The following is a 104,354-nucleotide window of genomic DNA, read 5'->3' on the forward strand; positions in this document are numbered from 1 at the left end:
TGTGGCCATGAACAACTTAGTGCTTGCTGTGACTGTATTTTAAATAATGTGTTTTTAATTATACCCTTCCTGGGTTTGGATTAATTAGGCAAAGATGGAATCTTCACTTGTTCAGCTGGTTGTTGCTAGTCTTGTACTCTTTGGCCTCAAAACACACACTTTTATACAGTATTTACATAACTTGGCAGAAGGGGGATGTGATTTTTATGCAATCTGTCTCTCTGTTTCTGCCTGTACTAATTGTTTTAGTCCATAGGCTTAGAAAACTAGAATTTAATTAGTCTCAAATAATTAGGCAACCAAAAGTGTTACTTTGTTGAGGCAAATCTTTCTTGTTGTTCAGTAGTTCATCTTCACGTGTTTTCTCCTTTATTTGGCTCATGGCCATGTCTCTTAGCCTTGTCATACCTACCTAAAGTCCCACTTGTCTTGCCAACCTTAAATCTTCCCTCTTTTTTCAATTCTTTATATTGATGCATTTAGAAACAAGACTCTGTTTTCACCCTTAAGTGCCACGTGAGAGGAAGAGTTCAGTTTTTTGCTAGATGTGAATTTCTATGTGGATGGGGAGGCCTCACAGCTGATACAAACTCTGGGGATATTTTGGGTTGAGAAAAAATCATTTTTCCCTGTAGCTAATCAAGTCTGTGCTGTTTGGATAGGATGGGAGATGCAGGTTTTAGAGTGACAGATCAGTGTGAATTTGTTTGCTGGACAAAGGTTTCAAGTTAAAACTTTGAGAGAGTGTAGTGGGATAGCCTGAGAGGGCACAAGCTTAAAGTTCCCTTGACAAAGGTAGGCTTGGTATTATTTTACTTCACATTTTGCACCTATTAATGTATTTGGCATCATCTCAGTGAAGATTTTACTGATAAGATGAAAGTGGAAACAACTTCAGCCTTTGCAAACCACCTTTGCAGGGTGTTTTTTTGTCCCATCCTGGCTCCTTTTGCATTTTCATGTATGAATACATGAGAAAGGCGAGAAAATGGGGCAGATGAATGCTGCTTCTGTTCCATGGGTGGAGGCGATACCTGGAATGGATCTTGAGTAGTGTCTACAAAGAGCAGCAGTTACACCCACCTTTCAGCTCTCCCACAGAGAGCAATCCTGCTCCTCACAGTAGCCCAGGAACAGCTAAAGGCAACAGGAATGGAGAGGCACCTGCGTGCATGTGTGGGCACACGTGTGTTCTCTTGCAATCTCAAGTGATGAACCTGAAGAAGCTTTCCAGGTTAGCCAGTGCTTCACTCTGAGCTCCCCAAGCCTCTCCATGTGCATCATTTTTGTTCCAGCTTCATCTCCCCCAGCTCACAATCTGTCTGTCATGACTCACACACTCCCTGGCTTTGATTTAGGCTCCCATCTGCTTTCTCAGCCAGTCACATCCCAGTTCTTCTGTAACACGCCGTAGGAGAAGTGTGGGACTGGAGCAGAGCATATATCTGTATTCAGGAGTGAGGAGGGGGAGGTGTACTGACTCCAGCCTCAAAGTTTCTCCCTGGCTCATCTGTCTCGGTGGAAGCATGTGGTTCAGCTGTGAAATATAAGTCTGCACAGTAAGGCTGGGGATCACTTTTAGAAACTCATCCTCCTTGAGTGTGCTTGGACCCTCAGACCAGATTTGGCTTCAGGGTTGTCACTCACTGAATATTTATGCTTTTGTGAAAGGAATGTCCTCTCTCCTCTGCTTACACAGGGGACTATGACAATTCCTTGAGTAAAACAAACAAAAAAACCCACAAAAAAACCCCCAAAACAAAACGAAACCGTTGTTTTGCCTCTTCCCTGCAGGCAGCAGAAGGTGACACAGAGGTAGTGGGGAGGCTGTGCTGATGCCTGGCAGACACAAACGTGCCCCTCTGGTGGAGGCAAGCAGCTGTTGTGTGCAGGAGCCTTGCTCTCAGATCACCCCTGTCTCCTCACAAGGACAGGGCGGCTCCCGGAGGACAGGCGATCATTAAGGCAGGGAAAGGACCAGGCTGTCCCCAGTTAGCTTATAAAGGGTGATCTTGTGCCAGAAACTACAGACTGGGTGGGCTCGGAATTCCAGACAGCAAAAATAAATTTCCCTCTCTTCTAGAGACCAGTAGGGAAGATTTCCTTCCACTGTAAGCTTATCACAGATCCTCCCACCCATGAGCATCATCAGAGAGGAATTGGTGCAAGGTCAATCCTTGGAATTAAAGCCAGGAGGGAATTTTCCTTTGGTGACTGGGTTAGAGGTAATGATATTTTTGACTTGCTCCTGAGACAGCTTATGGAAAATCACGTCTTAATGTAGAATTGGTCACTCTAAGTTAGATAATGCTTTACTAATATCAGGAAGGGGAATGAGAATAGCCCCAAGAATGTATTTTCAGATCCTGGATTTCCTCTCTGTTGAAAACAAATCTAATGGGCTGCTTGGGACTGCATTCAAGTGCTATGAAACACCAAAGATAGGGTAGAAAGAGATGTGGACTGGTAGAAGAAGCTGCAGAATACACAGGATTTGGTTTTGCCTGTTTACTGAGAAAACCTCACAAGAGCGGTGAATTAAACAAAGCAGCATCTTACCTTTGGATGCCAAGGTTTTGCATGCATGACACGAACTGACAAGACGTCTTTTTGCAAGATGCAGATCTGCTCCAGATTTAGAACTGGAATAGGGAGGGATGCTGCAGACAAGGGTTGAGGTCTCTGCTGTTAGTCACAACAGAGACAAGCTGGCAAAAGTGAGAGCTGGAATTCTCAGATCTGAGGTATGCAGAAATATGTGGAAAGTAGGCAGGGTAGAATTACCAGGAAAGCGAGCAGGAGTTTTCAGAAAGAAACCTGTTTTCAAAGTGTAGAAAATGTGTCTTCCCTCTGCTGTATTTCTTGGCAGCCTGCTAACACGCCATAATTATTTTTTTCTTGAGTTCTTATATTTTAAGACTATAACTGTGGAAAATTGTGAACAGTGATTCAGTGAGACAAACGCAGTTGTTTGAAATATAGGTACATATATGCTGTTTTACTCCTCTCCCCCCAGCACTGAGGATGCCCTCACTTAAGATTTTCCCATTCTGTTTCAAAATTCCAGAGATGGTGGGAAAACAAAGAAGCTTTTCTTCCTTCCAGTGTTTTCTAAAGCCTTGGCTGAATTTGACACATGAGACATATACCAAGTATTTTCCTCCCATCTGTTTTTAGGGCACGGCTCAGCTATAGGACAGAGGAGAAGCTCCTAACTGCATCCCCATCCAGGGAAATCCCAGAGTAAAAATTGAGAAAGAATAAAAATGTTCTACGTGGGAATGTTTGGGGGTGGGGGAGGTGTGCAGGATAAGAGCCAGTGAAAAGGAGCTGCAGCAACATGGTCAGGGTGGCAGTCAGAGGCAGCAGTATGCTTCTAGGCTGGAGGTCTGGCTGCGTGCAGGCCCGGTGTGACTGGAAGGACGGCACCAGTGGCGAGTGGGAACTGATCCTCCTCCACTTTCCACATGGCAGAGGGACCCAGAGCATCCCGACTGTGTCCAGCAGTATCCATGTCCTGTTACAGCATGCTCTGCCCTGGCACCTTGCAGTCCACATCTGACAGCTGCACATGCCCGAATAGCCCAGCAGCCCCACAGCCTGCGCGGAGGGAAAGCATCAGGAGGAGGGGTCAGTCTGGTGTCCCTCCTCCCTGCTGAATCATTCCTCTGTGGGGATTGCAAAGAACATCCGAAAGCTTCTCTTTGAGGAGCAAACACAAGAAGACTGGCTCACTGAAGAGTGTGATGGGCTGCTGCCCTCACACCCGCTATAAGGGAACATCCTCATCTTCATCTTCATCCAGGTCAGTGGTGTATAGGTTTATGTCCTTGAGGATGTCTGAGATGTTTTCAGCAACTGGCCCTGTCAGCTCCATCTCTTCCAACTCGGTATCCGTGGCACAAGCGGAGCTGGGGGCCTCCCCCTCTTCCTGCGAGTGTGAGGGCTGTGGGGAGTGTGAGCAGGGGGGCAGAGGGCTCTCGGTGCCCAGGCCGGCTGCTGGCTGAGCTGCTTCCGTGCCGTTGTCTTCCCGGCTCCACGCCTGAGCGCCCTGCCCCACCTTACTGCTGGTGGAAGTCCGGTTGATGTCGCGGAAGCTGGCAAGGGGTGGTCGGAGACGGACCCCGGAGCGGGTGGAGCCCTCGATTGCCTTCTGGAGCTGGAAAAGGAGAAAAATTTCAGAAAAAACAACCCATGGAAGGGAGGCTGGCCCAGCTCCACCCAGCAGAAGCTCATCTACTCCCCAGGGTAAAGGGATCACAAATAGAGTCACAGCTCTACCTCTGAGGCCCGTGGAGATAATCTTTTACACTGGTGATGTAATGAAAAATCACATGGTAAATGACAAATTCCACACCTCTTTCAGAAACAGTAACAGCCACTCAGTTAAGAGCCCTACACTCATGAAAAAGATGAATCTTCTAACATCCCTGGAAACAGCACCTGCTGCCTCCTCTGAAATGCAGTCATGCATTCCTTCACATGGCTTCCAAAGAGCTGACTCAGAATTCAACACTGGATTGAAAATGTAGCACTTGCATTCCCAGCTGGAACTTGCAGCACCTGTGAGTAACTGCAGTGATCCACAGGACACCTGCAGTTATTTAAGAGGATGGCAGAGGATCTGTACTCACCTCTTCCAAGGCCAACACTCCCCTCAGCTTCCCCATGCTGGTTACGTAGGCGTGGGTGAGGCCCAGCAGTGAGAACAATGTGTGTGTCTGGGAGCAAAACCACAAAAGACCATTTCAGGGACTTTGGAAATAGGTAACACAGAACTTGGTGCTAGAGCTGGGACTCAGGATTTAAAAATGGAAACCACAAAGACACAAAATTGTGCAGTTATCCCAGTGAGAAATTACATCTTCCCTTCTTCCCCTTTTGTATCTGCCAAATACTACTCCTTGCTCCTTCTGCTGTGCAGCCATACTTGGACTGTACTGATGATGGAGAGGACATTCTCAAGGTCATTCTCATCCTGCGTCTGGTGAAGATTCACATACAACACCCTGTGTTGTGCATTTGGAGACCTGTGCAGATCCTGCGTCATTTTGGTGCTGGAAATAACTACCATATAGTAATATATAAAGTCAAAAACTGCTCAGGTTATTTATTCCAGTGGTTTCCTTAACAATAGAGGATTTCTTTTTTCCTGTCCCAGAATATTTTCTTTGAAAGCTTAAGCTTGTTGCTGCTTATCCAGTGCAGTGAGAACACTGAGAACAAGTTATTCCCTTTCTCTTACAAAGTCTCCTTGAAAGGGCAGATATCACACTGCTATCAGTCTTCTTTTCTTCGGCCTAAATATACCCCATTATTTTACTATTATTCAGATCTGCCTTTCTAAAACTTTCCACATTCTCAGTGCTCATCTCTGGTACATTTCCAACCTCCAGGTTCTTGAAGTGGAGCTTTAGCTGGACTTTACCCGTGGCTTTTCATGAAATCCTTCTGTCACAGCTAGCATTTGACCTTTTTTTTTTTTTTTTTTTTTTAGCATCATGTGAGATACTGAATGTCATGTTCAAGTTTAAAGTAGGAAAAATCTGATTTCTCAAGAACAAGACATTTTACTCCGATGTAAAAGATGACCAGACTGGTTAAATATAGTTTGGTCACGATAAACTGTGATATTCTTTTCATTGTCAGTAGTCTTACATTTAGCTCTAACTGTGCATACTTCATACAGTTTGATTATTTATTCCTGTTGGGTTTTTTGGTGCATCTAAGTTGAGTTGATTTGTCTGTTACTGCAGTTTCTCACTTGCTCTTTTGTATGACAGGTACGAAATTTTCCCCATGATAAGCCTTCGGGTATAATTTTTTGTAAGCCTATATTCTCAAGATAAATGCTAGTGGCTTTGAGATGACTTCATCCACCCCTTCAGAAAACTCATCTGAACTAAATGTTACCCTATTCTTATTTTGCTCAAGGCTGAGACCTTAACAGTAATTAATTAATTTAGTGCAAGGCCTATGCTGACCGTTCACATTAAATGAGTATTGATGAAAGCATGCACTGTGCAATTCTGCTTCGGTAGACTGCTTTCCCTTTCCACTGAGTGAAAGCCCACTCTTATCTTCCTCCTGATATACAATTGCTTTAATACCTAGTCATCCTATGCTGACTCTTGGTGTTGCATGATCCAGCTTCCTCTTTCCTTGTGTTTCGGTTCAGTCAAGAGCTTGTGACACAGGCAGACGACACCCTGAGAAATCCAGGAGTGCTCATTCCAGTGCTGCACAGTGACAGGGCAGAGTATAAATCTCAGTCTAATGCCCCAGCAGCAAGGCATACAGTGCTACTGTTAATGCAGCAGATTTTTTTTTTTTTTTTGTCCAAAAGCTTTTTTAATAAATGGCCTCAGACTTGTTATCTCAAAGCCTTCCATTTTGCAGGAGGTTGGAGGTGCACAGAGAAGATTACAGGAATATGCTCACTTCTGTAGCTCGATGTGAAAGTGGCTGGTGGTAGCAGTTGTAGGTGAAGACAAGGAGAAGAAATAAGTCATAGACTGGACTTGGAATGAGTGGAGAAGAATGATGTATGCCTCAGGGAGACATCTGCACTCACCTTGTGCAGGGAAGTTCTCTCCACCAGTTGGAAAGGGGAGGGATCTATGCGGCAGCTGTCAAAGCACACATTCTTGTTCAGCTCCTCCTGTTCCCAAGCATCTATCTGACACAGGAAAGAAGAGGAATCACTCTCACAGCTACCTGCAGCATTCCTGTCTTGTGTACCCAAAGTAGCCCACCACTACCTCCCACCCTTCTTCCTTCCTATGTACATCATTCATCTCCTCCATTATATCTCTCCCCTCAGGTTTCCCATCCCTTCCTTGCTAGATGTCAAGTCCCTGTGGAAACAGGGCAATTCAGAGATTTCCTGAGAAGATGGAGTTTTGTTTTTTCCTTCTTAAAGAGGGAGTGAACATCTTTAGCTTTCCTTTCTGAGTGCATCTTCCCCTTGTCGTTGCAATATAATTGATCCATTGTGTAAGAAATGAAGGAACAATAAGGCCCCACTGAAAGATTTAGATGAAGGGGGGCACCTCTGGAGGCCTCTAGTCCAAAACCTTGCTGCAGCAGGGCTGACTTCCAAGCTAGGTCAGATTAGTCAGTCTTGCCAGCATGTCTAGTCAATCTCTTCTCTTACGGGTGAGACTTGCCCACTGTGCCACTCCAAATAGAAAATTACTTTGGTTGTGGCTTTATGTGGCAATCACTGAGGTTCCTGGAGTATTGCAAGTGATAGGAAATGGGTAAAAGAAGCATTCACACGGCCTCACCCTGTTTTTGCACCTGGTCTTACCTCCTCTGGTGTCATTGTCTCAATGAATTCCACTGGCTCCTGTAGGAGAAAACACTGTTCAGGACAGCCAAAGAACCCACAGTTTCACAGAGTATAGAAAGGGAAAATTTGCACAGCCTCCTCACCCCATGTGGTCCCCTTTTTGTTCCAAATAGTGTAATACCAAGTGCTTAGATTTTCTTTATACTCATCCATTATATGGTGTACTCTGCCCTTGCTGTGCTTTCTTTGCCAATGACAATTCACCGTGGAATTCTGGTGGAGCAATTCAGGTGCCTAAACATGGCCATCTAATACTGATTTAAATGCTCTCAGGATATCCCACATGGGGTCCAGCCACTGCCCTGGGGTGGATGGGTCTCCCATAAGCTCTGTTATCCCCAAACCCTGTGCAGATGTGTCAGATAACCAAGGGCATTTAACATGGCAAGAGCCAAAAGCTCTTTTTTCATTTTCCTCCATCTGTACAAAACTGTTTGCCAAATGGAACAGAACTGCACTTTATTGCAGGTTAGCCAAAATATCATTAATTTTTTTCACAGAGAAAAGGTGCCCAAACTCAATTGTGATGGTAGCCTGACACCTGAGCACAGGTGACTCTATAGGAAGATGCAAACTCCTTCCCAGTAATCACACCCTTTCTCCTTGGAGGGAGTTGCCCACTGATGCTGTCAGAGTTCAGGACCATAATTGTGTCCATGCTTTAGCCAAATGCTGAATGTCTCGTGTGGTAGTGTCGAGTTCCATTGCATTCCCTTCCTTCTTCAGGGTACTACCAGGCTCTCTGTAGCCCTAACCTGGATGGTGCTCTCTGTTTCATGTGGCCGGCTGCAGTGGCACAAGAGCTGCTGGATCAGTTGCCTCAGGCTCCTGAAACTGCCTGAAGGATGAGAACAAACACTTGGATAAGAGAGAAGAACAAGTGAGAGACAAAAATACAAAGCCCCACACGTATCACATCCTCCTACCCAAGGCAGGCTGGGAAGTACTTTGAGGGACATGATAGAGCTGAGACAGTCACAGTCTGGCATTCAGTTTGTAAGATCGTGTCTGGGGCATTTCAGAATGAATATTCCCATGGAACAAAACATATCAACAAACTGGATGTGAGAGGTGCCAAGGGGTGAGGAGTCCATGGGTTCTGCCAGCAGTGGAATGATGGGAACAGAAAAGACCAGAATTATACTCTCGGACAAGGAGTCAGCAAAGAGGAGGAGACAGGGCCTGGTGCTGTTGTGAACAACGCTGTGGAGGAAGTTTTGTCAGAAACAATGATAGCTGTAAGCCAAACTAAAAAAAGAAAAGGAAGGTCTCATGAATTCACTCCTGTTCCACTTCCTCTTGTCATTCCTGGGTCACTCAGTTCTAGCTTCACATAAAATGTTTCACACCCTGTCCTTGTTTTCATATGAGGTTCTTTTTCTGCTTTGGTAAGATAGGTGGATCGCTGCCCCACCACTCCCCTGCTCTGGAAGCATAATGTGGATTTTTCTATGCCTTAGAGGTTTAGTCATACATTAGGAGTGTTAATGAACCAGAATGCGCTGTATGCTCTATTACGTGTAACGCTGGGGTGCCTAAAAGCACAAGCTAAAGCCCTATCCTTTGTACTCACTATCAACACTGGGCTATGTCTCTGTGCTTACTCACTCTCTGCATATTTCATGATGCATAAAGGATAAAAAACTACCCACCATCCTGCATCAAATATACATGATAAATGAATCAGAAATGAGCTATGAGTACAGTCTTGAAAGCAAAGCTAATACAGGCTGGGGTGTGACACAAAAGAACACAGTACATCAGTGTTTGTCCATCACATTAATGCAGCTGATTGAAAGAGATACTTGTCCGAGGGAGGAGCCTTTCAGTTTTGGAGGTGGCTGAGCAACAGCCTGAGCTACTCAAAAACTTAGTGCAGATGTTTAGCTCTCAGGCTGCTTTCCCCAGCGAGATTCATTCACGTGGTGAAGGAGCCAAGAGGTGGGACTGTTCCATGCAGACTCTACAGAAAATGTCCAAGGAGTTGTTGCTGCAAAGAACAGAGTGGGGAGACAGAGAGAGTCCATCCTTAGTGTCCTGCTTATGCCGTGCTCTCTGAGGGATCATAACAAAAGCTGTTTTCCGGTACATTACACTGATGCTGAGGTGCACTAACAAAGTGCCTTTCATTCAGGAACAGCAGAGGAAGCTCCTTCTCTCAGTCTCTGGGAAACTAGCACCTCACACAGTTAACATGAGAGCTTCCCCAAGCTGGTTAGGATGTGTTTGAGCCATGACAGATGTTACCATACCTGAGTGTTGCTGGGGCTCCAAGGTTTCAGACATTTGTTTAAGAGGACTTGTTGGGCCATTTGGCTCCTCTGGGTAGCTGGGAGTGGGACTTGGAGGCCGAGGCAGCTGTTAGGGAAAGGAGAGAAAATAAAGTCCACCTTATGCCATTTATTTCTCAGCCTCCTCAAATGCCTAACTGCTTCTAAGCAGTCTCTATGCTGCAGTCTGTCCACTTCTCTTCCTCACCTCTCCCTTCTCATCTGTATCCTCATCCTCATCGACATAAGCAAAAGATTCGTGTTTCAGCTTTGGCAGGTCTGCCCAGGGTCCATTGTAGGGTGCCTCATTCAGCTTCTGCTGCATTTCTCCATTGAGGAGCCGTCGCCGCTCTGGGCTCAGGTGTGTCTGGAGCAGAGCCTGCAGTTCCGATCGCTCCACGGACCCCAGGAGGATCATGGTGTCTGCACAACACAGAGCAGGGAAGCCATTAAGCCACCTGCAGGTTTTGAAGGTCCCCTTCCACACGTCACGCCTTCTTCCTTCCAGCTGCTCAGGCTCCAAGTGCTCAGGCTCGTACGATCTAGAGCTGTGCAAGAGTCATTGACCAGCCCTGTGGTGGCTCCTAGGCTGTAGGGTGTGGGAAGGGACCTTGCCATCCTGAGCTGTGCCACCCCAGGCAAGCTCTTGGCTCATGTAGGATCCCAGGAGGATCACAGTTCAGGCTGCAGACTTCCCAACACACCTCCCTTACGTGCTGGATCTGCTTCACTGCCCACACTACAGCTTACCTGTCTGACCAGCTGAAACAGCCGTCTGCCATACATCATCCACAGTGGGAGATTTTTAGGATTTATTTCTTTGTGTGGTAGGTCACACTGCCTGCTTCAGGCCATGTTATTTGAAAACTAGTTTCTCTGAGCTGAGACGGTCTTCAGGAAGGACCAGTTTCTCCACATTGCTTACCTGGCGAGTCCACCAAAGGCAAGGATTTCACTGTGGTGCTTTGAAGTACTGCTTGCAAGTCTCGGTATTTACAGTTGGAGGAAACAAATTTCACATCCTGGACCATAATATCCTCAACAAAGATATTGTATTTGCTGTGAATTTATGGATGACAAGGAGTTAGCATATTAAAAACGTCCAGCACATATATTCCCTAAAGAAATACCTAAATGACGACTCCTTTAAAAAGTGCTCAAAATACAGCTCCCAAGTGATCTTCTGTGAGAGTAACCAGAGGACTTTCCAAGAGGATAAACAAAGATTAACTAGATTTCCATTACAGTTGTTTTCCACTCTGTTACCCCTCACCATAAAATACACACATGTATACATATATGTATTGTCTTTATACACATACCTCTGCGTATGATATATACTAGAGAGAGGAAGAAATTTATAAGAATAACTGAGTTTTGCTTCAAGTAAAATTTCCAAATAAAGCATTTCAAACATTTGCTGGGGAAAAAATATCCAAACCCCTGAATTTTGGTAAATGAGGCTCCTGGTTTTTAAATTTTTAAGCTGAAACAATTTGGAAATACAAATTCAGTAACAATGCAGGTCATTCAAACTTGTGCTTTCAGTGAAAGAAAGAGGAGGACTTTTCTCCATTTTTTGTGCATGAAACCTAATTCTACTCCAACACTTGTTTTTTCTTACTGGAGGCCTATTGTGCCTTAATTCCTCTGTAGTCCTGAACCCTTTTCATAACCTTTTATTCCCCTGTGGTCTAAACCCTCTCCTGCTTTATTTCTTTGCCGCTCCCTGTTTCCACCTGTTTTGCTACAATACCTTATGTGATTCCAGCCCAGGTCTGGCAGGTAGGGCAACTTCTTCACCTGGATGATGCTGTCATAGAGGCTGGGCTGCAAACTCTGGGCCACCATGTTGGCTAGAATGACAGCCACCATCATGGGCAGGATGTGGGAGATCTGACCCGTCAGCTCAAAGCAGATGACGGCGGTGGAGACAGTGTGGCTCACCGCTCCTGTCAAAGCTGCTGCACCTTTCCCAGGTAGGAGAAGGAAATAGGGGAGAGAAGAAGACTGTCATATAGACACAGCATGTCATGTCAACTGGGAAAATTACAGCAGTGGGACCAGGTGAGGAAAAAGGAAGACATGGAAGCTCACCAATGACAGCATACCCTCCAGGTAAGATTTGATAAAGAATGTCATCAAAGAGGATCCCGTTGGGAAAAAGCGATGCCATGATTTCCCCAATGAGACGTCCAAATGCAGCACCTGAAAAATATCACTGACAGTTACGGAATTAACATTTAAGGAACATCCAATCTGTGCTGTGTGGCTGTGCTGGGCAATCACGTGGATGTTTTCTAACAAAAACTAAGCCAAAACTTACATTAAAATGGTAACACCGGTAACTAAAGATTAGTTTTCAGTTACAAAATACACAAGTTAGACTCCAAGAGGAAAGAAGGGTACTAAGATTGGTAAATACAGTTGACCCCTGATTCATTCACTTGGGCACACCAGGCACAGCAGTGGCTGTGATTCCCAGGCTGGAGGACAAATTTTCAGACTGTGTACAATGTCAGTCCAGATCACAGCTGAAACCCTCTAGACTCTCAATCTGTGGATGTCTAAGTGTTAGAATCACAGCTTACAGAAAAGTTTCTGTGGGAAGGGACTTCTAGAGTTCCTTTTGTTCTGACCCCTGCTCAGAAAAGGGCAGATTTCAAAGTGAGATGGAGTCACCCATGTCTTTTCAGACAGGTTTTACAAGTCTGCAAGGATGTCTTGGATTGGTGGACACAAAAATGGCACAGTGTTCCAGAATTGTATCCAAACTGCTGAATGCATAGAATCAAACAATTTCTTTGCATTGCTGTCTAGGTCTTTTCCTAATACAGGCTTGATGTTGGTTAGCCCTCACCACTGCAAGGGCATGGTACTGCCTCATGTTCAGCTCCTGCCTCGCAGAACTCAGGGGTCCTTAGAGCACCCTATTTCATTTGAGAGTTGTAGGTACTTAATGCTGAATGTCATGAGCTTGTATAGTTCAGTCTAACATACTCCTTAACATTAGCATCAGTTTGGGGTTTTTTCATTATTTGTTTATTTTTTAGAATTTATTTTTGCTATTGAAATTAAACCCAGTATAAAAGTCAATGAACTCTTTATATTATCACATTTCAGTCAGAAGAAAGGAGTAAGTGGTAGATTACATTGCGGGCACTAGTCTTGAGGTTATCTCTTCTGGCTGGCTTTCAGGGGTGAAAGGGGAAACTACTATTAATTGTATGATGGAAGTTTCACTCTGTAAGTGAAGAGGTGTAGAGATTAGAAGGCCATGGCTCAGCACGTGTCCCCAAGCGTGGTTTTCCTTATGCAAAAGGGTAGAGGTTGCATACTTGGAACTTGGTTTCGGGAGTTGAGGAAATGTCAAAAGTGGAGACCCAGAGGCCGGTCTATGGACTGCCAATCAGGTTGTCATAGACATCAAGTGATGACTCCTCATACACCAGATGAACCCTGCTGGGTGTGTAGGCTACTGTGTCTCTCCTATTCTCTCCACCTGTCAGATGAATATGCTGCAAAACAAAATCGAAACTCACCTAATACGAAAACAGGCATGAAGCCTCCACAGGGGATTGGCATCGTGGTGGCAATAACAGCCATGCAGAACTAGAAGAGAGGCAGAGGGTGCAGTTGTTAGTGAGCAGCAGTAGCATTTCCTGCTGCCCCACTCTGTGCCCAGCCTGGCTGCAGACACCAGAAAGCTGCTGAGGTGTAGTACTGTTAACTGAGCTCTGTCTTTGCAGTACCAAACCCGGCCAAATACAGCTGAAAACTGACTTCAGTGCAGTGGATAGTCAGGCCAGGCTGGTGCCCAGAGTCAAAATAGCAATTTCCTGTTTATGTGGTCTATCCCAATGCTGAATATATCCAGAAGAAAATCAAGAGCAATTATCCAGCGAGTAGAGAAAGCCTTTCTTTAGTAGGACAATGCCAGTGGATCTAGTGACTGAGGGTACAGCTCTTCCAAAGGCAAACAGATGGACTCAGGACAGGCATACTCTGTATTCCACTCCTCTTTTCCACTCCTCTTTTCTTTAAGTAAACAAGATATTTTCTGCTTAGTACAGTGTAATAAGCATTATGACACAAGGAGAACCCTTAACTACCTGTCAGAAATTTAAAAAGAGTGTTTTACTTTAGGTGGAAACTGTTGTGTCAGTCAGTCATTGATAGCTGTTCTTTACTGAAATTTTCAACTAACATTGCAAGGTGGCCTCAGCTCTTCTGCCCCTTTGCAATAAGTGTCATATATTCAATAAAAGAATTAGCACCTATTCTATGATATTTGTATCTTTTTATATATATATATCCATAAATCTATCTATATATCTATCTATATATCGATCTCCTTTTATATTTATATATATATATATATATATATATATATATATATATATATATATGTATTATCTTAGGAAAACCTTCTTCCTGCTACTTTTAGTTTGAACATTGGAATATGATGTTTTCTTCTTTCAAATGTCTTTTTTTTTTTTTTCTCTACCTTGTGTCAACTACACAGCTGATCCTTTCAGAAGCGGAACAGTTGCAACCTCCACAGACCATGTCAGCTCAGAATTTTTAATCTGCTGTTGCTTTCTGGGAAGTGAGCAAAACTGTTTCCAGCTGCATTTTTCCATCAAGTTTCTCCATCAAGTTTTGATGGACTGCTAACAAATCCTTGAGCCTCACTCAGCTGTAGATTGTGCTTGCATATTCCCATTTGTCTCCTCTCTGAAGTCAGGAATATCAAATAGACTGTGTCAGACTTCATTTAGATCAAACATAAATTATCTGAGAGCTTTTTAGTCAAGTACTTAATTTTGTGGAACTTGAGAAATCTTTCCCGATTTAGTCTTCCCTACCAGCTACTATACAGTAGATATCAAAGGTCATTCAGCAGGATGCATGAGGAGGATGACTTAGCTAGCAGAAAAGACCACTAAATTAAGGAAAATATTCCCTAATAATTTTGGTCATTCAAGGGGGACAAACATCACATAAGAAGATGTAGGAATCCACTGCAGCTGTAGTGCTTCATTCAATACCCAGCAACTCCTCACTGGCACTTCATAAACTGCTTTACAGAAGGGAAGAACATTTATTCAGAGTAGAGAAGGGTTATGGTGAGCTGGGCTTCCTACCTTCACGAGGAAGAAGAGCAGGATGATGACGAAGACGCTCACTTTAGGATGGATCCAGGCAGCAGATTTCCCTAGGATCTGGGTGTCCCCAGAGTGTTTGATCCAGGTATAGTTATCAAAGAGAGTGCTGATGGCTTCCCGTGGCATCAACTAAACAGCAAAAAACCAGGTATGAGTCATGAGATTAAACGGAGTAAATATTCTATCTCTGTTACAAGGAAGCGGAGGAGATTTTTGTTGTGGTAATTAATGACTATGGGATTAATTCATATTTTTAATCTTCAAGAAGAGAGACAGAACTTTACTCAAACAGGTGAAAAGATTACTTTTATACATGGGGTAACATCTTCCTTGTTGCTTGCTTAGAAGAGTGGACCTTTTTCAAGTTTTCTATGAAGGATGTAGCAGAGATCATATAGTGCCTCCTCAGTCCAAATTCCTCCCATATTGTTCTTCCCTTTTCCCTGATAGCAAGGTTATTGGGGCAGAGGATCAGGAGATAACGTTCCAAAGAACTGCACAGAATTGGTAATACACTCTCCAGTCTCACCTCTCCTGCCATGAACTGCCCAAATCCATGAGGAAACGTCACAGATGCTATACAGAATGTTATAACCGCAGGGTATATCAGTCGGCTGTAAAGAAAGAAAGTTATTACAAACATGGCCTCACATTCTGTACTTGTAGCACCATCACTTCAGGACGAGGAATGCTATTTGTGTGAAGCCTCTCTGTATTTGGATCCATTGCTTCGGAGTGCTGTTACTGACAGCTTAATGCCCTGCTCCATGGATCATCATAAATCATAGAGTTCGCCTGTCAGCTAAACACTTTTCCCCATCAGAATTAATATAAGAGGAGGGATGGAGGAAGAGAGGGATGTACAACAAGCACAGACGTGAACACGTAGGAGGAATGTGTGTTTGCGGTGATGTGTTAACCTATTGTCAAAAGCCACTACTTTTCTCATTTGTCCTGATTATGACAATCTTGCTTCTTCACCCCCCACGCAATGCATCCTGTCCTAGTGGATTTACATTTTGGGGGTTTTCACACATTTCAGCAGGTACCCCCTAGTGCATTAATTCTTATGGGGGAAAATGCTTCTCTTTCCACTGAATTGCTGTCACGATTTTGGGGAAGGTGTCCTTAGTAGCCAGAGTGTCTAGCAGTGCCAGGCCAGTGGGACACAGCAGGACGAAGGCTGAAGCCATCTGTGTTTTCCTGCTGCTGTGTCCAATCCCAGGGTGGGTGTCTGGGTAAACTCTGACACTTCACAAGCACTAGGACAACATGAGCCTAAACTTCTTCCACATGCTGGACTAATCCTGTCATGTGTCCCTTGGCAAGTTACTGTTTCCTACAGGAAGAGTTGGCTGAGATTTAGGAAGACAAAATAGAACCTTTAATTTGTTTCAGTCTAAGGACCTACAAAATTTTGAGAAATCAGTGAAAAGTAAATTCCTGCTTTTCAGGCTTTTCTCTACTTCTCTGTTAACTTGATTTGATAGCCTTGCTGCTGCTTGTGGGTAAGACTACATGATGAAGAAAGACAATTTTTCTTCCACATAAAAAAGTAAGTTAATTTGAACTTCTGTTCATCTAGTGGTTTTCTTCTGGTCAGGCCTGCAACTTGATAAGAAATAAAGTCCTCCATGCCTCTCAACTTCAAAATTTCTCATTGTATCAGATCATTTCCTGTAAAGAGACTGAAGAAATTTACAGCAAGCCACCATTTCTTGTTCAAGTTACAAACTTTGGAGGTTAGGACTTTATTAGAGAGGGAAAAGCAATATCTTCAAGTGTCCTGTAAAAAAATTTATTGCCAAGACTTATTTTATTTTATTTTGCATTTCTCTTCCATACTGCATTTCACACCATTTGGTTACTATCAGTTTCAGCTTTTGGCTCATAAAAATGGAGCACATTCCTTACATTTTTGCCAGGACTTTGATTAAAAAACACACATCTATTTTAAAAACATAGTTAGATTTCAGCTGTTAGGTTTCCATTTCCCTGAAATATAAATAATGTTGAATTTTTCACAGATCCTAAAAAACCCAAACAAACCAGAAACAGCATGATTTTAAGAAGCATGATCATTGAATTTCTAATTAAGAACATTTTCTGTCCAATGAATAGTTTGCCTTATCCTCTTAACAAATATTGCAGAGTCTCCCTTCCAAATCCAGAAGCTATTTGAAATTATGGAGGCTGATCGGAAAGAAAATCCAATGCAGGGAAAATTCTCTTGATGGTTGCAGAGATCTTACTCTCATATAGGAGCAGGTTCTCATATTTTTACTATCCTACACATGAAACAGGTCTATTGTATTCCAGAAAGCTTTTGATACTATCCAAAACCAGTAGGGTGTGAAAATCTGGTCCCTAGAGAGAATATCTCCACAAGCACTCACTATTTGGTGAGAAACTGGCTCAGAGCTTTATGGCGTCGGATGCCCAGGACCACTTGGCGATTGAGGTAAACGAAAAAGGCTCCAAGGAATCCAGAACATATGCTAAAACAGAGAAAAAGAAATAAAATCATGCCAAACAACAGATAATACACAAACCATCAGCCAAGAAAATGAGTTTAAGTGGTTTAATCTTCAGCTGCTTGTGAAGTCTTTTGAATGTCAGCTAGGAGGTTACTCCTGCAGGAGCTCATTTGAAGATATTGGTGCCCTGCTGAAAGGGGAGAAATTATCTTAGACCTCTGTCATACACACTATGATTTTACTGATTTTCTCTTGCTGGGAGGGGAAAATAGAAAACAATCTATAAAAAGAGACTGACAGCTCTCAGTGGGGGCTCGTGAAGAGCATCCAGGCAAAGATCAGTATTGTCAGAACTTAAACATCAGGTTGGAACAGAAAATAGTAAAAATGAAGGGAGTTTTAAGCCTGATTCAGTAAAATTATATGCCTACAACAATTACTAATAGGAACTCTTCTGCCTAAAGCAAAGTATATCATCTCTACAATCCTGATCACTTAGGCTTATGCTCCTGATCTTAATTAAGTAAGAAAAAAAGTGTAGTTGTCTAAGAATTGGTGCGATCCTTAGGCTCTGTAACTTAATGAGACTTGGATAAACAGGGCCAAATACTCGAACATGAAAAAATAAAAAGGAAGAATCAAAAAAGACTGCATTTGGGATTGGTAAGGGAAAGCCTTATTTTATGTGGCAAGTAATTAACCCACATAATACTGAGGACAAACATTTAATATTTTCATTCTATTAATTTCTAAAATTAATGGACTTTTGCTTTGTTATATGTTGTGCATGCTTTTGCCAAATCTCATTCAAAGATTAACTTAGTATACTTAAAACATTGTACAGTGAAAATAATTCTGTTTTATCATTTAAAAGTTGCACAGAAATATGTTTAAATATAAAACTTTTCACAGAAAAACATGTTCAATGAATTACTCTTAAATATTTTAAGCCAGCACTGATTAGAATAGTGTTTGAAATAGACCAGTCCCTTAAGCAATATAAGCCTAAAGTCTGCACAGTCAACTGAATTCCTCTATAATGCTTCCCCATTCATGTCTATCAATTTATCAATAAACTGGAAGTGCTCCTTCTGTATAGATGATGCAAATTAACATTTGCTGACACAGCAAAACAAGATCTACCTGTTGGTAATGCTTGTCTTACCTGAAAGTGAAGAAATACATTGGGTAGAGAAAGAGTTCAGCTTTGAGATTTAATGTTAAGAGAATTTGAAGCATTCCGAGTTGGCATCAGGACTTTATCCAAGAATATCCAAGCCTTTGGGGTTGCTTTTTATTTTAAAGACCATATTGGACACCCAGGCATTTGAAAACATTTTGCAGTTGTCATATATTCCTTTCCTAGCCTACGTGCAATGCTGAAAAAAGCCAGCTCCGTCAGCTCTGTCCAAAACATTGTGACAAGAAGTTTTGCATTCTAACAACCACCTGTAAAATCACAAGAATTACATTTTTCCTTGCCAGTCTAAACCGACAGATTCCTCCAAGTTCATTAGGCAAGTGTGTTTAAGGGGAAGAACAAAGTGAATACATGTTAATAGCAAAATCTCCTGTGTATTCACAGATTCTTCAATATATCTAATGTCTTCAAAAAAACCCCACTTTATTTCATATTCACGTAAATTAGTAGGAGGGTAGCGTACTATAATAGGCTGGAAAACCTCAAATATATTTCTGGTCTTGGATGGAGGTTTTGCAACAGAATATGTTCATAACACCAGGGCAGGTGTTTGTTCCTACAGTGTATTCCTTTCGTCACTGCTCTGCAGTGATTTCCCTGGAGCCTCCCTCAAGCTCTAACCAAAGGTGTTTCCCCTCAGTAATTCCAAACTCATCTTTTCTCTAGTATTTCCCAATTTTCATTTTTCTTGGGTTCGTTCTTTCATTTCCTCCAAATCAACCATTATTCTCACTGAATCCAATTATGGTTGGTTACCCTTGTTACCATGTTGGGTACACTGACCTCTCTCAAAAAGGTTAATCATTCTGAGCCTGTGAAAAGGAAACTTCAGGTTAAACCTTTTGTTCCATCTTTGTCATGTGAAAAGGCCGTACTTGTTGGATCAGTTCATTTGGGGATAATGTTAAACAAGTTAAAGAACCATTCAGTAAATCTACTCCCAGAGCTTTGACCAAGTTAGACCTTTTTTTTTTTTTTTTTCCTCTGAGCTTAATTTCTGAAAAAGATATGTGGAAAGGAAATAACAAACACCTTAATAATACCCATATTTCTTTCCTTAGCCGTTGTGATACATGGGCACCATTTCTGAAGGAAGAATTCCAACAAAGAGAAGCCTTATTTGTGACAACCAAGGTGACTAAAAGTGATGTATGTAACTTTTTGGCAGAAGAATTCCTAACAGAGATCATTTTATAACCTTTGTAGAACAAGGTGTCGGTTTCCTGGGGACTTACCCTATTACAGCAAATGCTGGCAGCTCTTGCAGATCAAAGGGGAAATCCATACGGAAGTTTGTTCTGAACAGTGCTGTGATGGTAACTGTGAGAGAGGAAAGGTGGAGGAGGAAAGAAAATAATTAAGTGAGAAGTTAAATGCAATAAGAGCTAGGGGTAGGGGCAAGGATACTGGTTTATACATGTCTCTGTGTGGTTTCTTGACATTGTATACATTATTACAGAATGGTGGAGTGCTCTGATTTAGTGGGTTCTGTTTTTGAGTCCTTGTAATCCTAGCACTCTAGATGGTCTAGGTTTGCTTTCAGAGAATTTATGCATTATTTTTAGCTACAATCCCAGACTTTTTAAAGGGTTTTTCTTTGCTTTCTTGTCTTCTACCACCCATTCACTATGAAAGAAAGCTCTTCCTGGTATCCTTACTGACTGAGGGGTCTCTTTGCTGAGGCAGGCAGTGCCTGCATATCTGAAGAAGCTGTAACACTTCTCACAGTTGTGATTGCCTTCCAGAAACAAAACTCAGATCTTCACTGAAGTTATAGCTTCAAAATTTTTGACAGGTACCAAAACAATGAAAGGTTAGAAGTCAGAGGTGGAAAAGGTCAGCTGAGCCCCATCTTCTCCAGCTGACCCCTCCTGGTACTGCTGCCCTGCTACAATGGAATGTTGAAACCTGAGCTGCTTTTGTCTGGAGGTGCATTATTGTGCGAAAATAGTAAACATCTGTATGGCAACAGGTGAAGGATAAATAAGCAATTTAATACAGAGTGGAATTGCAGCTGAATGAGGATGGAGGTAAATCCCAACTTGCCCTGGATGAAGGAATTATTTGTTCAATGAGGAAATAAAAGAAGCAGTGAAAATCTAGTACATGATAATAACAGGAATCATGAAGTACTTGTTATTTGGTCAGACAGAACTAGGTTTAGAGTAATAATTTAATGAGGTCTCAATGGGCTACATTACCTAAGATAGCTAAGCCTAAAACTGCATTCTACTATCCAAACTGGGAAGATCTTGCTCCCTGCCTCTTCCCCCTGTTCCTTCCCTCCCAGCTGTACTGTTGTTCTCCTCTCTCATCGGGCCCACTCTGACACATCACAGCCTTCTCTGAGTTCCTTTGCCTCATGAAAACCTGCCAGAAAAATCTGCTCTTTCACTGGATTACTCCTCTGCTGGGGAAGTGAGCTGAATTGAGGGGAACAGCAAACACAAAGATGGCACTAGGGAGGGTTAGAAGAACAGTCAGGGGTGGAAGATGGTGAAAAAAGGGTGTCCTCTTTTTTGTTAGATCAGCCCAAGAAAGGGATTATCTCAATTCAGTTTTAGGAAATAGATATTCCAAGCCACTAAATGGCAGAACATTAAAAATTATAGTGAACTCATTTTCAAAGAGTTTTGCTACAGGGTGTCAAAGATGACCAGAGGAAAGGAAAACAGTCACAGCATTTAGTCTGGGTCTCTCTTGGTTCTGTCTCCACTCCCACAGGACAGAAAGAGATTTCCACAGAGAGATTCATCCCACCAGTCTACATCCTCTTTCCTGAGTGACTAAGCCATCCTGAAACTGAATGTCTAAGCCCTTTTCTCTCCGTTGGCTGCAAACTGTACTAGTTTCAAGTATCTGTCCAATTCTTAGAAGTAAAAAGGTTAGAAGTAAAAGGGAATGGAAAAGTAGTTAATGTGAAAGTCTACTTAAAAATAGATTTGAACTTTAAGATAACACTGAGCCATGTGTAGAAGGAACAAGAAGGAGCAGGAGGAAAGCAAGGCATGAAATCCTACAGCAAATAAGATGAAAGTCTTATTTGTGGTAAAACAGAAATCCTGCAAATTGCAGAACTCCAGCCTTCCATGTTCAGCAAAGAGGGGCTCAAGCTCCAGTAGCCAACCAGAGTGGTTGGCAAATAACCAGATGCTATTTGGAAAGTACAGATAATGGTGTAAAGCCTGCCAACAAAGCCATGAGTGTCAAGAAATCAGTAAAGATTCTGTGGGTCTAAGAAACAAAAGAATTTTGGTGAGATGCTACACAACTTATTTGCATCTGTCGTTCTGATGTGATTACTACCCTACCTGCTTCTTCCTGGCAGCAGGCATAATAGTAAAACCTTGCATGAAGAGAGACTGAAAAGACTGGATGTGTAACTTTTGAAGGGAAATAAATGAGCAAGAAAAGACATGAAAGACAAGTTAGAGCAGACATGATAAAAGATCATAAAATAGTGAATGACTTAGCTAGAGAGAAGTTCCTTGTTTCTTAATACAAGGACAAGGAGACTGACAACACAAAGAAAATACAGAACTGTGAAAAGGAATGATTTTTCATAGCCAGTTGAATCATGGAACTTTTTAACCTAGACAGTCAATGAAGAAGAACTTAAGGAGCCATTAATATGGGTATTAAAGCTGTCTGGATGATTTTGAAGAAGGGACAGGAGTCAAGATGTTTCAGGATTAAGCTAATTTCTAGTGATTTGAAATTAAACTAATTTATAGTGATCTGAGAGACCAACAAGGGAGGCAGAAAAGACAAAGTGAAGGACAGGAAATTATCTCCTGTTACCTGTCTTTGAGTTTCTTATATTTTTCTCTGGAAAGAATAGAAAAATATGGTTTTGGGGGTTTTTTGTGACAGACCCAGTGGTTAAATACCCCTCACTCTTAGGCAGTGCTACACAAAGAAAGATAGTCACATTCAAGTAGAAAGTGTAGTAATTTTCTGTATTCCAGAGAATATTCAAACCCCCCAAAAATCCAGCCCTCTGAAGTCAAGTGAGACAAGTTATAGCAGTTTTAAGTAAGTAAACTGCCCACATGGAGCCCAAGAAAACAGATGTAATTGTAAGAAAATATAAAGATATTATAAAGAAGAAGTTTACTTAGAAATGGCAGCCTTCTGCACCAAAACTCTATTTGTGCAGTGGTTGAGATGCTGTCCTGAACAAGCCTGACTTGTGCAATTTCTGTCTGCAACAAATGTCACCCTTCTGCTTTTCTGTTACTTGAGATACTTTATTTTTTCAGGATCTTCAGTCATATCCTACCAGTCCTGTACTCTCTTAATCATTTAATCATCTCCATTTTCTCGACTATCTGTTTTTAGTCAAGAGACGACCAGGCCCTGAGTTTTCCAGCAAGGATTACATCCTCCATGATGGGATGTCTCTGTGTTTGCAGCCTGGGTCCTCTTCTGAGTAGAGGCAAAAAAAAAAAAAAAAAAAAAAAAAAAAAAAAAAAAAAAAAAAAAAAAAAAAAATCTCATTTCAGGGAGACTTTTGCTTGCTGGGGACTCATATTCTGTCCTTTATCAGTTAGTTACACCCCAGCTCTCCCAGGGATAGGTTAAGCTAGACAACTGACAAGATACAAGACACTTCCCTTTCTCCTTCTTTTTGTGCTGCTGGGAGTCATGTGTTGTGGCAGAAGTTTCAAGCATCATAAATAAAAACATTTTGGTCTTGAGAAGCATGGAAAATAATGCATTAACAGAGCAACTTATGTACAAAGAGAGCGGGAATGGCTCTTAGCTTACCTGCATCCTTGTTCCAGACAGCAAGGACTCGGAACACAAAGGCACTAAAGGTAGCTGCAAAGAAGCCTCTCCAATAATTGCGCACAGCAAAGTAGGTGGAAGTGACCTCGATGCTGAAAAGAACCCCTAGAAAGAGTTGGGAAGGGAGCAAAGTTAAATTAACAAGTGTAATGTTAGAAGCATGAGAGAGGATTCTAAATGGCTTTCTAGAGCAGTGGTCTCCATACTTCTTTGATCATGGACCCCTGCAAATAAAAGGTTTTTGAGCATGTACCCTCTCCCCGTATGTGTATTTATTTAAAAATACCACTCATGTACTACTGTACTAAAATATTGTGTACCATATCAAACATGCACAAGAATAGAAATTAAACAAGGATGAAATAAATATTAAATAAACATAATTTTAAAAATAATTTGGTTTATTTATTAGTGGAACAAAAATACTGTTCTCACTAAAATAGTAATATTCTTTATTTTTAAAAATCTGGTTTTAATGCTTTGTGACACAGGGATTCAAAGGTCTGGTTCTATGTTCAATTTTTTTGATACTTGATCTAAAGAATATCTCACAAAGACACATAGATCCAAATGCAAGAAATGTATCATTGGCTGTGCTGGCTAAATCATGATATGGTTTTTTCAATCCAACCTACCACCTATGCAAAGATTTTCATTAAAATTTGGATAGTAAATTTTCATCCTCCCTGATGTCAATCAGTTGTTCTTGCAAAATAATCAGAAGATGTTGAATTTTTATATTTTTAACAAGTGGGTTCAAAACCTACTGAAAATCATAATCTTGAAGATTTTTGAAAAGGTAGAAATTTCTGTTTTCAAGTTTTTTGAGTATATATATATATATAAAATGAGAGTTTTTGTAGCTAAGACACATTGTATTTGACAACAGATTCACAAAGCCTCCACAAGTTTCTTTTGAAAAATAGTTTCTCACCCACTGTTAGAACATCACTTTCACCTTGAAGTACATCAAATATGTTTGCTTTTTCAAAAATAACTGCTAGGTTGCAATCTGCTGACAGGCACTTGTCATCACAGAAAAGATCAGCAAATTCAGAACACTTGTCTTTTTGTAAAAGAAAAAGGTGCAACTGGACTTTAAATTATATTCTTCTTTTAAATTACTATCAGATAACCAGCAAATGCCTGTAGGATTTTCATGGTCATTTCACATCTTGTTATGAAGTATTGTAAAGATTCTACTCTTTCAGGGTCACGTTTTTATGAAATGACCCCCATAACAACATCCTGTAGCGCTTTGTGCATGTTTGGCTTTCATTTATTTGCAGCAATAGCTCATCTGTGAACGCTGCAGTGTGTGAATTCTAGGTGTAGTGGTGTCTAGGTAATCTTACCCCCAGTTCTTCTCTTATTCTGCTCCACCAGTTGTTAACTTGCAGAGCTCTTCCAATTTTTTTTTTTTAATTTTTTTAATTAAAGAAGTAATTTGCTGTTGAGAATACAGCTTCTGTGGTAGATACTCCTTTCAGTGTCTCACAGATAGAAGTTCTGCATTTCACTATCGAAACAGAATCTGGAAAATACCATCATCTGAGGCAATTTAGAAACATCTGTACTCTAATCCATCTGCACAGGAAACCTCCCCTGCTGTGTAATTTGTACAGACTCTTGCTTCTTTAAACATTAAACAATGTCCCCTATGCATGTTCCAGCAGTGTTTACTGATGAAGAAACACATTTTAGTTTGCTGCTCTATTGATTTCTGTGTATTATCACAGCCATTTTTACATTTTATGGCAGGAAGAACAACCATTTCCCCTGTGGTATGTGGCATTTTCTCTTCTGCTGAGAAGCAAGAAACCTCAAAGGAGGCTTCTACATATTTGTCATTAGGTTAAGTGAAATCTTGCAAAGTATTGGATTGAATGCCACACGGCTTGAAACATCACTGAAAACATTGTAGAGGTTTGTCTTCATGTTCTGGATGCCCAGATTTTAAATGTCTTGCTAACTCTGATGGCTTCATACTCTCATTAATTAACCTCTCAAAGCATGATACACACGTAGGATAAGGTTCATCATTAACAATAACAGATGTAAATCCATATTTAAAATAACCTTTGATAATTTTAATCTTTTTTTGTCCAGCTTCCTCTCAGATCTGATTAGCTGGCCATTGCTTTTACCTCATAACTGGACTGAATAAGGACCTGTACTAGAACTGTCAGCTCTGCCACTTACTTGTCATTTCTCTGTGCTCACATTATTAGTATTATCTTCAGTCCATAGTCTCTTTGCAGGGGCCTTTTAAAGCCATTTTTCCAATTTGCAAGGATTAGCTCAGTTAACACTAGATAATATAATCCATAAATCCACTTAATCCATTGTGGGCACGCATCGATTGCAATTCATTGCAATATGCTGAAAGAGAGTAAATGATTGAGGGCATCATGGTCCTCCCTCCACGTTGGGAGCAAGTCTACACCTTATGCACTGCATGTGACAAGTGGCCATGTGACATATTAGGGCACCCCTGCCGACACAAATACTTAATATTAGTGAAGTTTAATCTATTTACTTTTTTATGTTTAAAAAAATAGAAATTCCGGTATTTCCTTCCCACACCCAACAGATCACCTTGTGCACCCCCTGGGGTACACACACCCCAGTTTGGAGACCACTGCTCTAGAGAGCCTTCTCCTCTTGCCTCCAGAAAGCGGACAACATGGAAAAAAGACTGTCAGAGATGCTGGGGAGTTTGAAAGTGCTAAAGGTAAGTGTCTCTGCCCAAAGTAAATGTCACATCAAAAATGTGTCGCAGGAGAAGGGGAGAGGACAAGAGGACTAGGGGGGAGAGGATTTAGGTACCTGAGGAAAAGGAAACAGAACAGCCACTTGCCTCCAAGTGGTGTCCCAAAGCAGCAGCCAACACCCACAGCACACCCCACAGTCAGGACATCTGTGTAATAATAGGGCTGCTACTGGTGAAAGAGACAAAGAGAGACAGACACACAGAAGAAAGAAGGAAAGAAAACAGAGAGTGAGTAACAAAATTGGCAGGTATGACTGCATGATGTCACCCAGCTCTGTTGCCATTCTCAGAGTTACAGCTATGTTTATCTTACTTCTCCCTTCTGGATGGCTTCAAAATGCTGAAAAGGCAACACCTGGCACAGCACAGGCATATACCTGGAATCACACATTCAAGAAATGCGAGGAAGGCAGCATCTCATTTTCCTTTGAAACATACACATTTCTGCCACTGTGGAAGAAATATCTTCTGGAAAATCCTCCAGAGGATGGAAGGAGCATAAGAAGGTTTCGCTCCATCTCTTTTATTTTGGCAGGGAATCTCAGGATGCACATGTGCCACAGAATGCCTCAAAAAACCTACCCTGGGACTCAGCGTGCACAAGGTACACGCATGTCCAGAGCAGAGTGTGGACTGATGCTGAAGGCTCTTCCGTGCTGGGTAGGTGAGTGGGTGACAGATCACCCAGTAAAGCATTGTGCTGTCCTGGTGAAAATGGTCATAATAATAAAAAAAGTAATTGGAAGGTGTAAAAGGGAGAGCCTTTCTAAGAGACTAGGTACCATTTTCTTGTCAAGGGCTAAACTGGATTTTCAAATCCATCCTCCTTAATACACAGGGCAGTATTTACCTGCAACAGCATCAAGAAGTTACACACCAGGGCAATATAAAGTGAAACTGCAAGCTATATCCTGGACCAAGGTCAGCTGAAGATTACATGACTCCCAGGTAATGGAAATTACATTTGGCAATTTGGTGTGGATCCAAAAGAGGAACTAGGGCTACAGAAACTATGATAACTTTCTTTTTGTTCCCATCTTACAATGTTATCACAGACTCACAGCAAGTTTTAGTTCTGTGTTTCTGAATGCTTCTCCATCTCTCTGTTGAGAACTGGGCTAACTGCAAGGTTAGATGAAGGGTAACAGGATCAGGGTGCTCAGGACATGGCTGCTAGGGCAGCCCTGAACACCTTCAAGGGCAGCGATTCCCCAGCATCTCTTGGCACCTGTGCCACCTTGAACTGCCTTTAGGACAAGGGGAGAAATTCCTTCATCTGTAATAGAGGCAAGTTGTGCCTGTAGTCTCTTTATCCTTGAGAAGACTTTGACTGTTTTGTCTGACATCTCCTTTATCTACCAAAGGCAGGAGTTAGATCAGTCCCTGTTTAGCCTTCTGTTTGCTTCTCTAGCATGTCCCAGTCATCTATGTATGGATGCATCCTGGAGTCTCTGAGACTGTTAATTGTAGGTCCAGAGAAAGAAACAAGAATCATAGACTTCTACAGAGGTTTTTTGAGGTTTGGGGTGGGTTTTTTTTGCTTTATTTTTTACCATTAAAACAAGTACCATTCTCCTGTATAATTCCAATGGTTTCACCTGACCTGTGGTCTGATCCTTGGTTCTGAAACTGCTTTCTGTCAAGGCTTTTGGCAGACTGACAAATTTTGCCTTGAAGCCTCAGGCTTCAGCTCAGGCTGTCTACATCTTGCTAGACTGCCCACATATGCACAGTTCTCAGCCTCTCTCTTGCTTAGCCTGATTTTCTTTCTGGCATCTTTTCTCAAGTTATCAACTGAAGAACCTCTAATCTGTAGCTGACAAACTATGTTCTTTCCTTGATTTTTTAAAATTTTTTTTAATAGCCAACCAGAGTGAAGATCTGTATTACTGTTGATGCAAGACCATGTTGTGTTTGTCAGCTAACTCATCCATTTGAAGACTAACAGAAAGGTAGTGCATGGAAGAACTAAAGCCAACTTAGAAAAAAACATAGCGTTTAAAAACTCCTTACACTTCTGGGCACAATAACCATGCAAAGAGGTTCAGGGCAGCACATGGGGAGAGAGGAAAGTGAAATAAAAGGCAACTTATTTATGAATATATTTCCTCTGCTTTCGGAAGAAGTAAACATGTGCCTCTGTTTTAAGCATTTCAGTGAATCAGAAGATTAATACTAATGCATGGAGGAGACAAATTTCCAGATTTCTCCTCCAAGTGGGATCATGGAAAGTTGTGAAGGGACCACTGGAGTTGTCTCCCTGCTCAGAGAGCTGTTAGTTCTGTTAATTCCAAGGCTAGATCAGGTTCTTGTCCAGGTGAGTCTTGCACATTTCCAAGGGTGGAAATTCCCTGGACTTTGAACACCTAAGCCAGCGCTGGACGACCCTCGGGAGAGAAGAACATAATTTCCTTTAAGAGAGTCAAAATTTCCTGTGTTGCAAGTGGTGCCCATTGCCTCTCACAAGGTTTTTCTTTTTACTCCCATTGTCTACTTGATCTTTATTGACGTTCTGGACAGCCCTTGGTACTCTTCAGGTGGAACAATGTTCATGGCTGGCAGGGACTGAACAAGGTGCATCATTTAGAAACCAGCATTTAAACAGGTGTCACTTTTCCTGTAGCCTTCCCTTCCTTTTGCTGCCACCACTTACACGTGAGAAGAAAGGACTCGTGTTGCTGAAGTGGCGAGGTATCCATGGAAAACCGTTCATGAGGGTGGGAAGTCTCACAGCAAGAGGAACTGTACATTAAATGCCACATATAGGAAGACACTTGCCTCCAAGAGGAGCCTTGAAGCAACATCCAACTCCAACTGCGCAAGCCGGCACCAGGAGGTCGAGCTGCCTATGCACATTCTGGAACAGGGAGTGCAGCCAGAGACGGGCATGCTGGGGTTAGAGGGAGCAAAGCCACGGGGTTAGGACCCAGAACAATGAAAATAAGCAACAGCCAGCAGCACAGTCAGCCATCGCTATTACAAATAGCAGGCTCTACACACTTTAGTGCAGTCTTAGTACTGGCAGCTGGTCTCCAGCTGTGACATCTGGTCCTTGTGCACAGACAGGATCTACTCAAGTAAAACAGCACCTCCAGCTGTATTACACAGTCACTTTCTGCTAAGAGCCTGCACATAAAGGAGTTCCTACATTTATCTATATCTGCAGTTAATAGATTTTTTATACAACCAGTCAATACGGTGATCAGCCTGCAGAGGCTGTTCTGCAATAGCAAAAGCATAGAGACGGTGTCAGTGTCTATAATTAGCAATGCTGTATAAATTTGGCTTAAAGACAAATCCGTCTTTGTCTGCAGCTACTTTTTTATACAGTCAATGATCACAGTGCAAAGGCATCAATCACGAGATTGAAAACTTGTCAAACATACTCCTAACCAGTCCCTGTCATTTCCGGGTAACTTTGGTGGTCCTGCACAGTTATTTGGACTGCATGTCTGGCCTTGCACTACTCTTGTTCAGCTTGTATTTTACTGCTCTACAGCAGTACAGTGAACATCAATCTGTGTGTTTCCTCTGTGCTCTGTGGCCTACCCATACCATCCTGGGTGTCCCAGCCTGTGGAAGAGCTGTGTGCAGAGATATGTGCCTTACCTCATACACCCCACAGAAGATCGACATGAACTTGCTGAGTACCACGGCACAGATACTGGCAATATGCACAAAAGGACCCTGCAAGAGAAGAGAGGGAGAAAATCAGAGAGGGTTGCCCTCTGGTTACTGACAACCATTTAGCTACTGCAGGGCTCATGACTTCTCTTTGGCCATCTCAGCCAGTAATAGAGCCATTAAGGTTGGAAAATACCTCTGAGATCATTGAATCGAACCTTCAATGCCGCATCACTGCGTTCATCGCTAAACCATGTCCCCAAGAGCCACAACCACACACCTTTTGAACTCTTCCAGGGATATTGATTCCACCACTTGCCTGTTTCAATGTCTGACCACCATCTCATTGAAGAAATTTTTCCTGATATCCAACCTAAACATTGCCTGGTGCAACTTGAAGCCATTTCCTTTTGTCATGTCACTGGTTACCTGGGAGAATTGACTGATTCCCACCTGGATACAACCTCCTGTCAGGTAGTTATAGAGAGTGAGAAGGTCTTCCCTGAGCCTCCTTTTCTCCAGAAAAAGCAACTCCATTTCCCTCAGCTGCTCCTCATAAGATTTGTGCTCTAGACCCTCCAATCTTTCTCAGTTCTTCTATCTCCATTTAGTTTTTTTTCCCTCTCAAAGACTACCTGACTTGAGTTCTTTGATGTTTCCTATATCATGTCTTTCAAAGTGGAAGGAAAATGGCCAGTGAAAGATAGGTGTTGCTGGAAGGAGCAGAGCTTTGAGAAGAGGCATAGTGGTGAAAGTAAGAAAACATTTATAGATTCCTCCTTCACACACATCTCCCACCTTCCAGACCCTGGTCACGACTGCACACAGAATCAGCAACATTTACCTCTTTCCCCACAGGCATGCCACTTCCAAGCCCAGCTGTGAGTGCCACAACTTTGGCCACAAAAGCTTTGAGAGTGAGATACTCCTTGAGGACCACTCCCCTCATAATGGTCTTGAGCTCTGGGATCCCAGACCCTGAAAACAACAGCAGAGCCGGGGATGAACAAAACCCGCAGGCAGATGGAACAGGAAAAACGAGAAGACAGATCTTGCCATGCCTTCTGCCCTCACCAACAGCCTGTGGAGAGACGAAGTGGCAGAAACTGGCCGCAAACAGAATGAGGCCGAGCGGGAAGGCAACCCACACGGCGTACTGCAGAGGGATGTTCGGGTGCAGTGCTCTGTAGGTCCACTTGTAGGCTGTAGACACACAAACAGAGAGCTTGTCAGTAACCACAGCTGCTCCAAACAGGCTGGTAGACATCAGAGAATCATGCACTAGCTAAATGTGCCCGTGCTAGATCTCCTTCAGAAATGGTATCAAATGCTCCTTTTCTAAGACAAGACTTATTTTGAGTATGAGTTCCCCAATAAAGCAGGAGTTCTGCAGGAATAGACAGAAGACACTATTTATTAGCTGTGCACAAGTGTGACATAAAAAGAGGTGTGTTACGTGCAGCTGTGAGGACAAATCACTGTGCAGCATCCTCATTTGGCAGTTTGAGGGTCTTGTGTGGGTTCTGAAGGACAATAAAGTGGTCCATTAATCATTCCTTCATAAAAAAACTAGTTTAAAAGGTCTGATTGTGATTTCCCTTCTAGAGCAGCAGATTGGAAGCCTTGCCAGCAGCTATTAGAACAGCAGTGGTACCATTGCTCAGCCAGGTACAACAACATGAGCTGCTGAGAGTCCAAACCGAACTGCAGCTCCTCTGCAGCTGCATCTTCCCTGCCTGAGCTGGCTCCCCACACAGCCTCAGCAGAGGCTGAGACTTGGCAGGGGAAAGGAAAAAGAACACTAAAGGACTCAGCTGCAGGGAGTATAAAGGACAGGAACCCTCAGAGCAGATTGTACCAGTCACCTGGTAGATGGGGAAGCTCTGGAGGGAGGAACACTGGGTTGAAGGAATGTTGGATGCTTTGAGGAATTACAGCAGCCCAGGGTAAAAGGTTGGTGTATGTGTGTGCCAGTCAGGATTGGGACACTGAGGGTGAGGACAAAGGTACAGTACTGTTCACAGGATGTGGCAGTGGCATGTATGTGCTCACTGAGATGGGGCCTGAAAGATCTTGTAATTTTTGTAGCTGGCATAAAAAGCTGGAGACAGACCACAGGAAAAATGCAGGGAAGGGATATAAGATGAGGAATAGGAGATCTTTGTGAAAAGGGCAAAAGCAGAGGGCACTATATGCCCAAATAGCAGAAAAATTCAGGGCACTGTATAAGTAAAAATTGGAAGGAACAAAAATGAGGTAAAAAGCAGAAACAGTGTCAGGAAGGCATCTAAAAGCCCCTTCCCTGACGTCACCCATATTCTTAACATTCTTGGGAGAAAGGGAAGCAGTATAACAGGAAAGGCCACAGTAACACTTCCCTGTGCTCCTGTGTATTCAAGAGAGCAGAAAGAAAAGGGATTCAAAATAATTGCTTGTCTTCGACTCATCATACACATATCCCTTCTTTCTGCCCACTTAGTTCCAAATTTTCCCCTGCCATCCCTTTAAAGAACCTCTCCCTAACTAAACTTTATGATGTTGCCAGAACTTCAAACTTCCCAAGCAGCGAGGGTTGAGCATGGGACAATGATGTTAAAGAAGGAGCAACACTGGTCACTGGGATTGGGTAAACATTTGTATCATTTACTGTCTGCTTTTGCAGCACCTGAATGGGACCCACCCTGTACGGTCTTTGCACTGGCATAATCCACTCCCCAGCTCACCAACGCCATGACCAGACCCAACAGAACCAAGAAAATCCAGTCCTCTCCAAGCTTCCTGGTAACATATTTCTGGATGCGCTTAGCACAGTCTGTGGAGGGAAGAGTGAACCAGAAAAACTGAGTGAACGTAGATGAGGCTGTGTCTGTCCCTCCTGCACTGAGAACTGACTAAAACAAGGATTTGTTTGGAGGCATCATGGGCTTTATGTTGAAGGACTTGTGCCCATCTCTCTCTCACACAGTTCTGTAATATCTTATGTAGTTTAAAAAACATTTTAAAAAAGGGGGTGGGGGTGTGCAGGACACACAGGGTGGAATTTAACATCCTGTACACAAGCAGCAAAAGTCTGATACAAGGAAGTCCTTTTCCTCCCATTACAGAGTTCTGTTGTGGAAAAAGTGGTTTATTTGGGATAGTTTTTTTATTCCAAACATATATTTTCTCTTTCTAGGATAAAAGCTCATATAGAAAAGATTTTTCAATGCAATGAGATTTGATTCCTTGTCCTTTCCTCTCTGCTTCTCCCCAGTCACAATTGCTTAAATCCCATCTCTCTTGCTGGCCTTCCCAATATCTGGTAAAAGGGTAATGAAACATGAATTGTCCCTACCTTGACATTTGGAATAGTGCTCCTCTTTGATCTGTACTTGACTGTCACGTTTCAGGGGTCTTCCATTGTTCCTTTGGGCCTGTTTCTTCAGTAGCTTTGCTGCTTCCTTGTCTGAAATGTTATCTGTTATCTGGTCTGTGTATCGACCGTAAAGCTAGAAGAGCAGAAAAGAAGAGGGATCACAAGGCAAAGGTAAGGCAAATGCTCCCTCACAAATAGCATTAAGGATGACAAGACAGAGCTACCGACAGATCCAAATGTACCAAGCAGGGAGACTGAGACGACAGAAACTCTCAGACAGATGCAACTCATTTATTTTTTCTTTTTTTTCTTTCTAGTTTCCTCTTTCCAATCTCTCCAAAACCTTTTCACCTCCTTTTCAGGAGTACAAGATCCTATCAGAGAATATTCATTGTTTGGTAATGTCCTGGGAAAAATAATGGCTGAGAGATTGAACATTAAGAGCCAGCATTTGAGCATTAAGAGTCAGCTTTCTGGAGGTACAAAAGAAGGTCAAAGTAGTTCACATGAGGCCGCCATCCTCAGGGCTGTCTCATAGATTTCAGCGGCGCTGTGAAACATCTCTGAAGGTTTTGAGAGGCATTACACTCTCAAACAGGCTGCAGGAATGTCCTGCATCTGTTCCTCCTGCTGCCAAGGAATGCTTAACAGGGCACACAGCCACTGACAGTGCTCGTGGAGGAAAAGAAGCAGCATCATCTCAAAAATATCACAGGCTGCTGCACACCTCCAGCCATTATTTACCCAAATCAGCATTTTAAGTCCTTCTGTATCTACAATTCCTTTGAAATTCCTAATTGCTTAATCTAGTCCTTTTCTTCAGATACTCGACATGCAGTTGGTTATACACAATTCAGAATCAGCTGCATGTGCTTACCACGGACATTTCTTACAGGGGTCTACAGTGAACTGGGCAGTTGTGCTGTCTTGTCAACACCTTAAGGGAGTTTGAAGAACCCTGACCGTGACCGGTGTTTGCTTACCAGATTCCCTGAAGAGCAGCTATCCCACCTCGCTCTTTCAGAGTACAGGTGGGGAAGGTGTGCATTTGAGAAGCAGAGAATAAGAATCTTCCCCTCGCATGTCCTTCAGTGAACCAGGTTTGGCTTTACCTCGGGCCACCTGATGCACTTCCCGCCTGTGACACTGTGACCCTTTGCTCCCTCTCCAGCACATCTTCTCTGAGATTTTCTGAGTGGCAGGAGGAGAATGAGCCATGTTTTGATCAGCAAATTCAGACACTTAAGCTGGAGAATGACAGGACGTATGACAGAGATAAAGCACTACCACATACTTAGGAGACATTTCTATTTGACAGTTCCTGCCTCCCCCTTTCAAGGTAACAAAAGAGATGTTCCTGTTCCCTTGAGATAAAATAGATACAGAGACTCACAGAAAGATTTGCACGGGAAGGCAGCTCTGGAGGTTTCTAGTCCAAGCCTCTGCCCACAGCCTGCAAATTCCAAAGCCAGGTAAGCCAGATTAGGCTGCTCAACACCAGGCAACTCCTAAATATCTCCCAGGAGTATAAATTACCCAGCTTTTCTGAGCACCTGTTTCTGTGCTCTCCCAATTAGTATTTCAACACAACAAATATGACTGAAGGTCCCAAGTATTTTATTTGTTTGCACATATTCCTCAACAGACCCTTGAACCACATGCCATAGCTCGCTTTGGAAATCCTAGTGGATTTTTTTTCTTCACAGAACCCATATTTATGCTTTTTAAAATCATCCTGTTCTAAAGATGGTTCATCTGCTGCCTCTTAAACAGGTTGATCCTATGTGAAGAGCTGAAAATATTCTTCCATTCATCACTGTATTGGAAGCTACACAAATTCAATGCAATTATTAACCACATGATAACCACCACATTCTAAGTAAATGATGCAGACTCTTTGCAGGGAATAATGACCATGCTCTGACTTCCATAAAACAGGACGGTGAAACATCAGGCTGAAGAGTTTCCTCTACAACACAGTCCTACCGAGCAAACTGCTGATTATTTCTTTTACTGTGTCTTTCAGACAGAAATGCCAAATACCAGCAGATTTTAGACAAATGCATCTTCACATCACCTCACCAGTGTTTCACAGCTGTTAAATGGTCATGAGAGACGGGTTCATGTCAAATACAACTTAAACCCATGTCAAATATGAGATTCAAATTAGAATCTTCCATCTGCCAGATAGATCAGTGTGACAGTATAATAGTATGAATGCTGAAAGTCCTCATATGGTATCCTACTTCACTGCTTCTGCCTGGCTGCAAAATGGTGCACTCAGGATATGGGGGAAAAAAAGGAGTTAGTCCACAAACATATAAAATAAGCTGCTGTCCTGGCAAACCAGGTAGAATCAATACATTTAAAGAATGCTTCACACATGTGCTTTGCTTCTCCAGGATTCTGGAAGTATCTAAAATGGTAGGAGATTGTGGACAGAGAAAGAATCCAGAAATCAGAGGATGACCTTACAGCAAAATTGGGTTAGGCAAGAAATATCCCCTCCACTAGAAGATGTAAAACTAAAAATATAACACAGTACGACTCTGACTGTTCCTTCTTCTGTTGCTCCCTCTCTAACACAAGGAACACAGGGTTTCTGAGCACCAGAAAAAATGAAGACAATTTTATAAGCTCTCAATTACCACCTAAGGGTTGAACCAGAAAAGGTAGTATCATGCCTACTTGGCTAAATGCTGAGAGAGACCACGAAAATGGTGCAAAAACAGCTGAAGGTATAAATACCACTCAGGACAGATGGGAGGAACATACACCCCCCCAAAACAACCAACCAACCAAAACAAAACCCAAGCAAATAACTCCCCCCAAAACAAACCCAAACAAACAAACAAAAACCCTAAAACAAACAAACAAACCAACAAAACCCCAAAACAAATCCCAAAACAAACAAACAAACCAACAAAACCCCAAAACAAATCCCAACCAAACCATTCAGGGAGAAAGCACAATCAAGTAAAGTTTATTTTCAGAGATGAAGCATTTATCTATGCAAATGATCTTTTATCTTTCCAAAACTGGGGAAATTTCATTGTTTGAGTAACAGAGGAAAAGCTGCACAGAATTTCAGGGGGAAAAATACATAAAAATCTCAAGACTTTTCTGGGAGCTATTTTCTGAGGGGTTAGCACCTATATGAAACTGCCCTCCTGCCAGAGTCCAAAGCCGAAGCTATTTCCCATGCCATTCAGACTGAACAATACATTCCCCACAGAATACTCCAGTCCTGAAATCCCTTTCCCCAGGCCTGCCAGTGCTTCCATTTATGATGCTGATTCCAGCCACTGAGGCAGCCTTAGCCTGTACTTCCTTTCTCTCTCACTCCTGCCTTGTATCCATCTTGCTATTCCTAAAATTATCTTCCTTAGGTGATTTTGTTTCCTGATGCATCACCAGAGAAGCCATATCTGACCTCAAAGGTGAAACCTCCCCAAATGCACCACATACATAAATTTAAATACCAGTAAAACATCTCAGTCAACTGCTTCGACATGGAGCTGATGAGGTACATGGAAGGGAGAGGGGACAGTAACAAAATAATATTTGTTCCTGAAGAAAAGGTGGCAAAGGGGAAATCTAACAGCAAAAGGGAGAGAGGAGTTGGAGGGAAACATCAGAGCAAGGTATCTCAGAGGGACAGAGTGATGGACAAAAGGCAAAAAGCAAAAATTGCAAGAAGGGAAAGCCCATGCAGAGGAACACGTCTCCATCCAGCCCCTCTGGAGGCTAGTTCAGCACAGGAGCAGGTGCCCAGTGGGGCTGGGGAATCTTCAGTCCTGCAGACGTTCAGAACGTGCCTGAAGAAGGCTCTGGACAATGTGACCTACCTTTGGAGTCAGCCCTGCTGTGAGTAGGGCTTGGGCAGAGAGCTCCAGAGGCCCTCCCACCTGCCTCTCTCTGTGAGCCTGTTATTCTGTATTACTGCATTGCCTGATTTCTTATTGCACATCCCTCCCACTACACCCATCTGTGTTTTGCTGAGTGAGCTCCCTGCCAAGAACACCCTTTCTACAGTCACAAATAACTTAGCTTTTAAATTCTTCACCAGCTGTAACTGCTTTCTCATGCAGAAATAAAACAATACAAAATCCTACAGTGTAGGATAATGTGTATTTTTATCAGGGTATATTACATCATCTGTCAAATATCTGCTATCTGTTATATTAATTTTCAAAAAAAAATTATTATTATTTTTACTATTTTACTACTATTATTTTATTATCTATTAACCACTATATATATTTTTGACTATCAATTATCTGAAGGTCCAAGGACAAAGACCAAGATTTCATTATTCTGGGGCCTGTGCAAACCAAACCAAATCATATGTACAACAGAAGGCAATAGCGAGCAAAAAAAAAGCACAACAGAATCAAAATCTCTGTCAAATGTTTTTTCACATGACACTGGGGAAAGAAATCTTAATTATTACTCTGTGGAAATGGATAAAAACATGTGCAACGGGTTGTTTTTCATGCTAATTACATGATGATAAGTGTGCATGTTTGTACAAAATACATGTGCACATTTATAATTTGTCTACATGTGCAGGAATGACCAGCAAAATATACACATCCACAGCAAGCCTGGCTTAGCCAGAATATGTTTGCATGCAAAGTTCCACGATAAGTGTACATGCACACGTGTACATGACTGCTGATATAAACTATTTCTAGGACATATTTTTCAGTAAACTATAAATACAACTGTCTGGGTTTTAGATTGCAAATTTCCTTTCCAAATGCATGCTTGCTTGGGGATGTTTCTGCCTGAAGATATGCATGGGAACGGGTTTGATGGCTGCCTTGTTTGTACGTGAGATCTTCCATCTACGTGCACTGACCATGATCAAACATCTGGAACTGAGAACAGAGACACTCTGGTGGCAAGGAGCAAGAGCACAGAGCTGGTGGTGTTGCCTCACTGTGTCATCTGTGCCTTCTGGAGAGTGGTTTTAAGTGTGTGGGACTGGATATGCGTGAACTGGGATGTTTCTGTGCATGGATGTGCTTTACTGGAGAGAGGGTTCGCATCTCGCAGCTCCCCACACCCCAGCTCACTATTGGTTCATGGCACACGCACAAACATGGATTTCCTTCACCCACCTCAGCTCTCCAGCCCTACTTGCACCCCATGGGGCAGACGTGACCCCAGTGGAGTGCATCCTCAGGTGGGCACACACACCTCTCCACCGCATCCCACCCCTCATGCTAACCCTCTTAGTGTGGCTGCTGCAGCCGAAGCACTGCCTTGTGTTTGTAGATAAAGCCCCCCTCAGGCCTCTGTCCATCTGGTCTGCTGCTCTCAAACAAGCCAGTGGGGTGGTTTTGGAAGACTTCAGTGCAGGAGACATGCAAACTCTCAGATGTTGTAGGCCGTTTCAGAAGAGAAATCCCTGATTATGGCCAGGGAAGTGATTCTCTGATCTTTGGCAATGTGGCACATAACTCTCCTCACTGGGACGCTTATCTACTGGAAGAGAGTTTCTTGGTGGCAAATGTGTTAGTTTTCCTACCACTAAATCACATAAGCGATTTTAGGAGACAATTAATGCAATCTCCTTCATCCTCCAGTCATTCGCCATCCATGTAAGAGGATTTATATTCATTCATGGATGGAGAAACATCCACTTTATGAATTTCACATTCCTCGTAATTTGACTGGATCCTTCACTGCATCGAAGCCCTCTTGGATCAGCTTAATCAGAACAGGGTGGTAGGAAATAAGACACCGGGACTCTGCTGTAAACACTCCCCTATGCAGGAGGCTGTCCCAAAAGAAGAGGGGAGCATAATGGAACAAAAAATTATAATCTGAGTACATCTATGTCCCAGACATTTTTCTGAACCAGTGCTTGTATGAACCAGAGTCACGTCAAGCTTAAGGGTTAGAAAATCCCTCACTTACATCTCCACTAAGAGTTATCAAAAATACCAATATCCATGTATGGGTCTATCACCATGAAGGGATTTATGGTCAGAGAAAAGTCACAAGAGAGTTTTACTTCATCTACACAGCTGTGAAGATAGACACCCATCTGTATACATCACTGTTCCCTTTGGTTTTACTCACTCTTGTGTTTACTTTATGTCGCTATGCAGCTGAAGGCAGCTGCAGCTTCTCTTCGCTGTTACAAACTCATTATTGCTCCGGTTAATTTTCCCCATCCCAGCTTGCCCATTCCAAGTCTCGCTGCATCCATGGCAGGTGACAATAACCTCTGACTCCAGTTACCGGTAGGAGCCTTGGTGTAGGTACAGCCATGAGCGTCAAGGCCTGACCTGGAGTCAGCGAGCGAAGGGGAGAGCTGGTGGGACCGGGGATGGGCAGGGACGTGCGCTCTGCCAGCGCCGTTCTGAGAGCCCCAGAGCCGGCGTGATCCCAGGGAGACCTGTGCTGCCACAAACGTCCCGTCGTCCAGCCCTACCTGTGGGTAGCTGAGGGAGTTCTCTGGGGAGCGCAGGTCGTCCCCTGTCGCCCCGGCCTCGTGTCCTGCCTCCACAGGTATCCCGAGACGGGTGCATTTCTCAAAGCAGACATAGTCGTATTGCGGTGTGCCCCCCCACAAAGCTGCCTTCGAGCTGGGCTCCTGCGTCTTGCTCTCTGAGCTCTCCATTCCTCCGCTCCTCCTCACGCTCCTCTGTAACTGAGTTGCTGCTCTGGGCCTTACCTAGAACCACCTCGTGTTCTGGCAGAGAGCACGGCCTCCGCATTCTCTGCTGATCCTTTCTTTCTCTCTCTCTCCTCAGACCACTCCAACTTGTCCTGTTCCTGCACTCTCTTTCTCTCTGCCCCTCCTCCTCCTTGTGCCTCTCTCACTTTCTTCCCTTCCTGCCCAAAGGGTTCAACTCTATTTATAGCAACCTTCCTCTGCCACATGATTCCCCAGTGCCGTGTCTGATCTCAGCAAAAGGCGATAACTCTGCCAGGATTGAATATCAGGTATGAGCAAGAGGGGAACTCCTGAAGGAGAGGGAGGGGGCACAGGGAAGGAGGTGGTGTGACAGACAGAGCTGCAAGCACAGAGACAGAAAGCAGACGGGAAGAAGCAGAAATTATTATCCAGGATATCCCTTCTCTCACAGCTCCCCATCCCACACACCCCCTGTTTGCACTGAGAAAAAAGGTCAGCGGGCTTCCTCATCTTCTCCCCATATACCAGGTGTCCTAAAGACTGAGCAACAATCATAAGGATGCCAGCAACTGTGGTGAGATGGAATGGGATAGTGTCCACTCAGTGTCCCAAAACTATCCTTCTAAGCCCACAGTTCATATCAGCAAGCCCTGCTGGAGAAGTCAGACATCCCTGTAAACTGCTGAACATTACAGTCTAATCTCAGCCTTCCCAGGTCTTCTTATGGGGAATCCTTTGCGCTCCAAAGCACGTCACCAAACTGCTCTGTGGGTACTCAATTATAGCTTTATGCAGAAATTTAATTCTTGGTGCTCACTTTTTCACAGACCAGAGCATTCAACATCTTCTCCTCTCCACTCTGCCACTTGTTTCTCAGTCAGGGAGAGAAGCAACGAGCTCAGCCAACACCAGTGAGCTACCAGCCAGCAAGAGGAATGAGAAGCACGTTACAGCAACTTGGCTAGAGACACCTCCCTGTTCTGTCAGTGTGCTGCCTGTAACTATATTTCTTCAGAGGGCTATTAATTAAGGAGGAGCAGAGAGCTCAAGATCCCAGAAACTGCATAGAAGTAAAAAGACCTCACATGCCAAGCTACTCATACTGAGTAATCGGTTTACAGGCAGGATGGGGGGGAAAGAAGGGTAAAACACCCTTTTTTTGGGCCCAGAACTCTGGCGTCATTTTACAGACTCCTGTAAAACATTTCTTCTTTTGCTTTTTTCAGTCTGCATGGTGTTCGAGAATAAGGTAGAAAGTCTCCAAGAGGAAGACAGCCTCAATTTCTTGAACTAACCACCTTCTCCATGTTCTTGCAAAGATATGGATATCCATTCGTAGTAATATCCATGTGGATAAGGTTAGTGTGTACAACCTACAACTGGTATCAGGCCAGGCAAGCACTGAATATTTACAAAAGCAGTATCAGTGCTGCCCCAAAGTTTACAGGCTCTCCTGTTTCATTCTCACCAGCACTCACTTTACTGTAAACAAGCACTATTTTCTGGAGGAAGACTCTGCCCCATATGTAGGACACAACTTGAAATGAATCACTTTAAAGAAGAGTATCTAAGGGACTGTGTCTAGGAAATCAGAGAAAAACATTTGGTTACCCTCACAGGTTACCATCAAAAAGGCATTAATTGCTCCCAACCTATTGAGATGCTTTTGGAAGACCATTGTCATTATGGCATATATTAAAAATGGTGCATAGCACATACTATATAGTATATAAAATATAAAAAAACTGTCAAAATAAAAGGTACATCATGCATAGGAAGCCTAGAAACTGAACACAGTGTGGCTCAGTAAACATCAAAGCTGTAACACAGCACCAGATCTTCAGTCACTATTATATGTACTGGAGGAGAACACTCATCAGACCCACTGCAGAAAACTAATGAGAACCTTTAGCTCAAAGAGCACTCTTCTAGCTCTTGTTTTTCAAGATTCACAAGAATGGCACATTAGAAATTGCTGCAGTATAAAAATGAACCCTCTACTGCCAGCTAATCAAACTCTGCTGTCTGTCCTGCATACTGTTGTGGAATTTCCATGGGAAAAAATGATATAATAACAGCCTAAAATAGGACGATCCTACCCTGAAAGTCTTTTTCCAAGAACTGCCTCTCTCAGCTTCCAAACTTCCCAGCCTCACTCACCTCATCAATAAAAGCATGAAGGACCCCAAGGCCAACAATCACCAACTGATTTCAGATTCTACTTGTACAAGAAACCTTTACTCTCCTCATTAGGAAGACATCCTACACACCCCCTGAGCCCTCACTTGTGCTTCCCGCAGTGTGATACACCTCAGACAATGCACGGCAGGGCTGCAACCACGCCGCTGATCCTGAGCAATCACTGTGTGCGTCGTGGCACCTGTGCACTAGGAGAGACCTAGCTCACCTATAGCTAATGATCTGGTACTCAACTAATCCCCACTTCTCATCAAACAGTATCTCTGCCTCTTGTCTCTGTACCCAGATATTGTCTAACAAGGAAACAACTGAGATCTGATGAAATTCATCAGTGCATGACAAAATATATGTGATCTGTAGAGACACTGGATTTATGTTGCAGTATTTCCTGCGTCCTCAACACTAATCTTACCATGCTCAGTGAGCTTATAAATCAACCATCTCCTTCTTTCCCCTAGGAGGTGAAAGTGCTTTGCCAGCTCTCTGGAAATCCTTGCTATTTCACACAGTACCAATAATCTCTGTCACAGCCTCCAGCCTCACTGACACTACCCTAGTTAAATTCAAAGCAGCTACTCTCAATTTGTATTTGCTCTGAGATCTGCTGCTTCTATTTCACACTCTCAGAACAACTTGTAGACCCAGCAGCTCAACCACTTTTTCCAGCTGGCACAGCTGACTTAATGAAAAGTAAAGATCCGGCTTTACTTGTCATCTTTTCCACGTTTTGAGATCTGCAGATATAAACATAAAAACAGAATACAGAGAACACCCTGAAAAAAAATCTGCTTTTCTTCACTGCTGCTGCCCCGAATCTGCTCTCAGGTCTCCCCTATCAGTCTTCCTGTAATCTCCTGCCACAGCTCTTCTTTCTCTATTTTCTTTATTGCCTCTCTGTCTTGCTTTCTGTTTCCCAGGCCTTGCTCTGCACTTCCACCAGGACTCATCAAAGGAGCACTCCTGTTGCTTCAGAGGTTACCAGCAGACTCAGGAGATTAGCGCAGAGCTGGAAGAAGACGTAAAAATAAGAGGAAGATGTCATAACTATCTTGCAACTAGCCACAAGCACAGATGACCTGTACACATGGCTTGACTCCTCAGGTGCACCTAAGCCTCTTGAAAAGGCTCAAAAAAGTTTCTAGACTACCCCATGGCATGCAAGAGGTAAATTGCACAACCTGCTCATACACCATTTTTTTTTTTTTCCCCCTCACTCCTTTGCATATTACAGGCCCTAGTGGACTCCAAAGTGTGTTTCAAAATGAACATGTTTGTGATAGATGAAAATACAGCTACAGTCCAAATTAGGGTATTAAGTGACTGTAAAGGAAAGAATAGAAGTTGGAAGAACTGTCAACCAAGATGGATCTCTCATCCAGGCAGGCTTTTATTTTTTCTCCCTCCTCTTCTCAGTTTGCTCTCAGGTCTCCCTTTTTCTCTGTTTATTTATTTCTCCTGAATGCTTTTCAGGATGCAGAAATACAATTCCTAGCCTTCCCAACCTACTGCCTTGATAGTGAAAGCTCTGAGAGGCTGGTGGGGAGTGGGGTAAGGATGGCTAAAGACTCACACCTCTCCCATGGTCTGGTCCCAGGAGATTTACAGCCTGAAATAATCCAGGTGCTATTTATCAGCAGTAATAATCTTAATGTTCCCTGTGCCCTGCCCAGACAATTATCAGACGTCCTACTAAGTTCTTAACTTCTGTGCCTTCTGCTTATGCTAGAGCCTTTTTTTGGTTTGTTCTGCAGCAGGTTCATCCTGAAAGATCTAGACCACTTCATGTCCTCACCTTACAGCCCACCAGCAGACTGCAGCCTCCTCTGGAGCAAAACACCATGTCTATTTCTCACCTGCCACCAACACTGCATACACAGACATTATAGCAGATGGTGATGCAGAGCCCTCTGCCACCCCAGACTGACAGGAGTGGGATTTGCTGAGGCAGAGTTATTGTTACTTAGAACCCTGCATGCAGAATAGAGAAGCAGTCATATAAGAACAAAGCAAAAATAATATTCTGTGCTTGAGAAAGCCCAGCCCAAGAGGTCCACAAGTCTGTAAAGAAGAAAAATAAAAGATAGTCTATGGGACAAAAGAAACTGTAGAGGTGAAAAAGGGAGTTTTAAAGGAGGAAGAGGAGAAAGGTGATAAAAGGATGACTACTTAACACAGTCTCTAAGAGAGAAACACAGAGGCAACGAGAGACAAAGCACCAAAGGGCATGAGAGGATGAGAATCTGGACAGGAAAAAGATACAGCAAGCATATTTTGCTTCAAGCAATACCTTTAGATGAAGCAAAAACAAGTAAAAAGGCAGGAAAAAGACTTCAGTAGATGTCAGACAAGGCAACGGTTTCTAGATGAGAACAAAGCTCTTGACTGGGACATTTTATTAGACTAGATATCCATGGAAGCTTCAAAGAGCTACAGGAGGCAATTAGAGCTTTGGGAGAGAAAGAATGCTGTGAAAAAGGCTAGGATGAGGGAGAGATTCTGGAAGAAAAGACACCTTTTATAGTAAAAGAAAGAAATAGATCACCGACCGAGGCTTGAACAGTAGCAAAAGATAGAAATTTAAGGTGTGCAGGGGCACATAGTAAGCCAGGCTGGATATGGCGAGACAACGACAGAGAACTCTCAGAGGACACTTGAAAGAAGGGTTGAGTTCACAGCAAAAAAGTAAAAGGACCAGAAAGTTTAAGTGCTTTTATCATGGAGAAATAACAAGATAATATGATGATATTCAAGTGGACATGCACTGACTAATACTAGACTGAGTAGAGCAGAATTGACAGAAACAGGGCAGATTTTGAGAATCATCAGCTTTTGATAACTCAAGAAGAAAGAGGCAGAATGGAAAAAAAAAAAATCTCACAACTGGCATCAGATAAATACAGGAACACAAGGACATGGAGGAGCCATTGAAACAGATGCTGAAATAGAGGAATTTGGAAGGAAACTTGAACAGATCAGGATAGGGCAGGATGGCAGTGCAGTATGACATGATATGACAATATGATAAGCCATGACTTGGCAAAAACCAAATGGGCTTTAAAGGGGCAGGGTTATGTCCCAGTTTCAGAAACAACCCAGCTGTGACAGTCTGCACAGAGCACCATGTTCATGTAGAGGATGCCATCTAAGGTAAATTACTTAACTTGAGGTTGTCTTGTCCTACATCAGAATGTGGTCACAGGGTGAAGCTGACAGCAAAAATAACAAGCAGAGAGACTTAAACCCAGCAACAAGAGCAAGACACAGAAAATCAGATGAAAGAGAAGACAGCAAAATTAGGTTTTATAAATGGATCCAAGTTCATTCAGAACTTTAAAGTGTATCTGACTGTCCTGATGAGCTCTCAGGTAAAGACCATCAGGCTTTAAAACTAAAACTGTATTCAGCCTTTAGTAGAATAAAAATAAGATTATTTGATTATTTTAAATAGAGAAAACTTCAAGCTTGGAAGTCAGGAAGCACAGAAAGTCTATACAGGACTCTCCCTCACCCACTGTGACCTTGGTTGCAATTAACTTGATGACCTTCTGAGCTGCTAAAATTTTGTGCTCACACTCTATTGCCTAGGAGATTGTTTCCATGTCTCCACAGCTTGGATGCCTCCTCCCTTACAGCTGCCCCCTTCTTAAATTGCAGCCCTCAATTCCCTTGGTGATTCTCTACCCCACAGCACCCCGTAGCCTTTATTAAATAATTTCTTCTTTTCATCTCCCAAAAGGCTTTCCAAATGAAGATGTGCATTACTGGTGGAGTAGAAAAATGAATGCCTTGTCTTAGGATAAACCAAGAACAAAACAAATAGGCACAGTGTGTGTATAAGTGCCAAAAGAAGGAAAAAAGTAATTACAAGAAAGCAATATTAGACTGCTGAGAAGGAGAAAACTTTTTCTAACTGGATTGTGCATCCAAAAGCAGCTTAAGTCCGTGAGAACTAGCAAATACCCAATTAACTGACTGAAGTAGATTCAGTGGATTTCTTTTAGTCAGTGGAGAATAATTTTGCATCACAAACATTCTCTGATGTAGTCAGCTTGAAGACATTTTTAGCAGAAAAGACCAAGGGACATCTAGGAAATACAGACTTATCTCTAATGATCAAAACTTATTAAGGATACCTCTAAGCTAGTGAATTTGTTATTATACCAGCACAGAGAATCTACAGCTTGTGCCTCTCTTCCCCCTCTCCCTGTAGATTGCTTGTTGCACAGATAAAATGAATAATTGCCCATTAGATGTGTCAATCATGCCATGACACACAGCCTGAGCCTGACTGATACCACAAGGGTGGGAGGAAAGTGCAGTGATGAGCTGTGCAGATCTGGCCTGCCGCAAGCTCCCGGGTTTGAATTGGATTAGGCTAATTTCAAGGGGAGAATGATGATTCTTATGTAAAATGTGGCCAACTATGAAGATGTGGGATCATAGTTGAAATCTTTAGGAGGAGGAACAGGCTTGTGAAGAGAAAATTTTTGGGAAAGTTTCAAGGATTTGTTTGCGGTGTGCATGAGCTGAGGTTGGTCAAGAAGAAGGAACCATGACTATGGACAGAGTATCTCCAGGAGGCCATGGCTAGGATTAGAGGTATGCATGAAATTTTTTTTCATTTTCCTGATATATGTTCCACTTTCAGATGCATGAAAAGTAATTTCCGTGAAGGCCTATGATCTATAGATCTTTATGAGAGTGATCACAAAATCCCTAATTTAGGGAACTTGAGGAACAGACTGGTTGAAAAGGACAGTCCTAATTTTTTTTTTGTGTACTGGAGGAACTAGTGATCAAGAAGCTTGATGCAAGGAAAACAATTTTCAGCCAGCTCAGCTCTCCATTCCTGCTGATCCATGGCCATGTGAATGTCAGTAAAGAAGGGACCAGGAACACACCTAGAAATGAGGAAAGGGAATGTCTTTTCTGATTGCAACAGAGCCCTAATCCACCATAAAAATTTTCTCAGTAACACTTGGCTCTTGCTTACATTTCAGACTCTTGACATGGTTAGAGCAGAACTATGCTATGAACTACTTGCATGAACCATGGTTGCTAAGTACTAGTTGTTGGCAGCGCTGCTTTGTCCTGTCCCATCTCAGATAACCCAGATACGGGATGTCAATAGAAGGGTTGTAGCACAGATGTGTTATCACTACCACTGAAGATTTTTTAATATACCTTATTTACTGGGACAGTTGTAAATCCTGCAAAGTTTTGACTAAGCTTCCTGTTTTCCTTCTCCTTCCCCCATCTAAATGCAGATACCCATACAAAAACACCTAACCCTCCAGCACAGCAGGGGTCTTGCCTGTTTTCCATACAACAATCCCTGATGGTAATATGAGATAAAGACTAAGGTAAACAGAGCGAAGATAGTATTTCTCTTGGCAGCCTGAAGAATAAATCCATCACAAATGAGGGCAAAGAAATTCCCCTGCAGCAATAACCTTTGCTGTTATCACTGGCTGCTGATACAGGGATGATAGTGGGAGTCAGCATGACATTCACTGGACTCCCTCCCTCTTCTATCAGCCCCTTGCTTTGACTGTAGGAAAGTGCTGGGGGAAGGGAAGAAGAACTGCATGGAGCACGTGCATCCAGGTTGAAGTACTGGGCCACTCTTCAGCATGAAGGCTGCAAAAAATCTTTTGTCTGTCAAGCTTTTTAAACTGAAGCTGCTGCACACCTATTAGCCAAAGCCAATTTAGATTGTCACAAGGGGAAAAACGGTGCAAGAAGTATGCCAGGACCATGAGAGGATACAATCTCTAGGCGCCAAAGAGACAGGTAGCTTAGTATACTAAGCCCAGAACAAGATAAATCAGTGGAAGAAATTGCAGGAAGTTCCCCATAAATGGCATTGTGTCCCAGGGCTGGCATTTAATGTCCATGCCATCTAAAAATATTAAACCTGGAACAGGAGTCCAGGAAGGGGCTGTAGGTTGGAAACTATTGACCAAGGTCGGAAATGGTGGAGAGATAATGGGCCAGTGAAGAAGAAAGCGCTGAGAACAAATGGTAGAAACTGTTCTGACTTTCACTTATGTTGGGAGCTGAAATTAGTTCTATGAGCTGCTAAACTCAGAATGTTTATGAGAAATTACATATTTTTGGATATTGTATTTGTTCAAGACCATTGCTCACAGTCCTGCTCTTGCATTATTAGGTGTTGAGAATCAGCAACAATGCCTAAGAGTACTTGTGGTATCTTGTTCAAGCGCTGCCCTTGAGTCTCTCTGGGGCGTACATCAACTTTTTCCTGCCTATATCATACCCAGATTCTATTCCACATTATGTCTACATATTTTGAAAGAAATTAATCAGTAAACAACAACAAAAAAAGAAAAGCAGAGGCGGACTTTGTGAAATGTTTCAAATCCCACTCACTCTGCTGGGTTTTGTTGCATCAGGAAGAGAGTTGTTGCTCTCTGGCAGGAGCACTGGCTGGGCTGGGGACATTTTCTTAGGAGAAGGAGGACAGAAATGCCCCAGACCACTGTTTTTTGGGCACCATGAGGACCACGAGCTCACACAAGTCTGCACACTCCTCAGACCCATCATGCTGACAGACGAGCTATGCCACTTGCTGAAGAGTCATTGCTCCGGGAAGAAGATGCAGCTGACCCCTGCCATGGCAGCTTTCAACCTCATCTTCATCAAAGAGGAAAGGGATGCAGAAGGTATTGCTGTGGTGCTTCCCCGTACCACAGGGACCACAGTTCTGGCTACAGAACTTGATGGTAGAAAGCACAGCTGGTACCAGTGGCACCATCACTGCCAGCCAACAAGTTCCTTACCCCGCTTCCTTCTCCCTCCGAATGAAACTGCTCCAAATGCCATCATTAAATCCCATGGGATGGAGGTAAGGTATTATTCTCCTTGCTTTGGGCAGGAGGGTTGTTGGTCATCTTCCTGCAGGAGATCTTCACCAATCTAAGTGTACTTTGTGGTAGGACCACTTGAACAGACATGTCTGTCTATACAATTTCATACTGAGTTTTGCCACACTGCTCGTTACAGTCCTGTCCTCTCTTGACCTATAGTCTTGCATGCTGGGGAACATGATCATTGCCCTGAATCAGCTGCTGAGCATTCAGATCTGCTTAGGAGTGCATTAACGTCTTTAATACCTGAGCTCTGATACCAGGTCTGAAATGTCATTTTTATCAAGATGCCTTCCTCCACAGTCTGCAGGAGGGTCTGGACCCAGCTTTGATTTTTTCCTATAGACCTGCATTGGAAATAAGAGGCAGATATCACTGAGGAGGTCAGCAGTCCCTAAAGGATTCCAAGTACACCCTCCAACCAGATAATAAGCATATCACTTGCATCTTGGCAGGTGACAGCGCTCATGTTAAGGATCTGAAGCAGACCAAAGAAGGACTGAGGCCTTTTTGTGTGGACCTGTTTTCTTTAGGTACCTATTTGGTGTCCTTCAGTAACCTTCATGTCTTCTGGAAATGTTTCAATTTTTGAATACTTCTCTTAACAGATTATAAATCTTCTTTGTTTTTATGTGCTTATCCATTTGATCCATTCCAGTTAATGTTTTGACCCTTGTTGCTTCCATGGGGGTGTTGACTCCCAAATGCATTGTGGTCACCGTGAAGCAGTGTTTTCAGCTAAGAAGCTGAATTTGACGTACCAGTGGTATATCAGGTTCAGCTGAAATACTGATATGGAATCAGTTGTGTCAGTCCTCCATATTCAGTAGCAAAACATCATCAGCTGATGATTGTTCATTCTCTTAAGAGAAGCTCCATTTACTACAGAACCAAACACACTGATCTGGAAAAGTGGGAAGAAGAAGAGAGATGCCTACACATATAAAAAATTGTGGGGTTGGAAGCAGAAACCAGTAGAGGTTCTGAGAGTGAAAAATCTTTGCGGAAGGATTCAAAAACGTTGTTCCAGAATATCTTAGCATGTTCTGTTAATCCACTACACTATTTATTACACTACTTATTTGCTACATAACATTCAAGTGGTTTCCCCCAGTGATGGAACAGTAAAAGAGAATAAAGGTAACATACAGCAGCTCAGGGCTAGAACTAATGGGGAGTGAAAAGTCCCATGGGGAAGCACTACTTCTTGTAGATATTCTGACTCTTTCTGAGGGCTTGCATAGAGGAGCTACAATCAGAGTGGAGCAAGATGCTGTACTTGAGCTCGGCACAGAAAAAGCTGCCTGTCACACTGTGCACCTGCCTAATCAAAAACCAGTGATGCATCAGGCCCTGACCTTCTTAGTCTCCCTTGTTCCACATTTCCAAATTGTCAAGTCTAGTCTTTTATCTTTTGGTATGAGGCAGTTATAATGAAAAAAAAAAAAAAAAAAAGGAAGTTTTCTAGGGTCATGGCATAAGAGTAGTTGGTACCGCTTTTGAAATATAGCTGTGTTAAGGAAGAGAGAACACACAGAAATTCAAGATTTTTCAGTGTTGACCTGAACCGTTACAGCTGTCCCAAAACTGTGAGTGGCATAAAGAAAGGACGGTCATATTCTTGCACCAGCTCTGATATGTCTGTCTGAGCACTGTGAAATGTAAACTGATGGAAAACACTCATGTCTTCATGCAGTTAACCGCTCAGAGTCGTGCTCTGAGCGAGTTCACCGCAGGTCAGGGAAGCAGCTTTTAAGAACAAAGCTGTTTGAGTGGCCGTCTATAGATCATGTCAGCCACAATGTACGCGCTCAGATGCAGCACTAGAACACACGTGTAGGCAAGAGAACTTGCTTAGCCCTTGCTTCATCTTCCCAAGAGTAAGATTTCCATGTACCTCTGGAATAAAGTTCCTACACCACACTGACTGTTTCTTCTGTCACTACCCTGCTGCAGAGCTGCCATGTGTTTAATCCTGCTTTTGCCTTTATCATTCCTGGAAAGCTTAGGTGCAGGTCTTTTGCCCTTTGAGCCTGGAGCATTATGGACTTCAAACTAATGGAAAAGAGGTTTCCAACATGCCCTATTTTTATAGGGAATTGGAACTAAAAGCAGCCTACCCTCAGTACCCTGTCCCCTGCGGTTGATAACAAACTTGATGTCAAGCAGAATTAATATCAAATACTTCTCTGGTCTGGATAAGAGCTCACAGGGTGCTAGTAAGTTATTCAGAGGAATAAAAACAGACTGACTGAAGAATTGTACAGGATGATTGAGCAATAAAATTACAGATGAAAAGTCACAATAAATCTGAAGTGATTAAGGAGGAACAGGCATTCTAGTTTTGCATACACAAGAACTGTTCAACAATGTAAGCTCTCGATATGTAAGAATAAGATCATGGGGTTACACAGAATGATCCTAATGACCTCTTTAGCATTTATTTAGAACTATGGTTAAGAAGTAGGAAAATAATATCTAATTACAGCAATGTGCAAGTACATCTAAGTAATGTTTGCTTTCTGTTTCTCCTAGTCTCAAAAAGAATATAGTAGAACAGAGAGTTTCAGACGATGGTCACATTATGGAATAGCTGCTATATGAGGAACAGTTAAGTGGACTGGAACCTCCCAGGCTGGAAAGGACAATGAGGTCTGGAAAATATTGAGCAGCATGAAGAAAATTAAGTGAGAAAGTTAATTTGGCTGTATCTCAGGAGGTAGGGTCTTGTTCTATTGAAGTCACAACTCCTTGGAATTTAGATGCTGGCAAACAGTTTTAATTTGCTTTCCTGTAATAGAAGTAAATGACAGGTTTGTGTGAGTCATTTAACAACAAGGGTAGATAAGAGGCTTCATTATAGACAAGGAATTAAAAATACATTCTCTGCAATATTTAGAAGACAATAATCTTGTAGACTAGTAGGTAATCTGCACTGCTGTTCCTCTGAATACTTTAGTTAATTACCAAATTACAGAATATTTGAGCTTTGGATGGGACACCTGCTGTCTTGTCCAATACCATGTTCAAGCAGTGTCAGAAGGAGAAAATTGCCTTGGGCTGTGTGCAGACAGTTTTTTGATGTCTCCAAGGATGCAACAATCACTCCACACAAACCTGTGGCACTGCTCAGTCATGCAAAACCCTCTTTCTTTATGTTCAGACAGAAATTCCTGTATTTCAGTTTGTGCCCATTCCATCTTGTCCTGTGACTGGGCTCTACTGAGAGGAGAATGGCTCCACCATCTTCAGTCTTCTATACGATAATAAGACCTCCCCTGGGCCTTTGCTGAACAATCCCAGCTCTTTCAGCTTTTCCTCAGATGTGAGATGCTCCTGTCCTTTTACCATCTTTGTGGCCTTTTGCAGAACCCTCTCCAGTAGCTCCATAGGTTGTATGAGCTGGGGAGCTCAGACCTGGACAGAGGACTCCATGTTTAGCCTCATCACAGCTAAGAGAAGGATGTGCTGCTGATCACAACCTTTGGAGCCCTGCAGTTCAGCCAGTCTTCAATCCACTCTGAGGTCCACTTGTCCAGCCTGTACTTTATCAGCTTACTGTGAGGATGTGGTGGGAGACAGAAGCATTACTAAAGTAAAGATAAACATAATCCACTGCTCTTTCTTCATCCACCTGGCTGTCTCACCCGAACATTGAACTGTATGTTGGCTAAGTGTGATTTTCCCGTCACAATTCCATGCTGGCCACTCCCAATCATCTTCATGTGTCTGGAGATGGTTCCCAAGATGAGTTGCTCTATCACATTTATGGGGATTGAGCTGAAGTGGGTCAGCCTGCAGTTTGCTGGACTTCTTCCTCCTTTTGAAGATAGGAGTCATATTTCTTTTCTTCCTGTCCCCAGTTACCACTCTGAATCTCTATGACCTTTAAAAGATTAAATAGAGAAGGGCCTTGCAATGAGATTGACCAACTCCCTCACAATGGTGGGTTCATCCATCAGGTTCCATGGATTTGTGCATGCCCAGTTTGTTTAAATGTTCTCTGATCTCATCCTCCTCCAGTGAAGGTCCTTGCTCTTCATCATCTTCTTTCAAATCAATTTGCCTTGATTCTTTAGAAGAGTTTTTCCATTTTCCATTGCCTTAATTTTGCTGCTGATACACCTGTAGAAGCCTTTCTTGTTGCCCTTCATGTCCCTCACCAGATTAAACTCCACATGAGCTTCGGTTTTCTTAACCTCATCCTTTAACACGTGGCTGGTGTCCCTAGATTTCTCCCAGGTCACCCGTCTGAGTTTAGTCAGGATCTCCTTCCTAATTCATGCTGGTCTTCTGCTGCCTTTGCTTGATTTCATAAGGATTTATCATTCCTGAGCTTGGCAGAGATGATTCCTATACAATGATCAGCTCTCTCTTGGACCCTTTTTCCCTGCAGGGCCATTTCCCATGGGATTTTTTCCAAGATCCCTGAAGAGTCAAGACTTGTCTCCTGAATTCAAGGATTGAGACCTTATTTTGAGCCCTTGTCTCTCCTCAGATCCAGAAGCTGTCCTGAATGTTCTCATCCCTAACCTGTCCTTTGTAAGTATCAGGTCCAGCAGAGCACCTCCTCTCTCTGTCTCTCTGATTATCTTATGAACTTGTTGGCAGTGCACTCCAGAAACCTCCTGGATTGCTTGTGCCCTGCTCTTAGTGCTGCAGCAGGTTGCTTCCTGGGAATATGAACCTGACCTCTTCCAATGGTCTGAAGAAAGCCTCATCTAATCCTGAAATTTGTTTGCAGGACTGTGGTCAGTCTTGGGCCGACCACATACCCTAAAATGGATAATTATTTTTCTGCAGCTGTTAAAAGCAGTGTGTTCCTCCTCAGAGTTAAATACTTTGTCAGCCTCTGTGACTGGTCTTCAGGCAAATTCTCTTCTCTTCCGTGTCTCAGTAGAGATGTGGGTAACTCAAGTCTCAGGATATAGACATCCATAGTCACTACAGGAGTTTACACATAATCAAAGGATGTGTATGCTAGACTATGCACAGGTAAGACTAGCTGGACAAACTTCCACCTGAAACAAATTTGGGGATGCACAGACTAATGTCTCCTCACAGCACCAAATCAGAAAACAACATACTGCATGCATTTTGTCAGAGTTTTTAAAGCTACAGGTATCTGACTTCCTTTGAAAAAGTGTGGGTGCCACTCACACTCATAACAGCGCTGTGCAATTGTTGAAGGTGCTTTGTATTTTTATGTGTTTCTAGAATCCACTCTCTGCTGATAGATGATAAGCAAACATTCCTGATCCATGACCTTTTACAAATATGTTGTGGAAATGGATGACTGTCAATCCCAACAGCCACAGGGTTCCCTTAAGAACAAGTAAGAATCAATTTCTTCACCAAGAGGCAGGAATTTGTTGTAGAGATAAATGAGTGAGTTTTAAACCATGAGCAAATCCTTTAACCCTGACTATGTCCTTATCAAGGTCCAAAGACCAAAGTGTTGCTACAATGTATGGAGGATCTCTTTGTTGACTCTATGTTCAGTGCTGGGAACTGTGTGATGAACAAATACAAAAACATTTATATATCTTCCCATGCAAAGAAACAGCAATGAAACCTGGTTCTGCCAAGAATTTCTATGTCACTTAATAGTAAATACAAACACTTAAAATAAGCAGGTTCCAATAAGGTCGTGTCCAACATGATTTATCTTATGTCTGTCCTTCCTCTGCATTAACAATTTAACAGTTATCATTGCATCATACAGGTATGTGGAAGGTGTTCCATCAATACTGACAGCAGCAAGTTACTGCTACTTTGCTAAAGTAAACATTGACAAAATAACTTATTTTTATGTTGTGTTTACTGCCAGCTTCTCTTCTGCATGCCCAGGTTCTCTGCTGTGATTTTGTGGAGATTTACAATGGTAGTCGACTTTGCCCTGATGATTTTTATTTGCTGTACATTTCTGTATTGATGAATTATTTCTCATCTACCATACTTTGTATGCCACCTGCTGTACAGCTGGGGCAGTAATCCCTGTATTCCAGTTACACCTCTACTACCATTGTTGAGAATTATACTAGCAACAGGTCTGTCTTTTCCCAATGTCAGGAATTCTAGTACGTGGTCTTTCCACACCCCCTACCCCAAACTTGCCTGAAATAATTTAATCTGCTGTATTGCCAAAGTAGCACACACCAGATGTCAAAGCAATCATGTATTTTCTTTGTTCATATAAAAAAGCTTATAGCATGCAGCTACCCTATTAGGTTTCACTCAGATGTGGGATACTCCCATATGCCATTTACACATGAACAAGTTTTTTTACCTTTTACAGCACAAGATCAGTGGCAAAGTTTAGAATGATTGGCATGCTCCTGGCCCTTGGAATTTATTTCTTTGGGCAGGGGGCCTATACAATTCATGGAAATGTAACTCTGGACACCTTCATAACAGAGCCCAATACCTGAATGACGTTGGAAATGGGTTAAAAAAAATTACTTTTCTGCAAGTAGCAGAAAAGGCCCCTTGCACTCCCTGCCAGGATGGTGCTAAACAGGGTGTGGTGTCTGCAGGCAGCCTGCTCCTGTGGGGCTGTAACTGCTCCCATAGCTCAGGACAAGGACAACGCGGACAACAGCCAGGCAAGGTAAAGCCTTTGGTACCATTTCTGTTGCACATACTACTGTTAAACCAAACTTTCTCCTTGGGAAAGGTGTCTAAGTCAGGAATATACAGCACAGGGTGCAGCTGTGGGCATCACCTCAGCAAGTGGTTGGTTGCTAGAAGTCAGCTTGGATGGTTGACTGGAGAAGCAGAAGCTGAAGGGAAGAGGCTGATTTGCAAACAACAAATGCAAATACACCCAGAGGGAGGGTATAGACAAAACAGAACCAGGGTCTCCTCAGAGAGGCACAAGGAAGGTGCAAGAGCCAACAGCCATCACTTGAAACAATGGAAATTCATAATCAAGCAGGGGAATGGACTGGATGCTGCCCATGTTCCATTCCATTCTAGATCCTTCTGTAATTCTTGGGCTTTTGCTTTGATGGCGACAAAACCAAAATACTGGCAGGCAAACTTCAGTTATTAATAGAACCACGGAGACCAGGCCAGCTAACAATACAAACTAGAAATGAGAAAATTTCCTCAAGTAGCTGCTAGCTCTCACAGCAGAGCTTAAGAGAGTTAATACAAGCAGAGATTATATTTTTTGTAAAATACAGCAAAAATTCTTATCCCCATCTTTTAAACAGGTAGGGTAGCCCCAAACACCTCTCCCATGCAGAGACAGATGGAAGAAAAAATTCCTTTTTCTCTTTTCCATTGTCATTGTTAGAAGCCTACATCTTGCCATGTACGACTTGGCCCCATGTTCATCTGCATCTTTTGTCCTGTCCAGCTTTGGAATTGGCAATACAAATCTGCACAAGTGATCTTCCTCATGACCTCAGTTCTCTAGGTCTCTTCTGCCTTCTAACATTACTATCTGTATGATTGACAACACTTTCAAAAATAAAAAGAGGACAGAGGAGCTGGGGAGAATCCCCCCTCTGCCTTGGGACAGCACAGGGAAAGGGTCACATGGGATATTTTTAGAACAGAATCCAATGGCAGTGATGTGAGGAAGGCGCAGAGAAAAACACAGCTGTGAAACCTAACACTTGGCCTCGTGTACTGAGAGCAAGAACAGCAGAGAAACAAATTGAGGAGACACAGCAGAACACAAGAGTGAGGAGAAGGTATGTGAGAGTAATGGTAAAAGAGTAAGTGACAAAGAGGCAAACAACACCTGGGAAACAAATAGCTAAAAGAGATTATTGGAAATGGCAAAAAAAAAGAAAAAAGAGCCAGGAGCAGAAAAAATTAATAAAGTGGCCGCAGTATATAAACAAACACAGATACTTCAATCGTAATTTCAATCATAGAAGGGACTTAAGGACAAGAAATGGTCAGTTGACTCATCAGCACTCTCATGTAGACAGTTTGTGACCTTGAAGGCTGACCAGTAGCTACCTCATCAACTCTCTCTCCCCATCCCAATATATACAGGCTTTGTAAGTGACTTTGCCCGTGGGTTGTGACACTACAATAGATCTTCCAAATCAGAGGAAAATAGCAGTCATTCCTACAGTCTTTGGAGCCAGGCAATGACCTACTTTCTCTCTTTTATAACCAACCAGGGTGCCCAGAGAGCAATGGTTGCTTTATGTCTGAAAACTGATGTGTGCAGCCTTGGTTCAGAAGTGCTCTCTGCTTGTTCAATCACTAAATAAGAACGAACTAACATGACTGAGTACATGGAGTGAACAGATGTAATGCTGATACTTGAGAGGAGCCTGCTCCTAAAGATAGCATTTTAAGGTGTAAATTGCTAAGATACTCAAGTCCTGAGACTGTCTGGCAACAACACTTGAGGCAACAACCTCCAGAATTGCACTCCTTTTTTCACTTGCTACATAATCCTTATAAATGTTCTTGATTTTGCTTATTTTGAGAAATAATTTGTCTTCAATTGAGATTAGTGATTCAGTGCCTTCTTAGCACTAATGCCTGGATTAGATTCAGCAAATAGCTGCTCCAGTACCTAGTTGCTACTCTGCCTGTGATTCCTAAGGACTCAAGTATATATGGTCATTCTCAAAGAATTCCAGACTTTAGGAATGGGTCATAGCACGGCTGCCTCCTTATCATAAAGTTTACCAGGGATGGAGGTGGCTTGAATTCAGCAAAGAACTAGTCATTTGGGGTTTACCTACGCAGGTATTCAAGGAATCAAACAGATACATTTTATTACACAATCCTGTTCTGTCCAGAAGCCTAGAAGAGCTCTCAGTGGGAAATACTTGGAATAAATTTATGAATAAATTAATATAATGCAATACATTGTATTTCTTTCCCTCACAAATAGCTGTTTAGTAATGGACAAATATTTTGTCAAAGATTACCCTTAGCTCAAGTTATAAAAATTGTGCTCTTAAAACTCAAGAAATCTGGTGCTAGCTGTGTCATCCCACCAGCATTCATGAAAACTCTCATTAGTCTGTTTACTCTGACTAGTCTAGTTCTATGCTAAGGACCTGAAAATTGTAGAGATCCATGAGTCTGCTATAGTTATAGAAGAAATATAGCCATTTTATCCAAGTAGCATACTCACTACTTCTGCATCTTGTGCTGGTTCATGCTCTCTTCCTTACCACTGCTTTTGTTTGGGTTTGTAAGTATTCCCTTACACTTCAGTACCCCATGCAATTATTGCTTGTTTGTTTATAGTGTGAACAGGTCATGGCAATCCCTTTATGTCCTATATTAGGCTCACTCTAAATGCTTTACTGTTGATGCTACTAATTTCTGACACTGAGGACGTTTCTTTTTTATATTTGAATGCAGAAAGTCAGGCCAAGAGTGATGAGATACATCCTAATCCTTCCACTGTACTGATTGGTTCCTTTGGCAATATTAATACTTGATACGTGATAAATAGCATTCTTAATAAACCACTGTTGAGTTGAGGGCATGTGCTTGTCATGTGCCTATGTGGATCACTAGGAAATGTACATTCATTGTGTAAATTTGGATTTGAAATGAAGATCTCAGCCATAAAGGGCTATATGGTCACACCGAAGATCACAGACTCTTCATTCATCTGTAGGGTATTCTGTCATACACATGAGCAGCGGTCAGCAGCAGAATATTTTTGACTGAAAGCCACTCTCCAGTTCTTCACCTCAGCCTACTGCTCCCAAAGCCAGCCACACCTTCTCCTTACTAAACTAGGTGCCCTAGAAACAGAAACCAGAAAATGTGGCAACAGCCTGCATCCAAATGCTTATAAAACAAAGCAGTGCAAGATCCTACTCAGATGTGCTCAAAAGATGCCAGACAGCAGCATGTAAAAAAGTCTTCATCTTTCACACTGCTACCAAAACTTCGCGTGCTCAGGTACAAACAGGTCACACCATTCATTTTTAAAGGTTGAGATTTCTTTCATGCTGTTCCTTAGGCAATTTTAGGCAACTGTATGACGCTAATTCTCACTTCAGGGACCAAAGCAAGAGGCTTTTTAGGCACAGGACAAACTGCCAGCTCCACTTGTCCAGTAAAGTGTGAGGACTCATAGACATGTAATGAATCTCATTTCTGCTAGCTGGCAGAAACTCTTGCAAATAGTTAAAGCAGAAAGAAGCTCATCAGTCTGCATCCAAAGACCTAAAAACCAAAGCAGTGCAAGGCCCCACTGGGATGCTCCCAAAGGATGCCATAGAGCAACATGCTCCATGTTCTCACAGCACCTGTAGATACCACTATGGCAGAATCCTAACCACTGCTTGTGGGAGCTGTAACAAAGGGCAGGGAATGGTTTCAGTGCCTTGTCTGTGGTTTTCTCGAAAAGAGAAACCCATTCACAACCAGCAGTTACACTTTTGTGTAGCTCTGCAGACTCAGCTCTTGGCTGATGCCAGCATTTTTTAACCTGCCTGGTGATGTAAATTTTTCACGCGTGGGGATTAGGAACTCAAGGAGAACACGGCCATGTTCTCTCTTGAAGGAGGCCACTACTGGAGCATGCTCTTGGGCAGACAACTCATGGAGTTTGTCTAACGCAAACAGGGAAGGGTATTTTCCCTTAGGCAGAGGAGGGAAGGCAGCTCTCACATAGGAAACATGCTGTGCTGCTGCAGGTATCATACTCACCAGAGTTTCTTGGTATCGGAACGCTTTGGTTGGAGAGGCATCCCCAGTCATATCCCCAGAGACAAGGTCCTGTGGAGCAGGGGTTGTTCAGGGCAGCGTCTTCCCGTCTGCCCTCCCCAGCAAAATCATGGAGAGAAACAGGCACAAGGCTTCAGCTAAAATCCCTCAGAGCACCCTGAGAGAGAAGGTTACTGGTGAGGGAAAGACGCAGAGGGAGAGTGTAACCAGAGACTCCCTGCCCCCTCCTGTTCTGTCTGCTTCCCCGCTTTAATCTCTCTCTGCTGTCCTGGCAATGGGACAGCTCAGTAAATTAACAGGAGGTAACATTTCCTCCTCCTCTCTCAGGCAGTGTCATTCTTCACTCCATTTGGAAAGGGTGGGGAACCACAGTAAGAATGGGTGCTGATGGCAGAGAGAGACTAAGGAAGAAAAGGATGGAAATGACAAATTACCAAAATTAGAGACAAGAGAACAGTCCTGCAACTTGAAGAGGATTACTCCTACAACATATTTCGGGGACAATTTTGTGAAGTATCAGCATCTGAGAAGGGAAGTTCTCAAGCAGGCCTTGGAATACTATTCCTCATATAAATTACTGTTAAGCTGTCCTCACATTTAACCTCTATTCTTCTTCAAGCATACCCATTATTGCTGGTTGCCTCACCACAAATAATCGGCCTCCCTTGCAGTCTTCATACCTTCATGGACCTTCATCCACTGGCATAACTAACACTCAGTATCTTTTATATCCCACCGCAGAATGGCTGATGTTGGAAGGGAGCTCTGGAAGTCATCTGGCCCAATTTCCCTGCTCAGCCAGGGCCCTCTAGAGCCAGTTGCTCAGGACCATATTCAGATGGGTTTTGAGTAACTCCAAGCATGGAGACTCTGCAGCCTCTGAGCAATTTCCTCCAGTTCTCAGGCACCCTCATGGTAAAAAAGTGTTTCCTGATGTTCAGATGGAGCCTTCTGGGTTTTAATTTGTGCCTTAACCAAATTTCTTATACATAAAACCAATTAAAGTTGCTCAACAGCATAGTCAAGAAGGGTTTCTGGGTTGCTGTGGATCCTGGAACATCTGTAGGGGTGCAAAGTAGAGAGGACCTGCCCCTGCCCTTCTGTGTGTCCTGGGCCTTTGCCACAGGAAAAGCAAGGAGGATTTAATAGTGAAGAAAGGACAAAATCAGGGTGCTGCTGTGGGTCTGCCTTGAGAAATAGAACAATGAGCAGCTGTGGTAACAGCTACAGCCTCAGCTGAGTCACAGCTGCTGTCTGCTGTATCCTGAGGCAGCAGCAAGGACAGAAGTTTGTGGGGAATGGAAGAGATAATATAGGCCACAGTTCTTGTCACAGACAACGGCCTTTTTTTTTTTTTTTTTTTTTTTTTAATCATCTGCTATCCGTAAAGCTTTTCATTGAGTGAAAAATTTTGTATCTAGGAAAGCAGTTACCTAGAGCAACATCATCACTTCCTAAGCTGTTTGTTTCTCCCTCTAAATAAGAGTGAGTTATGTAAGAGCATGTGGAAGGTGAAAGTGTTGCTTTTATTAAGATTATCCAGTCAAGGAGCTTTTCAGTGCAGAAGACGGGGAGCCAGAAATAAACCTACCCAGAACTCAGAGACAATGGGGAGCAGAGATCACGCTGAAGACCAAATGTTTACAGTCACTATTTGACAGGCCATTAAGAAAGTACATTCACAGCTTTGGAGAGGGCTAGCTTGGAGTTTGTAACTATTACAAGGGGGGAAATGAGGAACATAAAGATTTGAATCAGGTCTGTGGAACTATGTGAATCTTGTTAAAGAAGAGGGCTGGGGAGGACTAATGAGGGGAATAGATGGGAAAGGACAGCTTTCATGAAAAACAAGGCTGGTCAGTGTCTGCTCTATCTTCATATTAAATGCTTTCTTAACTACCTTTCCATGAAATCTCATTATCCCATGCACAGCCTGAGGCGCCAGCAGCTGGTGAGACTGGCAGGAGTGAATTTGGCCCAGCAGTTGCAGTCAGACTGAGATGCTGGGGTCAGGAGCTGAAGCGAGTGCAGTCTCAGCAACAGCAGCTGGAGCAGCCATAGCTCTCTGGACCAACTCAGTGAGTGCCTGGCGTGCTACAGTTCAGACCTGTGTGAGGGGACTTGCACCAGGAACTGTTCACACCAGGGGTGTTGGCACCCTGGGCTTAAAACCAGGAGTGGAGGAGTGTCTGCTCCAGCCTCTAGGATGGGATCAGCATGTCCTGGGTGCATCTGCTAAGGCGTGGAGCCCAGGGTTTTGGGGCTGGGCAGGAGGAATAACCAAGCCAGCCTTGCAAGAGGCAGTGGCGGTTTATAAAATTCCTTAAGTGTTTATTTCTGTGTGAATCCATTTAGAAAATTTAAGCCTATGTTCAGTGTGACCTTTTCCTCTTGTCCTTTAAGTCACTTTACAAATGACTGAATAGGATCAGCTATTCAGTTTGTGTTTTTCTTTTCCACCTGTACCTAACAAATCCAAGTTTATCAATACAGCGTGAACTTTATCTTTGTCAAACCATGGTTTCTATGGCAGGCGTTACTGTTGCTCTGTTTTTATGCTGCAAATGAAAACTTTTTGGAGTGCCAAAGGAAAATTAAAATTTTTAAAAAAATCAGCCTATGCCACAGCAGTCCCAGCTACTTTTTTCAGTCAGAGAAATCTGAGTGCAACTCTGAGCTCTTTGACAGATACAGTAAATTACACAGATGTCGTCTTAAGAATTTGTGCATGCAGGCAAGAATTTGTACAAAAATACAGTCTGAAGACCAAGTTATACATAGCAGTTCCCATAAACAAGTAACAAATGCAGATGAATGGAGACAAAAGGATATCAAACTTAATCAGAAAAGAATTCTATGAGAAGTGGCAAAATCAGCAACAGCAGGCCAAATTGCACTGAGTAAGACAAAGCACTCATTCCTAGTGAAACACTCACCAAGGCTGCTGATTCTGTGACAACAGTTGATTGTAACTTCTCTAGAGATCTCCATTTCATTCCCTTCCTTTTAAAGAAAATGTTCTCTGTATGCATATGCTGATGGCACAATCTATTACATAACCATATCTTCTTGCATTTCCTTCCCCTAACTTCATAATTTACTGCTGTGATATAGTGAAGAATTCTCATACCCTGAGGGGTAAGAACAAATTATACAACACAGGAACACTGCATGTTAGGAGTCTCAGCTTGGCATAAATTTTATAAGATGTTTTATAGATGTTTATCCAAACCTTTTGATGTCTTGGAAGCATTTGCTCTCTTTCAATGCCATTCTGTACATCCTAATTTTTAAGGGGATCAATGACTATTTTTACAAAAACCAATCCTTCAATTATCGATTAGTAATCACAAATAGGGAAACAAAATCAGTTTAGAATTAAAATTGTATCGATTTACTGAATTGTTGTTAATAAATGTGATTCTTATGCAACTCAGGATTTCTAAAATACATTGCCTACATTGGGTTCAGTTTTCACTCCCCATCTCAAATAAAAGCCTTGACCTTATTCTTCTGGTTTCCAGACAAAATGTGAAACTGTTAACATTGCCCTGCTATCCCAGCTATTAAAAGTAATTCCTTAAACTATGCTAGTAGCTCAAAACTTACCCAAGAAAAAGCAAACATCTTGTTTACTTCATCTTCTGGCCAACTAGAATCACTTTCTTCACAGGCAGATGTTGGTAATTCCAGTGCTAATATCAGTACTATATTTCCCCTATCAGAATTCAGCATTTTCAATAAACCAATGTACTCTTTCACTAAAAAGAGATCATGGAAGACAGGAAACAACTCTTCAAGGTGTCACAGATGAAACAGGGTAAATGGCAACCTCTAGTGGATCTGGAGGCTGGGAATTATTTTTAGAACTTACAAGAACAGGGCTTCTACCCTCCTATTTCACACTAACTGACTTTCTCTTTCTCCCAGGTGCATTACCTTGATTGCAGCTTCCCTGCCCAGCAGTAAGGTCATGGCTCATTTGTGAAGGTGGAACAGAAAGTTCTGTGTTGTACAGCTGCTCCCAGTTACAAGTCTCGGGCTTTATGGATCAAGCCTCTAAGCATTCCCTGGCATTCCTCCCCATTCAGCTCTCTGATCCCCTGGACCTTCCTCCATTTCCAGAATCCCTCTGACAGATGGTATCTTCCCTTTATTTTCAGTCTCTTCCTCCTTCCAAGACTCCTTTTTTTCCCAGGAACCAACTTTTCCTTCAAAACCACCAAGCCCATTTTCCCCATGTCAGTATTTTATGTGCTAAGCACAGCAACAGACAGGGTGGTTCTGCCTCACATCTCTTTATCAGTGTATCAGACTTCGTTTGGCCCAAGTGTCACCAAAATTTACAAGCAGCTCACAGTGGTTGCAGCTGTAAGTAGCCAGCTTCTGCCCGAGAGTTCAAAACCCCCTCTGGGATGTGCCGTCTCAAGAGATTACACAAAATTCTCTTGATGTACAAGCTCCATTTCTGCAGAGGTCTGACTCTCCACATGGAAGACGCAGCAGAGATTAATCAAACAAAAATTCTTTATTTTGACACCCCAAGGCAGTAAAATACAAGTATACAAAAAGATATACAAAAGTGGCAGTGATAATGCAACTTGATGCAATCCTACAGAAATTTCATCCATCAGAATGGACTGCTTCATCAATAAACCTATCTGTGAAATATTGCACCATTTCGTAGAGGGAGCACTCAGGAAGACAGTGTTGATACTCCGGGGAGGTACAGGAGCCCCTAAACTGGTATATTAGACTTCAGAGTAAGGCACCAATTGGCAAGTTTGATTCTTGTCCCGTTCATCACATTGTGTGTAGGATAAATGCAAGACGCATGCTAATGCTGCACCTTTGTCAGCTGGAGGAAACACAGCCTTCATTTACTAGTCAGAATAATAAAAAGAGCACATGCCTAGTTTTCCAGCCTCCCTCCATATACCTTTGTGCTTCCCATTCATAATTCTGTCCTGAAAAATATATTTTAAAAGCCATACTTACATTTAAAAAAAAGCCACAAACTATGCCAACTTAGTGCTACAAAATGGAGAGACTGAGACTGAAGTGAGCCACCTGTAATCCAGTATCTCAGGATTTAGGCTCTACCACAAAAAGAGAACAATGCCCATCTCCCACATCACATCAAGTGGGAGTAACTGCAGTTGGACACAGCAAGACAAAAATTACAGCATGAAGAGACTGTGGAAGAAATTTCCAAAAGAAGTGATAGATAGATTTTAAATGAGATCATGGATTAAGAACGAAAACCCACAGAACAGGATGCTAATGTAGAACTCTTCCCTCTCATTCAAAAGGGAAAAAACCTGCAGTGATTAATAATCCAAGCAACACGCTTAGACTGTAAAGAGCTGCCTTGAATATTTTTGTTAATTAAAAAAACCCAAAAGATCCTGTTGTACAAGGTGGTAGAGCTTCAGGGCTTCAGTTGTACAGTGCAATTTATAGACTCCTGAGAAGCTGGTGGACTGAATGTCTATTGTGACATGTAAGTGCTATGGCAAACAAATTCCTCAAAAGGAATATTCCATACAGTTGCTCACTCTCAGGACTAAGGGGAGTTAATCTAGAATTTCTAGATTCAAAACTATTTCTGAGGCATTTTATGCAGGCATATTTGTCTGGGTCTCTCTTTGTTTTGCTGACAATCTGGGATGTCTTGTAGTTCTCTTGATAACTTGGCTATAGAAGGAATGTAGAAAAATAGACTATTGGGTGATCAAAATGTAAAGTGTTGAGTACTGAGAATGATAACCTTCCATTTTAGAGAGGGGGCGGATTCTCCTTCATAAGGAGCTCTTTTCTAGTGTGCACAGGAGTCAGCTGTCCTTTAAGAACCATGCAAAAAGTATTTAAAATTGTTGAAGTACAAGCCTAAGTAGCATCCTTTGACTGATTTTCCTTTCAGAAAGGTTTAACTTAAAAATTGTACAAGTAGTCCATTTCCATTTTCACATTCACTTTGTTTACAAATGTTCCTATGTCTCCTTCCAAAGGATGTTCCCACTTCTTTCCAGTTCCAATGCTGATCCTCTTTCCATCACTTTCTATAGATACAGAGCCAATCAGGATATTAGAATTTTAAACCCTGAACTGAGTCAGATTACAAGGAGAGTCGCCAGTTTATTTTAGAAAAAGACATAAAGAATTAGACTGGCACTCCTTGCTTGCACATCTGATGTCACAGCTCCTAAGAGTGAAAACAGATATCCACAATCAAAGTTCAGCTTTGGCAGTATTTCTCTTCAAACAGAGCTGGCAAGGTTATTTTCCTGGTAGGTAGCCAGGAAACAGGTAAAGGTCCCGACAGAGCGTGCTACAGTACTCCGACATCTCCTTGCAGCGGTGGAATTCGGTGCCAGGGGCATAACCTTCTCGTTGCTTGATTTGCCTATTCACCTAGATGTGAGATTAAAAAAAAAAAAAAAATTAAAGTAACTGGAAGCATTAAAAGGACAGAAAGAAGAAAAATGTAATTTCTTTCTGTACTCATAGATTATTCTGTTTAATGCATTAAGTAGTCCCCTACTTGTAAGAAGGATAAAGAACTAGGGCGCAGTTCCACAGCAGCTCAAGTTGCTGTGGTCACACCGCTTTTTTTACTTCTTCCTCCACTTTCTCAATCTTTACCTTATATGAGTACTGGTGCTTTTGCAACTGTGTTGCGTGCATGTTCAGGGAATGAATTCACCCGAAAAACAAAAGCTATCTCCACAGAAGAAAATTCTTGGCAAGCAATATTAACTCTACTCCACACAAATGAAACAGAAGGAGTCAAAGAAACAGCATCTTTACTTGGGTTGAACTGCTACGGAACTGTATATAAGTAAGTAAGTAAGAACAAGGGAAGAATTATAATTTTGCTACAAACAAGGCAAGAGTAAGTGCTTTAATAGTACTAGATTAATCCTAGCATTTTGAAGCAATGGAAGGCCCTTCAAAAGCCAGGCAGGAGTGGGAGAGTAAATGCCCTCGTGCTTTACCTTCACCAGCATGTCAGCCACGTGAGTGTGCCGGGCGTCCTCTGCAAACACCGAGGTGAGAGCCTCGACGTACCAGGACCCACGCTTGGTGTTCCGCATGGCCGCAGTGCCTGGAGAGAGAGCGTCTACCGTGAAGACTTTTGGGGAACGCAGGCACACCAAACCTCCTTATGCCCGAATTAGGGGCCAGTACCTTTCAGACAGGCGTATCCACAGATCATATCCGAGCACGTGGGCAGCCGCAGCTTCAGGCTTTCCTCCTTGTTCGCATCGCTCTCCTCGCAGCCTGGAGAATCTGACCATCCTTTGCCATCTCTTTGATCCACTCCCCGGTCCAACTCATCTGTGGTGGCAATAAACAAGGAGAGGGAGAAGGGGAGAAGAAATTATCCTGAATTACTGGACGTAGCTTTCCTGTATTTCCTTGGTTTTGCGGTCAGCAACGCCACAACTACTGTCAAGCAGAAAGCTTTTGCATTAACTTTAGGCTTTCTCAGCTGTTTTAAACTCATCTGGAAGTTCTTCTGCACAAACTACTGCAGATACCAACAACTGCTGCACCTGCTTAACTTAACATGACTTGATCTGCATGCTGATTTCTGCACCCACCTCTTCCTGTGCAGATCATGGGATAACCATAAAAGCAGGGAAGTTTCTGGTAGTTCTCCACCATTAACGCAAGGATTTGATGCCAAACCACGAACTTTTTATTTTCCACTCATACCAACCTCAGAATATCCAAAAATGTCTAGTCCACTTTGTAATGCTAACTATTTACTGCAGAACTCAAACACGTGCTGCAATTTTAGTTGCTAAGATCTAGACCCAGGACATGAAGAAAACCTGGACCAAGTATCTCACCTAGTTCTAAAACCTGATTACAATACTGCTTGTTTCAATTAAAAACATAAATTGTGCAGCAGAAAAATGCAAAATAATCTGACCCCAAACACGAGAGAGAATTCCAGTCCATGGAGATTAGTTTAAAACCCGAAGAGCATTTAATGCCCTTTCCAGGATTCATTAGTATGCATTATGCAAGTGTAGATATTCTCAACTGATTTTCTATGTGATGCAGGTTCCACTATAATCTCAACTAATTGCTTAGTGGTGGTAACTTTGATAGTCCAGCTGTGTTGAAAGAAAATTAAAGTTACATTTTACAGATTTTCCATATAATTTTGCCTATTTGTTTTCTTTTGTTCTAAGATAAGAAGCTATTACTCTTACTTCCTAACAGCAGAATCAGAGTCTAGTGCTACGAGGCTTAAGTGTCCACTTCAGAGGCCTTCCTCCTAAGATGTTTCTCAATTTTTATTGTTAGCTCATGCCTAAATAATACATTTGGATTTCTAACCCTTTAACAGGCAGTGGCATAGGTGGCATCTCGTAATTATGCTCAGAAAGTGGTCAGTTCATAAGTCAGCAATATTGTTCTTTCCCTCTAAAAAGAAAACAGCAGTGGGAGGGGTGTAATTGTCTGAAACAGCCTGGAATTAAAATCTCCATAGCTCAAAATTTCATAATGGCTCCCATTAAGTTCCTTTTTCGTCTCTTTAGGATAGCAATGCAATTTTTTTTCATTTTTAACCAAGCTTTTTTCATGTCTTTTATCACACTTCTCCATATCCTCCCAGTTCTCTGTCTTTTTAAAAATTTAGTGTACTGTTCACTGTGCATTTTATTTCAGAAGACTCCGGTAATTTTACTATCAAACTCTATTATTCACACTGTTATCACCTCATTATATATAAAATCAAAACTTTTTTGATTAAAGCTTCAGAATTACACTTCAGAATCACACATCTTCCTCACGCATGTCTTCAAACACCACTCCAATCAACTTAACTAAAATGTGTAAAGCACTAACCCTTTGCATACTTAACATCTAATTTACAGAACCACTGCCAGACATTCATCTAGTCCGTTTAAATTGTATTGAAGCTCCCAGATAGCTGTTCTGCCAATTAATTTAAATAACTGCTAACTACTTAGTTATTAGCATAATTTTTCACTCTTTTGAATCTACTGTTTTAAACACAGATGTCAAGCAACTTCATATGCCACACTGAAACTCTTCCTACTATTTTCTGTTGCCACTGGTTTTGAATCCATGACTGCAGGTGGACTACTTCTTTAGCAGACTCCTGCCAAAAACTCATTGGGAATTAGGACTGTACCAACATTTCTTTATCCACATTTTAAAACTGGATCATTAACAGAAGACAGAGCAGGCCTACAATGTAAGGTTAGAGAAGAAATTATTCATTTCTCATCTTGTTCTCATTCTTGTTTCACTTTAGTTCCAGCTAACTTGCATGGCACGGATAGATAAACTATTATTTCAAAGTTAACAATACTATTCACACAGTCGTTTGAATGTTGTCTAAAGGATACACATTTTTGTTGACAGTTCAATTACTTTGTAACTGGCTTTTCCCTCCAACTGCTAATCAAGGTTTAAAAGAGGTTAGACAAGGCAGGGTTTTGCCTTCTTTGCTGATTTTTTAAATTGAGTTTTTCCTTCCAGTTTTCAAGTATCTTAATCCTTTGTCTATTGCAATATCCTAGTTCTAAAGCATTGTGCATAGCAAGCTTTACCATTCTCCCTTGACTGCAACTTTTTTGGGAATACAAAGGCCAAGTTCGATTTGCTAGTCTTAACAGACTCGTGCTAACGTTACAGTCAAATAAACATAATTACCTAATGAAGTCAGCTGAAAATTCTGACTTATTACACTTATTTTTACCCTGAGTCTGCACATTCACATTTGTTCAAGAGTATCTAAATGTTCATTCACATAAGGAGAGCAATCAGATTAATTTCATATTATAAACAAGCATGTTACAATATTCCCAAATGCTTAAAAGGCTCAAGTATTTCTGATCACCGAAATACTTCATGTAGACTTCGAGCTTTTCCCTGCATTGGGACATTGGGATTAAACAAGAGCAGAGACTAGAAGACAAACTCTAAAGTTTATTAAAAAATGAGAAAGAAGGGAGACAACTGCGAGGGACAAGGGAAAAGCAGGGGGGAAAGCATACACAGCAGTAAAACTTCTCTAACACAATGGAAAAAAAGAAACTGTAAGACAGAGCTTCACTTTGAAATATCTGCAATTTCACTGAGTCCAAATACTTGAGGGGAAAAATTTGGTCATCAGTAAATATGTTTGTTTAGTTAAAAAAGGAAGGAAAAGGAATAGCAGAATTAAAAAAAAAAAAAAAAAAAAAAAAGGTAAAAAAGGTACACAAAGCACAGAAGAAGTCTGTAAGAATCATGAAAAGAGTTCTGTACAACAGCATGTAAGACTACAACAGGAATATGTGGAAAAGAGTGCAAGGAAAGGTCATTTGAGGCTGACAACAGGCTAAGGTAAAGGAAAGAGACAAAACCCCCAAAATAATTGGAACCAACAGAGAGCTCAACAAGAGACAGTCACAAGAAATACAACACACTGAGGAGCAAGAGAAAGACAGGACCTCAGCAAGACTCCCGTGCTAGAGTACTGCTCCACGCTGTGCTGCTATTTGTGCGTCGTGTGCCCCACTCCCCCTACTGCAGGCACAGCACGAGGAGGACTCAGGGCATGAGTGGGATATGACAGAGCTTTATGTCAGTCACTAAGGTGCTCTGGGGTCTGCAAGTCAATGCACACGCCTCATGCAGAGCTGAAGACACTTACAGAGCAACAGATGCAGTGGCAGCAGCAGGGCAGAGGGAGGTGAATATGGGTCCCACTTACACCTGAGAGAAGCAAAGAGGAAAGTTGACAGGAAGTTGAATGTGAGGGTGTGCATGTGTGCAAAATGAGCCTTAACGGCGTGCCAAGTACACGGCTTTTAGCGTTTGGGCACTCACCTCCCCGGCAGGCCTGAATAAAGAACATTTTGGGCTTATTCTGGAGATTGGGGCAGTTTGCATTATCAAAGAGCCGGAAAGCCTCCTGCAACTGAGAGAAGAAAGAGAGAGAATTTCTTCACTGTGGCCTCGTGTAAGACAAACCTAGTCTCACCTTGCTTCCCTGTATTTTGCTTATTACCTCACCAGTCTTGGCATCTTCTCCTTTATCTGCAAACTCAGTGGGTGACAAACACATCCCTTCTCCACCCTCTCCCAAGGTTCATACCTGCTTGGGGTCATGCACTCTACCTAGTACTTATACAGAGATAATTTCTCCTACTTGCCATTTTTCATTGTTCCAGACCTCTCACAGAGGTCTTTCCAGCCCTTCTCTTCCCTCCAGTCCGTATTTTTTTTCTATTTTAAAAATGAATCATCAGTCTTGCTTAATTTCTTTTTTTTTTTCCAACATTGTTACTTTCCTAGAGATAACCCTCAACAAGAGATGAGGATTCAGCAATATACCTCTAGTAGTTTACCATCACTGCCATAAACCCCACCCTCCACACCATGGGAAAGCAGAGCTATAATGCAGGAATCCACATCTCGATGATCCCGTAGCTTGGAGAATCTCTCCAATGCATTCTGCATCTCCTAGAACAGGGAAAAACAAAATAAAAAAATCAATGCTTTCTTTCCAGACTTACACAGGGAAAGTCAATCAGTTTTCTGGGAAGAACACAAATGGCCCTCCTCATACATAGAAAACCCTTACACACATCAAATTTACATGAAAAAAAATCACGTTCTATTAAAAAAAAAAAAAAAAATTCTTGTTCTTCTACGCAATATTCAGTCCTAAGTACAACACTGTGGAGCAGGAATCACTGAGGCCAACAGAGGAAATCAAGTGATACTTTGCAGAAGTTTTACACTGACACTGGAATCTGGCTTGGATTTGGAGCAACTTAACAGATACATACTCCGGGACTTCAGGCATTCAGACACTAGCGATCAATTCAAAATTTAAACTGGAAAACTTCAGGAACTCTGTGCAAATATCCTACATTAATGTTGCAAAAGCTCTGTTCCTGAATAAAACACTCTTTAACAGCTCGTGTATCACTTGAATTCATAGGGATTTAAAAGGACTAAGATCAAATGAGGCTGGAGAAGACAGCAACTGCATTCCTAGGGAGAGTGGTTTGATTAAGTTAGTCATGGAACACAACCAATTCTCCTAAGTGATGCATATACACGTTTTTAGTGAAGACTGAAAGAGCGGAACTGAACTGCATGGAGATCGGAAGACTGATAAATAGGATGCCAATTGACTTCATCAGTGAAAGGACACAAAAACATCACAGTAGCAAAGACTACATCAAATATTTGCAAAGTTAAACTTTTAGGAGAGTAGGACACTGGAAAAGTCTATCTAGAGTAAACTGGAGACTTTATTAATTTGTGCTTTTAACACACATGCCAGGTGCGGTCTCAAAATTCTTGCCCCTTGCACTAGGGTCAGACTGGAGTAGAACCTCTTGTAGTCCTTTGTGATGCTACAATCCCTTGGAAGAGCTCAGCCTTCCAAGCTTTCTCATGTTGATCAATATGAGGGCAGACATCATCATGTTTAGCCTTAATTTCTATTCTCAAGTGATAATTCCTATCTTCAAAGCTTAGCTACGTACCAAAGGGAACCTCTTGAGACAGTTATGAAACAAACCCCCATCCACAGCAGTTGTGAAGCACTGGGATCACCCCCTTACCTGTGCAGTTTGATCACAAAAAACAGTGACTCGGTAGCCGAGATGCCTGAAAAGCATCTCCAGGGAAGCACAGTCCACCTCTCCCCCCGCGCGATATTCCAGGTCCCGCTCGCTGCTGAAACGGACGTTGCTGAGGATCAGCGCTAAGCCTCGGGGCTCTGATGTCAGCTTGTATGCCTGAAAGGAAGATTAAAAATGGGTAAATTTAGACTACACAAGGAAATAATACAGTGTTAGAATAGAATAGCAATCATTCCACACCAACTCGATACGCCTGTGCTTGCCAGCCTCCACAACTGACAGTGCTGCAATACTATTATTAATAAGTTGGCCTGCCTTATTCCTAATTTTAAAAGAAACACTTCTTATCCATTTCAAACAATGAATTAGATATTGTTAACTTTTTCCCCTTTCCTTGCCCCAGCAAGGCCTCATATATTTGTGCCACCCCCATCAAAGGACAACACTATGTAGAATTTAGGTAACGTTTCTTAATTCCTGTTGGGAGCAGAGAGATGTAAAACAGCAACGAGTGCAGTTGTAACAGTGAGGGAGCGTTAGTCATTGATCTTTCAAAATATGCAACTGGCAAAAGAGGTTAACAGGAAAAGAACTCATTTTAGAGGGGTGTTTTCAGATTAAGTTCCCTCCCTGGCCCTACCACTCTAACAACAACAAATCAATAGTAATTCACTTACTAATGCTCCTGTAAATTGGAAGTAAAATTTAATACCAAAGGTGTATCCAGGCATAGATTTAAAAGTAGTCTAGTCAAGCTCACACTGGCACTGCTTATTAATCAAGTCACCCCACTGACAGTTCCAAAAAACCCCACAATAACCCCTAAAAAAACCAAACCCAACCCAAAACCAGCCCACAAAAGTGTTTTGTTATCTACAGAGCTTCCGACATTGTCTAACCCTAATGAAGTGTTTATCCCACAACACAAAGTAATTTTTCCTTAAGCCCACCCCACCACAATCTATGCCTTACAGACAGAATCAGCAAAAAGTAATTAGATTACATATGTAACTTCAAACACTGCAGCAGAAGATTAGAAATTCAGATTGTTCTACCCACAGGTAGAATTCTAGCACAGAAGCCTGATCTGCTCTTTAAGCCTAAGGACTCTATTGGGTACAGCTGGCAATTAAAAGAGCCAACTTACTAGTTGAAAACACAGTTCTCCTATCTTACAGTCATTCACAGGGTTTGTCATCTTACAGAAGATGAGGATACAGACAAATAAACTTGATGCAATAATACTGACAGCTCACAGAGAGCAATAGTAGCGAAGTCCTTTCACCAAGCTCTTCATGATCAAAAAAAAACAGAGGCAGAGATTTGTTTAGAGTTACAGAACTTCTCAGGATTTCCTGACACTTGTAAATGAGAACCACATCAAATGGAGCACGACTGGTAACACCTTTCAGTTACACAAATAGCACAACCCCGATCTGCATCCCAATGAAGCACCTCAACTCAATTTTAAGTGGCACATGTTCAGCTGATAGATCCAAACGTTCACATCTCTCACATCTTAAGACTTTCTCTGCCAACAGCTTACCAAGTGCTGATGACTGTGATAAAATTCAGGAGTGCAATACTTCACTGGAGGAATTGAGGGACCATCTCCGTTATCCAAGGAATGTTCTATTGGTTCTGTGCAAAACCAAATATATCAATAAAAATAAAAAAAATTCAGACACAAAGCCTCTGCATTAAGGTAGTTAACTTGCAAATTCTGAACTATATTAATTTATGCCTATTTCATACCTCCAAAAATTTTGTTTGATCAGGGACTACTAACACAAAATGAAACACAGGTGAGAAAAAAAAAATACTGTAATAGTATACTTATTTTATTTATTTTAACTGACAGCTTTTATTTTTGTTTCTGTGTGGGTTAGCCTTATCTAAGGCCACGTCTACAGAGTATGAAAACAGAATTCTCATCTAATTTAAGATCCTTGTGCTTTCTGCTGTTTTGCACAGTATGTTCTTACTTTCAGAGTTTGGCTGACGAAATGTTGCTAAAAAATTTCAAACAGAATAGTTCTTTCCTTTCACAAAAGGCCTCCCATGCTGAACACATGCATAAGTGATCAAACGAGACAATTTTAACTTTCATAAAGCGCAAAGCCCTTTCTTTATCTGCCTCTGAACACTTTCCTCTGGATAACAGCAGATGAGGGGAACGATCATCAACTATTTTCCATTTGCAGACACTCACTCCTCTGTACCGAAGAAACTGAGCTAATGACATTCACGATCTCTTCTGAAATCCTCTTTCAGCCTTTTGAGGCATGGCTCTCCTGGTTGGAGGAACATATGCTCTAAAAAAATCAAAACAACCCAACCTAAAACCCTTGCACATAAATAAAAAAAGTTTCCAAATATTAGACACTTGCTCTCTTACACCAGAGAGAGCTTCTAGTAACCAGCATAAAGGTAAACCTGTGTTTAGGGAAAAAGCACTCCAGGCATTACCAGAGGCAACATAAAAACCAGCAAGGAGATTCATTCCAATAATTGTTTATTAGACCAGTGCCCTGGTCTAAGGTGCAAATGCCTGTTAATGAAAAGCTGATTTGCTGCACTTGACAGAAGCTACAGAAAACCAAGCTGGACCCACATAACACATACAAGGCCTAAACTAATTTTTTAAGAAGGAAGACTTGGTTAAGGAATACTGCCTAAAGTCAGTATCTTATCAGCGCATTAGCTCAATGAAATTCTATTACAAATCTTAAAGAAAATCTTTGCAAAATCTAGAATTTTACAGACACGTACTATTTCAAGCAACAAATAAAAAAGCTAACAAGAAACATGTATTGGTTGTCTCTTCCCAAATGCTATAAAGAACACTCTTTGATCATAATATAGTCAGTTTACTGTCAAGTTGTATTCCTGGGATGAACAAAGTGGTGGCAAGCTAATTTCTAGAACTGAATTAAGACAGTATTAAGAAATTCTCAGGAGCCAACCAGGTAGAGAATCATGTGCAACTCACCAAGCCAACGGGGTCTCTTTGTATTACAGGACTCACTGGCAGGGTATGGAAGATCTGACTCATGACAGTGTTCAAACTACAAGAGATCAATAATGCCATGAAAAAGTGTGGCTATTTTTTTTTTCTCTATAGTAAAAAAGCTGAAGAAAAGATACATGCATTTATACATACATAAAAATGACTGAAATACAATATTATAGTCCACTTCCAAAAGAAACATCATGACAAGACAGCAACAGCACTTTCTATCAATGCAAGACTCCTCCCCTTCTCTGATCATCTCCACTTCTACCCAAATCCTCAGTTTAGAATCTTTACACTGGGGTTATCTTAGCTTCCTTGGTTTTAACAAAATTTCATTTGTCTGGTGATTCCTGTGTTTTTGTTTGCTGTCAAGACTTCATTGTTTGTAGAGTAAAGCAAAATTGAAGACAAAAAATTAAAAGGATAGTCTGATAAACTTTAAGTTTTAGTAAGGGAACATTTGTTCAGAAGTATTTGCTCTCCCTTCCTTTGCATAAAATATGTTTACTGAGAGTTTCCATCCTTGCCAATGCACTAAATACATGGAATCTTTGCGAAGTTCTTCTTCCAGTACAACACTAACTACACATAGTGACAAGGTGAAAAAAAAAAAAACAAACCCAAAAGAAAGAAATGAAAGTATTTGTTTCCTTAAAAGTTTTATCAGACAATCACTGAATATTAAACCAAAAAAAGTTCAGAGAAAAAAATACTTTCCTTTCAATTTCTGGATAATTGACAACACATCCATTAAGAACTCGTCGGGTGTAAGAACACCGCAGGAACCTTGGAGAGTTCGACAAAAGGAAGTGCAAAGCCCTGTGCCTGGGGCAGATCACTCCCAGCACCGATATATCCTGGGGGCCACCCAGCTGGGAAGCAGCCTGGCAGAAAAGGACTTGGTGTGGCCAAGCCAAACAGGAGCCAGCCCTTGGCACAAAGGCAGCTGGTACCCTGGGCTGCGTTAGGAGTGATGCCAGCAGAAGAGATGAAGGGAGGAGACCCCTGATCCCTCAGGGGGAACTTATCAACGTGTGTGAACACCTGAAGGGAGAGTGCAGAGGGGACAGAGCCAGGCTCTTTTCGGGGGTGCCCAGTGACAGACCCAGAGGCCATGGGCACAAAATGAAATGCAGGAGACTCTCTCCTAAACATCAGGAAATGCTTTTTTACTGCAAGGTGCCTGAGCACTGGAGGAGGGTGCCCAGAGAGGCTGCAGTCTCCATCCTTGCAAATATTCAGAAACTGCCTGGATGTGACCCTGGAAGCCATCTGAAGGTAATACTTGAGCAGGGAAGTTGCAAGAGATGACTTCCAGAGGCCCCTTCCAACCTCTACCACCTTATGAACCCTTATGAAAATTCTCGTCTTCCCAAGTTTCTTCCTCTCTGCTTTTACTAAGGCTACTACAAGTTTCAAGTAGCAACAAAACCATCCTGTCTTTTGTAAACAGTTGAGTTTTTCCCATTTGATAACGTTCCTTTTGTGCCCAAACCCAACCTGAAATGCAAGCCCTCCACCTTATTTTTTGAAAGATGCCGTACCCTTGCAATCCCATGGCTCAGGCTGGACATTGTCTTCAGGATCATTGCCTCCAGATGCTGCTGCTGGGTTTCTCGCAGAGCTTCGCAGAAGGCTGAGAAGGCATTTGGGCCTCTCTTGGGCAGCAAATTGAGGAATTCCACATTTCTGTCGAAGCTCCCAGACTTGGCCTGAACCCAGAGGAAAAAAAAAAAAAATCAAAATCCATAATCAAGTAACACCTGAAATAATTAATTTGTAATGAATCCTCAGAGCAATTTTTTTTTCCCCCCAGAAAAACATTCCGCCACTATGCTTAGCTGTGCTAGATCCATTATTATACTACTCTTCCTAGTTGATTTCACTGACACACCTCTGTTCCAATTTGCTCCAGTGGGAGTACATGACAACACAACAAGCCAACAATTCATACATGACTACACATTGTAATACATCGTAGTCCCTCTAAAATTTTACTTCCAGTTACCGTTGGAATAGTATCTACTTCTCCTCACTGAATACACAAAGTTGGAAACATGCTTCTACTACTATCCAATGGCTTATGGTCTCTGGCAGATAGTAAAAACCTCCAGAAAACATTAAGTAAAATACATATTATATGCAGTCAATTCCAGGATGGTATTTCCTATGTACAGACAAATAATTAGACCATTGAAGCAATATATACCAGTACATGTGGAAAAGTAACCATCAAAAAATGAAACCGTGCCAAGAAGTTCTACCTGTTAGAATATTAACAGGTAATTGCCAACAAAATGCATAATTTACACAACTATACCCTTCCCTCTAAAATCTAAACACACCAAGAATCACGTACCAAAATACTGGGTAACAGAAATAAATTTATTTGGAATTCATCCTATTTTTTGAATTATCACTTAGATCCAAGATCTCTCCTTTTGGTGGACAATTGAGAATAGCTGATGAGTTACACAGAATTAAGGCCTAACAATATAGCAGTCACAGGGAAAAAAAAAAAAAGAAACCTTGGGGTACATGTGTTAAATTTCTGCTACAGATGATATCACATCATCTCGTTTCATTCATAATTATCATGCTCGGTGTCAAAAACAGTTTGGTTTTTGCCCCAACACATTGTTTGGAAGGATATAGCAAAGTCTTGTTGATCCAATGTTTATGAGCCTATTTAGAATTTTAGACCTATATTCATTTGTGACTAAGAGCATTTGTTTTTATTAACAGTGTTCCTTTGACTTCAGTGTTCTGTGCTTTCCCTTATTTATCAAACTTCTTTCTATAAATTGGTCTTGATTTGCTACAGGAAACAAGTAATTTCTTTCATAAATGGCCTCTTTCCCTTAACAGCCTAAGTACCTTTTCCAATTCCCACAGGATCCTGAATTTTCAGAGTACTATTGACTAGAAGTACTAATAATAATGCCTTGTGTCTTCCCAGAAGTATGAAGGTATTTTTCTCCTGGTAACGCTGCTCCATTAGCCCACTGAAAATAACCAGCTCCTTATATTTGTATCTTGCTGTAAGCTCACTGAATTTTATTGCAATTAATAAAGTAAATTGAGACTTAATTTATTTCTTTCCCCTCACAGATGGGTTTGATAATCTGCATAAGAGAAACTAGTTGTAAATAAATTCTGAATTCCTGTCAAAATTCCATTATTAGTCATATTATACACCTGTAGAAGCCGTAGAAAAAAGCATATATAATTGGCAAACATCCTAATCAAATTTATGTCACTTGTCAAAAACAGTGATCCCTTCATTACTGTCTAGTGATCAACAGAGTATTTAAATCTCTGTCTGTACAATTTCAGTCTTTGATTACAGTACAGAGTACTCAAGTTGTTTAAAAAGCAAGAAAGCTCTTGCTACCGTATCTGCAATTTTACAAGTCCATCCCAGAGCTCTGGAAGAACATCTGATGCTCCAAGAAGAAGCCATTTATGCAAGTAGGCGCTGGAGCTCACCTTAAAAACAGCTGTTTCCACTGTCCCACTTCATTTCTACCATAATTTTCCCCTATGTCTGAAACCCCCTCTCTTCTGGGTTTTCAACTAGATAATTGTAACATCATTTTTCATTACAAAGTAAATACAATTGTTTTCTTTACTCTTTTACTGAAAGTGTATACAGTGTAAAAAAACCTCACACAGTTCAGTATCTTCCTGAATGACCCAATTTAAATTCAGTACTGTCAGATCCTATCTCCCCACATTTCAGACATCAAAGGAAGCAGCTTCTATTTACTGGTTCTTCTCCAATGCTGTACACCTATAAACTCTACTTACTCTTCATATTCCTTGTGAGCTCCTTATCCAGCACCTTTGTCCTCAGTGGCTCTTCCTGCAACACACTTCTCCTGCCAACTATTTCTTACTTGTGGTAAAGTTTCAGTACTGGTAAAACACTGAAAAAAGTTTCAGTTTTGTGGTAAAGTTTCAGTACTGGTTTGACACCTCACACTTGGAAAAAAAATCATGCTTCATCTCCTTGAGCTCCTTGATTTATTTCACTTTCCTCAGATTACAGAAATTTATTTACGTGCTCTGTTTCCAGAACCATTTTCTTCTTTTGTTTAGCTTAAATCAAGCCGACAGGACCACTGTAAATGTTGTGTTTTTAAGAAAAGAGGATTTAGAACATAGCTATTTATCCAGATCTTGATTTCCTGACTTACTGGGGGTGCAGGAGGATATATATATAGAACCAGTCAGTTATAGTATCCAGGAGAATCTGTTCTCTTTCATCAGACAATGGCATTTGGCTCCTCCTGTTTCCATTAAGGTACCCGACGATCATCATCACAATACATTTTCAGTAACAGGCTGCTTAACAGCACTTCTAAGATCTGTGCTCACATTTGCCAGACAGGAAGAATATTAAAAATTCACAGACCTACTACAGGAAAATGAAAGGTAAGACAGCGTTTTCCACTCAAGTGATTTTTTTCAAATGCACTTTTTCTCCATAGCATTGTTATGTCTAGGACTATCCAGTAAATGTTCCTTTCATTTCTATCCTTCTAGTACAATGCATATTTTGCAGCTCCAGCTTTCCTTCTATCTTTACCATATTTCTGTTTTTTTTGCAATTTCCAGATCAATACCCTGCAACAGTAGTTCACGTCACTCTGTTCTCCTGCTCAGGCTGCTGCTGCTATTTATACACATTTAAGCTCTTAGTCAGGTGTGTTTATTGTGTTAGGCATAATTATGGCACCAAGCTATTACTCTTTACCTGACTTACCCATCATAACACCTTTCTCCTTACTGATAATCCATTACTAAGTATTGTTTCATTCCCTTTTATTCAATTACATCTGGAGGGGAAGATTCCTTGAGGTTTCTTCCCTTCTGTCTCAGTTCAATATTTTTTACCCACAGCAGCACCTTGCCAAAAAGAGTACTTTCTGTCATTACCTTAAGTTTGAGAGCATTTTTTTCCCTTTTCTTCCCTTCTCCCTGCTCCCCCTTAGGTGACAAACTGCAGGCCATCAAGAGCCCACCCCTACTCACCACCCACACTTGAGCAATGCTGTTGCTTAACCCCTGTGAGCTGCTAAGCATCAGACACTCAGTTACTTCCTCCCCAAGTGGAATGGGAGAATCCAAAGAATAAAAGTGAGAAAAGCTGAGATGAAGATGATTTAACGGGCAAAGCAAAAGCAACACACACAATGCAAAACAAAGAATTCATCCACTACTTCCTGTTGGCAGGCAGGTGTTCAGCCATTCCAAGGACAGCAGGGCTCCATCACTCACAACGGTGACGTAGAATCACAGAATGTTCTGAATGGGAAGGGACCCACAAGGATCACTGAGTCCAACTCTTAAGTGAATGGACCATACAGGGATCAAACCCAACACCCTGGCATCATTAGCACCATGCTCTGCCACTCAGAATTTTCTATTCCTTCTTCTTCCCCTACCTTTACATGCTGACCATGCCACCAAATGGAGCAGGATATCCCTTGGGTCAGCTGGGGGCAGCTTTTTCGGATGTGTCCTCTCCCAATTTTTTGTGCGCCTCCAGCATTGCTGGTGGGGTGGGATGAGAAGACAAGAAAAGGCCTTGGCTCTGGGTCAGCACTGCTCAGCAGTACCTAGAATAGCTCTACATTAACAACACTGTTTCCAGCACAAATCCAAAACACAGCCCCATGCCAGCTACTATGAAGAAATTAACTATTCCAGCCCAAACCCAGAGACGTCCTTGATTCATTTTCTGGCTTGCACTGTTTCACAGTAGCTTTGTTCTCTTCCACTAGGATTGGAGCTATTTCAGGTGAGACTGCCTGGAGTTCCCACAATTCAGCATATTCAAGGGATATCCTTGACAGGCCCCATGAGGCATCTAACATTACCTTTGACACTGCATCAAAGTACGCAAAGTGATTCACATTATCTTTGACAACGACCCCAAATTAATCAGGAAATTATTTCTTCACCGCTATCAAAACCTTTTCAGTTTCAGGTTTACTCTTTCTACACTCATGCTCAGAAAATAGTTCATAATTCTATTCTTCAGCATCTGTTCTTATTATGAGACTACAAACTTCGCTAGGGAACTAAGAACTCCCTCAGCTCTTACTTGAGCCCTGACATGCACTTGACGAGCTTCAACCACTTCCTTCCCTTCTGCTTTCTCTGAGGAGCCCATCCTGCAGTGTTCTGCGCATTACCATCTCCCTGGGAGAAATCCCGAGCTACTTCCAGTGACTTCCCTCCACAGTTCCCACTGCACAGGGAAAGCAACACAAGCCTACCAACAACCAGCGTTTGTTATTTGACAGTAAGCCTTGAAACTTGCAAGGCGCTTCATGAAATTTACAAAAACATACCACAAGTTCTTTATATGGAGGCTGCCACAACAAACTGGTATGTAACATATTCATTTACTTTTTTTTCACAGCATTGTTTTGGAAATACATATTATTCCTGCTTCCACACGTGGAATAAAAAAGACAGGCAGAAAATTATCACGAAGGACTGGAAGCTAGCACCCGAGCCACAGAGTGCAGCCTGCTGGAACTGCACACCAGAACACAGGGAATCTTAGAGGAAATACACTTTTTCTCTCCACAAAAGCACCTTACAATTCTCCTGCACGCTGCAGCCAAAGCCCTGCAGGTCCTCTGAGTGCAATCGCGCTGAAATGTGCAGGAAACAGGAGAGGTTTCTTTCCACGCTGCCTCTGCAAGGAGCGACACCGAGCTCGGCCGGAGATAAAGCTCACGGCGCAGGCGACAACCCGCGTACCTGTATCATTTCCACCATCTCCGTGGTGATGATGTCTTTCTCTACCATGTGCTCCACCAGCACGTTCAACACCAGCTGCTTGGCCAGCATCACCCGGTTCTTCTTGAGCGCTTCCTGGTGGCACCGCTGCATGCCGCACGCCGCCAGCATCCTGGGAGGAGCGGGGCCGCCAGGGGCGAGCGCCGCGGCAAGGAGCCACGCGTGCCCCCTCCCGCCTTCGGGCTCGGGACGAACCGGGAGGAACCGGCGGAACCCCGCGGCCGCCGCCTGACGACGGGCGGGCGGGCGGAAAGAAACCCCGGCCCGCCTTTTCCCGGCGGCCCCCGCGATTCAAACGGCGGGAAGCGCTTCCCGCCGTCACGTGACCGCCGGCGGAGCGGGAGCGCTTTCCCGCCTCTTCCTGCCCGGGCTGGGGCGCGGCCCCTCAGGGGGTGCGGAGCCGGGCCTGTGGGGGGGAGTAGCGGGGCGGCGGCTTTCCTGGGAAGCGTACCGCCTCTGGGCCTTTGTTATTATCATTATTATTATTTAATTAACCTGTTTTAGTGTCTTTACCTCTGCCGAGATGGGTTTCTGCGGAAATCAGCTGCAATCAGAAATGATAACGAGCTGTAATTAAGAGGGAAGGAAGAATGGAGCACACGGAATGTGCAGGGAAATACGAAGGGAAATAGAAGGGGAAAAATCAAATGAGCGTCCTGGCAAAAACAGATTCACAGTTCTCACTACAGAATCACAGAATCAATTGGAAAAGTCACTTGGAAAAGACCTCTGAGATCACCAAGTCCAACCTTTGGCCAAACACCACCATGTCAACTAGACCTTGGCACTGAGTGCCATGTCCAGTCTTTGCTTGAACACCTCCAGGGATGGTGACTCCACCACCTCCTTCGGCAGCTCCTTCCAATGCTCAGCAACTCTCCTGAGAAAAAATTCCTCCTGATGTCCAGCCTGAACCTCCCCTGGCACAGCTTGAGGCCAGTTCCTCTGGCCTTGTCGCTGGTTGCCTGGGAGAAGAGACCAAAGCCCACCAGGCTACAATCTCCTTTCAGGGAGCTGTAGAGAGCAATAAGGTCTCCCCTGAGCCTTCTCCAGCTCCCGCAGCTGCTCCTCATACAACTTAAAAAAAAAAAAAGTCACATAAAGCTTCAGATGGCTTCTGCACATTATTCTTTAGCACATAGATTCCCTGTGCCCTGCTGCACAGGAATTCCATCTCAATAAAGCATAACACAAGTCCAAAGGCTTGACAACCTTTACAAATGCTGAAGACAAAACTGTACTGATCATAACTGGTGACATTTTTAGTCTTTGTTTTGGTCTGTGCTGGTCACCTGGATTCCTTCCCGACTCCTGGCAATTTGGTGCATTTAGGCAGGTCCTGAGTTGCCTAAAGTTTCTGTGCCTGTGTCACATACCTGTGATACCTTTTGGAGAGGGTTTGTTTGTTTTGGTCTTTTTTTTTCTGTTAGCAGATACAGGAGAGAAATGCAAGTAGTGACTGACATTAAAGAAATCAAATTGCCTTGATCAGCAAGTTTGTCTCTCCTAATACTTTCATGATAGAGGTGTCATAATTGCTTCCTCAATAATGATAATAAAGTGATTCAGCTGTTGATTCAGAAATGGAACTCCTCTCTCTTTTCTAAGCCAAGACTGTCAAATAAGCAGAATGCAGGAAAAAGCATAGCTTTGTGGAGTGTTTCTTTGGGAAGCAAAATTAATGATGCCACCAGTAATTTTTAATGCAGTCCTGTTTATTTATAAACAACATAAAAGGTATTTTCTTTTTCTTTGAACTATAAAGAATCAAACAATAAGAAATAATTTATTTGCTTCTAGCCTATGGTTTGATAGTTCCTCATATGAATTAAAGACACAGTCATGAGCAAGACTGACGATTGCTGCTCTCCTTCACCGGAGACTCAGACCACCATTTTTATTTTTTAATTTGGACATTCACCAGATGCAAATGCATCTCTTTGCATACTGCAGACCACTTTGGCACTGCAGAGCCAATCAGTTTAGCTTATCCATTTAAAAAGGCGCAGCGTCACTGATCAGTGAGAGCTAGAACCAGCCTACAGCCTAGAACCATCATGATGAAGGCCAAATGTGTCTTGGGACTGTTGTCCTCAGGTGCTCCTTTGCCTTGGCAGGCAAATTGGACCTTACCAGAGCCCAGAGAGCTGGAGGAGCTTTGGCCTTTCTGTGCATGATGACAATGAAGTGTCTCAGGCCACCTATTAAGAACACATCTGTAAAACAGCAGACATACGCCCTGTGGTAGAGCCATGAAGTCCAAGCAGAGGATGCTTACATGTGTATGTATCCCATCGCTGGCCTCTCTTGCAGGGGGAAAACTTATCTCCCTCTTGTCCACCACTGGCTGTGTGGGATGAGAACTTTGTGAACAGCAGAAGTCATTTGATGCATACTATCAGCTTTTCAACCCTAAGTTCAGGTATCAGGTGGGAGCAGCTTCCAGATGCAGTCAGACACTCTCCCCTCAGTCACACTCCTATGTAGCACAGTTGAGAATGTGGAGCAGGTGTGGCAGAGGGATGGTAACAAACAGCTCAGACCATAAATTTGTGTTGCTGCAAAACAGCAACATGGGGAGCACAGGCTTGTTCTCTCTGTAGGGATTTCAAGGTTGATGACCACACAGCACTCAGCGATATTGGTGTTTGCAATGCACAGGCAGAATGTGCTTAGTGTTGTTTCTATTCCTCCCCTTTCCCAGGCAGATTTTTCCAGCTGCATCCTACCGTCCTTCTTCAGAGGTCTTTTGGCAACCTTATTTCCTCTCAGGATTTACTTCTCCTCTCCCATACAGGTGTATCTCTAGTTGGAGAATGTTGACATACATAACACCTCTTTCCTCACAGTACTTTTATGTATCTGCCAAGACAAAGCAGTGTGGTATTGCATTGATTTATATTTTGTGCAAAAAGCTTCTAGTAACAGCAGAAGCTGTGCCTGTAGTTCAATTCTGGTTCAAAGAATGGTGAGACAAACTTTTAGGGAAAACATTATCAGCCGTTTTACCATCCCTCTTAGGAGCATCCTGTAGTGGGGTGAGGGTTTGTTTCTGTATTCATGAAAGGCGAAATCAGTCCTAATGCAGAGGGCTGGTGAGCATCTTGAAAGACCTCATCACTGATGGCAGTCTCATAAGCAGGTGGCGGAGTGAGTGGCTCCAGTGGTTCAAACCTTTCTTCGACGTTTTTCTCCTCATGGATGTCCGAAACAAACCGCTGCAGTCTTGGGGGCAGCACCAGCTGCAGCCGCATCCTGGAGCCCGTGTCTGTCTGTGAGGTGTGTGTTGTGTCTGGTGGCGCTGGCCCCCGGAGAGCCTCTGCCATCATCTCTCGTTGGGCAGAGGATTCAATAACGACGTTGTACGGGGGAGGCTCGCTCAGCGGCGAGGGCACGGAGCCTGGGTTGGATGTAATTGTCCATATTGCTGGAGCTGACATGGTCATCACCTCCTCATAGGTAGGTGCTTCGTAGGCAGCGTTCACCCTGTGCCAGAGAGCAATGCCACATCTGCGTTATTTTACTGCGTAGTTTATGTTTATAGTACAGATCGTGGACTGTAGGGACCGTGCCACGATCAACAAATGGAACTGAGACAGGGTATCTCCCGTGGTACTGCCATGTAGGATATTCTGCCCCTGGATCAGCTCACCTCTCCAGCTAACTGCACGTCTTTCTTACTGGTATAGAAAACAGCATTTTCCTACACTCCCCAGAGTTAGTGAAGCTACCCACACTGTTAACTTCAGTGTCCTAGGCTTAACCTGGTGTCCTCCTACAGTTAAAATTGATCACTAAGGATTGCTAACTATTAGTTATCTCATGGAATAAAACAGGACCTATTTTTTTAATATATTAGCTCTATGCCCATCCATTTTTAAGAAGAGAAGAAAATTAATTACTTTTATTTAGCTTAAACAAGGACTAATAATTCCATGTTTAAAAGGAATATCTGCAAAGAAAAAATGTTACTTTGGAGGCATTTCCTTTTTCAGGTCTTAGTTTTAAATAAAAGGATACTAGTTTTCTTCAAGTGTGTGCCCAAACTAGCAGGGCCCAATAGAGACTTCTTTTTTTTATATAGTCTTTCTAAAGATAAACATTGTATTTGGGAACATCAAGTCGTTTATGCACGTGGATAATGATTATTTGGATTATGCAGTGAAGCAAGGCTACAAATAAAGTTAACCTCTTCAGTGACAGTAAGAAAACTGGGGTTAAATTAGGTGATGCTGAGAACCTGCAGATGAACATGAAGCCAAAAAGAGGTGGTAGCATTGAGAGTCTGTAAAAATCAGGGGTTTTATTAGTGTCAAATAGGAATTTTAAGAGTTGGAAACACACCCAGTTCCAGGTTTCTCTTAAAGTTTGCCAAGAAACAGTTGCTCTAGAGATAAGGTTTATAGAGCTAAACCCAAATAAGATTTGGTATTGCTTCAACGTTTTTTCTTTTTCCTTGTCTGACTCATTGTTTGGCAAGCCTCGATTACTCAAAGAAAAATAAAATGGGCCTGGATCGGTTTAACATTGGCACGTTTTAGTGGATCAGTTCCCAGGGGGAAGAAAATACATATTATAAATGGTACAGGATATGCGTGGCATTGACATTTGCAACTTCCACGTCAATAAAGAGGGAAAAAGTTCTGAGAAGAACTTTTGTCTTTGGGAACAAAGTCTGCATTTGGTGCCCCAGGGGAAGTGCAGCAAAAGAGTGTTTATAATGGCCACGAGTGAGGTGAGAGAGTTAAAGAGGAGTAACCAGGTTGCTGCTTACCCTGCTTGGCTTTGCCTGTTTGGAGGCATTTCATTTGCGTCATGCCGGTGTTGATTCCTCAGGTAACACTCGACAAACACACTCAGCAAATAGCCGACCAGGCACACTCCCCCTACCCCGAGGAAGAAATAGCCTACTGGGTTGATGTTAGAGGAGATGGCCAGCATGGTGACCCCGATGAGAAGAGCAGCGGTGAACAGAAGCAGCAAGGTTTGGCGGATGTTCTTCCAGCGTGTCTCTAACCACATGGCAGAAGGGATGGTGGTAGCAGGCGCTTGAAAACAGATGGGCACTTGCAGGGACAGACATCTGTGGAAGGTGGAACAGTTTTTTCAACGTGAAACATGAGCATATAAACACATTTCTAAGTATTGTGACCAAAGTAAGAGCATACACATTCGAGTGCATGCACGTACATCATAAGCCCGGGAAATCTGTGCACACCAATGTAAACATATTAGAATTTCCTATGTGTGTGCATATTGAATAGCTGGAATACTTGGACGCAGTTGCAAAACATAAAACACATAAATAGACCATCAGCACTCGTTGCCAGACATACCTAAAAAGGTCTGGCTTAACAGGGAGGCAGACTGAGGCTACTGCGAAAGCAAGACACAGAATAACTTTAAGGGTTAATTCTAGGACATTTGTGCCTTGCATAATCAACATTCAAATACTCATTCAAATCCCGGAAGAAAAGCAGCACTATTTAATAGGCCTATCTGCCCTGGTAAACAGAGCATCTTACTTCAATGTAGCAGTAATGTAACTTTAGGTTCTGGATGTAGCTAAGGTATGTGTGTTTTTGTAAAATGCAGGCGCTTATTTCAGCTTTTTCCTGTATTCTCAGTTCTTTCTCTGTTGATGTGCTTTTTTTCCCCTGCTCTGTTCTCAGACACGAGAGCCTTTCCTGTCCCCCATTCCAAACCCCATTTCTGTGAAAGAGACAGCAGTTGACACTGTGTGCAGTCAATACAGAATGAAGACCAGGAATCTATGGCATTCAAGAATAACAAAATTAAGGAGCTGTCTTGCAAGTGTTATACTAACCTACATCTATCCCACTGTTTTGGTGAAGACCTCTTTGAAGGAAAAAAAAGCATGAAACAATGGGCATATTTTTTTATGAATATACATCTCCAAACAAATAAACAGTTTTATATAGCTCCATGTTATATTGTGTGCTTTCCCCTTATTACAGCAAAAATAGTTAAATGTATATAAGCAAAAGAAACACATTTTTTAGCATCTACTTACCAGAAAGAGGATTCGGTAGGTACAAGCAATCATGTTTTAACTTCTCTCTTCATCACAAGGAAAAATGTGCACTGGTGCTTCCTGTTCTGACCCGAGGATAGAATACCAGTTAAAACTCTCCCTTCCTCCTTTTGAGTTTTTTGGTTAGGAAACTATGAAGATTCCTTTAGAAAATAAAAGTCAGAAGCTAGTGAATATGGGAAGATACCAACAGATGGGAAGATCTCATTGTACAAGTTTTACGTGGGAAAGTAGAGTATCTGTTTTCCAGGTTCTGAATCCAAAGCAGTTTCTAGACGATCACACACCTTCTACTCTTTTGCTGCTCTTCTCGGTCTGTCCCACAAAAGCAGGAAACTCATTAGGAAAGAGGGCGGAGTGAGCAGTGGGGGAGTGCTTACCTGCGTCGTATCTCTTTGGTCTGCTTCACTTCAATGAGACAAACTGCCCTGAAAATTCTGGGTTTTTCCCCACGTAGCAAAGGAATCTTGATCTCTGCCTCACAAAGCAGGAACAACTGCCTGCCCAACCCACGTCACGTGGCCCGCACATAAATCTGTTTATGACTTCTGTAAATTGTAAATTCATACATTTGTCCTGATCAAGTGCTGTTTGTCAAATGTTGTTTTATGACCTCTTTGATTTTACAAACAAAAGGGAAATAGGGGGAAAAGAGGTTATTATTTCACAGAGGGCTGAGTTAAAAAATTTTCACTCCCTGATCTATCTGGGAATGGAATGAGAGGTCATGATAAGCAAGGTACTGAATTACTTCTGTTATCTGAACCTTTAGTCTGTGTCTGAAAACTAGAATGGAATGGAATAGAATAGAATAGAATAGAATAGAATAGAATAGAATAGAATAGAACAGAATAGAATAATTTCAGTTGGAAGGGACCTACACCTTCTCCAGCTCCCCAGCTGCTTCAGGGCTGACCAGAAACTAAAGCATGTTGTTAAGGGTATTGTCCAAATTCCTCTTAAACACTGACAGACTTGGGGTATTGGCCACCTCTCTAGGAAGCCTGTTCCAGTGTTTGACCACCCTCTAAGTAAAAAAAAAAATGTTTCCTGATGTCCCCTGACACAGCTTTGAACCGTCCCCTCTTGTCCTATCACTGGATCCCCGGGAGAAGGGATCAGAATCTCCCCCTCCCCTTCCCCTCCTCAGGGAGCTGGAGAGAGCAAGGGGGTCACCTCACAGCTTCCTTTTTTCCCAGAGCACTCAACTCTCCTCCCAGGACACACCAGCCCCTTCACCAGCTTTATTTCCCTCCTCTGCAGATATTCAAAGACTCTTCCATCCCTCTGAAATGGTGGGGCCCAGAGTTGCTGCCAGCACTCCAGGTGAGGCCTCACCAGCACTCCCACGATTCCTTCTCTATTCACAAACAGCAAGTCCAGGAGGGCATCTTTCTTAGTTGTCTCACCGAGTATCTGTGACAAGAAGTTATCTCCTACAAACTTCAGGAATTTCCTAGATGTGCTCATCTAAGCAATTTGTTATTCTCAGGTGATGCCTGGGAAATTGAAATTTTCCATAAGGGTAAGGGCTGCTGATTCAGAGATTTCTCTTAAATGCCTGTAGAAGAACTCATCAGTGCTTACCTCACTATAAGTTCTTGAATACTATAGGATGAATTACCTCTAGGAGCAGGGTGCAGCTCATGGTGGTCTGTAACAGGAAGATGCCCTAGTGCTAAATGTTTAATAATAGTACTTAGTTTGGAAGTTTGGGCCAACAAGAATTGCATGAGGTTCAACAAAGATAAATGAAAAGTCCTGCAGGGATGGAATAATCCCAAGCAGCAGTCTGGCTGGGGCCAGACTAACTGGGATGCAGCTCTCCTGAAATAAGCTTGGTGGACCTGATGAAAGGGAAACTCAGCAGGAGTCAGCAGTGTGCCCTTGAAGCAATGAAGGCAAGCTGTGTCCTGGGCTGCATCTGTAAGAGGGTAGTGGACAGATCAAAGGATGGGATTATTCTGAGCAGCACTTGTTAGGACACACATGAAACGCTGTGTACAGTTTTGGTCCTCACAGTTTGGATATGGTCTGAAAAATTGGATATGGTCTGGTGAATGCCTTGAGGGTTGGAGAATGTTGACAGCTTAAGGGGCTGGATTTGTACAGCTGAGAGGAGAGAAGGCTCGGGCAGGTGGTGAGTGTCTACTCACAGTTTTCCAATAGCAGTAGGTAGTTACAGAGTGGGAGAGAGTTTTCACGAGGGTACATGGTGACAGGATAAGAGGCAACAGAAAAAAGGCTAAGTGCCTCTAGATATAAGAAAAACAGTCTTTAATGTGAAAACAGCAAAATGCTATTACTTGCCTAGAGAAATGGAGGAATCCTCTTGGCTGGAAATATTCAAGACACAGCTGTGTCCAGGGCCTAGCTCTCAGTAAGAGGTTGGACCAGATCATCCGCCCTTCCAGCCTAGACTTGTCAATGTTTCTGTGTTCTGAATATTTTCTCATTTTAATTGCCTTTCTGGCTGCTGACAGATAAAGGACCTTTAGCTTTGATTGTTATCCATTCTTTGCTTTCAAGAGAATTCTTTTGAAGATGGCAGACTTAACACCCACATGAAGGGGAGAAAGTCAGGATTCTGGTGTGTAGCATGTCATTTTGCAAGGCTATTATTTAGATGGAAAATATGATTTCCATTTTGGGGCTGCCTGGTGTTGAGAACACCTTAACTGCTAAGGAAGATTTGAGAAAACTGTTTGACAGCCTCTTTACACAGGCATTGTGACTGGTCACGTCACCATGTACCCTCGTGAAAACGCTCTCCCTCCTCTCTGTAACTTCCCACCGCTATTGGAAAACTGTGAGTAGACACTCAGCACCTGCCGTGGTAGAATCTGCATGTGTCAGTACAAACAGCAACTACTTTCTAACCAGTGCAGCTTGTGGTTGTTAGAACCATTCCTCAGAGAGAGAAGATTTACATCCTGCCAGTTTGAGGAGGGTATTAAAATTATCCTCCAGCCTGTTCTCCATTTCCTCGTATCTTCCTTGCAGTGACTCAGTGCTCAGGTGATCTCTTGCTGAATCAGCCCAGCTCTCTCAGTGGGAAAGTATTTACATTTTTCCAAAGTGAATTTAGTGGGCTTAATCTCGTCCCTAAAGTATCATCTAACCATTATTTCCCCATTAAAGGGAAGCAATAGGAATGCACAGCCAGAGTGGTGGAGAAGAATGGAGGAAGAGGGGAAAGAATTTCCAGGACTGTGGTAGCTGTCATTTGATTGGCTTGGCCCAAACCATTGGAATAGAAGGAAATCTTCCTGCTTTGATAGAGTAAGCCCCACAGAAAGGTGTAGAAAGAATCTAAGACCCATTTTTTAACTCAGCAAAGCCTGTTAGATATATCATGGATTACCAGCTCAGCCTGATGACTTTAGACAACTCCCAGCTCTGGTATGTTCACTGTCTACTGCCCAAAGGCCTCAACAATCTGACCATTGTTGAATCCCCCTTGGAAGTTCCTACAGGAGGTACTTCAGCTGTGTGGAGGGAGCTGAGGTGTTTTGCTTATCTGCACATTTTCCTGTGGGGAGTGGGCACTGCTTTGGGGCTAGATCTTTTTGCTAAGTTAATAGAAAGTCAGAAAGGTGAAAAAAATCTTCATTATTTGCTGGAGAAATACTTCTGTGATCGGAGAACCTGTATTTGATTTGTGGATAGATAGGAAGATATTGGCTTTGCTGAAATTCTGTGCAGCAGGTTTGGTTGGTGCACCATTTTTTTTAATAGTCTTGGACATAGTTATGAAGTATTGGGATGAAAGAGGCTAGAAATGGGAGGTCTGTGTTGAATTGGTTGTTGCTTGTATTGATTGCATCACTTTATTTCTGTTAAAGTTCAGAGTTCAGTGACTCCTGTAGATTTTATCCATGCAATTTGTGGATGACTGTGCTGAATCTTTAGGAATTATTTTTATTCATTTACAAGCACGCATAAAACAACAATATTTTATGATGCAGCTGTGAATGCATTAGTTGAAGATGTTCATGAATGTGCTACATACTGCTTTGTGAGTCTAAGGATACAAAGCAGGATGAATTTTTATGAACTAACATTTGCAATACATTTTCTAGCAGAAAAGTGCTTCTACATGAGGCCTTTTAGCATTTCTGAAGGACCTCTGAAATTTTTGTTTCTTTGCTGTTTTAGTTCTCCCTAGTCTGGTTCAGACTGTCACTGGGATCCATAATAAAAAATGGATCACACAGCTGCATCAAGAAGTTTTTGGTGATTAAAAGGCACAGAAAATGCAGTGGGGCTTGGGTAAGGCCTGAGAGATATCACTCTGCGGGGTTTGTTAAACAAGGTGTTGAAGCCTGGGAGAGTAAACAAGGACATTAATCCTCCCGTGCTAAACTGTCTCCCTTTCATGCGAAGTAGAGATTTTTTTTTCTTTTTTACAGAAAGATTTCTATTCTCTGTTGTTCTGTCATACTGTGGGAACCTTCATATAACAGTATATTTCTTTAGTTAGGACTGTGAATTTCCTTTTTTTTTTTTTTTTTTTTTTTTAAAAATAAAATAAAATAAACTTTCTTTGTTTCTTCCCGTATCTCGTTGTCAGCCTCTAAGAAGCATTTCACCTTTCCCCTGTTTCATCTCACTATCTACTCAACCTTCTGCCCAGACTGCTACTAATTAACTTAGTACCTACAGTAAGCTCAGTTATCAGCTTGGTATGCAGAGAAGCCTGCTTTATTCCCAAGGGCTTGTGACGTGCACACCACGGCACGATTAATCTGACCGTAATCGCTAAGTCTATTCTTCCCCATAACCTCATCCTGAAGCAATTTATGAGAACTTGAGCAAGTACTGGGGACAAAGTGTTATTGAACCACCTTTTCCAGTCTTGTCTGCCTCTCCTTTTGTCCCCCAGGTTCTGCATAGTCACTTTTGTGACTAGGCAAATTGCATCACTGCATTTTATCTAGAGATCATGGGGCGGTCATGAGCTCTGGTTGATGTTTCTGGTCAATGTTAGGCAGGAGAAAGCAAAACCCCAAGGAAAGTAGAACACCTATGCCTGGATATTCAAAATGTGTGTGTAACTTTGGGAAAACTATTTAAGTTTGACCTGCCAGAGCTAAATGGTCATACATTTCTTGGGAACTGGCAATCTCTGTTTCCTTCCAGCTTATTCCAGTTCTTACAGGACAATGGTTAGAAGTTATATGTGTAGTCACTGTATGGTGGATTTTTTTGGCATGACTGTCTTCTACCTGCAGTGGCTTTTCTCTGCATTCCACGGCTGAGATGTGGTCGCAGAAGGACTGATATTACACATAAAAGAGCTTCTACTGATGCTCCTAATTCCTTAGTTGTCTGAAGGATGCCTGAAAAGCATAAATGTACAGCGATTGAGTCAGAGACACTTGTTATGTTGTGCAGAACTAATGGATTTCTCTTTTCTGATTGTGGGGAGTCACATTCAAGATGTGAAGTGTTTTCAGGGCTGTCTGCACACCTAAAGTTCCTAAGTATTTAAAATTACAAAGCAGCACCTCCTTCTCCTGCCAGGAGAGGAACAGAAAAATAGCAAGCATTTATCAAGATGATATGAGGGGTTTTATACCCTCTTACAGACTTTTAAATTCACATATATCATGTTTTGCTTTTCATCTTGGAAAAAAAGAAAAAAAAAAAAAAAAAAGAAAGTGAAGGCTAGAAGCTTTCTCATCTTTTTATTCAGAGTTCTCCTTGGGGCAAACACTTTAAATTTGTGAGGTTTCATCAGCATTGGTAAAACTTTCTGCAGCTGATTTAGTTCAGTAATAGAGCCCAGCTTGGTCTAAATTATTTACTTTTTGCTAGAACACTTCCTTCACTTTTGTAGAATCGCTGCACACTGCAGTACTTCTACTGAAATGTTACTGTATGTGGGATGTAAACTAGCAGTGTGCACTTCTCTGAAGGGATCCACTCTGGTGACTGAATTTTACTAAATAGGACACTACAGTGTCTCCTCTTTTGCTAATTTAGAGCTCCTAATGTGGATTAGACAGAGGCGGAGATGGCTGTGACTAAATGTGAAGAAGGAGGGCAGTTAAGATCCTACTGCCAGAATATGGTGAAAGAATCATGTGGAATACTGTGGAAATTTGCATAGCGTGGAAAGAGCAAATGAGCAGAAAGAAATAATTGTAAGATGAAACTAAGGACTCAATTGAGAATAGTTAAAAGAACACAGGAAGATAATTTGCTGTCATTTAGACTGCACTAGCTGTCTCTGGAAAGAAGAGAAAATTAGACCTGTGTATGCTGAGCAGCTTTACTATGGAACATTCCTTTCCTCCAGACGTAATTTCACCATTCTAAAATAGGAAACTTTTCAGCCAAAGGACATGAGATGCAGTGAGAAAAGTTAATGTGTAATTCCCACCGAGTTTCTGTTCCTTATCTTCCCCTGGTCCTAGCAACATATTCGTGCTGCTTATGTTGCCAAACCTGTTATACATTGGAGCCCTCCCTGACATGTTGTGAATGGGCAACATGGCATAAACAAGCAAAAAGGAAAAAAAAGTGCTATTTTCTCTTGTGTTAATACACTAACAGTTACAGAAACACACAGGAAGCACCAGTATGGCCACAGGAGAGGAGAAAGAACCTCATAGCCTACTTCTGTGTTGAAGAAAAGTGCTGTTTCAACAGCACTTGATGGTTTTGCTAGGGAACCACACCTGAAATACTTGGGAATTACCACCCAACAGTAAAATACAGCCTACTTGGGTTGGAATTCAGCAACTGTGCAACTTGCTGTGGACTAAAATGTAATGAATGAGAGGAGAAAGAGGTTGAAGTTCCTGTTCCAGAATGTAGATTCCTGAGCAGGAATTTGTCATCGTCTCCTGTCACTGGTGGGACCCACGGTGTCTCTCCATAAGGTGGTCCTACATTCCTATTGTATAACACTGTACTTTCTTCAAATTCTTTCAGTAAATAGTGGGCTGGGATAATGGGGAAAGTGTTGCCAGACACAGAAATCACTTACATATTTTATTGATGAGTTGTGCCCTGGAGTAGAAGAGAACACTGCTGTTACTGGTACTGGCCCCTTTCTGAGTGCTGTGCTTTGTAGCAAGTCAAGCACAGAATCCCACATGCTCCTTGAAGCCTGTTCTCTGCCTAAGGTGCTCAGAGCCTAAAGCAAGGGTGATGAAGCCACAGCATAATTTAGCTATGGAAGCCCAGATAACTTAGTTTGAAATGAAATAAAAGAAAAATGAGTAAAATCTATTTTAGTAAAGGTAGGTTTTGCCTGAGAACTAGGATCTGGGATCCCTTTTTTTTTCTTCATCTCCAGTCCAAGGTAACATTGTTTCAGCCTAGTTTTACCACTCGTTTTCACTGCACTTTGCTCCAGCCATGTGCCTTAGAGGCGGCACACCTCAGAGAGAGGAAACTCAATCTAGTTCCTTTTTCTGCCTCAGGAAAAAATGGGTGTTATGTTTCAGTTACATCCCTGCAAACAGGCATTCACAGGGGTCAGTGAAAGAGCAAATATGTTATTTTATGAAAGCAAATAGTCACATGAACTGAGAAGAATGTAGATTTTATCTTGGCATGGTTCCTCAGCCCGAGCTGTCAGTCTGTTTAGTGATAGAGACAGATTTTGTCCGGTTCTGGCATGGATTTGCATTCCTAATGGACACTGCCAAATTAACAAGAGCACATCATAACGCATTTCTGGTATGTGCCATTCTCATGCCTTGTAGTGTTGCAGTTTGTATGGCATCTGCATTGTCATTCTGGTACATTCTGGAATGTCATTGTGACGATGTTTCGGATGTTTGTTGCTCTAGGGGCACACGACTGTTTCCAAGGTCAGCCATCAGCTGCAGGGACAGTCTCATAAAAGCACCACACCACATCACTGCCAGTCCAGCCTGCTCCTTGTAAACGAGCACAGTGAAAGCAACACACCACCTTTTGCTTTCTCCTGAGGCAGCAGCAGTAGTGATACTGCAACTCCCATTCTTTGTGAAGGGGAACTCTGCGCTATCAGGGCTTCTGTTGCTGAGAGATAGCTTTGTTGTTCACTGTAGGCACCAAAAAACCGGGACAGTCAATATGTGGAATTAACCATGTATCTGGTTGAACTGACAGCTTTGAGAATTTATTAATGGTGATGACTGTGCAAGTTTACTTGTTCCATGTTGTACCTGTTTTGTGAGAAAGCTTGGACTGGTTGCAAAGGGTCTTTCTGTGAAAATGAGAAGATTGCCATTGAAGGGAGAATTTCAGGGGAGAGTGGTCATAGTTTGCAGACATTTGTGTTGAAGTGAAGTCATATTTGATGCTGAAGATGATCCTTGTGATAATGCCTCTGTTTCTTGAGAAGAGTTGTTAAGTTTACTGGCTATTGGCAACCTCTGATTCATAGAACTCTTCTGTGAAATCCCTTCTGGATGATGAAAGATGTCAGAGTGATTCATGAGAAGGCGTTAACTATATGAAAAGCTCTCATTGACACTTGGGGCACGAGAGATCACAGTCCTGGCTGAAGAGATTCCTTTGACTATATTGGAAGTACTGATGAGGTATATATTCTTGTCCACTGCCTCCTCTGTTCCTCTCTGGTTCCTCCAAATATTGTCCTGCTTTGTTAAAAAAAAAGAGAGGCTAGTCTTTTATCAGAATCACCATTATATGAGTGCGTGGCAGTGTGTGACACCCAGAGCTCTCACAGGTCTACACCTACTTGTGGTCCATTGATAATTGGCAAAGTCCCTGGGTCCCGGGTAATATTGATGACGTTTCCAAATCTCTGATATATGATGGTGTTCCTTTTAGCCAGATTCTCCTGCTCCTGAAGCCACTCAGCAACAACTTTGACAATCACCAAGACTTCCTGAATTTGTACTTCAGGCACGGTTATGGCATGAACATTTGGCCAACTTAAGTAGAAATAAAGGGCCTTCATGATGAGAGCTTACTCCTCTGCTTCCTTGGCAATATTATATTCACCTGCTGTTCTAAAATTATATTTGCAATGTAGGGGTCAGGGCAGAATAAGGGCTGTATGGAGATGAACTGATTTTCAGCTTCCTCTGAGCACTGTAAAGGCCAGTGAAATATACTCCCTCTAGCCACCCCCTGAGCTCTCGCTAGCTCAGTTGTTCAGGGGTTTTAGGGAAATATATTTCATAGAGACAGAATAAAGATTTCAAAAGAGTGGCTCTCACCCCAGCTCCAGTCCAAGCTTTATTCTTCGAAGTGATGTTCCAGAAGAGTGAGGTGAAAGAGAGTGAACAGGAAGAAACAGGGGTTTATCTAGTTTTTGGGCCAAGGAAAGATATTGGCCCTGAGCCAATAGGGTCAGGAGTAGGTAAGATAGGGAAGATGGGTTAAACTACATGGCACAGGCTTCCGGGGGTCTCTGAGGAGAAAAACCATTCCTCAGAGGAACACAACAGGCCAGATTATTTTTAATTATGCAAAATCTCTGACAATTGTTTGCTTGTATTGAGGACTACAGCTTTTTTGCATGTCTTGCTTCTGCTTGCTGCTTTCCTCTTGCAATCCTACCCTGAAGTGTTGTTCCATGGCAGCCCAGCTGAAGGAGAACTTTGTTAAGCCTGTCTCACAATTTCTAAAATTATGAACCTCAACTATATGAAACTGGCAATACAGTATCTGCCATGTCAACACACTTCATTATGGGGTTGGAGAAGGCAGAGACATGTTCATTTCCATGCAAAGGCTTGTTTCAGAGACTATTTTTATGCTCCTATTTTATAGTTCGTTAATTTGGAGGCTGAATATTTTTTCTTACAAGTTGTGTTGAAACTGATAGGTCAAACAAGCAGTATGAAATTTGGCTGTAAACACATTTCCAAACAAAAAGTAGACAAAATCAAGGCTTCTTGTGAATTTTGGCTCTCTAAATGGAGAAGTTTTGGCTAGAAATTGCCATAGTAAGAGGTTTTTGTGTTAGGTCAATAAGAGACAATGGAAGTGATACAGCTTGAAAACATACACAAAATGGTGAAAAAAAATCATTCATCAATCATTAATCTGACATTCTCCAGATTAATACTGGATGTAGGCTCTTGAATGAGTCAAAGGGAAAACAAATTAGTGTTTTGGGGTGATAGATGAGATACTGGTATTATAAATAACAAGGCTGTGGTTAGGTGGTTCCCCACATTTGACATGCCTATGCAAAACTCTTCAGGATGAGAGAGTTGTTGTTGCTGATCCTAAACTCTCTGGTTTAACTGTTGACCCTTCTGAGTTATCTCCATAGTATTCACACCAAGCCAGCTGGGCTTGTTAGCTGAGCACTAACAAAGTGTAAATATTTACTGCCTAACAAATCTAACTTCTCTCATTTTGGTAGAGTCCCATGATTGATTATAGCTCTACCTTTCACTCTGCAAACATATTTACATCAGTTATATAATTACATTTATCAATTCTTATATTCTTTGAGAAGGAAGTAAACATCTCTCCCTCCTTTCATTACATTTTAGTTTGTGCAGCTCTACTCGCTGTTAAAAGATTGCTGGATTTTCCATGTTCCCAGTTTTATGTCAGCAAAGCACTGCTGGCATTCTTTATTTCAGGTCTACAATTTATTTAAGGCCACTTGCTTCCTGACAATACCTGGATGCTTTTTATCCCATGCTGTGCTGGTTTTGGCTGTGGAAGAGTTAATTTTCTTCGAAGTAACCATGACACCTGATAGAGCCCTGCTGGCCTGGGAATGGTTGAACACCTGCTTGCCCATGGAAAGTGGTGAATGATTCCTTGTTTTGCTTTGCTTTTGTATGCAGACTCCTCTTTACCTATTAACTGTCTTTATCTCAATCCATGTGTTTTCCCACTCTTACCCTTTTGATTCTCTCCCCCATCTTACCACAGCGAAGTAAGTGAGTCAATTTCACTACAACTGAATAGAATTTTTTTGTTTACTGTGGCAGTTCAGCTCCCTGCAGTCTGGGAATTATACTGGACTCTTACTAACCAAGGTGCTCTATGCAGGCTGATTTTCCAGTGGTGCTTGTCGTCTTAGTGCTATCCAGGTCACTGAGCTGCTTTACAAACTGGCCATAGAATAAATTTTTATTTATTTATTTTCTAATTTAGGTTTGATATGGAAACACTATTTTGCGAGACGTTGTTTGATAGTACTCCAAAACGTTTAGGGGGCACTTCTCTGTTACAAGTAAACCTGAAGCCATAGATTCCATTTCTACTGCATGTCTGATACACAGACTATATGTATTTGATAAATGTGTGTGTACCTATAACGCACAGCCCACACATGCCACGTAGAATGGTATGTAGTGTGTAATGTGCAAACACAATAGGACACATATTTAGCCATTCACAGAAGCAAAATGTTCCCCACATTCTTCATTAATAGGTTTTCTAGATATTAGGGTTAGTGTGTGGTTCCTGAGTGGTAGACACCTTCTTACTGAATGTCACAAAGTGATTCTTTTTAAGCTTTTATATATGCCAAGTATTTGTCAAAGCAAGTATCAGCTGTTTTCTACTGTTGTACATCCTTACACTACCAAACCCTCCTTATTCTCTATGTGTCTTTATTGATTAACAAATAAACGATCCATTATTTTATCTCCTAATGCTCCACATAAACCACCCTTATCGCTTTCCAGGTGGCCTGTTGATGTGGAATAATTGCTAGGTGCTTTCCAATGAAATTCTATTGAGTAATTAATTACGAACAGTCTGCACGTTGTTTGTTTACTGCCCTGATTCCTGTAACTAACAATGTCCTTCTCTTGCCCTGACCGGACAAAGGCGCTGTATCGCAGGTGGGAAGGAAGAGGGAAACAAGGAGACTGTTCCTGTAACTGGCACTGACTTCTAATTCGGGTAATCTCAGATCAAATTCTGGTTACTACAAAGCCTTCAGCTGTGGCTTTAACCAAATCCTTTTGCTCACTGCAGGTCTTTTAGAGAATGTACTCTTTTAGAATGGGGACTGACTCTTGTTTTGTGCCTTTGAAACAGGGCCGAGATTTTCCCGAGCTAGCTCGAATCCTCCTTCAATTAAAAAAACCCCCAAATAATAATAATAGAAATGTTTCACTGAAACAGATAGCTTCACGGTATTTCAGGTGTTGATCGTGTCTAAGAAGTTGTCAGCACGATCCCCCGCCTGTATGAATGCGCCGGGGGTGTCAGCCTTGCTGAGCATCCCTAACACGCTCCGGGCACAGCAGCCTGTTGGCGGGCGCCCTTCTCCCTTCTCCCTATTCCCGCTCCCTACTCCCACTCCCGCTCCCGCTCCGCAGTGGATCGTGCCGTCCACACTAATCAGCACGGGCTCCCGTTATTAAAGGGGCCGCCGCACCGCTCTCATTTCCCAGAGGAGGGGCCCGGGTGCTCCGTCCCCGGGGATTCCGCCGCTCGACACGGTCTGACAGGAGCTGCTCCCGCCGCCCTTTGTGCCGCAGGCTGCTTTAACCCTTTCTGCGCCCTTCAGAGTTGCAGGAGATGTTTGTGGGGAATAATGTCAGCTGGTCCAGATTATCTGGACAGAAGGAAATCGCGAGCACCTTTGTCCCTAATTCTGCAGAATAAATTTACTTGTCCGATTGCCTTTTCATCCACACGTTCCTCTGTTGTCCTCATCTGCACCGCATCCAGTTCTGACCTCCCTTCCTTCTCATCCCATGTATCCTTCTAGCAGCCAGTGCCACAAAAATCTTTACCTGTGCTTCCTGGCCTTTTGTTTGGGTTAAGCAGCTATTATTCCCCTTGTTTGAATAACATTTCATTACTGCAAACTGTTAAACTTGTTGATCCAACCTAGACAAGGCCTGTATCTTCACCCTCGTGCTTTTCAGCCTTTCCTCAGTCCAGTGACTTGCCTCTGCAGTCCATCCATCTGTTTTAACATGACCCTGGCAATCCTTTCACTTCTCTGCCTTGATTTCACCTGTAATTCATGGATGTGAACTGGCTTTGTATATTCATATATCACTGCTTTTGAAGGACCACGCTTACTCAGAGTGTAGAGTTTTGCTTTGTTAAAATTATTAGTTAAAGCCCATTATGAAGTTAATGGTGCAGTAAAGTCTAGAAACGAAGTCCTTTCTCTTAAGCATGATTATCATATAGATAATGAGAACTGTTTGCAAAATACGGTCTTTAATTAGAGGGCCTTCCTCTGCTAGAGCTGTCCTCACATCTTGTGTTTCCCATCTCCCTGAGTTATCCTCTTGTTGGGCCCGTGTGATGTATGTCCAGGGCAAGACTTGCTGGATGATAGAAACTCTGATTTTCAAAGTATTTTCACATGTGCCAATTTTTACCTGCTGAATAATTAGAGAACTTGATTTCTGGGTGGAAACCATCAGTGAAGAATTTTGACTTGGTTAAGATATGATACCCTGCAGAAATTGAAGCTCTTATATATTATGCTGAAATTATGAACTTTGAGCTTTTGAACATTTCATGCCATGAATTTTCTAACATGCAGTGAATAAAACCATAGAATGAATTAGTATGAAAAGGTCTCATTTAGGTCAACTACTGTGCACTAAGTGGTCAACTTCAAAGCTAGAAGGGCCTTGTATATACATCTTCAGAAGATCTCCAAGAATGATATTATTCAGTCTCTCTTGGCACTTCTCAGTACTGAATCACCCTCATAGGAGGAACAAATTTTTCCTTGCATATAGCTGAAATTTTCCTTGGTGCAACCTGAATGTTGTCATTTGTCCTTTTGCTGTGCCTATAGTGATGAACCTAGATGTCACTTCTGTGGAGGAGCTGCTTCATCTTTTCTGAATCATGGCCATTCCAGTCATCTCTGAAATTAGCAAGCCATCCCATAATTTCCTTCCTAATGAATTTTCCATGTTGACAAATACCCAAAGTTATACTGCCAAAATCCCCCCAATTCCCCAGTTCATACAGTACTGACAGACAGATAAATTGATAAATACTCCTCATATAATTAAGTTTTGCTAGCAGGCAACTTTGCTCAAAGCTTGAAAGTAAACTGAGTTATCTAAGAGCCCTGCTGAGAGATTGGTGCTGCACCGTCATGAGCCGGTTTAAAATTCATTTTCTTGTGAAGGAGTTCTGCCATATCCCTTTTCCATCACTGGCCACTTGTTCCAGTCCCCTTCACTGCACCAGCACTGGCATTCAGGATGTCACCTGGACCCACTGGCCGATTCGTGGGAGTGTCCAGTGACAGCATGGTATGGATGCATCTCAAGCTGTTTATACAACTGATGGACTCAGAGCTCTGTTTCCTTTTAGTGAGGGTTAGTATCTCTGTGCCGGTTTATCCTTACGTGGGGCAGTGGCAATAACGGGAACCAATATCAGCAATGCATTTTGAGATGTTCAAATAAAGGTGGCAAGGAAATGGGAAGTGCTCATATTTATATGGAAACAATTTCTTCTACAGTCTTTACAAACATATGGGAAGACCCAGTCAGTTTATAACCTAAGGGTGATTTAAAGACTTGTATAAATGGCAGGATGTTATAATTGTATTGATCAGGTTGTGACTAATACTAATTTTTAGTATATAATATGAATTTACATGTAGTATATAGACTGTATATATAATATATAATATATAATATGAATAATACTAAATTGTAAGATAGAAAAATAGTCATACTATTAGTCCAGTATGAGTCTAATATTTCAAATAAAATTCATAAATCTATGCTCCTATATCTGTAGGTAGATGCACAGGTATTGATGTTTGCTGCTTACTGAAAAGCCAAAAATGTCTGCTTTTCCAATATTTACAATGTGGATCTTCTTACTTTCATTGAGTTTTACCATGTCTTGTTCTAAGTCTACTTTTCTGGAACGAAAACTTACTTTAGACAGTATGAACAGTATGTCTGTGCCTGTATACCATTATCCATTTGTAACCTCTGGAATAGTTATCTTCTACTAATATTATGGTATCAAGGTCTCAAAGATAGTTTGTTGATTTGATAATTTTCTTAAAATTATGTTCTGGTAATTGATAATTATCCCTTTGATAATTATCACAAAGACAGGTTTGTGGGGTTTTTTGTTGTTTTTTTTTTTTGTTTGTTTGTTTGTTTGGTGGTTTTTTGGTTTTTTTTTTTTTTTTTTCTGTTATCTCAGAGAAAATATTCCTTTAGATTTAATTAAAATGGTCAACCAGAAAAAAAATCCAAAGCAGGGAAAGGTTTCAAAGTGAACCTCATCAACAATCCAGCACAAGAGAAGGGTCTTGTAAGTGCTCCAGCAGACTCAATTAGAGTTCTTGGACCTGGAACAACTGCACAAAATCTTTGGGAAATTTGTTGTTGTTCCATTTATAGAACCTGGTGGTTCCAATGCTTACGTGAAAACAGAAAGGTAATAACTTTTTCTTTATTTAAATGAAACATTCCCAGCCTGCAGAATTGTGGAGAAATGCTTGACAAACTTGATCTGTAAAGTTTTGAAAACAGGAAAATAATTACAAACAATCACAGTGCCCTCTTAAAAAGAGTTGCTGGTTTTCAGGTGTTTTAATCATAATTGTCATTGCAATACCAACATTTTCTATTAGGCATTTTATTTTTAATGTAATTTCAGGAAACTCTTCACTCTTCTGGTAAAATTCCTGCAGACGTTTTTTTTCAAAAGATGGAAAAAGTTAAATAGGGCAGAAAAGCCATGATGACCTACTCTTTGAGCACTATAGCATGGTGGGGGTTTTTATTTGTCTCTGTGGTGACTCTGCCACAGCTATGGTCAAGGGAAGAATTAACAGAACGAATTACTGTGACGTTTGAGATGACACAGCAGGAGGGTCCCCAGCAAACTGATGCGACTGGGATGATTCAGGGTGAGTTACTCCAGTGCAAAACGGAGCAGTTAATTTGTCCTGGGATTTCAACATAATTTTGCTGCAAGGCAGATCTAGAACACTCACCCAGTTGTGGGTAGTAGCCCTCTACAAAGGCAAAATGCTTTAAATGCCTTGACCTAGGTCCGGAAGAACTCATTTTACCTTTGCCTAAGACTGGTACCATGTAAGAATCTTTTAATTATCTACAAAAATTGCGACTGAAGAATCATTCCAACTCACAGGTCAGCCTCATGACTCATGATTACCAAAAGCATTTACAGAAAGTACAATGTCATCCTGTCCCCTTAAATTATCCTTCTCCAGTGCTTTTGCTATGGGACTAAATCAGTACTACGTAATCATGTTTCAGATTTTTCCAGTCTTCTACTTTCCCTTCCTACTCTGATCTGTACACATGAATTCACGTAACCCAGTTCACTGTCACCAAATAACTGTCATTATACTTGAGAGGACTAGAAAAATGTGCTTTTCTAAAACAAAACAAAACACAACAACAACAACCAAACCAAAACAAACCAAACCCAAAAAACCCTCTTTGATTTTTAAAGGTC

General features: G+C 42.1%; 3 protein-coding genes across 8 annotated transcripts; all 3 read right to left on the minus strand.

Annotated features, from left to right (window-relative positions):
- Positions 1–2,315: 2,315 nt before the first annotated feature.
- CLCN1 (chloride voltage-gated channel 1) lies at positions 2,316–59,526 on the minus strand. 5 transcript variants are annotated; one of them, XM_040056922.2, is made up of 23 exons: positions 59,414–59,526; positions 32,993–33,146; positions 32,339–32,470; positions 30,733–30,861; positions 30,503–30,636; positions 29,644–29,721; positions 26,122–26,200; positions 23,241–23,366; positions 19,706–19,790; positions 17,189–17,290; positions 15,322–15,406; positions 14,772–14,921; positions 13,167–13,236; positions 11,722–11,832; positions 11,381–11,594; positions 10,550–10,683; positions 9,833–10,047; positions 9,607–9,712; positions 8,110–8,192; positions 7,313–7,351; positions 6,575–6,679; positions 4,635–4,721; positions 2,316–4,159 (listed from the first exon to the last, which is right to left on the minus strand). In XM_040056922.2, the coding sequence occupies exons 1-23, from the start codon at positions 59,462–59,464 to the stop codon at positions 3,770–3,772; spliced, it is 2,859 nt and encodes a 952-aa protein (XP_039912856.1). In that variant the 5' UTR covers positions 59,465–59,526; the 3' UTR covers positions 2,316–3,769. The 5 variants fall into 5 exon arrangements, 4 of the variants coding, with proteins under 4 accessions (XP_039912856.1, XP_039912857.1, XP_039912854.1 ...); XM_040056923.2 differs by lacking the exon at positions 59,414–59,526 and adding an exon at positions 39,705–39,846; XM_040056920.2 differs by lacking the exon at positions 59,414–59,526 and adding an exon at positions 39,462–39,846 and having other exon boundaries at positions 11,381–11,588.
- Positions 59,527–63,957: 4,431 nt separating this feature from the next.
- Positions 63,958–82,096, minus strand: CASP2 (caspase 2). Of its 2 annotated transcripts, none has more exons than XM_040057147.2 (10): positions 81,863–82,095; positions 76,627–76,794; positions 75,059–75,134; positions 73,613–73,707; positions 72,046–72,222; positions 70,802–70,930; positions 70,295–70,385; positions 66,623–66,772; positions 66,430–66,539; positions 63,958–65,845 (listed from the first exon to the last, which is right to left on the minus strand). In XM_040057147.2, exons 1-10 carry the CDS (start codon positions 82,010–82,012, stop codon positions 65,711–65,713), a joined length of 1,281 nt encoding a protein of 426 aa, XP_039913081.1. In that variant the 5' UTR covers positions 82,013–82,095; the 3' UTR covers positions 63,958–65,710. The 2 variants fall into 2 exon arrangements, 1 of the variants encoding a protein (XP_039913081.1); XR_009207593.1 differs by lacking the exon at positions 63,958–65,845 and adding an exon at positions 70,119–70,180 and having other exon boundaries at positions 81,863–82,096.
- A 1,806-nt stretch (positions 82,097–83,902) lies between these two features.
- TMEM139 (transmembrane protein 139) lies at positions 83,903–88,021 on the minus strand. The gene is made up of 3 exons (XM_040056327.2): positions 87,936–88,021; positions 86,676–86,984; positions 83,903–85,387 (listed from the first exon to the last, which is right to left on the minus strand). The coding sequence occupies exons 2-3, from the start codon at positions 86,921–86,923 to the stop codon at positions 84,919–84,921; spliced, it is 717 nt and encodes a 238-aa protein (XP_039912261.1). The 5' UTR covers positions 86,924–86,984; positions 87,936–88,021; the 3' UTR covers positions 83,903–84,918.
- Between the last annotated feature and the right edge of the window lie 16,333 nt (positions 88,022–104,354).

This window comes from Hirundo rustica, chromosome 2, assembly GCF_015227805.2.
Source record: "Hirundo rustica isolate bHirRus1 chromosome 2, bHirRus1.pri.v3, whole genome shotgun sequence".
Taxonomy (NCBI): Eukaryota; Metazoa; Chordata; class Aves; order Passeriformes; family Hirundinidae; genus Hirundo; species Hirundo rustica.

Excerpts from the sequence above, each read along its gene's own strand:
- CASP2 (XM_040057147.2), bottom strand. The coding sequence starts at position 82,012 with ATGCTGGCGGCGTGCGGCATGCAGCGGTGCCACCAGGAAGCGCTCAAG. Across the intron at positions 73,708-75,058 it reads AAAGAGACCCCGTTGGCTTG|AACCAATAGAACATTCCTTG; the intron begins GTGAGTTGCACA and ends GGTTTTGCACAG. Across the intron at positions 70,386-70,801 it reads GTGATGGTAAACTACTAGAG|TTGCAGGAGGCTTTCCGGCT; the intron begins GTATATTGCTGA and ends TTCTTCTCTCAG.
- TMEM139 (XM_040056327.2), bottom strand. The coding sequence starts at position 86,923 with ATGTGGTTAGAGACACGCTGGAAGAACATCCGCCAAACCTTGCTGCTT. Across the intron at positions 85,388-86,675 it reads AACAGGCAAAGCCAAGCAGG|GGTGAACGCTGCCTACGAAG; the intron begins GTAAGCAGCAAC and ends TCTCTGGCACAG.
- CLCN1 (XM_040056919.2), bottom strand. The coding sequence starts at position 39,650 with ATGGAGAGCTCAGAGAGCAAGACGCAGGAGCCCAGCTCGAAGGCAGCT. Across the intron at positions 32,471-32,992 it reads GCACTATTCCAAATGTCAAG|ACTGTGCTAAGCGCATCCAG; the intron begins GTAGGGACAATT and ends TTCCCTCCACAG. Across the intron at positions 14,922-15,321 it reads GGCAGTTCATGGCAGGAGAG|TTGATGCCACGGGAAGCCAT; the intron begins GTGAGACTGGAG and ends TTTGCTGTTTAG.